Source organism: Hesperophylax consimilis, chromosome 5 (assembly GCF_061612785.1).
Source record: "Hesperophylax consimilis isolate HC1 chromosome 5, BYU_Hcon_1.0, whole genome shotgun sequence".
NCBI classification, from domain to species: Eukaryota; Metazoa; Arthropoda; class Insecta; order Trichoptera; family Limnephilidae; genus Hesperophylax; species Hesperophylax consimilis.
In genome coordinates, this window is record NC_142840.1 from 23,256,677 (window position 1) to 23,400,855 (window position 144,179).

A 144,179-nucleotide genomic window follows, 5' to 3' on the forward strand; every position below is an offset into this window, starting at 1 on the left:
AAAATGAATATTAAAATTTAAAAAATATTATTATATATAATTATTATTATTTATTTTTTCGTTCATTTGTAAAATCATATATGAACACTTGCAATGTTTACACGTTAGTAAAAAATATATAGATATTGGGCACATGTTCATATACCTAAATAATATAGAACAATTAAATAAATGTTTACAACCACAAGCTACATCATAATATGAACACATGCAATATTTACACATTATTTAAATTTAATTTATTTGCGTAATAAACAGTTTTTATGCTCGTACATTCATATTTCACAGTGTTAGGAATTGTTTACATCATTGACCAATAAAAAAACGACATAAAAAAAATTAAGACAAAATTTAAAAAGAAAATGATCAACAATATACTAAGCAGTTCTAATAAAATGCTACTACTTAAATATAAAATAAGTGTTTGTTTTTTTTACACATTTTCTAGGTTTACATTTAAACATGGAGTGGGTATCAAAAATGACAATGGATGTCATCCAATTAACACTGCTGTTATTCTGCTATTCAAACTTATTTTTTCAATTCAAAGTGAATAGGAAAATAAGAAGGAATTGTGATGAAAAAAAAATCAATAAAATAATAAGTTTTCTTACATATTCGATCGAATGTTATTTTTTAAGAATGTTATGAATTTAGTAAGTTTCTTGTTAAATAAATCAATGTCTGAGCATAATCTATTAAACGTTCTATATATAAGAAGAAGTTCTTATAAATACATTTTCAATTAGATAGTTTTGTTCTTAGGAATATATGTAGGTATGTATGAGACTATGTATAAATGCGAATGAAGAGTGTATGCCTAGAGCGATATGTTTGATGTGTTTTTTTTATGCATCTTCTCTTGCTACACCTGCGGAGAAACGGGGTGATGGTTAATTGTGATTTCTTGAAATGGCTTTAGCCGTGTTTGGTGACCAGATATAAATAGCCAAGTATTACTTCACCTTGCTCTTCCCCATCACCTTCCCTCCCCACTACCCCACAGCCTCAAAACATACCCCAAATGGAGATGCCATAGTTTCACTGGCTCCAGACGGTTGGGAGCAGTTGGGACTGTCAACTACAGCACTGTAATAGGTATATATATATATATATATATACTTAACAATCCGATTCAAGCCACATAGTATTGAGCTTTTGCTGAGATAAAACATTTTGTAAGTTAAAGTTCGAATGACCAAGTTAGGAAAAAGAAAAGGGTTGAAAAAAAAACTCCACAATTTTGGTCACATCATAAGAAACGACAAATTCAAGACTACCAAACTGAAAAACCAGGGGAAGTTTGGTGGAAAATGTAGTAGAGAAAATCTGGTACGAATGCAATTCCATTACCTCATTGAGGTTGTCAATTAATTTTTTACTTTGATGGAAATGTATTATATGTATTTAATGAGTTTATAACTACAGTAGTGCACTTTCAAAGTGAACATTGGTAAAACTATTGTTAAACGTATGCAATGCAACGCAGTACAATTCATAATTCGAATGATAGTGCTGCAGTACTGCCCCGCATTTACCGTTATGCTTTTTGGCCAGCCACAAATATCAACATTTTGACGGCTTATATCTTCGGTAGTTACTATTCGGTATTTTCAAACATTCGGCAAGTTCAGTACTCGGCGTGCTCTAGTGTTAATATGATACATTTCAAATAAATCATGAAATTTTCACAAAAAAAATCGTTGTTGGAACTCAGAGAAGCATCCTGATGGATGAAGATTATCCCTATAGAAGTCATTGTTCCTTTAGTTATATCATTTCGAAGGGCAATCATGACTATTCTTTCTCAATGGGCTTGAATAATTAATTTATCGCTTTTCCAATACGGCTAGATTTCGCAAGCAGATAATACGTGTGGGCGTCATTTTGCTAACAGAAAACAACGTTATTGGCGTTTCGCCTTGGCTGCAGATAAATGTGTAACTTTCTCGGAAAATACGGCGCCTGTCACCGAGCTGTCTGGGGAATCATATTCATTGCACAATACATACCTGCATCCAGGGCCGGCCCTGCTCCAAACTGCGCATGGCGAAGTAACATTCTGTTTCGCGCCCCTTGTCAAAACCAGTATACTCTTAGGTAGAAGATTACTGTAGTCAATAATATTTTAATGATTTGTTTATTCGTGTAGCTCATTTTTTATGAAAAAAAAATCCTAAGGGCGATGTGTTATGTGATATATTATCAGCGGCTTGGCGCCTTGTCAATTCGGCGCCCGTTCTGATTCAGTCGCCTAGAGCCGGCCCTGCCTGCGTCATCTGTTGTAAATACATTGCGAAATTATCTACTAGTCTATTACGGTCCTTAAAGAAATAAGGATGTCATCAACATGCACGGAGGAAATTGAATATGGCTGAATGATTAAAATCCTATCAAAAAAGTGATGGCAAGCCATTTCCTAATCAAATATTAGTACATTTAGGGAATACGTGTTCATGGTAAATATAATTTAACTTAGTTTAATATTATAATGCTTGGTTAAATATTGTGATACTTGACTTAATATTGTGATACTTGGTTTAATATTGTAATACTTAACTAAATGTTTTTCTATTAGACTTTTTTGTCGATTCTTATCCTAATCTTGCGTAATAGAGATTGTTAATTAGAGTTACATAGTTTATAGGCTAATGTGAACAACAATTTCATCCTTTTTTATTCAATTGATTTGGAGGATATTGGCAGATCATATATTTTTATTTCATTTACTTAAATTTCATGTTACCTAAGTTTCGTAAACTCTTGTTTCATGTTACCTATATTTTGTTAACCTATGCATTGTTAAATCTTATATTTTATGTAATCTGTATATTCTTATATATTATGTAAACTCTTTACTGTTATTGTATTTAAAAAACATAATTGCATTGTATGTAAAAGCCCTATGGGCGTTTAAATGAATGAAATAAATAAATAAATAAATAATGACGAAATGCAAAAAAAAAAGAATTTTTATGAGCACGTGTTCCGACATACTCATAACACATTCGTGTTTTACTGACAGTTTGTTAGGAAAACTGTCAATTTATTCGCTAAAGGCTTGCAGTCCCGTTTTCAACAGGAAAACGAATAATTTGAACATTTTTTTTAATAATATAATATTTGCAATAATTTATTACTATATTTTATTTTAACATAAAAAAACTAACAAAATTCTGATAGATCATATATTTTGATTAGGAAGGTACCTACCTACCTACTACGGTTAATTTACGAGCCAGGTAAATGCTTTATTTATCAAGTTACGGACAGTTTTTCCTTCTAGTTTTCACTACAGCCCAGTGAAATTAAGGTTGGTAGGTAGGTTTAATATTTTTTTGATTTTTATCAATCTTGTATGAGTACTGAAAGAGACAGTACCTATAAACCAATTAAATGCTTACGTCTATATAAATAAAAATGTAAATGTTCAAAATCTTAAATCTCCCCAAAGTTATTCACCAATTGCTTTGAAATGTTGACACAACGCAACGTTGCATTCGAATACGCGTTTGTTTTTATTATATAGATGTCACCTGTGACAGGTAAAGGCCGTTATTATTTTAAACAGCGCCATCTGTTGGATGTAAAGGAAGACGCGTTGTTGTTTCTCTGCCTGGACTGACAGACAGACTGGACCCCAGCAACGCGTGGCAGGGTACAGCTAGTTGATTAATAAATCGACAAAATTGTTCAATACAAAGATTCAGAACAATCTATTTTAACCCATCATCAACGGCTAACGAGTCTCGAATCGCTAGAGACCGTCATTTTGCAAAACATAAATCTAAATAGTAACTAGTAACGTTACCCACGTGACTTGATCGCGGCCATGATGCTTACCGGAAGTCGGACGAGCTTTATGTCTTATTCTAACTCGTCACTTCCGGCAGTCATAGAAAAAATATAATTTTTATGAGTGCATCGATTCGTTCCAACGTCGTGCCACCCCATCAGCATAACTCTGCGCGGAATGTCGGGATTCTAAAATTCATCTCGTTTCCGCTGCTAACCATTTTTTGTCGTTTATTTTTGCGGTTAAAAAATCTTTCCTGTCGTTTAGGGACCAAAAAAGAGGTGCCTCCCATGTGAAATGTAATACTTACCTCTGCCGCGAATCGAATCATTTTTTGCGATAATTTCAAATACCATACCACAGTCCAGGGTTCTGATAAAATTCATCATTTCTTATTACCTATAGAAAACATTTAAAAAAATAATAAAAAAACAACCCGTAAAACAAAATTATTTTTACTACGATATATCAAAAAATAATAATGTTTATAAAATAATTAAATGGTTTCACCGAGTATTGAACTGGAGTCGACAACTGTGCCAATCTCGTCAAGTGCCGATCGGGTAGGCATTTATTTATTTCGTATAATAACTACTGTAAACTCACCCGTGAAATATTCAGAAAAAATGCCAAAATATACAAACTAACCATGTCATTCGACGCATTTTAAAAGACATATTGATCCTCTTGTGACCGATTTTTTTTCTAAGAAGTTCTAACTACATAGGCGTAGGTCGTAAGAAAAATACATAACATTGGATTGGCAACCGGCAACATTCATTCAACAATCGAACAGTGGGTTTTACTAATTTTGTGGTAGAGTCACGATATGTAATTCTTTGAATTTTCCGCTGGGCCGTACAGTAAACTAAACAAAACGCGGTACACACGGCTCTTCGTAATAATTAAAATGATGCATCTACTCGTATACATAGCTCGCAATGCGTGCCGCTATTGTTTTAAGGCATAGCGGAAACCCTACGCGCGTGTTTCCGCCAGTTGTCACTGGGGGCATGACCAACCTAACAATAATATTGTATAATATATTTTTATTATGATCTAGCAACACTGTATTGTAATTTATAATATACGTAGGTACTTTTAAAATGCCTTGCCGCTGAAATCTCCCTTGGTGATTGGTTTATTTGTGCTCTCTTGTCACATCCTTTTCGTATTTGCATGTGAATTTAATGATTTTTAAAAAGGTGTGGTTACAACAAAGCTAATAACTAATATAAATATTGTAATGAATACCGAAAGAACCTACCTAATCAAACTTTAGTTAACTCACAGTTAAATGCCGTGCACTCACAAAAGTCTACTTTTGTAAGATCTCGTCGATACTAGCAATATCACCCTGAGACCACAATTTAAAGTCGAAACGTTGCATAAATGGATAATCGCGTTTAGTGACCAAATATGAATAGCAAAGTATTTCCCAACATTCTTCTTTCATTTCCTTACCCTCCCCACTCCCTTCAACTTCACAACATACTCCAATAAGGAACTCCAGCGAAAAATATTATGCCTTATCTCTTTGGTTACGATACATATTTCGTTAGTTTGATCGTAATATTTTTCCACAACCTTAAATTATTACTCGTTTACTTACGCATTTGCTGTAATTTATTTTTGTTCACCATGTAGGTCACTAAGTTTTTGGGGTGACCACGTTATGACGGCGCACGTACGACGGGTGGAGTATCTACATACAAGGTGTCCGGGGTTAAGTTCACTAACTTCGGGAGGTGATTCTACATTTTTAGACAAAACTTATTTTTCTTTTTTTATCACCTCCCGAAATTATTACACACCCGGATGTATGCATATTAAAATAAATGTGTTTTTCTGCATTCAGTATACATGTGGTATCCTCCTGGTATTGTTGCCACCAAGTTGTCATATAGTTGCAAAACATTCTTGGAGGTAAATGGCAAATTTGGTCGTGACAAAGCGTCGGATATTAATTTTCCGTAATAATGAATAAAAACTTCTCAATATTTGTGCAGGACGGTCACCGTATACTTGTGTACTAATAATCCCTCAGCAGATATATAAACGTAACGAGTCTAACGCTAAGTACAGCATGATTAATAACTCTCTTACGATAATAACAGACAAAATATGAGATTGAAATAATTTATAAAAATACTATTTTCGAATAATGTGTCCTTAAAATTGGGTAATTTGCATTTCCGAATATTTTACACACCTGGTATAATCATAATCAAGGGAGAATTTACTCCCGATTTCTCAGAAAATGTATTCAAACATGCCGTATACTGTCCCGCGCAGTCCGCGGGATTCGTCAAGTATGCGCTAAATATCCGGGAGTAAGTTTGTGGGATGGGGAGGTTGTGCATCATCAATTCTCCGTCCTATGATTTTAACTAAAAAATTATTGCTAAGGATAATATTCAAATGTCACCCGTCACACCAGTTAGATCCACTTTTCAAAAAATTTAAAATCCTAGATATTCGTCAATTATACATTAAGACTATTCTTATATACCTACATACCTATGTGAAAAAAATCACGAAAAAAACACAAAAAAATATTCACACCCGTTACTCGTCACACCTAAAATGTGTAACTCCTCCAACAAAAACAGCATTCGCCCAGCGACAATTTTCTTATTAGTTCCCAAGATGTTCAATTCACTCAATATAGATACCAGAAAATCGGAAACTATCAATTCAAATATATTAATAAGAGGGCAACATCATGCGCACTAAATAAAAAATAAAACATTATTAGGTATTCAAGGTCGATGTTATTATTATTATATTTTGATTTGGTACGGGAGTAGTAGGTTCTTACTTACGTATTTTTTTACCTAACATGCAAAAATTGAACTAGAGACTAGATTCATTTTTATTATTATTTATGATTTGTAATTAGTTATTAGACTTATTAGATAGCATTACAGAGCCCACGCCACGTTCCCAAAACTGTTATTACAGCCGTTAGCAAGTTAGATAAGTTCCATTTTTTCTTCAGTTGGCTCTCCAGCCGCTTCGTAATTTTTCACTCAAATTTTCAACAACGCCTATCAATTCCTTACGATCTGACAAGTTCATATTTTCTTCTTCGTCGATAAGGTGGTCGTAAAGTTCCCTAGCATGGACGATATTCCAATTGGCTTCAAACGTAGTATGGTTAAAATCTACCCATTCCGTGTATCGATGGCGTTCCGTTCTGACTGTGTATCCCATGATTCTAATTTGATTCAGCCGAGGTTTGTCGCTGTTTTTCTTTGGAATTAATCCAGGGCGCGGGTATTGACTAAAAGCAGCATGATTCCAAACAAATCCATCTTTTCCAGCTGCTGCATCATAAATGAGAGGAACAAGGCTAAATCCTTCAGAACAAAGCATTGTCTTTCCGTTTTCAGGACATTGTGGAAACTTTTCCGTAGCTCCCGAAAGCTCTGCCAAAGTAGGAAAAAGGTCAATTAACTCAACAATCTTTTCTGTCATTTTAGATTGAGTTTTTATAGCGTGTTTACGATCTGTCAGCCCTGGCACATGGATGATTAATGGGACCTTTAATGCCACGTCAAAATTGCTGTATTTCGCCCACTCTCCGTGTTCGCCAAGAGACCAGCCTGAAACAAGAACGAGAAATAAATTAAATAAATTGTTTGAAATATACCTATATTTTTTTAATAAATATCATTGAGCCAGGCCTGGTAAAAACGGTACAACTAGTGCCATCTGCATGTCGTAGTTCATAATTTTAAATCAAAAAAAGCTAGACAAGGGTATCAAATTGTTTTATAGCTATCACATAGGTGGCAGTAACGCACGCAGTTTCAATGTACAAAACACAAATCATAATTTTTTTTTAATTTCGTCAATAAAACATAAATGGAACCATTTTTATAGATATCATAAAAAATATTTATGATAAATTATTTAAAAACCGTAAGTAAATTAATACGTTAATGATAATTATTATGGCAGCAATAAACTGGTGTCTGCAGTCAGCTAGCGTAAATATTTCATTACAAAAAACCTTACCGTGATCACTAGTAAACACAACTATGGTGTTGCTGAAGTCTATTTCATTTAGAATGGTTCCAATAAGATCATCAATGTATGTGAGAGCTGAATAATAGCTCTGTTTGACTTTCAAGGTCCATTTTGCAGGCAGTGTCCCAAATGGAAAGGGAATATTTAATTTATGAATGTCATGTCGCTTTCTGACATCAGTCCATGGATTCCAAGCAACTGCGGGCAATCCGTACGGATAAAAAGGATCGTAGGGTAAGGTCATGTTGCTCAATGGATAGAAATCTACAAAATAAAAAGGAAAATTTTATTTTATTACACTCACACAAATAGTGTTCCTCATTTACAAAATGATTCATTTGAAAGGGCGTGTTTTATGGTAACCCTAATTGGGGTATGTTATATGAGCTTATAGTAATAATACTCTAGTAATAGTACTCTAAAGTTATGAGGCTGAAGGGAGCGGGGAAGGGGAGGAGAACAGGAACATGAAGGTTAAAAAGTAATTGATTATTCAGATCTGATCATCAAACATTACTAAAGCCACTTTACACCTTTCGATTCTGAATGGTGGTCGTTTGTCAGGGCGAGACTGGGTACCTACCACTCTGGTGTGATGTTTATTTCAGATAGTATTAAAACTATTTTAATATTATCAAGAGTTGTCGTAATTAAAGGCAACTTTAAAAAAGGAGATATAAAAACCCTGCTGGTTAGTTAATAGCTGATTTAAAAATTCTATTTTCTGTACAAAGTGATTAATAGTTTATTGAAAGGGGTAAGACTTACCCAAGTACTGCTTTGGAAATCTCAAAGGTATGTGTGGCTTGTGAAAGCCAACAGCCATAAAATATGGTTGTTTGTGCAATGCTTGTTTATGTTGTTTTAATATCTCTACTGCTCTTTCTGCAATTTGAATGTCTGGGAGAGTTCCTTCTGGTTGGAATTCTTTCACAACTGGGCAGATTAGATTGTCTTCCAAAAAACCAGTGGTTTCATCAATACAAGTTTTAGAATCCTTGTAAATCTGTGTTGAGGGGTGATAAGGTTCATCTGACCAGCTGTAGGGAAAATCATCTGTAAAATTCGAACTCTTTCCAGGATGGAACACTTTTCCAATGCTGTAGGATTTATATCCCAGCTCCTTAAAATATTGTGGCAAAGTTGTATAATTTCCCACAGTGTCACGCCAGTAGCTGTAAAAGTCGTATAAATGCAACGAGTCTGGCCGTCTTCCTGTTAAAAATGAATTTCTACTCGGGCCACAAAGCGATTGCTAAAAAGAGAAAATAATTTCACAGTAATCAAACAATCCAAAAGTTATAAGTTAGTTGTTATTATAAACAGGAACTAGGTTGGGTAAGTATTCAAATTATCATAAAAATGTCAGGTGAATATTGCTCACTTGCGCGAATGCGTTTTTGAATAGGACGCTGTTTGCCGCCAGAGCGCCGATGTTTGGAGTCTGCGCAATGGCGTCTCCCCAATCCGCCAACAGAGGTCTCAGGTCATCAACAACCAGAATCAAAATATTTTCTTTGTTATATACGCTGCTCCCCATTTTCACAGCGAGAGCTGTGAAAAATATTATATTTATTAGTTTATATAATTTTAAGTTTTTCATTGTTGTGCAATAATTCTGGCGATGATTCAGTTATGTATTTTTGCGTTCATCAGCTGATCTTTGTTTTCGATAGTGATAGGTATTTTAGATTTTGTCTGGACTGACAACAGTATTTGCTCGCGTATTACGTCTTGTTAAGTTAAAACCACTTCGTACGCGACTCGGGCTAAGTGAAATTATATCGAAACATACGTATTTTATAATCAAATCGTTTAAATTCAATGATTACGGTGTGAGAGACTATTTTACCACAACAAAATTACATTTTATGTCAAGAGTGACGTCATTTTTGTATCTGTCAGTAAAAATGACGCAGTTGCGTTTGAGCTGAAAAAAATGTTTTCATCATGAAAGTGTTCAAAAAGTTGAAGGTAAAGTGTATGTTTTAGCTTTAGAACCTAATTTATGTGTCTCATTACGTTTTTCCAACAATAATTCGTCACTCGAAACCAAATAATGGATTCTGGCGTTTGTTTTTAGTAGCAGTTCTTTGTCCTTCATGGTAGCTATTTCTGTTGACTAATGTATGCACACAGAATGTGTCTATGTAGGTATATTACGTCAATAGTCGTAACATAAATACCTGCAGTTTATACCCATTTTCATATTACAACCTTGCATTTTATGGATAAGATTTACGTTTTGCTTTTGTTTTGCTAATTGCTCAAATGTGTGTCAATGTGCAGATACCAGTAAAGCATAATGTCTGCGGAGTCGCCCCGTCGGTCGCGGGTAGGAGGGCCCCTGGTGGTGCTCCCCCAGCCTCCAAGCGACCGCAGCCTCATGGAGGCCGTGTCGGGCTTCATCAGTGACGTGACCCTCGCCACTACGCCGGGCCTCGAGGCCAAGGACGTCATTCAGTGGGCTAGGTTCGAGAGCGCTGACATCGACGAGCCGCGCTCAGAGTCCGATGGGGACGGGGACATCCTGCCGCTGCTGCTGGTGGTGGGTTACGGCTCCGGGGTGCAGGTGTGGGTAATCCAGCCCGGCGGGGAGGCGCAGGAGGTGCTCTCCTGGCGCCAGGGGGCCGTGCGGGTCCTGCGCATCCTGCCCAACCCGGGACCCGGAGACCTATATGCCACCAAGCGACCTCTGGTTGCCCTCTGTGATTCCGCTGGCCCCGGGGTTCCCTACTGTTCCCTCAGTTTCATCTCCTTGGCTACTGGAGATCAGGTAAATCGCAATTATTTTATATAGTGAAAACATTAACTTACAATTTTTCATGTACAATTATTCAAGTATTTTGTGTTGTGGAATTTTTCAGACATAGGTCAACATTTATATAGTAATACATTAAAAAAACAACCCTTAGCAGATATAAGATAAAGTACTGCGACATTTTTTGATTGGCAATGTGTTTTATTATCAATGCAATTTGTTTCCATAAAAATGTTTATTGTTTATGAATAATATTATTGTATGTGAAACATAAACATTGTTATCTCCGTCTGTGAAGTTTATCTCACAATAAACTTCACGTCAGCTCACGTCACTGTTAGGAATGTGTCCCAACAAAAGGCATAAGAGAGAAAGACATTGTGTCTAATTATATTATCTCTCCTAGTGTTATTATATCTCCTAGACTCTTTGACTTTCCCCACACGATAATACAAGTTTATACAAGCGTGTATAGATAGACAAGGTTCAAATAGTTTTTTTAAATTAAATTTTTAGTAAATATGAATAACTTAGAAGAGTCTCAACCATCTGGAGCCAGCATTTAATAAAATTATTATCAGTGTTGACATCTGTAAATCTATATATTATCAGTGTTGACATCTGTAAATCTATATATTATCAGTGTTGACATCTGTAAATCTATATATTTAATGTTTATTAAATTTAATATTCAAACAAACACTACCCAGACTGCAAGCATTCATAAATGAAATGATAAATATCCATGCTAATATATGTTTCCATTTCCATTGCGATGGGAGTCTAACCATCGAACTTGACAGTTTTTCTATGGAGGCCAAATTTTGTAAAACCCTAAAGGCACAGAAAAAGCGATCTATCACGGCGGGCAGAGAATTGCACAGAGATTGCTACCTGCTACAGGAGTTCGCATTCTGTGTTACCGAGCCTCTATGCAAATCAAGTACTTAATTTTAACCCTTTTGACATCAGCCATTTTTCATTCAAAAACAAAAATGCATTATAAATTTTCACAACGTATTTTTTTGATGACAAAGATTATTCGTGTACTTCTTGTCTTACAATGATTCCTGTGTCATTGCCTTTTATAAATATGATACTACAGTATCATATTATGAACTAGAATAGAGTGCAAATGTGGATCTATAGAGTTTTTCTAATTCTTATTTTTATCGTAATCTCACGAGTCCAAACCATTTCACAGCCTCTGAGATTTGTAACTCAAATACCGATTATCATTTATTACATCAGAAGTCTGAAGTAGAGTGGCTGACCTGATTGTTAAATCTGTAGAAAATTATATTTTGAACAAGAATCCCTTCAAATTTAGAAAAAAAGAAAAGTATATTATTAACTGATAATTTTAAAAAGGCCTTAAAAACATGAAGTTTTTGCTAAATATAAATTTGGCTACACCTTGGCTATATCCTTGGAAGAAACAACCATGACATAGTATTTATTAGTTATTTTTAACTATTACTTTTAGCTTAAAGGGCTCTTAATATTTCACAAAAATTCCTTTACAAAGATTAGCTAAGTATTGTTAAAGAGTTAACAGACAGAGTTGTGTGGCAGTCCATTCTCCGTCAGCCCCTGCGGAGATTTTTGTTTTGCTCCACACAGGAGGCCCTGAGGAAAATAATTCCCCTCAGGAAAACGGTATGAAGTAGGTAGGAATCTGATGGTCAGTGTGTCTAGGAGTGACAGGCGTATGAATCCAGTGTGTGATGTGTCCATCATCATAAGTTTGTTAATAATTAATACATTACTTTTAACATTATTTCAAGGTTAAAAGCATAAAGTTCAAGACCCCCATCCTGGACGTGCTGGCCAACAAGCGCTCCATCGTGGTGTCGTTTGCGGAACGCCTGGCCGTTTTTGACGCCTGCGCGCTGGAAGACCGGCTCACTGTGACCACCTGCTACCCGGCACCCTGCCCCTTCGGGAGCGCCGTGCCCACCCCCTGCAACCCTGTAGCGCTCGGGGACCGCTGGCTGGCCTACGCCGAGAGGAGACTGTCACCCACCAAGAGGAGCAATGGGGGTTGCGAAGGTAGGGACTAAAACACATATATAGTTTGACACGGATTTTCCCTGGTGTTGTACGAAGAAGCGCTGTTAAAAACAAAAGCTAGGGAACTATTAATAAATCATGCCCTTTTTGCACACGTGACAAGAGATATGCTTACATATACATAGCCTAGACCGCTGGACAAGTGGATAAATCAAATATTTAGATCTTTATGCGAAGTAACAATATTTGCGTTGACCTAGAAATCCTAAAAAGAAAAAGTAGATGACGCCACAGCTAACACAAATAGGTATGCAAATTTCGTCAAGCTCGAATTATGAGAGTTATTGTTTGTTCATACAAACAGATCTCTGTTTTATAGTAAAGACAATCTCACACAATATAATCATCATCATTACGTGGCATACTATACTAATGACATCTGCGATTTATACTTTGCCAGCTCTAAGTTCATCTTTTGTTCTGTGAAGTCAACAAAGTAGATTTCTTTAATCTACTTTGTTTACATTATTATTACAGTATTCAAGGCCCTAATTATATATTACTAAACAATTCAGTACTCAATAGGCTAATGATACAAATTGCATTTGCGACAATCTATTGCATTTTCCTCTCAGCAGTCCTTCCCTCATAGCCAAATAAATCATTAACAAGTCTTCTAATTGCTATAAAAGTTGCTAATTAATTATTTTATTAGAAAAAAAAATTTAAGGTTAGAATGAATGGAATTCTTTGGATGAAGATATTCAACATTTAAATTCATCTTACTATTATGTGGGTGCTATAATACTATTAATAACTTTGCAATGACATTGCATTTAGCTTAGTTTTAATTGGGAACTGATTTATGTGAGTACATATTTCCATTAACTTGGCAGTAGTGTATTAGTTTGTTTTTATATCCCACTAACCCAATTTTGGGAGATATTCTCTTCACAGACAAGAAACAATGGTAGAGTCTTTTTGGGAGATATATATCCCAGCCCAAATACTCCTAACCCTCTGGGGCCAGTGAGACTATGACATCCCTAATTGGGGTATGTTATGAGGCTGAAGGTAGTGAGAAGAGGAAGGTGGAGAAGTACTTGACTATTCAAATCTGCTCACCAAACATGGCCAAAACCGTTTTAAACAATGTTTCAATTCTTACACCAGGGCGATACTGAGAATATTTTCCACTCTGGTGACAAATAAAATCCATTACCAAAAAAATTGGAAATATTTCATCAAAAACATTTAGCATTTGAAAAATATTTGTCCATTTTTGCAAATTTTTAAATACAGATTTTTTTTTTCAAAAGAAGCAAACAATTTGACTTGACATTTTAAATAAATTAAATAAAAATACTTTGTTTTAAGTCACTTTATTGATATATTTTATTGTCTACCGGTTTCGGTACCTCCGTAGCATCATCAGAATAGTTATAAAAATTATTCTATTAAATACAGAAGTACACATATTATTAAAAAAGAAAGAGACAGTATACTAGAGTGGAACAGTGCGTCAGTTGTGGGAGAGAGGTTGGGGAAGGGAATGTGGGATAAGTGAAGTAATGGGGAACATACTTCGAATTGGGCTGACAGTTAAATTTAATTGGTTATTAATGATTTCAATGCAATGAAAATCATTAACCTTTTCTATGCGTCATTAATTTGTATCACTTCGTTCACATGCGGGGCTATTTATTATCAATCTAATTTATGACTTTAAACAATAATCACGCATGGATTTTAAAATTTGTTTTAAAAAATACGTCGCTTATGTCTTGAATTATCTTTTCAAGTATAAATAAACAATCCGAACATCAATGGGGCTTGATAAAAATTCGAAGTATATATTCATAATGTAACTGATATGGTTTGCCCGGGCGGCCATGTTTATTTCAAGGTTAACGATACACATGATTATAAACATGCCGGAGTAGAGCTCTTCAACTGTGGTGCGATGTAAGTGGTTGATTTATGGGTGCGATGTCGCGTTTGACTGGATACATGAAATATTGACACACTTAAAAAGGTTCATATAATAAAAAATAACTACACTTAAATTTACAAAAATAATGAAATAATTTTTCTGTTATTATGTCACCGTAAATATGTATCACTCAATATATTTTTTTATCGTGATTTTGAAACAGTTCTCAACGCATAACGGCAGAATCATGGCTTTCATGTATTTCAGCAGCTTCGCAATTATTATCGACATCAAATGTCCTGAAAGAATCCAGTTCAAGGTATGCTGGATGGTATTTAAGTCACTTAACGGAATGGCTCCGGCTTATTTATCAGAATTGTGTATTCCAGAAGATTCCAACTCCCGACAATCAACCCTTAGGTCAGCAACGTCATCAGCTATCGGAAGGTTGAAGGAACCAAAGCGCACACCAGATACTAAGTTCGGTGAGCGTGCTTTTGCCGTGTCAGGACCTAAAGCCTGGAATGGACTGCCACATGATTTGAGAATGATCGCAGACTCGACAGAATTTAGGTCTAAACTTAAAACGCACCTTTTCAGACAGTCGTATCCATAATTTCAGAAACCTAAACTTTCACAGTTGACGGCAATTTAAATTTAAATTAACAAAATGTAAAAAATACTAAAAATAAAATAAAATAAATAAAAATAATAATTAAAAATAAATAAATAAAAACGATAACAATTTGTAGGCTTTTAAGACAGTTAAAATACATTTAAATTAAAATAAAAAAAACTATAGCAGACTTAAGATCATGCGACGATCAGTGTTTTTTGATATAGTGTCCTCTGCGTGCAGTTCTATCTTTTATAAGCATAAACTTTTTAATATAAGTGTGTTTGTTGGAAGTGACTTGCCAGGTAAGTATGTTTTGGTATCATTTCTAAATAACAAAGGTAGATCCTAGGAAATAAATTGTACAACGCCCTTGAGGTGATTTTTCACAAAAACGGCGCTCTACAAATTATCCAATTATTATTATTATTATTATTATTATCACTGTCACTAATTTCAAAATCTGAATCTATTTCTAAAGTAGCACCAAATATTTCTTCGTCATTAAGACCACGACCCGACATTTTGTATTTTGGCAATAAAAATACTTTCAAGAATTGATAAAAAGTCAAACTTGTACAACTTTACACTTGATTTTTCACTATAAAAAAGTTTTAACCACGTATCTTTATTTGAAAATAATCTAACACTGACGAAATTTTATATTTCTTCAATAGTTTGAATGAATGTATGTAACTGAACTTATTTTAAAATATGATAAATCAGATTTAATGTACACTGTAATTAAAATAGTTCATATCCACGAAAAAGCAAACAATAATTCGATAAAACAATGTAATCTACACGGCGAGCGTCTCTGTTTGAGAATCTTATAAAATGCGCCTGCGCAATAACGTGTGTAAAGACGCGGGAAGAATTCAAACTGATTCATTTTTCGCTCTGAGTTGGAAGATCCCTTCAAATCTTTGTATCGATGATTAGGATACGTATTATGGATAAATATCGTAAGATGTCAGTAGTGTAAAGATGTGAGATTTTTTAGGAGTATAAGTTTTACCGTGCTCAAGCGTGTTTCATACCCATAACGCCGAAGAAACTTTGCGTCGCACAGATGTGCCACCCGCGTACAGGGCATGTACAGTGCGTCGCAGGCGTGCGTCTCCCGCAGAGAAAAGGTTAATAACCAAGACACTAGAAGTCCAGTACATTGCAAAATGTTAGAGGTTTTAGGAGTAAACAACAAATTAATTATTACTAGACGTCATATCACACCATGTAGCCTGGACATGTAGACTTTATATCATTGCAAGTTCTCCAATGATAATAATGTGAATTTAATTGAAATTTCAAAGTGAGTCAGAAGGCATTAACAGTTTATTACACTCTCTGTGTTTTCTTTAATAGAATATTAAGCTGGTAGGAAAATAGTAAACTTTATTAGACCTTTACTAGACTGATAAGCAATTGTGCAAGCGATAAACACTAATTAAACATTTAATGGAATCACTTGGTTAATTTACTCTCAGATTAATTAATAGAGTATTAAATTGTTTCTACTGGGTTTCTGTTTGATTAAAAGAGAACTGCTACTTTATTTTATGACGTTAATTAAACATTATTTATGAAAGCTTTGAATCAAGTTTTAGTTTGCCAGCACTATCTAGAAATAATCTGGATAGATTTTAGGAATACATAATAGACACCTTCACTGTTTTTTTATGCTGTCTATAATACGTATATGATAAAAGAAGGAAGAAAGAGTACCTAATTATATATTTATTTGGAATGTAGTAGATGTGTTAAACTGCACGGAATATGAAGTATGTTATTATAGTCGTAAGAAGGCTATAATAACATACCTCAATCACAATAATCAATGTCAGGAATGATAATATTCTTCTGCATGGCTCCTATATCATATTTTACAACACCTAAACTATTAACTTCAGATATCTTATAGTGTTAGCTAACATATGTATTATTTTATTAAAAATTATTATTTCTTATCCATAAGTATCATTGAATCGCTGACAGCCCTGAATTGTTAATGCCAAGTTGCGATGCCTACTCAGCTAATCCAAGTACAATTAATTTTATGGGTAACAATAAACTCTCTACTGACTATTATCATAGACACCTCATACTTTGACTTATGACAGTCTTATACAAGCCTAGTATAAATTAGTTGAACTATTGTTACACTGGTATATATTTCTTTTGAATTATGCATTGTCTTACTGCACTTATATTATTAACTGCATCACTTGCAATAGTGTTTTTGTGCACACATTAATTGTTCTTTAATTTATTGCTATTATTATCCTGTTTACCACTGTACGCTTTTAATTCGATTATCACTGTATTGTAAAAGCCATTTTATGGCGTTTGAATTAATAAATAAATTTCATATATTTTTTGACATTAGTTTTTTGTATCTGTTTAATTTGACACTATGTTGCATGGACAAATTAAAAGCTTTCTAATATATGATATTTGCCTGTTGAACGTCGTAGTAGGACAAAGTCAAAATACCCCTAACTCTTTGCGAGAAAAAATTACTTCCATACTGTCAAAAAAATATTTTTATACTAATATATGAACTTGTTTCATTATTTGTACTTAAACCTAAATAATGTATTCACGTCAGGGGGTCCGTGTTTCCAGGAGTGACAGACGTATGAATCCATTCCTCCCACTGCGGTTGACCTCTCCGGCACGACTCTCTCGACTCATCGCCTTGCACCGCAGCGGGAGGAATGGATTCATACGTCTGTCACTCTTAGACACACTGATCCCCAGACAGGGTATGCCGTCTACACGAAAAACAACAATCAAAAGGTGCTTTCAAAGAAATAATTACCTTTATACTACTTTGAAAACACAAAAATTTTCAAATCTTGTGACGCCATTTTACATGAATGAATTTTGACATTTACAGCCAAATTATTTCGTAAGCTGTCATAGAGGCAATATACTACAATAAAATATTTTACAATGTAATAATAATTTTATATATAAGTTGTACCATAATGTTTTATGTAATTCTAAAACCATTAATGAATTTTGACAACCTAAGTATCAAAAATATTGTTTTCCAAGTTAGAAGGGAAAAGCGTACATTACATTACCTCAGCAATTTATATTATTTCAGCAATTTATTTCTTTACTTCTCACTTGAACAACAATAAAACAAACATTATTTTTTGCTTCAAATCATTTATGAATAATCCAATCAATTTTCAGATCAGTGCATTTCTATAATAAATGGAGAATGCATAGTATTCAAGGTCACCTTGCGAACTCGTATAATATTAATTATACAAGTATGTAAATATATTATATATTGCGTCTACTCTATAAGTCCCTGTGATCTTGGACTTGGTAACATTAACGCACTTTTACTGTTCCATTATTAACCAGAATAATTAATCCATGAAATGTTATTATTCATTATAGATATAAAATTATTGGGCCGTAAAAGTTCTTAATAAAACTGATAGAAGTCAATTAAATATTGAAAGTATTTACAATATAAACAGGATGATGAAAAGATCTATAAAAATTTCATCATATTTTTTTAAATAAAAATGTGTCACTATTTTAACAGGTGAATAAAGGATGTTTTTGTTTACTTTGGTAAATAAATATTATTGTGATAAAAATGATACACATTTTAAAACAGCAACGACCTAATTCCATAGCTTCTCAAATTTTTTTGTTTGTTATGATAAGCCTTGTTTATCAAAAGAAATTATTGATAAGGTTGGGTTGTTTTAACGATTTGAACAATTCATCAAATTTAAAAATTAATATTCATGTTCTTTTAATGTGATATAGATTTATCAGTTTCCCGCTTGTACCATGAGTTTCCAGATACAGTGTATTATCATTTACGTGTCAACTCATATTTTTAGGGGCTGTTTCTCTGTTTTATTAGGATTCCAACTCTGAACAGGAAATCTTGATGATTTGAAATCCTTGAAATTATGATGATTTTCACATCAATGAAATTGATTATCTGCTCAGAAACGCCTACAAGTCAGTTCTTTCAGTTTATCTAAGTTCCAATTAGGATTTATCCCTTATTAATATTAATTTTGTGTTTAACCTTCCAGCAGGCGCGCTGTCGTAAAATTTACGACAGACGCGCCTTATAGCTTCCCCCACTCTTACCACTTAGTCGTAAGCATCAAGCTTCGAGATATGCTAGAGTCAAATGTCAATCATTTACCGCAGTATATAAGTGTTGAATTACGGGATCAAAGTGAATTACGGTCGGGCATTTGAACCGATAACAGAAGAAGAAAATAGAAGCTTTCCAAAACGCGGTGTTTGTTGGTTATGTGCACTGGATAAGTAAAAATCCTCAGCATCAATGAAGTGTTGCCGTTGTTAGTCCTTTACATGCAAGAACCATTCTTCAGATGAGGTGGTTTGTAAAAATTGTAAGGAAGAGAATTTTGATTCTGACTAAATAAGTAGATAAAATATTTGTTTTGAAGTATTAACATGTTTAGAGTGTTACTTCGTTTTTTTTTTGAGAAAGTTTTTTTTTTTAAGTGCTGCCTATTATCATTTTTCATAACCTTAAAGAAATTCCCTAACATTTGTATATAGAAAACCCCACTTACATGAAGAAAACTCGATGACGTAAAATTTACGACAAGCGCCCGCTCAAGGGAAATTTCTTAACGCGCCCGCTGAAAGGTTAATTAAATAATTTTCAATGATATTGTAGAGATGTTATGATAATATTGTTTAAATATGTTATTAAAAAGCGACAAATTATTGTTTCAGGCGAGGGTGTTGCCAGCTACACAGCCACTGTGCTACATGCGGCCAAGTCTCTGGGCAAGGGTCTCCGGGGCCTGGGGGAGAGCGTGGCCAGCAGTCTCGGGGGCGGGCGGGGAGCCGGGGGTCTCTCGCAGTCCCCCTCCCCGCCCAACTCGGAGCAGCTTCAGCCTGGGATCATAACCATCATTGATATCGAGGTAGATAGCACTGCTAAATAATCCAAACATTTTATGTCCTTTTCTTTATTAAATCATTATAATTACAATTGAGTATATTAGCGTAAAGAACTCAGTTTGGTTCTACAAACCTATATTTCTAGAACTAGTATAGAGAGGTTTACAGGACAAAAACTAGAGTCCATGTCAGCAATCATTGACAACTAGTGATATTTTTCATGCTGGAAGGCTAAGATTGAACATTTAAATTATTGTAGCTGAAAATAATAATTTTTTTGGGCCATGCTATTGGTTTTAGTGAATTTGCTAAAGATTCATGAATTCGTTATGCAATATAGTTTTAGTATTATTAATACTCTGTCATCATAATAATATGCCTGTCTACTTAAAATCGAACCCAAGGAAAAAAAAACATATTTTGTGGTTTCTATTGGTAAATAGCAGAAAAAATATACTTTTATCCTTGCGACAAAAAGGAATGTGAGTGAAAAATATTAAGGCTTAAAAAAACATATCAGATCAACAAACACTGATTTTGAAAAATAAGTTTTATTATGTATAATAATAATATTTGGCTGATTTATATAGCATTTTCGTGAAAAATCACCTCAAGTGGGCATTGTATAATTATAATAAATTGACATTTAAAATCGATTAAAACCGTAAGAGACATACACCCTGTGATTGGTCTACCTCATGGGTCGGTCGTCCGCATGCTTTAGAATCTGGATGATTTTGTGCAAAGTTGCGCTGCATGGTCGCTGCATACGAGTTACCACCGTGATATACAAATTATATCAAAGGAATTCTCGTTTTTTGGAAATCATGTTAAATATTTAAATTCTGATTTATTGATTTCATACCCACCCGAGTGGGATTGATTTAACTGTTAACGGATAAAACTGAGCTTTGAAAAAAGCAAACTTTGAAAATTATTTTAATTATGAAATCGACATTTGTAAACAAATAAAATAAAAAAATTGCTATTTTAATTAGAAGGTGAACTTACATTAAAAAAATTACTGGAGTTCCTTATTACAACATTTATAATTTTTAAATGTTTTCAATTCCAGGCCCTCAATTCTGGTGAAGATGAGGACCAGGAATCCATGGAAGACAGCTCCTCGAGCGCCATAACAGAGGCCGTGGTGGCTCACTTTGTGGCGCACTCTGAGCCCATCATGGCGCTGAAGTTTGACGCCAGTGGCATGATTCTCGTCACTGCCGACAAGCGGGGCCACGACTTCCACGTGTTCCGCATCCACCCGCACCCCAGCGGGCCCACGTTGGCCTCCGTGCATCACCTCTACATTCTACACAGGGGTGATACTACGGCTAAAGTACAGGTAAGAATAATTATTTTAACTTTTGTGTTTCATGATAAAAATTGTAACGCAGAAGGAAAATTGCATTTTCTTTTTAATTTCTACCCGGCTTAGAAATTTTATAAACAGAAAGAATGGGGGATGGGAAGGTGTAAGGATAAAATAACACTGAGATATCCTGAATATTCAGACCTGGTCACTAAATATTTAACAAATATTTAATTTCTAATGATAATAATAATTAATTGGATAATTTTTAGCACCGTTTTTGTGGAAAATCACCTCAAGGCTGCATTTATTTATTTATTAACGGACTACTGTCTAATTATACAATTACACTATAATCATGTTTCTTCTACTTTACTTTTTAAACAATCCTTTTGAAAAAATTTAGCTAAATTTTCAGTCAGTGTTCAAGTTCAGCATTTTAATTATTGTTGTTACCATAATAATAATAATACATGACAACATTTAAAAAAATAACTTATATCATTGATGTTTCAAATTCCTGTAATATTCAAAAATCTGTTTCTGAAAAAACAAGAAAATACACCGATTTAGAAAATGATATAAAAATAATTTGGCATTCTCAGACTATAAAAATATTACGATTTGTTATTTTGGCTACTGGCATATACCTAGCTCTCTCATTCAAAATTCAGGCGTATTAGATCTGTCAAAGAATTTATATATAAAAATGCAAAAATCAGTCATTTTAAATAAATGTAGGATTACAAAAGATTTTTTAAATATTTATATTGAGGGATCAGTAAGATTTATAGGTCCAGTTAGGAGTTCTACCGATCCAAACCCTCTGATATGAAAATATCTGGAGTCGGTGAATTATTTTCCCATTTGATCTCTGGTGATTTGACGTGTTGTTCTTGTATTATTTTGTATTTATTATGCTTATATAGTGCACTTGCATAATGTGGATTGACTAGATGATCATTTGTGGAAAAGTGTGTGGAAGGGTTTAGTTTTTCCTGTGGGGAAGATTTAACCCAGACATAAATTCACAAAAAATATGTATGTATATAATAATAATAATATTTGGATGATTTGTATAGCGCCGTTTTTGTGCATATATATATATGATTATTACGTATATATACCTATTATTATGGTAACAACAATAATAATTATTATTTTGAATTAATATTTCTATTTTTGATACTGACAATTTGTGGTCGAATATCGTAATAATGATGTATTAAAACAATTTATAACTTTTTTTATTTTTTTGACCTTTACCTAATGGTCAAAAAATAAAATAAGTGGTCAAAAGTTCTAAATTGTTTTAATACATCATCATTATGGAATTCGACCACAAATTGTCAGTATTTTATGAAAAAACACATCTGCCCTGATGATGGACACTGTAACGCTGTCCGAAATGTTGGCTAAAGAGAGAGGTATTGCAACACGGCATAATATCCCAAAAATAAACCACTATAAGTGAAAAAAGTTTTAAATTGTTTAAAAATTTTTATTTAGTTGATTATTATAATTTGGATGCACTCACCAAAGTTATACATACTGTCGTAATAATAAATTGACAGTAAAATCTTTTTATTACTGTGATTTTATGATATTATGAAAGTTGTTAGACTGTTGTACAGTAGAACTTCGTTAATTCGAAATCCAGCGGACATCAAAAATCAAATTTCGAATTAACAAATTCCCACGTAATTCGAAATTTTATTAAAAAAAAAAAAAAAAGACGGCGAAAATCGAGTTCCTCGGCCGCCCTTCAAATTCGGGTGGTATCTTTGGAGTTAATTTGTATTAATACGAATTATTCCCGTTTAAATCGAATTTTTGCAGCCGATTTTCGCCGCGATCGGCCCTTCAAGTTCAGTTATTCTAAGCAAATTCGTAAAAACACCACACATTTCCGCGTAAATCAAATTTTTGCGGCCGATTACCGTCGCGGCCGGTCCTTTAAACTCGGATATTCGAAAAATACGATATATTTATGCGTAAACCGAAATTTCGTGGCCGATTTCGGTCACAGCCGACCCTTTAAATTCAGATAATTTAAGTAAATTTCGTAAAAATGCGTCATATTTCCGTGTGAATCGGAATTTCATGGCCGATTTTCGTTGCGCCGGATCTTTTAACTCAGATATTCGAAGTAAATTTAGTAAAAATACGATATATTTCCGCGTAAATTGAAATTTCGGAGCCGATTTCCGTCGCGCCGGATTTTTGAAATTCAGATATTTGAAATAAACCCGTAAAAATGCGATATATTTAGGTACGCGTAAATCAAAATTTCGCGTCCAATTACCGTCGCGACCGACCCTTTAAATTCATATATTTATAATAAATTCGTAAATATACGATATATTTCCGCGTAAATCGAATTTTCTCGGCAGATTTTCGTCGCGGCAGGCCTTTTAAATTTACGTATTTTAAGTAAATATCGTAAAAATAAGTCATATTTCCGCGTGAATCGAAATTTTTGCGGCCGATTTCCGTAGAGCCGGATCTTTTAACTCAGATATTCGAAGTAAATTTAGTAAAAATACGATATATTTCCGCGTAAATTGAAATTTCGGAGCCGATTTCCGCCGCGCAGGATCTTTGAAATTCAGATATTTGAAATAAACTCGTAAAAATGCGATATATTTACGCGTAAATCGAATTTTCACGGCAGATTTTCGTCGCGGCCGGCCTTTTAAATTCAGATATTTGAAGTATATTCGTAAAAATATATCGTATTTCCGCGTAAATTGAAATTTGGCGATCGAATCCCGTCGCAGCAGACCCATTGAATTGAGATATTTGGTGTAAATTCATAAAACTACGACATATTTCCGCCTAAAACGAATTTTCTCGGCCCTTCAAAATCGGATATTCGAAATAAATTGGAAAAAATACGATATTCCAATGTAAATCGATTCCGATTTACAAAATAATAATACTAATTAGGGCGAAGTATGATCACGTAAAACTACAATTTTCGGCGTTTTACCGTCATGGCTGTCTTTTAGATTCAGATTTACGAAATTTTACGAAATATATTCGCAAAAATCGAAGATTTTCGAATTACACAAACAAATTTTCGTGTGCGGACAAAAATAAATTTCGAATTACGAATTAACGAATTTCGAAATAAAAAAACATTTTTTATGCAAAAAAATTTCTGTGGATATGTATTTTTTTGGCGAAAATTTCGATTTACGCATTTTTTCGAATTATCAGGGTTCGAATTAACGGGGTTCTACTGTAATATGAATTACAGCATAGATGTTTAACATTGTTATTTGTGTTTCCAGGACATATCCATCTCCCTGGACTGCCGCTGGGCTGCCGTGAGCACACTACGCGGCACCACGCATGTGTTCCCCATCACGCCCTACGGCGGCACGGCAGGCTTGCGCACGCACGCCACGCCACACGTGGTCAACCGACTGTCGCGTTTCCACCGCTCCGCAGGTCTTGCGGCCGACGGCAGGTCCAGCAGCCCGGTGGGTTTATTGTCAATCTTGCAATTCTTTGCCATGTATACTAAGGTGGAGCGGTCTAGTATGGAGAATTTTTTTTTTCGTAATTTAGAATTCGGCATATGCGGGATTAGTGCTCCGTTATGTACTTATCTTAAATAAAAATATATAAAAAATATTTATTTATAATTACGACATCGCCACCACTTTGAATTTTTGATAAAAACACTGAAAACACCAATAATGTTCTCCCGATTCTTAGAAATGCTTATAATTATGTAAAAAAAAAATTGAGTGTTTATTTATTACCTATGATATAATTACATTATTATTTTACAATATAATTATAAAGTAGGACTGTAGGAACAGTTAAACAGTTAAACTATGGGTACTTGTAATTGTGCGCAGCAGTAGAATAAATCAACTAATTTTCGAAGTTTGTGTTTATATCGACTGTTCTTTGAAAGTTGAACATTATGGCAATGTTAAGAATTGAACTAACTTGTCCTGTATTCGGTTCTGGAAGTGATTTACCTTTGAATGTTTTGCCTACTTGTGAAGATGTATTACGATGTGTTTTGTGGGTGCACCATTCTAAAAAAAACAATTTAATGATACATATGAAGAAATTTCCGTGAAGTTAGAGGATATCTGGAATAGAGCGTCAATTCCCATTATTGACCACAGGAGAATTACGAGACGAATTCGTACGTATTATAATAAGTACTATAGTTTAGTAAATAAGTCGTCCAAAAGCAGAAAAAATATTACGGCTTATCGTCAAAAACTTCAACATTTCAAAGAAAATACCCCGTTTCTTTTTGATATAGCGACATGCAGATGCACATCTTTTGACTTATATTCGTGTGAAAAGAAGCGAAAAATTCCTATCAAAGAACAAAAATTCCTACTGGATCAGCGAACGGATCGAAAAATGATGATAGGTGGTCTGGACCGAGATGCTACAAAAAAAACATGAATTTATTGACAAGGAAACGTCATCATGATGAGTTTGAGTGCAAAAACAAATTAACTGACGCTATTCATTCTTGTAGTTTAAACTTTAGACTCTCAAAAAAATGTGCTTCGTCTTCAATTCCTCAAGAAATAATGCAATGTGAAGCACAACCAAATAATTCTCACCATGAGGTGAAAGAGTTCCCTGTTGTGGCCAGAATATTAGACAGATATTGTATTTCAGATCGAGCAGGAGCTGCAATTGTTTTCGCTGTATTACAAGACGTTGGCTTAATTTCACAGAACGATACATCTCGCGTTGTGGATAGGAGTAAAATTCGTCGAGCTCGAATGAAGAAAAGAACTGCCCTTACTAGTAAGCCGTTAGTAATCGATTCCAATCAATTTGGTTTATACTTCGACGGACGAAAGGACAAAACTTTAAGCATGAAGAACAACCGGCGAAAATAATAACTGAAGAACACGTTAGTTTAGTAAAAGAACCAGGTAGCGAGTACATGGGACACATTTCATTAAAAACCGGAAAATCTGAAGCAATAAGTAATGGAATTATTTCATTACTGACTTCGAAAGATATTGCTTTGGAAAAAATTGTTGCAATTGGATGCGACGGAACTGCAGTTAATACGGGGTACAAAGGAGGTGTTATTCGGCGCCTTGAATCACATCTCAAACGGCCTTTACATTGGATTGTTTGTCAATTACATGCAAACGAACTCATTTTGCGACATCTCTTTGAGAACATCGACGGAACCACGACTAGACCGCAAAGTTTCACTGGAATTATTGATAAATCTTTAAATAAGTGTGAACAACTTCCTGTCGTGAAATTTAAAATCATTCAATGTTCATTACCAAGTATGACAAATACACGGGATTTAAGTACAGATTAGCTGTATCTACTGAAAATGTGTAAAACTATTGACTCCGGATTCTGCAATGAAAATTTATCAAAAACAAATCCCGGTAAAATTGTACAATCCAGGTGGCTCACTACAGCGAATCGGATTCTTCGGCTTTACATTTCTACCCTAAAACCATAAAAAAAATATGGTAACTTTAACGACATTTGTATTAACAGTTTACGCACCTATGTGGTTCAACATTAAGACCAAACCATTATGTATTTCCGGTGCAAGGCATTTACACGAAACAATAGTGCTTTCACGGTATTTGCCCAGTGATTTAAAAGATATTATTTATCCAGTAATCCAGCGTAATGGCTTTTTTGGGCATCACGAAAATATATTGTTAGCCATGTTAAACGACAACCGAAAATATGTAAGAGTGTTGGCGTTGAGAAGAATATTGAAAGCTCGGCAAATGAAAATGCAATCAGACTTTATTCGTACCTTCAAAGTGCCTGTTTTTGATTTTTCAGCAGATGATTATAAAGTGGGAAAATATAACCGAGCCAACACTAATCAAATTTGTAAGCGACGAGACAATTTTACAAGCCATTACCGATCACACGATAATTGAGGATGTCATACTACCGATGATAAAGAATTTTCCTTGCCACACTCAAGCTACAGAGAGATGTGTGAAAATTGTAACAGAAGCCTCAGCCGTTGTTTGTGGACCCTTGAGGCGAGATGGATTAATAAAACAAGGTTAGAGTCACGACACCTTATGCCTATTTTCAACACCAAAATGCAGTACCGTTCATAGTAACTTTTGTAATTTTCAAATTTTTCAATGCGGTAAATAATATATGTACATTTTTTATTTCCAATATTTGTTCCATTCTAACAATCTACGAATGTATTATCTGTAAAATAAATGGTAAAATACAAATTTTATGTGTGTTTTATTTCGCGTATATGAGCTATAAATACTTAGGTAAAATCGTGAAAATGATAAAATATAAAGCTTTGGCGATGTCCAGGTATTGTGAATATATTTTTTTAATTCTTTTTGTTGTAATCGTTAAGGCGAAATAGGTAGACTTGACCTGAAATTTGGCATTTTTGAGGTCACTTTTAGACGTATGGACACTTTTCTAGAAAAAAACACAAATTGATTTCGAAAGATCGTTATTTTATCTTGTAAAGTAAGTTGTAAAATTTTGGAAAATGATATTATTTTCATACCATAATAAAGTGTTACCGTTGGACGATATGCAGATTTGTTGCATTTTCAAAGGCGAAGTTGTATCATACAACAAATATTTCAAATCATATAATAATACAGTATAAACAATCAATAAATTATCTATCATATATATGTATAAGAATTTTGTTTTTATTTCAAATAAAATTACTAATAAATAAATCCGAGGACGCGTTTTGTGACGAAAATCCCTCAATTTGACTATTTATTTATGACCTTACAAATTGGTATAGTTGAGATCTTTTTACAAAAATAATTTACTATGATATTATTGAAACATTATAAATAATTTATGACCAAGAAATATATTCTTAAAGTATATAATAGTAATTAATTTCGATTCGCGTTTATTGTTTGTTCGTTGTTTCTGATTACCTCGGCGCAAGCCGAAATTTTATCATTCCCCGCTGCGACAGCGCGGCGAGCAGACGTCTATTCCACGCCAGTCTACTTGATAACATTTTAACGAAATTCCTCGTTTAAAAATGAGGAGAAAAATACTATCGGACAAAATTTTTATAAGAAAACAAAAATTTCGTCATCAAAAACGTACATGGGAGAAATATTTGCAGAAAAAAAAGGGTTAGTCATATTTAATTATCCTTGTACATTGTACGTACTCTATATGCTACAGGGTCGTTCAAACGAATCAGTCAGAATACGCATATATTTTTTATAACATTTAGCGATAATTTTGTGTTGTTTAATTTTCAGGGAAAATAATCACCTACCGACGAATGGTTGTGATTCTGAAGCAAATATTGTCTCTAAAATTCCGTCGGTATGTGTAATTTACATTAATATTATTATTATTTTATTATGTAAATAGGTAATACCTACAATATATTGTGAATCATGGATATTATGGTGACCGAAACCGTCAATATCGGGGTATTTATAAACTAGCAATTATTCCCGGCGTTACGCGAGTTACACGCACAAAACCATACCCTTGTATACATGGTGTCGGGAAACGCGTAGTATATTACTGTGACCGATTCAACTCTAATTACCGCGGTAATTATAAACAAGCATTTATTACCCGGTGTTGCGCGATTTACGCGCATGCAACATTACCACGTGTACACGGTGTCGGGAAACTCGTGGTGAAATTACGGTGACTGAAACCGTGAATATCGCGGTAATTATAAAATATCAATAATTCCCGGCATTACGCGAGTTACACGCACAAAACCATACCCTTGTATACCAGCGCCCTTGAGGTGATTTCAGCGCCCTTGAGGTGATTTTGCACAAAAACGGCGCTATACAAGTCATCCAATTATTATTATTATTATTATTATGGTGTCGGGAAATGCATGGTATATTACGGTGACCGATTCAACTGTAATTACCGCGATAATCATAAACCATAATTTACTACCCGACGTTGCGCGAGCAACACGTATGCAACAGTACCTTGTACACACGGTGTCGGGTAACTCGTGGTAAAATGTTTCCAGTCATGGATTCAACGTTGGGATAAGTATATCTCTAGTCAAGCACAGTACTTCGAAGGAGATTAATTCCATTTTCATGTAAACTTATTTGTAATAAAATTTTCTTAGTTACACATTAAGCTGTACAATTTCTGTTTCGAAATCTTCCTCATATAAATATATTTAACTGGCTACAAAAGAGCAGGCAATGCCGCATTCTAGTCTATGCGTATATGATTCCCGTCAAAATAACGGTTTTGAATCGTGATGTGCGATTCAAATCATGTTTTTGTTAATAATTTCTATTCTATTGTCCAATTCCCTATTACATTGGTATAATTCAACATATTTAGTATTTTTAGTGTTACTTTTTGTCAGTTTAATAATGTCATATTGTGAATTGAGCTTCTTGTTTTAGAAGAAAAAAAACAAGGTTATTTTGATATAATTACTTTAAGTATTAGAAATAAAACTTACTGGTAATACCTATCTTACAAACGGATAAATATGTAAGACGAGAGATTTTTTACAATCAAACTTAATGTTAATCACTTTTGTAAAACCTATGTAAAATAAAATTTAAAAAAAAACAAGTGAATAAAAATATTTGAAAAATTAAAAAAAAAAGTTTATTCAAATACCTACCTATTTTGTACCTACTATGTCAACGCACTACATTTGTATTTATTTATGTTTACGCACTCCGACGTATAATTTACAAATATGTATGTAACTACTTATTAGGAAGAAAGCTACAACCGAAAATTCAAACACAATAATTGTTAATAAAATAAAATACTTTTTTGTTTTAAAACCACGATATTTATTAATTTAAGAACCGACCGGTTTCGCTTTACTTAAGCATCATCAGGGTACAAATTAATACTAAACAAGAAATACATAATGTGTGTATATATATAACAAAATATAGAGGGAGACAACATGATACAAATATAAGCAACACAAAGACAAAAAAGTATTTTATTTTATTAAATATGTCAAACCACAAAGTGATTGCTTTCTACAATAACAATAATTGTTATTTCATCGGGGAACCATGCTGTAGGTTTCGACCGCCGCGCGGAGTATACGGCTGGCAGTGGAATGAATATGGTATTTCTGTCTCGTTCTAAAAAACTTCCGATCGTGAGACTGTCTTTTGACGAAATTCGAATTCTCGGTCGCTGGTTAATACGCCTTAATATATGGAGCATCTTTCCCAACTATGCCGATTTCGAAATTCTCAAAAAAAAAATTTCACTCCACCTTAATGTATACCCTACCTCTACCTAACTATGTGTACAAAACTATTTCCGATTCATTTTCACCGGGGGTCCCCGACTTATTCTACCATTAACTTCCGCACCTTAAACTTTCTTTATACTCCTTTCTTCGTTCACCCGCTCCACATGCCCAAACCATCTACCCACCCCCCTTTCTTAATCTTAAAAATTAGTATTTATTTTTTGGAATAACTTTATTGATTGAAACCTCAAATTGTAATATTTAATTATTGAAGAATCCTTTACAGAAAAATCAGTAAAGGACCCGTGCCCCGGCAAGGCAAGGGTCCTGTGTGCGAGTCCTAGATGTGACCGTATCCTTTTCTGATTTTTCTGTTTCAGATTTTCGTTTAGAAATCGATAATATTGTCTTCAATAATTAAATACTTAAAAATTAGGTTTATTACCATTCTTCTATGGAAAATATTTTTATGTAGCTATCCCCTCACGTAGCGGTAGCAAAGGAGAGGTTCCCTTCGACCTTGTTACTTAGTCCCCTGAGTTCTTCAGAAGCCTCATCTTCACTATTCCACTGTCTTTATATATATTTTCTACGTTCTTCTTTATAAATGTTGTTATGTTAGCAAAAACCAACTGCCTTGGATGGGAATACATACTTGTTTTTGGTATGTATGTTGTGTCATGTAGGGACTGTCTGGGGCTTTTATAATTTTATTTATTTTTATAAACGCGTTTTTACATATATGTGTACTTAACATGATATACTGCATAATACAGAGACACAGGAGTTTTTGAATGTTTAGATAATTAAATTTAAATACAAATCTTTAACAAATTAACACATCACATAGCTATGACATTCTAAATAACAAAGAACTTAACCACTCGGGCTTTTGCTGTTTCCGTAGATTGTGTGCCTTAGGAATTTGTCACTTTGAAAAAAATTTGGTTTTATTTCCGCTTTGATAGAACTTAAGATAGGGATGTACAGTGTGTTGTGTTCTTTATAATATGCTTTTTATTTTAGGGTTGTCAGTTGCAGAAATGCGGAGTTATAACGAAATTTGTTATAACCCACCGGTTGCTTGAAAACAAGCTAATGAAGCCTGACGGCTATTGTTTTATTTCATTGTAAACATGCTTATGTAGCCTGAGTGGTTAAATGTATAAAATACAGGGTGCGGCAGAGAGGACAGACGTTTTTGAGATGGGTAGTACTCTCCCCCTCCGTCTACGAGAGAGGTGGGGGGGGTTCCGCTTGACTCGTTAGTTCCTAGCATTGTTTTATCAGTTGTCGTCATGGAGCCGTGGACAGTGGAGCACCGCGTTTTCGCCTATGATTGTTTCGTCCGAAATAATGAGTCAGTCACCGTTGTACAGCGTGAGTTTCGTCGCCACTTCAATATTCATTGGAATAGAACTGTTCCCTCTCGAAACACCATCCTTCGTTGGGTTGAATCACTTCGCAGGCGTGGTGAACTGATCAACAGAAGACCAAGAGGAGCTCCGTGAACAGTTTTAACTCCTGAAAATGTTGAACGCGTTCGACAAGCCTTTCTTCGCAGTCCGACTCGATCTGCCCGGAAACATGCTGCTGCACTTCGCCTCAGTGATCGTTCGGTAAGGCGAATTTTGCATATGGATCTCCGCTTTCACCCCTATGATATAGAGCGATGTGGGAGAAAGTCTACGCGAACTTCCAAGAACGCCTCCAGCACTGCATCAACGATTTCGGCCACCACATGCCTGATGTGATTTTCTAAAACTAGCATTTTAACATTATTTTTTCATAAGAATTTGTGATGAAAATCAATAAAATGACTGATTTGAAGGATAGTGTGCTCTATAATAATAATATGTAAAAGTATTTGGATGATTTGTATAGCTGTGAAGTGAATGTCGATATTAAAGTAAAACTTCATATCGGGAATTGAATAGTGAAGCTTCACACAAGCCTCTGGTGCACTAATGTTTCTGTTACCCAACCTCTTTAGCCCGACCCATCTGACAATGGAGATGCTCTTTTACTTGAAAGTTATTTATACCTTTACAGTAGAACCTCGTTAATTCGAAATCCACGGGACATCAAAAATCAAATTTCGAATTAACGAATACCCACGTAATTCGAAATTTTATGAAAAAAAATATGCCGAAAATCGATTTTCTCCGCCGTCTCTTCAAATCCGGGTGGTATTTTAGGAGTAAATTCGTATTAATACCAACTATTTCTTTATTTTCGAGGCCGATTACCGTAGCGGCCGGCCCTTTAAATTTAGATTTTCGCAATAAATTCGTAAAAATGCTATATATTTACGCCTAAATCGAGATTTCGGGGCCAATTTCGGTCGCGGCCTACCCTTTAAATTGAGATATTCACAAAAATACGATATATCTCCGCGTAAATCGAGATTTCGCGGTAGATTTCCGTCGCGGCTGGCCCTTCATTGCAAACATCTGAATTTAAATTCGTAAAAATACGATATATTTCCGCGTAAATCGAGAATTCGCGGCCGTATTCCGTCGCGGCCGGCTCTTTAAATTCAGATATTCGAAATAAATTCGCAAAAATACGATATATTTCCACGTAAATCGAGAATTCGCGGCCGTATTCCGTCGCGGCCGGCTCTTTAAATTCAGATATTAGAAATAAATTCGCAAAAATAAGATATATTTCCGCGTAAATCGAGAATTCGCGGCCGTATACCGTCGCGGCGGGCTCTTTAAATTCAGATATTCGAAATAATTTCGCAAAAATACGATATATTTCCGTGTAAATCGAGAATGCGCGGCCGACCCTTTAAATTCAGATATTTGATGTAAATTCGTAAAACTATTATATATTTCCGCGTAAATCGAATTTTATCGGCAGTTTTTCGTCGCGGCCGGCCTTTTAAGTTCAAATATTTGAAGTAAATTCGTAAAAATATGTCGCATTTCGGTGTGAATCGACATTTTTCGGCCCATTTTCGTCGCGCCGTATTTTTTACCCCGGATATTCGAAGTAAAGTTAGTAAAAATACGATATATTTCCGCGTAAATTGAAATTATGCCTCCGTTTTCCGTTGCGGTGGCCCTTTAAAATTCAGATATTCGAAATAAATTCGTAAAAATACGAATTATTTACGCGTAAATCGAGATTTCGCGGCAGATTTCCGTCGCGGCGGGCCATTTGAAATTCAAATATTCGAAAAAAATTGGTAAATATACGATACATTCACGCGTAAATCGAAATTTCGCGGCCGAGTTTCGTCGCGGCCGACCCTTTAAATTCAGATATTTGGTGTAAACTCGTAAAACTACGACATATATCCGCGTAAAACGTATTTTCTCGGCCCTTCAAACTTGGATATTCGAAATAAATTTTGAAAAAAGACATTCCTGTGTTAAGCGATTCAGATTTACAAAATAATAATACTAATAAGAACGATGTATAACCACGTAAAAATACATTTTTCGGCGTTTTACCGCCACGGCTGACTTTTAGATTCAGATTTACGAAATATTATGATTAATATTCGCAAAAATCAAATTATTTCGAATTACACAAACAAATTTTCGTGCGCGGACAAAAATAAATTTCGAATTACGAATTAACAAATTTCGAATTAAAAACCATTTTGTATGAAAAAAATTTTCTGTGGAAATTTTTTTGGCGAAAATTTCGAATTACGCGTTTTTTCGAATTATCGGGGTTCGAATTAACGGGGTTCTACTGTATACATTATTACAGTGAATTCTCCATCGATCGTTCCCTGACTAATCGTTTTCCCGCAGTTGTCGTTTATTTCTTCCTGTCCTGAATTAATTTCATACAAAACTCGCAAAAACAGATCGTTGGTCTATCGTTTTACCGCATTCATCGTAAAGCATGCAGTTTTGTACTAAATATTTGGTTCAATCAATAGTTTTTCAAAATGTTGGTGTCAATTAACGGTACTCATAAACAACGAGCCGAACATTAGAAATTTTTTACATTAGTTGTCGTTATGTCGTTGCAGCGTCAAACACGGCGGTGCGCACATGCGACCTTTTTATTGTGCGGAAAATCTTCAAAAACTAGAAATACACATCGATGTTAAAGGGCGAGTCCTGCCATGGTGGTAAAAGGTTGAAAGGGAAAATATCCATGTTTTGCATTTTATTATTTGTAGATAACTGCAGCTCACCCAAGTGACACAACATTTGTATGAATGTAGCATTTAAAAAAATATATATTTCCACGTCCATTGTTTTACCACATTCATCATTTATTTAGGATCTTTCAAAAACGATATTCAGAGGTCTCATTGTATTAGTAGTATAAATTCACATTGTTATAAATCTATCAATTTAAATTTAAATCATTCAAATCCATGTTCGATTGATAGCTCCATACTGACGGTTGACTTTTTTCCAGGTGGGAGAAAACCTGGTGAACTCTGCTTGGTATCCCAACCCCCGCCTGCCCCCCTTTCCTGTGCCCTGCTCTCAGGGCCCACTGGCACAGCTGCGCCCCCTGCCCCCCGCCGGCACCATCCCCACGCACACACTCACCCGGAATAGCTCGGGTAATTATTGTGTACATCACCTTTTTTACACTTTTGCAAAAAAATAGGGCCTAATTAATGAAAATTAAAATTCATAATACATATATATATAAGAATACAATGAGGAATGAAGTTTTTTAATCTTCTGCTGAATAAATATTTATTGCTATATGATTGATCTGATTTTGTTCCCTAAATTGAAACATTTTCTGAGGCAATTGAAATCCACAAAAACCGCATTAATATATATAGATCAATGAATATGTAATAGAGATGACAGTTCTAAACTTTATAGTTCTTAGTATCCGGTACTTGACAGCTACACCAAAACTAAGCATCAAAAAGCACATACATTTAATAAATTATTATACTGAAACACCGGTCCTAAGAGGATTAATGCCCGCAACATGGTATCTCTTCTACAAACATAAACACATACTTCACCACAATCCTCGCATCTGTCCTGGTGATGGACACTGTAAAGCTGTCCGAATAGTTGGCTAAAAAAGGAGGAACTGCAATACCGCATTAACCACGGTGACTCTTATCCAAGTCATTTATTAGATTACTCATCTTGGTTGCGAATTTTAATTGATTATTTTAAACAGGTGTCAAAAAATATATCCGTTTTCTTAATTTTTATGAACTTTTACGTAAAGTTTTATGAACTTTGTTACTATTCTATCACTAATCGAGTCTATTCTCCAGGTCGCCAGCGCCTATCTTCCCTCTCCGAAGAGAGTCAGCTCCCCCTGGCGGTGTGTTCCCGCTGGGGGGCAGTCAGGGCTTCCCCGGGAGGGGTGGGCTCCCGCACAGGGGCCCCAGGCAGTGGTCGACAGGCCCCCGGAGCAGCCACGCAGGCCCTCTATGTCATGTCGGCACATGGCTATCTGGTGCAGTACTATATACACCCCAAACACATAGCCGGTAAATAGACATTTGCTTTTAAGCCCATCCTCCCATTGGGTTGGTAACGGTAAGGAATCGTCATAAAATGAAGACCCTGTGCAGAAAAGTAAAGTTCGCTACGGTTTGCCGCGCAGCTATTGTCGTTTCTGGCATGATCTTCGGTTTGTGTAGATTTCTTACCCTTACCGACCCGATGGGACTACGGACTTAATCTTTAGGATTTAATATACATAAACTTAATCCTGTAGTATGGTCTAATTCTGCACTTCTAAGAGTAAAAACAGTAACAATTAAACAACTTTCGCAACTACAAATTTCACAATAATTGCAGATGACTGACAGACATGCCTTATCAGGGTGGCCACAGACCTGGACAACCGGGAATTATCCGGAATTTTGAAATCCGTTTACTGTGGCCACCCTATTTATGTAAAAACTTTGTCGTTACTTTCCTTAACCCTTCAGACTAATTTGTTCGCTTTTAGGAACAGCTCATATGGTCTCATAGAAATTGTCTGTTTCCTTTACTCTCATAGTAACAAATATGATCTAAGCGGTGTTAGAAAGATAAAACACCAAGTTTTATATTCAAATCTTGAAGTTAACCAAAGAAGAAATAAAATGTACAACTCTATGAAACCAAAAGGTTTCGACTGCAATTTGAAAAAAAAATTATGAAACTTGTGAAATGAAAAAAAATGAGGTGACAATGATGTTTACAATACATTTGTCTAATAAAATGTGTTTTTTAATTATCAATAATTTTAGTTCAGTGTTAAATTTCAAATAATAAAATTTCAAAGCATATTTCATCACCTTTCAAAAACTGTTTTTACTTTTGGATACTTTCAGAATTATTCCATTTATTTGGATTTTTTTTCAAAGAAGAATTTCTCTAACCTTCTGACAGAATATATTAAATAAAAATATGCTGTTATAGATTAGCGCTCTGCATAGAGAGTTAAAGATGTGTTTGTGTTTCAGGAATACCAAAAGAGAAGGTGTGCGACGACACGGGCATCGAGGTGGAGGTGGAGGCGCGCGCACAGTGGCCCCTGCTGCGCCCTGCCTCCTCCCACGACCTCATGGCTCCATTGCCCAACAACAACATCCTTGTCAAGCCCTGTAAGCCCATCAAGGTATGACCTCTCCCTTCTCTCTCAACCTTATATATGCGGCTATCGGTATGTATCCATCAGCCGATCTCTCATACTCATTGAGCCCCCTCGTGCATGGTGGGATAGATTCCGTTGAAAATGTTAACCAACACTTAGTACTGGTGGTTAATATTTTTTAACTTGTTAAAACCAGTTTATTTACTTTAGTTCAAGTCTATTCATTCTTTGGTCTGTTACTTGGTCTATAAACAACCCAGCGAAAACTGTCATAATGGTCAAACTCGTAGTACAAGCAGGAAACTGGTGAATCTACATTACATAGAGAGAACCAAATACATAATTTTTTTTTTCAATCATCAACTAAATGGTTAAAAAAAATTTTAGAGCCTGGACTGATTTTTTTAAAATTTGTCTTAAATAATTCCATCTTCGAACTTCATTTACTCAAAAATGAAAACTCTGATAAAAAGTTCCACAAAATGAACTCCAAATGGAATGTAAATTGTGTATTACATTCTGGTCGAAACCGCTTTGCTAGACTGTGACATAAGAGAATACAGCAGATATGCATTTCGGAAGAAGGCAGGGTCAGCCAGAAAAAACCTATCGATAACTGCATACAGATTATCCGGTTTAATCCGTGCCAGGAATCGCATTCGAAGGTCCTATCTTATGGTCCTTTCATTAAGGGGGCTTGCAACAAAGGATGGAATAATATTTCAGGGGTGAGAGGAATGAGCTAACTAGCCACATGGAGTGCCAAACATTACTGCTGGCCGGGTGAGCTAAAAACGAAATACTACAGATTGTACCCTCCAGTAATGGAAAAGACCAAAATAATTGTGTTTCTGTTTATTTGGTATTTTTGTCGAATATAATTGATTCTAATGACAATGGACAAATTGAAAAATTCCGTAATCAAAATTTTTAAAAATTTACATAAAATATATCTAGTTTAGTAGGCAGGTATTTAAGTACTTACTTACTTAAATCTTATGATTTCGGAGGAAAAATAAAAAAAATTAGAAGAATCCTTTTTTGGATGCTAGTTGACAATAAATAGTAATAGTTTTTTTTCTCTTTTTCCTATGGCGCTATAAAAAGTTGACCATTATATAAGAGATGTCCTGGGGTAAAGTGCACTAACTTCGGGATTCTACATGATTTGAAATTTTTTAATTAATTACCTATGTTACTTTCATTTACCTCTTTTGGGATGTTTATCGTTATTATGTCACCATTGTTTTGTACAGCAGTTTTGTGAAATTTCACTTCAAGTGTGGTTTATCATATTAATATACATTTACATATATACTTAAAAATATTTTCTATTGGAGCTATTTACTTAAAATTACTCCAACAATGGTGCCTACTTTATAATGTATACTGTGTACCCTACATTATACGGTATAAAAATTAGAACAAATCCTATTTTCTGTGCCGAATCTATAAGGAAAGACAACCTGTATGGAATCTGTACTAAAAAACGTATTGTGTAAAACGTTGATAGGAACCTGATTCCGGTGAAGGTGGATTCTATGTTTTACACTAGGTTTCCAGTCGCCGATATAGTGGATGTTGTAATAAAATCAACATGGCTATAAAAACGTGACGACTAACCATTAATATGACCTTTTTTCTGATATGCCTACATGTTAACAAAACTTTTTTGCAGCTAAAACAAATAACCTCTCTCCTCGATGTCCGCTCACAGACTGACCCAGGGGGGGTATAACTTCAATCGAACATGGGAACCGAAATATTGTGACGTCATATAATAGCCTAGCTATATCTATATACGTCAAGTGATTGCCTAACTATATCTACGTATCTAACTATTTATATACGAATGACATTTTTACTGTCTATATATTGGCATATCTATGATTTTTTAGGACCAATTTGTTTCATACAAAAAGCTCGAAGATATCGATCTAGTGAGTGGCTTATTTATGGACTGACCGGATATTATTTGAAAAGCTTTTTATATATTAAAATACTGTTTTTATTTATGCCTTTTAATTTAATTAAAATAATGTTGGGTCTAGGCATCATTGATGTTGTAACGGTAAATATAATAATTGTCCCGAATTTAGAATTAAAGGATATAATCGAATTTTTAGCCATTTTTATTGTTTATGTAAAATTTTGTTTATGCAATTGTTTCAAACATTATAACACATTTTCATACCCTGACGTATACAAAAATATATTATTTATTTAAAACCTAATTTTTTTTTGTGATAAACAAAATATGAATCATCTAAACTTTGAAATGAAAATATCTGTTTTGCTGGTTGTGTGTATATTAACTCTTAAGCCCCATACATTCCTCGATTGCTTTCCACATGTTTCCTACAAATGGGACAACTATATTAGATAGGTCTGTAGGCCCCTGTTCTCAAGTGTTCAAAACAGCTTCAGCAACCTGTGCAGTAAACAAAGGCCATTGCGCATTCTTTAATTTTTTTTTGCACTACCTGTGTTTTTTACTATAGGCAATTTGATTTTTAAAACTTCTTTTTTTTGTAAAATAACTCACCATAAAAGTGTGAAGATTGTTGATAGGCAGTGAAAGCGAAGATTTATTGAGATCTGTGAATTATTTGCAGAACTCGTGCGACAAGAGCTCCCTGGACGCGGAGGACCGCTGGCTGAGCCAAGTGGAGATAATGACTCACGCTGGGCCACACCGTCGCCTCTGGATGGGTCCCCAGTTCGTCTTCAAGACATACAACGCTACCAGCGGGTAGGTCTAATACACGTACTACCATTCGGGCATCAATACCCCTGAAATAAAACCTCATTAAACTGATCTACACGGCTGTCCCTCGTGTGTGATAATCGACGGCTATTCCTGTACGGGGATATCGCATGAACATATCGTCGCTGTGAAATCAAACCGGCATATCTGCAAAATGCTAGTTTATCAACAGAGCGCTTTAAAGATTTCGCATATGATATTTTCCTTTTAACGTCCGTTTGATTCACCTCAAAGCCACCTTATGAATGAATAAAATTTAGACGAATACTGCTTATTGAAGTAGTAGTTGCAAATAAATCGAAAATTGCTTAAATTAAGAGTAAAATGCAGATATGCCAGTATGGCTTTAAAATCAGTGTAATATTTGCTTTTGTGTCATAGTGGCTTCTTCTTTTGGAACCTGTTTTAGATATAAAAAAAAGATAATGTTGTCAATGAAAAAATAATTTATTGCTTCACAATTTTTTATAAACAATTAACATAAAACTGATCTTCCCTTCGCTGGTAACTTCAAAGTTTCCCAATCGTTTATGGAAATCTGAATAAATTGACGGTATTATCCCGGCGGTAACTAACTTTAGGATACCATTTTTCTTCTTCTCATCAATAGTCTCTTGGATAAGCTTGCATCAGAACAGGATTCACGCTCCCATTGCCCCGTTTATTCCTTTTCTTCGCCTCCTCCCAGGAATGTGATCCGTAGGATGTTTTGAAGTAAAAGTTGCCGTCGTCTTTAATTACTTTAAACATTCGAATGTCCAATATGGGTAAAACAGGGTGGCCACAGACCTGGAAAACCGGGAAAACCGGGAATTATCAGGGAATTTTACCGAACCGGGAATTATCAGGGAAATGTCAGGGAATTTTAAAATATTCTTAAAATATCAGGGAATTCCAAAAATAAAACGAAATTCGTTATTTACGATTTGTGAAGTCCCAAAGTTGTGTTTTATTACTTTTACTTGCGGCGTGTGTAACAAAAGATATGCCGACAAAGACAAACTAGATAAGTAGGTATTTTTTTAATATTATTTTCGTAAATAGCCCTTGCAACACAATCATGTCGTAAACCACCCGCCTTGGTTTTCCCCCTATACTATGTAGGTGCGAAATCTGTAAAGAAAAAGCTAGCAAAGTTACAACAAAGTGTCAAAAGGGTCGGACACCCAGTACGGTCGTAATAAAATTTAAAGATCATCATTATCAACATTTTTACAAAGTGTCAATACAGTAGAACCTCGTTAATTCGAAATCCACGGGACATCAAAAATCAAATTTCGAATTAACGAATTCCCACGTAATTCGAATTTTTATGAAAAAAAAAATACGCCGAAAATCGATTTTCTCGGCCGCCTCTTCAAATCCGGGTGGTATTTTAGTTGTAAATTCGTATTAATACCAATTATTTCTTTATTTTCGCGGCCGATTACCGTAGCGGTGGGCCCTTTAAATTCAGATAATCGCAATAAATTCGTAAAAATGCTATATTTTTACGCGTTAATCGAGATTTCACTGCCGATTTCGGTCGCGGCCTACCCTTTAAATTGAGATATTCGTAAAAATACGATATATTTCCGCGTAAATCGAGATTTCGCGGTAATTTTCCGTCGCAGCTGGCCCATTATTTCAAATATCTGAATTTAAATTCGTAAAAATACGATATATTTCCGCGTAAATCGAGAATGCGCGGCCGATTTCCGTCGCGGCCTACCCTTTAAATTAAGATATTTGATGTAAATTCGTAAAAATATGAAATATTTCCGCGTAAATCGAATTTTATCGGCAGTTTTTCTTCGCGGCCGGCCTTTTATGTTCAGATATTTGAAGTAAATTCGTAAAAATATTTCATATTTCGGCGTGAATCGATATTTTTCGGCCGATTTCCGTCGCGCCGTATTTTTTAACTCGGATATTCGAAGTAAAGTTAGTAAAAATACGATATATTTCAGCGTAAATTGAAATTTCGCGTCCGATTTCCGTCGCGGCGGGCCCTTAAAAATTCAGATATTCGAAATAAATTCGTAAATATACGATACATTTACGCGTAAATCGAAATTTCGCGGCCGATTTTTGTCGCGGCCGACCCTTTAAATACAGATATTTGGTGTAAACTCGTAAAACTACGACATATGTCCGCGTAAAACGTATTTTCTCGGCCCTTCAAACTCGGATATTCGAAATAAATTTGAAAAAATACAACATTCCAGTGTAAATCGATTCAGATTTACAAAATAATAATACTAATTAGGACGATGTATAACCACGTAAAAATACATTTTTCGGCGTTTTACCGCCACGGCTGACTTTTTAGATTCAGATTTACGAAATATTATGATTTATTTTCGCAAAAATCAATTTTTTTCGAATTTCACGAACAAATTTTCGTGCGCGGACAAAAATAAATTTAGAATTACGAATAAATGAATTTCGAATTAAAAAAAAATTTGTATGAAAAAATTTTTCTGGGGAAATTTTTTTGGCGAAAATTTCGAATTACGCGTTTTTTCGAATTATCGGGGTTCTACTGTACTTACTTTTGTTTATTTGTCTATTTTTGTCTGGTCTTTTCATTTGTACACAAATTGTCTTCAGGCGAAATATCATAAATTTGTAATAAGTGTATTTTGTTTTGAATAGATCATTGTGGTGCAAGGAAATAATAAATGCTTTAGATGACGGAATTCCCTTTATTTATGTATCTGTTCTAATTTTCTGGCGTAGATGAAAATCGTGTTAGAAAAATAAAATTTTGAACGATATGTCCTTATACCAAATAAAACATATCAGGGAAAAATATAGAAACTGCCCTGGAAAACCTGGAATTATCAGGGAATTTTGAAATCCGTTTTTTGTGGCCACCCTGTAAAATTACCTGGGGGTCCTTCAGAGCTTTTATATCAAAAAGTCCTCATGACTCAACTCATGAACCAGGTAAGGCTTGCCACTTTTCTTTGCCGTTTTCATGGCCATGGCGTATTGGGAAGGTAAGTATATCGGTCCGCTTCGGAGTGCTCTTTTAACTTATTTTTCAATGGTTGAGTGAGCCGAATCCACCTTATTTTGGTTGTGGCCCTTTACTAAAAATTTGTGAGTGATATATTTTATGTTTTTTAATGTTGTAACAGCATATTTGTACATTGCCATCATAAAGTTATTTTTTTGTTGTCCACAACAATTATCGTTGTAAAAGACAACGTCTATTGGACAGTCAGCTCTGTCATTTAAATGTTGCAGTCATTTCAGCACACAGCTCCCAATCTCAATAACGCTTCTTTTTCCCTGTGTTGGTTCACTCTTCCACGGGTTTTAGACTCGTATTCCTCACCGCAGTTTCGCATCTTTCAGTTTGCTAAAGTTTTTTTTATTATATTTGCCCATTTTAATTTATTTTTTTAACCGGGAGAAATTTTACCCGGGTCAGACATTTTGGCATATATGCCGGTTTGTTTTAGTTGAGGCTGCTATAAACGCTTATGTTAAGTGCAAACCGTATTATCTGCCGATAAGTCATACAGTAAGTCATATCTGGGTAATAATAAAAATCTACTATTGTGAGATAATTCAGTTTTACTTACATGATAGACGCATTTCCCCCTTGAAAGTTTTGAAGCAACTGGCGTATTGCGGAATAGGTCTGTCTTCTGCTAAAAAAAGTGGCGATTCCCGCGTAAATGCATACCGGTCCAACACCATCTGACAAATTTTTATTCAACTATACGACATGCCGGTTCGACATAAGAATAGAAGGGAAAAAAAGAAATTTTTTGACACCAATAACTCAAAAGCTCCATTTTTGCACATATGCCGGTTTGATTTAACAGCGACGATATATGTGACCGATCTATGAAGTTTCACCAAAACATATAACAATTGCTTGCAACAAAACGTGCCGTAGCGTTGGATAATGTTAAAAAGGCTAGCTTTTTAAAGGTTATTTCTGCTGCAGAATATAAAGTGAATTAGAGGTTTTTAACAAATATGTATACAGTTAGCGAAGTGATGTGATTTAGTCGATAATCATGTCGATACCATAGTGTTTATCTTTGTCCTGAGTTATCAATGTTTTTTTAAAATTATTTTTTCAGTTTGGTGACTTATCTCGAGTATGCCAACACTTACCGAGCTTACTTACTACCAGTGGCGGTCAGTTAATATGTGCTCCCGAGCAATTAAGCATCTGCTCTTTTTCAGCAAATGTTCCGCTTACAGCTTTCTTCGTTACAAGCATACAAGATAAAACATCTCATTATGAGATTAGTGATGTTCAGATTAGTTATTGTCAGTTCAGTCAGTTGCCGGGCATTGTCTGTTGAATTTAAAACCTTTCTTGCTCAGCGAAAGTTTTGAAGATTAATTGCAGGTTATATCGATCATATATATATCAATTATTAATAAGGTAAATCAATTGCAGGTTATACCAACTTATGAATACTTTAGTGATTGTTCATCGTATACATTAAAAATGAGTTTGAATGTGGAATATATTAAGAACAATAGGTCGAGTTTTGAAAACAAAGTGATAATAAAAAAAGCCGGTCCACCTAAACCTGAAATAATTATAAAACAAGAGTGCAAATCTGGATCGAAGAAGTTTACTCGATCATTTAACAAAACAATTTATAACAAAGCTTCGTGGCCGTGGCTCTGTGGATGTGATCAATCTAATAGTTTATTTTGTTTTCCGTGTTTAATTTACGATGACAATCAGCGGTGTTACTGATTTATCTCCCCTTTCTGAAAAAATTAAAAATCATAATTCTTGTCATTTACATGTACAAAAAGTTATGAGTCTAAAGATTTTAGGAAAAGTTGCTATCAAAATGCAATTGGATTCAGGCTATCGTGCACAAATTAAACACCATAACGCTAGTTAATAAAAATAGATACATCCTGTCCAAACTTATTGACTGAGTAAAATTTTGTGGTGCATTTGAATTAGCTATGCGTGGACATGACGAAAAAAGTTATTCAGTTAATCCCGGAGTGTATCGTCATTTAATTGATTTTGTGGTCGAACTTGATACGGCAATGAAGCAACATATGAAACCCGACTCTATATTCAAGGGTACTTCAAAGATAATACAAAATAAAATATTAGATGCAATTTTGGAAGTGTATCACAGCGAAGTAAAATTACACATTTCAAAGTGTGTTTTCGTAACAATTCAAGCGGATGAAACGACTGATGTATCCACAGTTATGCAAATGGTAATGATTATTCAGTACGAACGGAATGGCGAAATCTATGAACGGTTTTAGAAGTATTTAACACCAACATCCCACTGTGTCATTGTGTTATCAGATTCGCTGTTTCAAGAACTTGACATTTTAAATATATCTCCGAAGCAATTAATTGCTCAATGCTACGACGATGCTTCAGTAATATTATATATATTACACTGCCGATTACATATGGAGTTCCACAAGGAAGCATACTGAGGCCCGTTCTTTTTACTATTTACATAAATGAAATTTGCAGCATGAAAATAGAGGGTGACATAGTTAGTTATGCTGATGACACAGTTTTACTCTTTAAATCTAAGGATTGGAATAATGTATATAACATAGCGAATTTGGGAATCTCGCAAGTGAAAACATGACTAGACTCAAACATACTTACACTAAACATATCGATAACAAAATTCACAACACACAGTATAAATAGCACGGGACAGCCAAAAAAATACACAACACCAACATCTGCGATTGCCCTCCTCTAGAAAAAACAGAACAAATAAAGAATCTAGGAATTGTAATTGACCATAACCTTAGATGGATACCTCACATCAAATAAACTCCTCGAAACAATACATATTTTCCTAAACATAAGAAACATATATAAAATAAAACAATTGAAAACAATATATTTTGCACTTTGCCAATCAATAATAGAATATGAAATTATTGCTTGGGGAGTAGCAACAAACTCGGCTATCAATTACATAGAAATCGCACAGAAAACGATCTTAAAGGTAATACTAAAAAAAACATAGACTGACTGTTACAGACCAAATATACAACAGCTGTGACGTACTAGATATATACGCCAATTATACATTAAAACACAGCTAAACTACATTTTTCACAAAAAAAAAACAAATTTCAACATTCACAAAATATCACTAACAGACCAGTTAGACAAGCGTACAAAGAAAACATAAAAACTCCGACAGTAAATACAAGCTTTGGACAAAGACACTATCAATACCATGCTATAAAAGCATTCAACAGTCTAACACTTGAAAATAAAATTGAGGAAAACAAAAATAAATTCAGACACAAAATTACAAAATGGATTAAAGAACAAAAAAGACAATATTACCAAAATTTCATAACATAAGATAAGAAAAACCTACACGTAACACACAAAACCAATATAAAACACACATCACTCACAAACACTCAAAATTATATTTTATATGTATTATTTTCTCTTTAAATGTATTATGTATATTATATTTTTATAATATAAAATGAAGGCCTCAGCACGGGTAAGCCACCCAGTGAGGCCAACATTACTGGATAACTCTGAAATGTAAAAAATATTGTAACAAATTAAAAAAAAAATGTGTGGGAAAATTTGCAGGGTTAGGCTAAAATTCAAAATACGTTTTCTTATGCTCATTATATCCACTGCTACGCCCACCAACTAAATTTAATTGTAAAAAAAAAGTGTGTCCCAAAGTAAAGAAGTGAAAATGTTTTTTTCGAATTTGCACACATTCCCCAAGTTTTGTTCGCGGTCGTCGAAGCGAACAGATATGTTAAATGAAATAGTGAAACGCAAAATTCCCTAAGTTTATTAAAAATTCCCTAATTTTAATATAAGGACAATTAAAACTGTTGATACTAATCGCGAATCCCTAATCGAGTGCATGGAGACGATTTTGGAATCCGACAATGACAGCGATACTATCAATAAAGCTCAATGATATGCTCTTACACTTCCTCAAAGATGAAGCATTTATTTATTGGTTAATGTTGGTTTGATGTTTTGCCAGATTGAATCGTCCCTCTCAATTTTTTCACTTAGCAAACCTTTAGGACTTCACACAACAAAATGTACTCACATATTAATTTATTTATTCATTTTCGGGAAATCGACAGTTAACATTTAATCAGTTTGTACATCAGTATTATATAGTAAAATAAAACCAATTATGGATTTCCTCCTTGTGACTTTACTTTACTGAGACAGCATAATATGGAATAAGTAAATTAAATTTGTGAGAAAGGAATATGAATTCAAAAATTTATACGAAACAAAAGATTATATAAAACGAAAAATTTACAAAACAATACATTTATAGCCATGCAGAGAGGTTGTAGATATAAATCAAATCATAATAGAGATATTAACAATAGAGACATAAACATTATTCTCAAACCATCAGAGAAATATTATTTTATGGACCTTTTGTATTTGGTAAGTTCGCAACTGAAAATATCAACCTTGGATAATACGCATATTAATACTAATTTAAAATAAACATCATCAAGTTTTCGTTATATTGAGTTTCGCTAAAGCCGGTTTTAACTATACATAATATATATGTTTTATAAAATAATTTTAAATATTTTACAACATTATTTGATAATGTGAGCCTCACGGGGTGATAAGGCCCCATTTTATAATTTAATAATATTAAATAAAAAGATAATATCAAATAAAAAATTTAAACAAAACTGAGATAAAATAAAATAAAATGACAAAGGCGGTAATGAAAAATATAAAAAATCGGCAAATATTATATGAGGTATGGTTGTATATGAGTCGTATAGTTCCTATCTACGATAAGTCCACTATTTTCCAAAAATGAACTAATGATGCAGTTTTACTCTAGCGGCTCTTTAGCACACTAATCAAATATCAATGAGTTCAAAACGGCCGTAAAATCCTACGAAAAGTGGATTTAAAAATCGCAATGAGTTCCAAAAAACGATAAATCCACGGAGCAGTATGTTCCAAAAGCCGATAAGTCCACCTCTCGTGTAGGCAGCCAATGAGCGAGAAAGATTTCGTCCAGGCAGCCAATGGGGGGGAAGCATTTTTCAAATTCTAACATGGCCGCTGAAGCAGTTGTTTTGTAAAAGTGTCTGCCTTTTTATACGTTTTTACAGCTAAATAATGTCCGATCTAACCACAAATGTTGTTCAAGTGGCGGGTAATACATCTAGAAAGCGAGTCATCATCAAGGAATCTTGGAAAAAACACGTGGATAGCCGTAATATAGGTCCTTAAAAATCTCCTATTTTGAGTGGAATCATTCATTGAGAGTCAGTCATTACTGGGTGTTCCCAAAACTTCGCTCAGTTGTTTTTAATAATTTTTAAGTTTGTATTTATTGTTTTCAAGTTTAATTTTTATTACAGTTGTTTATTATTATTTCTAATAATAAGTAAGGTACACAATACTATTAACAAATTAACAAAAGTTTTTATTTTATTTGTTTATTTCTTGTAATAAGTAAGGTACATAAATATTATTGGCAAATTAACAAAAGTTTTTTTAATAAAAATAATACACTTGTTTTGTTTAAAACCACGAGTTTTTACTAAGAATTAATAATTTAAAATCCTCGATTTTTGGGTAAAAAATATCTGTTTTTGAATTTATCGAGATGAATACAAAAAAATATTATCATCATAAAATTGCTACATTTCTTTAATCATTTTAATAATATATATTGTTCTATAATTTAGTTTATTCGCACAATAGCTTTTGAATTTATTGTGATAAATACAGAAAAATTGTAATCACAAAATATTTGCATTTCCTTTTTTATAATATTGTTGTGTTTTGTTCTATAATTTAGTTGATTGGCACAATAGTTTTTGAATATTTTGTGATAAATACAGAAAAATCGTAATCATAAAATATCTGCATTTACTTTTTTATAATAATATTATGTTTCGTTCTATAAATTGGTTTTGTTTAATTCTTAAATATTGCAATAATTGTTTACTTTTGTTTAGAGTACAAAAAATATTTTGTTTATTTTTTTAGGAAAACAATAAAAAAATTATTTTTAGGTTTTCTTTTTGTAAACACATATTCTAATCCATCGTATATTTTTGTAAAAAAACTTATGAAAAAAAAAATCGAAAAAAAAATTACGTAAGTACATTTGTATTTTATTTTATTTTTCTTCTATGCACTTTTCTTAACTAACTTTTGTTAAAAAAAATAATTATTAAATATTTTCTTTTCCTTTAAATCAAATTTTTTGCTGGCCCTATACTTGTCATTCACATTTCAACGGTGTTGAGAAACAAACACCGATAAGTCACAGGCTGTGAGTTCCTATATACGATTAATTTGACAGTTACTTTCAAATGCCGATAAGTCCATCATTATTTACGTAATTACTCCTAAACTATTAAGAAATTCATGGTTTTTTCTTATTATTTACATCCGTAGTTTGATAACAAAGCCCACTTAATAAATAATTCTCTAGTTTTTATTTAAAAAACGTTGTAATTAAAAAATATCAATTTGCCAACATTTCACGAAAGTGGACTTATCGTAGATAGGAACTATACGACTCATATTATAATGATGTGTGTATTAGGTATAAAATATGTTTCATTCGTTTACGTTAAAAAAATGTTACAATATTATTACTTTAATTAAACACAAATACAGTGAAATCTGTGTAACTACTTACCTACATGGCATTCTACTAAAATAATTTATGATATGTCGGTAGCCCACATAATAATAATATTTGGATGGTTTGTATAGCGCCGTTTTTGTGCAAAATCACCTCAAGGGTGTTGTACAAATATATTATAATACATTTGGTACAAATATATAATACATTTCTACAATGATCTATGTTATTACTAACTATACAGGGTGTATCGGCACGTACCCGACAAACTTTAACCAGCTATTCCTTAGCACATTTGGAGTAAAAAATGTTATGGGCACTTGCTGTCCGGTAACATTTTTTTTTAAGGTATTAATGGTGTCATCTGATAAACGGCTTCTGATATTGGACACAAGGTAGCCAGCGTCTGAAAAAGCTCCTTCAGCTTCCACGCTGGTTGGCACAATAGTCATTAGCGCATTGTAAGTGAATTGAAGGTATGTGCCTTTTAATCCACCGGACTCGAAGTAATTGAGGGTAAATCTATAGTTGCTCTCTTTCAGCTTTAAAAGATCTTGAATAACCATCATTTTTAGTGTCTTGCCGTAATTCATAACCATTAATTTGATAGAATTAGACGATGTTGGTAAGTTAAAACCCCCGGTTTTAAAAAGATCTCGCAAATCCGACGAGGTACAGAAAACTCGGAATGGTAAACCATCTTTAGACACCATTCGTGATACCCTCTTTTCGACGGTATTGTTTTCGCTTGAAAAATGGCCAGTGATTTTATTTGTTGATGGTTGAGGTTTACAATGAGCCGATGTGGAAGAACTGGACGGCGATGCAGTTGTAGAAGCTTCTCTGTAATCCCGCCAGTCCAGAGGAAACCCGCAAAATTTTCGACCGAGATTAGTCCCGCAAAATGTCTGCGGGATCTCGGTATTTTGGGATCCCGGTATACCGGGATTGCATTCCCTAGTTGAGCCCCACCCAAACATGAATAGCGCACTCGCTGAGCAGAGTGAAACAGCAGCTGTTTTTTTAAATACCTATTGTCCAAATTTATCAGCGTTCGGGCATCTTCTTAATTGGTCTGCCGTTTTGATAGTCCATGCAGTTTGGTCGTAGCACGACGACAGTCAATTGTTTATCTATGGTTAACGCCATGTGTTCTTAGGTGTAGTAATGAAAAAATCTTTTGTTTCCAGGACCTCCCTATCGCTGCTAGACTCGGATGCTGTGGAAGTGGGAACCGGCCCCACCGTGGCCCGCTCCAATCCCGTCAACATGCCCGGAGCCCGACCCATCGTCCCAGTTCTCATAGAATCCGGATCTGCCAGTAAGTACACACCTAATTAACCCATTGGCCTCAAACGACGCCGTCCCGGCGGGTCTGGTGTCGTCGGCTTAAAAACGAAAAAGGGATACATTATTGACATCTGTGTTTAAAATTTTAAATGCTAATCGCTCTGTAGATAATTAAGCATTCATTTCGTAGTAATTGGCAGGACTCCGTTGGTACAGTTTTTTCCTGATATTTACGATTGAAATTTTGTTATATTTCAGCGTCATTGAATTTTTTTTAAAATAGCGTGTGGTTCGGGAATTGACAAGCTTGTTCGTAAAATGCGTGGTGGGCGGCTAACATCAGCCCAAATTGAAATAAAATATATTATGGTCATAAGTATGATTAATGTGAAACTTTTCTTAATCCAATTATAAAAAAAAGAAAAAAAAAAGATTTTTATATCCTCGTTTAATCATATTATTATTATTTTTTAAAAAACTGCATATATTTTTACATACCTTAATTCAATGAACGAGTAAATTTAAAAAAATTGTTTCGTTTGCATGTTTAGTTTAAAAGTTATGTAAGATTTAGTACACCACTGCAGATTTAAAACTTCGGTACAAAACAATTCGGAGGCCAATGGGTTAACACATTATATAAGGCCACTTTTTTATCATTTGCCGTCTTTCGTGGGTTGTGCCTCAATGCTGTGAAAAGCATGTTTAAGTATCTGTATAAAAAGTACATACACGTGTCCCAAAAGTTAACGTTATTCCGTTGGAGGTCTGATAGGCCAGCTCATGATGGACCAGAATATCAAAATATGATTTTAGTAAACTTAATTAGTTTTCAAGATAATTCCACTTTTATGTATTTCTTGAATATCGACACCTTAGGACTGCAATAGATAAGCAGCTTGTAGCAGCCGTTGTGGGCAGCATAAATACTGTTGTCTTGCTGACGTGTCGAGCTATCAGTTTTCGAGTGCGACAGCCACAAAATTTCATATTCTAAGATTCTAATTTGCTGAATAGCCCTGTTATTGATCACAGTCCAAAATAAAACTAACAGCGCCCATATATTTTTTCCCGATTAATGATAATATTCAGATCAAAAAAAAGTTAAAGAAAGTAAGTAAAAAATAAGTAAGTAATTAAAAAGTACTATGCATTCTCGGATAAATATTGCAGAACTGTAAGTGGTTAACTATACACATAATGTAACATTTTATAACTAAATAAAATGTATATAAATCTGTACCTTAAAGCAGTAGTCTCCAACCTTTTTGTCGCCGCGGACCGGTCAACGTCTGAAAATTTTACCGCGGCCCGCTGAGGGTGGTTAAATTAAATGTTAATATTCTAGAACGTCATGTGTCAGCAAGGGTCGTGCGAAGTTTTTTTTTACTTTAACGGTATTGTGTTGGCGGTTACTTAGCGTAAAGATGTTTTCGCTAGAATTCGCTATATGGGGGTTGGGGGCCACTGCCTTGAAAGGATGAACCACGGTCCAAGTCCACTTTTTGGTGCTTTTGAATTGAATATGCAGAAAAATTTTCTGTATTTCATTACAACAATAACATAACATATACAACAATAACATTCAATGACAGCTGTCATGTTTTTATTTCACTCTTGAAATATCTCAAAATAAAATAAATTCTAGCTAAAATCTAAATATCTATATTTTAATAGCTTTAATAGTGAAGTGAAGTTATACTAATTAATATTTCGTGCCAAAATGACTACACGAGCAACTGCAAAAACACTAAATACTACGGACACCCAACTCCTCCAACTTCTTGACAAAAAGTTTGAAGAATTTAAGGTACAATTTCTGGAAATCATCAGAAACGAGTATAAAGAAGAAATCGAGGAATTAAAAAATAAAATATTAACTCTAGAAAAAAAATTGATACAAAAAAAAACAACAACCTTGAAAAAACTCTGGAACAAAACGCCGTAATACAAAGTGAATTTAAAGAATTACAAAAACAATTGGATGCTAACGAACAACACGCATGCATTAATAACATAGAGATCATTGGGATACCAGAAAAAAAACAAGAGAACCTGACGGAGATTATCAAAAGGATCTATTCAGAATTAAATATAGTAAGCGACGACATTGAATACGCCACCCGAGTCACCCCCAAGGAGAAGATTGAAGGAAGACCGCGGAATATTATAGTAAAACTAAAGGGCAGGAAACAGAAAGACGAAATCATAGCAGCAATCCGGACAAGAAGGGGCCTAACAGCAGAGGATATTGACTTTAATGGAAAACAACGGATCTATATAAATGAACATTTAACTCATAAAAACAAAGTACTCTACAAAAAGGTCAGAGAGTTTACCAAAATTAATAAATTCAAATTCTGTTGGATCAAAAATTGTAAAATTTATGTAAGACTTAATGAAAACACAAATCACCATTGCATAAATAATTATAATGATCTAGAAAAACTAAAAACATACAATATTTCCATCAACTAACTTTCCAGCAACTTTATATTAACTGCACTATATACTTAATACAATGGAATCTTTAGAATTATACTATCAAAACTTAAGAGGTCTCAGAACCAAGACACATATTTTTCTTCAAAATGTATTATTAAACAACTATGACATTATATGTCTCAGTGAAACATGGCTTAACAATTCAATCTTTAATGAGGAACTTTTCGATCCACGGTACCATATTTACAGACGAGATAGAGATTATCATAACCTCAATCAAAATCGCGGTGGTGGAGTTTTAATTGCAGTCAAAAGTAAATTAATTTCTGATCAAAAACTAGAATGGGATTCTGAAGCGGAAGACATATGGGTAACTATATCACTTCCTGGTAAAAAAATTCACATATGTACTTCATACATCCCACCTGACAATAAACATCTTATAAATATTACTTCTCACATAAACAAAGTATCACAGATTATGACGGATAACAATAATGACAGTTTCATTATAGTGGGAGACTACAACCTACCTCACTTACTTTGGTTACCAATAAATGACAACTGTGATTATATGTACACTGAACCCATCAATTCATTAAATCCCGCCCATTTTAACTTTATAGAATTTTTATCATTTAATAATCTGCAACAATATAACTCTCAGAGTAATAATATAAATAATCGCATTCTTGATTTAGCTCTAAGTAACATACAACTGAAAATTACTCACAATAACATTTCATTAGTACCAGAAGATGTTTATCATAAAACACTGCTAATTTCAATTCCTATTAAAAATAAAAATAAAAACCTGAAAACTAACACAAAGCAAGTATTACAATTTAGAAAAGCAGATTATTCAATGATAAACACAAAACTAAACGAAATTGATTGGGATCATAATCTGAACCATCTGAATACTCAATCCGTAACTGACGTCTTCTACAACATATTGAACAATATTAAAATAAATTACATACCAACTAAACCAGCAAGAAATTATAATTATCCGCCATGGTATACATCATCTCTCATAAAAATAATTAAAGAAAAAAATAAATATCATAAATATTTCAAAAAATTTCAAAATCCACGTGACTACCAAACGTTTTCACTCTTAAGATCTAGACAAAAACGAATTGCACAAGAACTCTACATTAATTATATACTTACTGCTGAAAGTAACATGAATGGTAATCCTAAACTCTTCTGGAATCATTTCAATAATATGAAAAAAAACACAATCGTCCCTTCCAAGGACGATGCATCTAGATGACAAAATAGCTGAAAATGGCCAAGATGTATGTAATATTTTTATGGAATATTTCCAATCAGTTTTCATAAAAGATAATAACCTACCAACATTTGACATACCAGAAAACACAAATAACATAAATATCACCACGGTTAATTCACACGAGAAATAGTCTTAAAAGAAATACAAGCTCTTGACATAAACACAAGCGCGGGGTGTGATGATATTCCGTCATACTTTATAGTTAATTGTGCTGAAACACTCGCTAAACCTCTCTGCATTATATATAATAAATCAATGAACGAAGGCACGGTACCTGAAATATGGAAAAGAGCATATGTAACACCAATCCACAAAAATGGCGAAAAAAATAATGTTAAAAATTATCGTCCGATTTCAAAACTAACAATATTCAGTAAGTTAATGGAAAAAATTGTTTACCAATACCTAAGTCCACAACTCAATCACATCATAACAACAAAACAACATGGTTTTACAAAAGGCAGAAATGTGGAAAGTAATCTCGTTCTTCTTACCGAATTCATTGTTGGTCACATGGACAATCGCACTCAAGTAGATATCATTTATACAGACTTTGCCATAGCATTTGATAAAATTAATCAAAAATTACTACTAAGAAAACTTTGGGCATTAGGTATACGTGGTAATTTATTTCGTTGGGTTACATCTTATATACTTAACAGATCACAGGCAGTAGCAATAAAGGGCTTTGTATCAGACTTCAATCAAATTTCCTCAGGGATCCAACAGGGTTCACATCTCGGACCATTATTTTTCATTTTATATATTAATGATTTGGTCAATGTTGTAAAAAACTCTGAAATAGAATTATTTGCTGATGATGCTAAGCTATACAAGCCAATAAAAAGTCTAAACGATTGTATTAATTTACAACATGATTTAAACAATGTAGCTACCTATTGCCAACAAAATCAATTATTTCTAAATGTTTCAAAATGTCATCACATTGTCTTTTCCAGAAATAAAAATAAAACATTATTTAATTATTCTTTAAATAACATCAACATTGCAACAGTCTTAAATATTCATGATCTTGGAATAACTCTTGATAATAAACTTCAATATAACCTTCATATACAACAAATCACAAATAAGGCTGCTAAAATGTTAGGTTTCATCATTAGAAACACAAAACTTTTTAATAACATCAATATCATTAAGCAACTCTACTTTGCCTACGTACGAAGTCATCTGGAGTTTGCATCAATTGTTTGGTCTCCATTCTATAAAATCCACATAAACAAAATCGAAGCAATTCAAAACAAATTCCTAAAATATCTCTGTTACAGGTCATTTGTAAGATTTAATAATTATGCAGAGGCAGCTTCGTACTTTAAAATTGATTCATTAAGTGTACGAAGGCATCATGCAGATGCTCTATTCCTATATAAATTAATTAATAATAATATTCAATGCCCAGAGTTGCTAAATAATATTAAATTTAATGTGCCTGCACGTTTAACACGGTCTTCTATCCTGTTTAAAATCGATCAAAGCAAAACGAACTGTAGACAAAATTCTTGCCTGAACAAAATATGTAATAATTACAATAACATATTATTCAATATCGACATCTTCAATTGCGAATTTACTAAATATAAAATGACCTTAAAAGAGTATTTCACTGATGTTTCTTGAATTGATGTTTCTGATGTTTATGTTTCTAGTATTTATATATTTATAATCCTGTTATGGTATGATTTATATGCACAACATTGTCTTCTTATGGTTATGGTTATGATATGATTTATATGCACAATATTGTTTGTATTCTTATGGTTACCAATGTATCGATAATCTTTTATTTTATATAAATTTTAGTTTTTTTTTCCCCTTTATTTTTGTTGTATTATTTTCTTCTATTATTTTATACAATTCTTTTATTTTATATAATTATAACTTCACATTTCTCATAAATTTAATTATTTTTTCTAATGCTGTCTTACGTAAAGTCACAAGGAGGAAATCCGTAATTGGTTTTATTTTGGCTATTTTACTTATGTACAATCTCTAAAAATGTAAACTGTTGATTTCCCAAAAATGAATAAATAAATAAATTACGTTAGTGGATGAAACACTGATTTTATTAAATTAACTGATTTAACAATGCCTAAACGTCGGATGTCCCTTTTACGGGGTTAATGTTTTAAGAAAAATTCAAATTCAATCATTATCTTAATTCCATAACCACGGGAGCCCAATATACATTGCTTATGCTCCAACAATTTTGCTGTAATACAAGTGTTAATTGGAGGCTTGTTTGTCAAATACCTTAAGTGAAATTCTTCTTAAATACTCTAGGAATCAAAGAATCTTTTTATTAATGTGAAACCGCACAAGAGTCCCAACTACTCCCAGCCGTCTGGAGCCAGTGAGACTATGGCATCCCCAATTTGGATACATTTTTGGCTGAAGGTAGTGGAGAGGGGAAGGAGATGGGTTAGAGGAAGGTGGGAAAATTCTTGGCTATTCAGATCTGTTCACCAAACACGTCCAAAGCCATTTCAAGCAACGATTCATTTCTGAATGGTGGTCTTGCACTAGGGCGATACTGAGAGTATCTCCCACATAATGTGATGCAGGTATACTATATATTATTTTAAATTAGTAATTTGTGAAATAACACAAATTAATCAAATAAAATTTACTTGCGCACGCCGGGATTTGAACCTGAGACCTCCCGAGACTTGTAAGTCGAAAGCCTTTCCCCTCGACCGCGGAGGCCGTCTTGGTCGTTATAGTGTTAAAAAGAAAGTGGTATAAATCTGGAGGATTGTTTGAATTTGATCTTAGAGGTTGCCAGCTTGCGGTAAACAAAACAAAAGAACGAACATTGAAAGCTATTCGAAATTCGTACTTAAATTTACTGTTTCGAATATAATATTTTTAAATAGAAATCTTTTACCGTTGTTTAAAATGGTAACTTTTGAATCATATCAGCTTAACGGCTAGAAACCGAGGGGACAAATGTGTTGGTTTCTTACCGTAGGTAAGTCCTCCATCATTGCACAACCAACATTTTCCACTCAAATAAAAATGTTAAATATTTATTTTTGCACCCATGCCCTCAAGGTGTATCATTTTGGCACCTAGCCGGGGCCCCCTCTGTCATTGGGGCCCTATGAATGGATACTACATAAACGTTAAGTAAAGTTGTGCATGACAACAATATTATAATGATGACGTGTTATGTTTCAAGTAACCTTTAAATTTATCATGTATACCTTAATAATAATTGGATGATTTGTATAGTTCCGTTTTCTTGACAAAATCATCTAAAGGGCGATTTAAATATTAGGTAGGTACTGTGATTGCTCGGGTGGCGGGCTCGGGCCTGATGATTTAAACCCCCCTGAACCGGGCATGAGTTGTAGCCCCCCTCAGGCTGGGGACCCCGCGTGGCCCAAAGGGTAATCACGGGACTGCAAGGGGGCCCCAGACTCGCCCAGCAGCCAGGGGTCTAGTCAGCATTTGCTGAAATGCTGACCGTTAAATCCACCCCTGCTCATCAGCTGATGTTCCCAATATTGATCAAGAGTAATTCTTTTTGTTTAGTTATAATTGCTATAGTTAATATTGTTTTATTATAGCTCTAGACTAGCGCTATGCTAATGTTCTTATGTACACAAATAAATAATAATCATTTCTTCATATTTTTTATTATCCGCCTTTCCTTTGTAGGAGAACTTTGGTTCCTTTCATTAAATATTTTGATATTTCATAAAAACATGCTGTTCTGTGAAAAAATACAATTTACTCAAATGGACTTCCTTGTTTTATCTACAGGATGTTTTTAACTTTGTGTTCTTCCGCGTGAATGTGTTAGAGTATAAAATACAGGAGTCCTTTTATTTCTAATATTCATCAATTGACATGTTTGTCTTAACTATTGTCAAAATGAATTAAATTATGAAATTCACCATTCGCAGATCTTAATTATTGCAGTAAGTAAAAAAGTTATAGAGTTTCAAACATCCAGAAACACAAAAATCACTTTCCTGAACAAAATTCCACAGTGGACTTCCGTGGTTTATCCTATAAGGTACAGAAATAAGACAGATATTGGACAGTTAAAGGCTGGCAATGGCAAAAAATTAAAATATCTTGTTGGTTCTTTGCTGTGATTTAGTACTCCATCAGCTAAGGTGGAGAGATGCATATCAAGAGAAATACATGTTCTTTATTAGATTATTATACAGCTGTCAGATTTCACTATTTTTCCATAAATTTGTTTTAGTCTTATGAATGATCTAAATTATGTATTTATTTAAAGGTTCCTTGGAGCACTCTCCCCGTTTATCGGATGCCTTCCGCAAGCAGTCCTCTCTGGCGGCCGGTACGGGGGACGCCGAGTCCCTGACAGGGCGGGGTGCTGGGAACTCCGGGGGCGCCATGGAGGGCCGCCTCAAGGAGGACCTGGCCGAGGCCATGAAGGAAACAGAACAAGGTCAGAAAAACCCCATTCTACTGGTTTTAGGCCCTGCACAAGTCTCATCCTTACTTTATCAACCGACTTACATTTCCACCACAAAATATTCATGTTTCATACATTACATTATTATTATTGATTTTCTTTCACGAATGTTTTACGCAACATTTTTGTTGTTGATAGTTAATTTTTAGAATGACGTCATGGTAGTCAACCATCCCCAAAAATTCTTAAGTTATTAAAATTTAAATATTGAAGAAAATATTAGTGATTTCTAAACGAAAATCTGAAACAGAAAAATCAGAAAAGGAAACGGTCACATCTGGGACTCGAACCCAGGACCCTTGTCTTTCCGGGACAGTGCTCTACCAACTGAGCTAATGGGACCCTATTCCCCTCGGTCAATTTTAACTGTATCATACTTTGAATAAGAACTACTAACATTGTCTTCATTTTTTCACTGCACATTTTTATTGGCAACTATCTTTATGTATGATCGCAAGATTCAACCCGAACTAAATGCAATCCAGACAGTTATTGTTGAAGACATTGTAAAATGAACTTGACCTAATTTATTTAACTGTTGAAAATTTTGGATTTATTCTGTGTAAACATTGCCAGTTTTAGAGGTGTAAAATGTTTACTAATCAATTTTTTGTATGTGTCTATCCCGGGGAATATTAAACTGAGAATATCCTGTTTCAACACAGTCTCAGTGAAATATTTCATGTAACATTTATACTGATACAAGCAAGAAAAAAGAACTTCTTTACTGTAAATATATTGAAATGATTTTTATTTTTTATTTCGTTTCATTCGTTTATTAGTCTGGCTTTTTTGATAAATATAATTGTTCATTATTCAGTTGATAAAAATAACTAGATAAAAGTGAAAACCTAATAAAAATCACTTGAGACTTCGACACGTGTTCGTATTCATATTGTGCCCTAAAAATAAAATATATTATATATATATTTTCTTACAAAAATTCTTTCTTGTTATTTATCATAAGTCTCCGTTACTTGAAAAACCTTTTCCTTCCTTCATTATATATATTTTGTTTGGAATCTGATATAATGATTTCAGCTGTACAACATTGAGAATGAATCTGTTCTATCTTAACAATGAAATAACATTCTGTGCTGGACATTGTGGTATTCTGGATGGTTTCATCACATCATATGACTTATTTCCTCTGCTTCATCATGTCTTATCACCAGCTTCCTTGATTATAGTCCTATAATGTTTTGGTTCAGTTTGAAAAGAGTGAGTATGTGAGTGTAATATCGCCTCACCGCACTTATGTTAAGTATACAGGATGTTGTTGTTGGCATGAGCTGTTGGATGCACATCTTGAATAATGATCATTTAACCCCTGTATATAATACAAGGGGGAGGTGGAGGGAAGAATGAGCCAAAGGCATTCATTATTTACTAACTTCTTGATTTTTTTATTTTTAACTTGTTAATATGCTCGACTGACGAAATTATGGTTTGAGAACACTTGTATTTTGCACATTCTGTACAAATTAAAATTTTGATACTAGTTCACTTCAAAATATCTCCTTCATATGGATCTCTGACTTTCTGTGCAAACGTGCAATCGTCCAATTTCCACAGTCACGGAGACACTGAAAGATGTTCCAAGATTTGTGGGAAATTTCACAATTGCCGCAGGTACAAATTGTCAGATTTCCAATGTCAAATATTTTTCAGTAGAAAGTATAACAAAATCTGAATGTTAGTATTGATTTGCCTTTGGGTTGTTCTTCTGTCCAGGTTACGAATGGACGGTGGATGACTGGAGCAAGGGACAGGGCAAGGGGAAGGGCAAAGGGGGAGAGGGTAGGGCCCCACACGTGCACCGCATTGTCAACCCCCTCGGCGCAGTGGTCAGCGGGGCCTCGTCCGAGAGCCCCTCGCCTCCCGGAGACAGGGACCGAGACTCCTACATCATGTCCAATGAAGACGAAGCCCTCTTTAGGCCCGTAGTCAGCGCTCCCCGCTCCTTGCCTGCCCCCCACACCCCCCCCACCCGGCCCTTGTCCAGCACCCTGCTGCTGCCCGTGCGCCACCTCTCCCCGCCCTCCGAGTCCGCCCCTCCCCTCGCTCCCCCCGCCTCCTCGCAGGCGCTGCGAGACAGCGTCGTCATCCCTGCCAGGCTGACACACAGCTCCCCTGCACATACTGATTCCAGCCATAACCATACCGCCACCGATGTGCAAAGCAAGTCTGAAGTGATTGTGAATCAATGCCATCACTTTGAATCAGATATGGATCAGGTGGTCAAAGCTCCACAGAAAGATACCCTCAATAAGCCAATTAAGAAGAAGACTAAAGATAAGAAAAATGAAAAAAATAAAGCTTCTTTTCAACCCGAACAAACAACTACAGCTTCTTTGGAAACTGAAACAATAAAAATAGCTCCCTTTGAACCTGGTTCAGCAAAACAAGCTTCTGCTGAACCCGTATCAATAAACAAAGATTCTTTTGAACATGATTTAACAAACAAAGCTCATTTTAAACTAGGACAAACATACAAAATTCCTTTCGAACAAGAATTAACAAACAAGGTGGTTATTCAACCTGAACAATCATACATAAAAAGCTCTTCAGATGCTCTTAAAAATGTAACTGGCATTGATTATTCCAGCATCGAGACACCCGCTCTTAACCTCTCACCAACATACTTGGATGAAATATCTAAAGCTGTCGACACTATTGAAGTATTCAATGATGAAATCACTGTGAATAATTCAACTCGTATCTCCAGCTATGATTGGGCTAAGTCGTCACATAGTCCATCTGTTTCGTGCGATGCGACTTTGAATACCATCATAGACGAAGTGTGTTCGGATAAGCTTGGAAATAAAATGGATGTCTTTGGTGAGATTTCCTCACAGGTCTCTAATGTTTCTGAAACATTTGTACTGCCTTTGAAAAACCCCACAAAAAAGGCACCAAAACATAAAATAAATCTGGAGAAGAATAAAATGAATGAAGAGTCAGCGTGGGAGATGTTATCAGATATGCAGCAGGTACAGACACAAGAGGTTGATGCCCTCAACTTTGATATAAATTTAACTCCTGAAGGATTCAGTATTCCGGAAATAAAAGATATTGTCAGTCCTGATGTTAATAAACTTAGGAAAAAGAAAACTAAATTTAGTAAACCAAAAGTGGTGCTGGGATTGAAAGACGAACTTGCGGATATCCCAGTAAATAAGGAGTCGTTAACTGATGAGGGCACTATGGACTTTATTATGCCAGAAGAACCTCCCAAACTTAGTTGGAGTGCAGTAGCTTCTTCCAAAACAAGAAAAAGCATTGAAAATCCTTTACAGACTTATATTAAAGGATTAGATGAAGCATTCGATCCTAGTGAATTTTCTTACGATGACAATTCACTGGCATCCAAGCTATCTTCAGTTTGCAAGAAGAAGAACATTGTGGTGGCACTGTGCGAGACTCCAGAAGCGGAGCTGTGCTTTGTGGATGAGCATCATTCTCTGTTCTTAGAACCCCCACCCTTGGAGCCACTAGATCTAGTTCTGGATGAACAAAAAATCCAAGAAATGCACGACAGCTTGCTGGATTACTCCTCAGGTCGACCAAACTATAAAATCACCTCGTCCAGAGGTTCCTCCAATAAAAGTGGCTCTCTTCCCATCCACGACGATGAAGTAGAAGTAGTGCGAAACTTTGAAGATTTCATCAGTGTTTCGTCGGCGTTTAACCTTCCTGACTTGAAGCATTTGGAGGAAGAAGACATCGGTTTGGACAAGATTAAATCCATGGACAATAAGGTCCTGGTGGTGTCCATGGAGAAGTTTTCAGACGAGGAGAATACTTCCCCGTCCTCATCGCAGACGGAGAGCGATGACTGTTCCAACATGGTGACGTCGGAGATGTATGCGCAGGAAGGGCAGTGCTCGGTGGTGGTGGACGAGCCCATGGCGTGCTCCGTTCCGGCTGCTCCCAGTAAATCAGCCAATAAAAAGAAACCAAAGCGTAAACGAAGATAAAACTCGTCAGAAACTTTATTTTGAATGTACTTCTTTTGCTGTTTAGCTATTAGTTTATTGATTAGTTACCCTATTGCTTTTGATATTTGGAATTTTACAAAATTAAGATTATCAACGATAGATTTTATATTTATACAGATGATTTGATATCTTAAATTAAGCTAAATCCAATTATTATTATCATAATACATTTTTTGATTATTTATTCGAGTCATGTTAATTTAAATGATCTCATTTGTAAATAAAAGTAAAATTACTGATTTGTGCGAGCTATAATTTTTATTTATTTGTGACATGGTCTGTTTAATGAACCTGAAAGATTTTGATGCTGTATTATTGGTTCTATTTTATTAATTTACTATTAAGTATATAATTTTTAGAATTATTATTGTATTGTAAACTATTTGTACCTACCTAGAGAGATATTAGATGTGTATCTCGCAGTTTGTTTAAAACCACTTGCCGATAATTTACTGCTCCAGACCTAATAATGCTGTGCAGAAAGCGGCAAAACTAAATATCAACCCTAAATTTGACTAAGAATTCGATTGGAGTAATATAGAAATTCTTTGATAATTCAATAAGTAAAGCTTATTTTTCTCACCGTCTAATAAAATAATAATAAAAATCTATATTTTTAGTGTTGCAAATTTCACCTTTTTAGGTAAAACATTATCTGTGTTTTTCAAAAGAAATTCTGCATCATTCTCTATATGGAAATTTAAGTGAAAATGATAATATTGAATTATTTAAGAACTTATTTGGTGGTTAGTTAGTTTCAGAGCAGCGTTAACAATTTGTGTTCATATTAAATATAGTATTATTTTAAATGAAATTCTAATGTGAGATTGACTGGATAGCTTTTTGTTTCCAGCGCATGTAAATGTTTATATGTATTCATTTATTTTAATTGTGTGAAAATTAAAGATAGAATGAAAAAAATGTGTGCATTAAAAGTGTATTTATGAATATGTATCTAATATAAGTTGTATTCACAATTGTGAGTTTGTACTGCCTTCAAAGGTGGGGAGATAGTTCTTAGGGGATAATCAATCATTCATGAGGTAAATTGCATAAACCTGTCCCGACATCTTTATGTTATTGAATTATTTGCATGTTTCAATTTTCCTCTATGAATACTATTTTATCCATTTTATATACATAATACATACAATTAAGTATTCATTATTTTATAATAATTTTATTTATCGATCAAGCCTACAAAAGGATGGTCATTTTTAAAGACGTCTAGTGCTTCACTTTTTCGAAGCTCCTTACTTATTTCAAAGGATGAACAAATGTTATATCAATGATTTATTTTAACATCATCCTTGCTCATGAACGTAACATTAAGTGTTAATAGGTTTAGAACAATTATTTTAGTTAACAAGTTCTTCTTGTTACACATACTTTGCTTTTGCTTAACAGTTCTTTAATTAGTACAGTTCGTAATGTAGAAGTGACTTACACACAAACATCTGACAAAGTATCTAACGCCAAGAAAAAAATGAAAATTATTTTCTTTTTTTTTCTACGCCATTTATGTACTTTATTGACCGAAGAGTAAAATTATGTTGTATATAGTTCTAATAGGTCTTGTTTTCAATTGATTTCTTTAACTGAATTAAATATCAAATCCTCATTTTGTGGATATTATCTGTTGGAGCTGCGGACTTTGGCTAGTCCTCTTGCACATACCGACATTACTGGCGCAACGAGGAAACAATGTGAACGGTGCCAATTGTTTTATCACTTATCTCAGTATTGCTTGCTATGCATTCTTCTCGTTTTATATGTTTCCCTATGTTAATGATGGTCTAAAATATTATTAAAGCACAAATCCTTCTCTCGTAGAACAAAAAGAATAAAAAAAATATATAAAGAAATATTTTAAATACTTTTGTGAAAATGCAGCTCTCTAAAAACAATTAAAATACATTAAACCATGCTGCATTCTGTAGCCAGATTACAATGTAGCAAAAAAAAACATTTAAAAATAATAAAAAAAACGAAAAATACTAATCTCTGTCTTTTGATTTATTTACTATCCTTTACAGAATTCGTTAATTACTGTGAGTATAAACCTTCTTTGATTATTGTGAGATAAACCTTATTTAATTATTGTGTGATAAACTTTATTTAATTTGTTAAATAAAATACAATTAAGACGGTCATTGCAACAAATAGTGAAAAATATTTATTCTTTCTAAGAAGATTTACGAGTGGAAAAGTCAATACATATTTAACAGATAAAGACTTTGTACTTAATAATCTTGCTTCACGTTCGAAGTCAAGTTTCTTGGTCTTGAATTTGCGGAGGTCATGTAATAATACTTTAAAAAAAAATCAAATTATTATTAAAAATAAAATAATCGATTTTTTTAAGTTTCTTGTTGTTTATATCGGAGGTTTCATATAATAATAATATTAAAGGTTTATACACTCTATTTACGATTACAGCTTTGTCTTGCATTGTGTTCTGAAGCTGACCCAGATAAGAGGGTTGGAAGATGAAATATGGCTATATATCGGTGTATATTGGAGGTTTCATATAATTACTGCCTTCAAATGCGGTTCGTCTTGTATCAGAGGCTGGACAACATCACAGCAACCAATAAACAGATAAAACCTGGAAAGCGGGTTTGTTATATTACGTTGATGCATAATTAACGATTTATTTATTTATTATGTATTGTACATTTGATACAGAATTTTTTTAAGTAACATATTAGGCCAAATAATGTAATTGGATATGCGCACAAGACATGTATTACATTTAACATGTAATACACAGAAAAGTACAAGCCGAAGATAAGCTACTATACCGGCGTGAATACATTGTGGCCTGGTCAACATATTCAAAGGGCTCCGATAAAACAATTGTTAACCTTATCTACTAGGCTTTCGCATTGTGGTCCGTCCGTCACATGTTATTCTTATAGTTTCACTAAAATATACGTTGTGTCAAAACGTGCTGTGTGATGGGGTAGATAGCTTTGTAAAAGTTAACATTGTACACTAACCTAATGAGTATGAATGTATTTATGCACACCGATAGTATCACTAGCATGCGTCAAACTGGTTCAAAATTAAAATCTGGTCTTGGTAAACCATTAAACACCCAAAAACAAAGAAAGTTTTACACAATATTTATAAATTATTTGAATCCACTGAATAGATAATGCACACTAGAAATGCCTGAAATGTAGATTTGAATGAAAACTGATTTCGCCACTTACTTTGAAATACGCCCAACCAATCATAAATGAATAGTTCAGTTTCTACACCAACACAGCTAGTTGCCAAATCAATAACAATACAGGATCTATTCGGAGAATAGTGTCAGAAAATAATTGTTTTCCAGAAGGGCACAGTTTGTTAAAATAGTTAAGCATTAAAAAGGTAAATAACAATAATTTTCTGCTCCATCCAGTACCCACACTACCAGTACTACAAACAAGAATCTCTATATTCTGGTTTATCTGTACATTATTAAATTTGTTAGTGGTGTAGTAATATTCAAGCAATATTCCTCTTGTTTCCAGGTGGCAATCGTTCCTTCGACGTGGAGCAAGAAGACCTCAGCTCTAGCAGCTTCAGCTCCGCCAGCCGCGCCTCGCTGGACCCCCCCTCCTCTCCGACTCCCAGCTGCAGTGGAGACAACGTGCTGCACTTCCCCGGAGACTCCAGTGGCTCTGTCTAACTGGACCTGCCACGCTCCCTTAACACTACTTAAATGCTAAACATATTATATATCAACCATACAGAAAGTCACTATAGATTAATGCACCTAAATAATATACTATTAACTATGTATGCTATTGTACTTTATCCTTAGTTCCGGCCCTGAGCCAAACGGCACCTGGCACTGGTAAAAAGATAATCAGCGTCTTGCCTCCTTGGCAAGTCGGCGCCCGGAGCTGACAGCTCCGATGGTGCCTGCACAGAACAGGCCCCGCTTATCTTTCTACATAACGTGTTAAGAAAACTTTTCACACTCAATTTTTTTATATTACATATATTTTCATGCTTGATTTAAAAAAAATATTTACTAAACTTTCTCAAAACATTCAACTTTTAATGAATATGATATCTTTTATCTCGAAATGCAGTTACAAATTTTGTATGTGAGGTTACTTACTTAACTCAATATAATATGAGAGTTAGATTTTGATAATCTTTATGATAATATAATGTAATGTATTTATCATTTAGTGGAATACATTTGTATAAGGAAAGATTTATTCTAACACTATTAAACTAGTGACATATTTATCGCAATATTATGAAAAATATCAATTAGAATAATACAGGTTGGTATTTATGAACAGTCATGTCAACTAAAATAGTGAAAATGTTTCCCCAATTCTTTAGTATATGCATTTTTTATGCTATTTATCAAAATAATTGTGTCATATTGATGAATTTTGATTGATCTTGGTTCCGTAGGGTTGGCATCACTGTTTATGAACATCCTTATAAGTTATCAAGGTCTCTGATTGAAGACTTTTAGTGTTTAAGTTAATTCTTTAGGACAAACACATGGTACAAGCTTCTTTACAAATTTACAAAGAAAGATAAACAATTTTGGAATGATAATATGAATACATATTACTTTACATTAAACATGATCATGTCACAATTCAACTAAAGATTATTCCAATAAACTCCATTTATTTTTTCAATTATAATTTAAAATAAATAAAATTTAATATTATTATTCTGAAAGTATGTTAGTTTTTATTTTTATTGTTGTGACAGCTTTTTCGGATTTCAAATTTCAATCTGTCAGTAGGATGTTACAAGGCTACCAAAAGGCTGTTACGATAATAAAATAATTAACATACTTGCAGAAGATAATAGTTATAATTTTATAAATGAACCAGAAAGTTTTAAATAACCATATTCCAATATCTAAATTAGACTAAAACAAAGGGCACATTTAAACCTTCCACATTCCGGTACTACATAAAATTAAATTAAAAAGGATTGTTATTAATTTCACTGTATTTAAATTATTTTCATCATTACTCTGAACAGATTATATAAATTACTAATGAACAAGTTGCCCTTTTGATTTGTCATGCAAAACTATTAACATTTATAGATTTAAGTGTATGGCTAGCATTACACTTGTAAGTTTTTTCGTAAATTTACGACTTCTAGCCAATGGGCGCATTGGATTTTCAAAATGCAAGATGCCCATTGGCTAGAAGTCATAAATTTACGAAAAAACTTACAAGTGTAATGCTAGCCTATAAATTAATGAGGTTCGCATTAATTCAACTATTAAATATAATTATCTTACGATAGATTTTGCTCCCTCAACATTTAAATTATAAAAAAATTATTTTTCTCAAAATGAAAGCGGTGTTTTTTACCTGTAATAATTATTTATATACATATTAGTGGTAAATGGAAGGAGTAAGCTAAATTTTGAAAAGAGTAAACAATTATTTAGAAAAATACTGATCTTGGGACTTGGGTTAAATCAAGAAACAATTTAAAATAAATATTAACGAACTATTGATAATTATATTAGCTTTTATGTGAGTTTGGTAAAAGCTTGCTTTCTTTGTTACATAATAAGTAACCTACATAATTCATACCATTTATTCTAATATCAATATGTAAGTGTATTTTTAAATACTAGTATGTAGTGATTTAATCTCCTTGAAAATACCATAAAATCATTAATATGTTAAAGTGGTTACAGTGACTTTGTAATAGAGAATGATTAATGTATTTGAACAAACTTTTATACCGATAAAACTTTACACATTCCCTTTTCAAAAGATCAGAAAACATAATTTATTTTATTAACTTTTGATATCAGATTACTTATTTCTACGGTTGTGATAACAATTAATATAATACCTTAAAAAACGTACAATTTCAAAATCTATATTAACAATATTTCTCCATTATATATGCCGCTTGTAAAAACTCAAGAAGTCCCTTTTTCATAATACTACAAAAGTGTAATAGAGTTCAATGTCTAATGATTGTCTAACTGACTTCCCGTATAGTGCCATCCACTTTGTTACTCCTGACCTCCGTTGCTCTCATGACATTCTCAAAACATACCAAAAGTTGAGGTAAGTGAGTAGTGTCGGCTATGAAAAGGTTAACCAAGTTATCGGTTGGCACATCCCTGATTCAGGCTTGCTTTTAAAACGTAAATTAAAATGTATTTTTAGAGTCTTACTATTTTTATACGTATTCAAGATAATCTCATAAAATAATGGTAATCTTAGTATTTTGGGGAGTAAATTATATAAAACTAGCTTTAAAGGTAGGTACATATTCCTCTGAAGGAAACTCATGTTTAATTTCATTCAAATTAATGACTTGTTGTTAGAATTAGAATAACACAGGGTTGGGCCAACGCAACTTTAATTATCTTCTAAAATGATAATTTCTCAGAAACATCACATTGTGGAGAGATAATTTAAGTATTTAATTAATTGACCGGTCAGTGGTTGAGTGGGCATAGCGCTTGGGTCTCACCCCAGCGTCGCGTGTTCGATTCCTCGGCTGGCTAAGTCCTCCATCACAACACAAGCAACATTTTCGGCTTTCTGTGGTGGTAGTAGGAGATTTTCAAACATTGTTGGGTTATTCGTAACCTGGGAATGTTTGTCTTTCTTTTAAAAAAAATAAAAAAAATTGCCCAAACCCTGTGCGCCGTATGCATTGCGTTAATATTACCATGGTGACTTAGTCAAATAGAATACATAACTAATTGTCATGTTAAGATTAATATTTATGTATTTACACAATTTCTGTCTAGAGCATGGATAAAATAACAATAAATTTATTTTTATATAGGCAGATTTTTGGACGGACTGATGTTGTGGGCGGCGGGTGCGCGGGCAGGGTATTGTGATGAATGATGAGAAAGGTTGTGCTTTACATAAAATGAATATAATACGGATGGCGATATTTAAGAGGATTTTCCTTTTCGTGTAACTTGCTCTAATTGTTATTTTATCCGTGCATCTGCCGATAATTACACCACATTGATTTAAAGATTAGGCACATAAATTTATTTTAATGTCTTCATCAATAATTATTATTAATGTTTAGTTTCTTAGAAATGAAAATGTACAGGCTCTTCGGTGAACCATTTTAATAAAAAAACAATTGTTTTTTTTTATATTTTCTTAAAACCTCCATGAAAACAAACATTTTCTTAAAACATGAAATATTCAGTTTTATCTGTTATCGTGGCTGCAAATAGTGCACTTTAGTCATCCTGAAGTCTCGCGGCAATTGTCATACACGGATTGAAATAAAATCAGAAAGGTCAAAGGCAAATCTCCAATGTACTCTGATTAAATTCCCACGTTTTTTGTGTTGCCTGGAAAGTAGCCAAGCATATCTTTCGCCAAGATGGATTTATATCAAAATCACCAGATTAATTTGGCAGAGAATTTTGAATGAATAATTTACTAATGGAATCCAGAAATTATCCCAAAGTACATTTCAAATTGATTCAAAACTACTCTACTGATTATATTTTGCCAGGTACGCAATAATCCTTTTGTTATCGAATAGTTTATAGCATAAAAATCTTGAAATTGCCAAATAAATAATTATTGTTAACAGTCATATTGTTTTTAGATATTTTTAAGATTCTGAAATGAAATAAGCTGTCAGGAGTTTCCAAATAAAAACAGCTTTTGATTTTGCAATAATTATTATTCTTCAGACCTAATAAAATGTGCATTGCGCTTTCTCTTAACGCAGGTAGGTATTCACTTTGATCGCTAAGTCAACATTAATTTTTGTTAATAATTGACATAAAACAAGTTGAACTATTCCTAAACCTTTTTTCTGCCCCCTTGGTTTTATAAGCATGTTTGCAGTGCCCCCACTCCAGTTTGTAACATGAATGGTTTGTCAGGTATTCTATGAACAGATTGGTGTGAAAGTTATTAATTTTGTTAAAAATGTCAGTTATTATTGCATGCCTAATAAAGTTAATTAAAATAATCGTTTTTCTACACTGCTTTGTGATATAACTGAGCATTTTCTCTTCCATTTCAGGGCCAAATTTTATGGTACATTCAAACTAAATTCTCCAAGCCTAATTTTGTATAATTTATTAGGAAGATAATTATTTTACCAGAAAATCTTACTTGTTAATGTTTCCTTTTTTCTTAAAAACTTATAATTACATAGTTAATTAACTTCTCTTTTGCATATGAATTTTAGTTTTAAGTTTTATACTTTTTATCTAATTTGAACATATGTAATGATAATTTTGTAAATGACAATTTAAATTCTAATTTAGTTTAATTAATCATTAATGAATAGCCAATTTTATTTGTAATAGTTTGAATTTTGTTAAATTGCTTCAAGTACGTGTAGTGATTGGTTACTCATGGTTTCGTTCCTTAGGTAAATTATCTGATTATCTCGCTCCGGAAGATCATCATCCAGTGAAGGGTTAATTTTATAATCATTAATTTTTAAGTAAGGTCTGAGTCAGCAGGAGTCCCGCTCTAGTCACCAATGGTATCAAATGATTGGTTCTTAATTACTCCAACGGCATTTTCCCAGATTGGTATTCAGCGGTCTTTCTCTTTGGATTATTTTATTCTTCAATAACTAATGCCCGCTTTCACCAATTATCCCCGTGCGAATGCGTACAGTCCATGTAAACTCCATTTCAAATTATTTGAAATTCAAATTGAAATGAATTCAAATTATTTGAAATTCAAATTGAAATGAATTCAAATTATTTGAAATTCAAATTGAAATGAATTCAAATTATTTGAAATTCAAATTGAAATGAATTCAAATTATTTGAAATTCAAATTGAAATGAATTAAAATTATTTGAAATTCAAATTGAAATGAATTCAAATTCAAACAAATTTAAATCGCGTTCTCATGGACTTCGCCCACATAAAACGCAGGATTAGTTGCACCTCACCAGAGCATCCCTGTCTAGTGTAAAGACAGGGGAACTATATCACCACCCGGTTGAGCAGCATTGTGAGGCGGTTTAAGGTAGGGGATGTAGGAAGAGATATGCAGGCGTTGAAGAGGTCCGGATTATAATATAAATGAGTGTTCGCTTAACTACCTATACATACATAAAAAAATCTCTGAAATAGAATTTAATTGACAGAATTAATAAATATTCTTTTGTGCTTTTTAATATGAAAAATAAAATAATTTTACCTACCAATAAAATTTATGTTTTGTTTCCATCGATTTCTCTTTCGCCCTTTTCGTTTACGTTTCGCGCATGTTTATTCCCTATATTTGCCCCTTTTCTTGACTTGCCACACTTTCTCTTTATGTGTATCTTTTATTTTTTATCCTAGAATGCATAAATGAAAATAATTTCTTTTTTATTGCGCTTTTGTATAAAAAGTTAGGATTTTAGCTCCACTATCAGTGCAGCCGACCTGCAAAACTTGTGGATGCGGTTATCGACTCTACAGCACAGGTTAAAGAAAGAGTCTCACTCAGTTTGATTGGTGAAAGCTGCGTGTTAGATAAGTCAACTTATCAAATAACTTTGATGTAGATATGATTCTGTTTGGAAATTGCTTAGGTATTAAATTATAATGTACGGATAATATTGTGGGTCTCTTTGTATTTAGCCACCATAAACTAATGTGATTTTTGGATATTTGTGATAGTTTCAACTGTAATTCATATCTAGTTGATAACATGGAAAGTATGACTATAATGTTAACACAACATAATATATATATTTTTTATTACACAATCTTGTATCTTCTTAGAAGAGTGATTATTATAATCTTAACTATTTACTCAATACAAATGAATGTTTTTTTAATTGGTAGAGAAGGTGAATAAATAAATACACGAAATAAAAACATTGTTTTATTAAATTTAGAGCAAAATTTTCATCACAAGTGCGCTGCGCTGCCCACTGACTTTCTACGGCATCCTTGAAATCTGGTCACACAGTATTTTTAAATTGACAATAAAATGAGTTGAACGTCCAGAGAAATACATAGATCAATGGAACGTTTGATTTTATAAAAGCATTTTGTAACTTTGGTTGGACAGGGTTCTAACTTCTCTTTTTGCCTTATTCTGAGATATGAGGTGTCAAAGTTTGCAAAGACGATTTCTCAAAATCTATTTAACATTTTCTGATTTTGAGGTTAAATCTTGTGTACAGTATTTTAGTTTAACATGTAAAATATTTAAATGGGATGTATACTATTTTAGAATACCTAAATGTGCAGATAGAACCATGTGTAACCAGTTAAGGCATTGATTGCATAAGATTCTAATTACATTTCCCTAATGCCATTCCAAGATAGGGCTAATTTCTAATTAAATATTTTACTTTAAAATATGTGAAACTAAAATACTCACACAAGATTGAACCTCAAAATCAGAAAATGTTAAATAGATTTTGAGAAATCGTCTTTGCAAACTTTGACACCTCGGAACATGGTTAGAACCCTATCCAACTAAAGTGACAAACTGCACTTCGCCTTGTAAAAACGATCAACTGTCAGATACAAACAAAATGATAATAGGGAATTCTCGTGCATTTTGTAAATAATTTATTTCAATAAAGATAATTATTTTATTATGTGCCTCTTTTTTTTCTTTTTTTTTAAATGCATTTTCAATTTTTTGTAGTTGTTTTAAAAATTGCGTGCTATTTCGGCTCTGAAAACGGTCATGCGCCATTTTGACCGCTACGTCACACCTTTGCCGCTGCTGCCGCCATCGGTTTGCAGGATCTACTCGGGCCGGTCAACAGTGACGTCATCGTTCGCCCTTGAACGCTTGATCAATCACCGGGCGTTTTTAGCTGCATTGAAATATTTCGTTCGCGCCTGTTTTTAAAGTCATTATAACTTTAATAAATGATTTTTTTAAATTATAAAAACTATGTATTCTTGTGTCTGAAGTGTTTCTACATGTGAATAATTAATAATAAGTGATTTTTTGGTGTGAAGAGAATTCCCTATTGCAAAAGGTTCAAAGTGATGTTAGAACCTTATAAAATAAATGGAAGCTAAAAAGTTTATGTTAGAACTTTGTCATACAAGGATCTACAGAAATACAAAACAGACGGCTCTGAAAGTTATTTTGCTTATAAAAAAATGGTTTTCAAATTCAAAGGCCATTTTTGAAGTGTCAGTTAGAATCTTGTTTACAACAAAGATGACGATTTAACGATTTTGTAATTCAAAAAAAAAATTGTCTTTTGTTTAAATTACTATGTATGTCTTATGTACAATCTGTTGAAGACATGTGGTGGGTGAGAAGTTAAAGGGGGGGGTAAGTATATTTTCCTGTGCATCATACTACAGTATATGGCCCCTCTTCCACAGGGATACGCAAAGTATCCTATACTCGACGATTCAAGTATCTCGGCGACTACCGCCGTACATATGCGCGGAGGTCCATAGAAAGGTACACGTTGCCAACATTTTGTATGGTCGGTGATGCCAATCCCGCGACCAGCCGGCCGAAGTCGAGAAGTAGTAGTAGAGAGTAGTCTAGCAAAAACAATATTTTGGAACAATGTGACAATCAATGCTAGGAACAAAATAGTCGACAAAAAATGACAGCTACAGCAGTTTATGAAAGCTAGTTTTGACATTGTGTCTCGTGATTTCAGTAGCTACGTGTACTGTCGACTTGTTGTAAGTTGTTTGCAATGTGATATCAACACACAACATCAGTATCGGATACTTGTGTATTTCTGTGGAAGTATGGTCTAACTAAGCAAAGTTTGAATGGATGGCAGTCAATTTAAAACGCATTTAATATATAAGAGGGTGCCATTGGTAGGCCTATATTATGTGCCAGGGGGTAAGCCCTTTACTGTGCCCTTAGAACCATTCATCTCCACAAGACTCACATACATAGTACGAACATTATTCATAAGTACCATATAATGGATATTTGTATCTAATCTTTCACAGTTTTAATAATAATATATGTATGTACATGTATGGAAAACAGTCACTTATACAGGATTTACACAAAGTATGTAGTGTCTTAGCTAGCTAAACCTTTTACACATTGCTAACATATATATTTTACACATATGTATACTCTTTTCAATAGTCATACTTTTCCTGTAAAAACTCATGCGTAATCATATGTTTAGCATTCTAGGCACTTATAAATATTGTGGGCGAAGGGGACATAGGTACATAATACATAAAAATATGAACCGACATTCTGTAAAAAAAAAAAAACATAATTTTATAGGTATTTCAAAAATACTACCCAGAGTTTGTAATCTTTTTTTTTAATAATTTAAAAAATTACAAGTAAACATATATTGTCTCGCTTTGCAAGAAATCATTTAACATCAAATAGCTTTTATGAAGCTCACGTACATACATCATACCTCATGGTGTGCTATAAACACGTGAAATAGGTGAATCCCATAACAGGGTCAGAATATTATTCTCTACAAAACTAGCTAAAAATGTGACATACCAAAAATGTGCACAACTTCTGCAAGTATAACATGTGGAAGCAATTTTCATTTTAAGTGACTGAGTTATTAAAGTTTGGTCATTTTCGTGGTAAGTACAATAATATTATTTTTCTCTGATAAGTATGGTGAGGCACAATCTGCAAAGCCAAATATTATTACATTTTCAGTATTTTAACATGTCAATTTAAATATGAACTCTTTATAGCTTTGCGCTTGCCCTTGAGGGCTTTGATTATTTTACAAACTTATTAGTGATGTCTAAAGCACATACTTGATGGCGTGTACTCCGTAATGACTTTTTCACATAAATAATAAACACGTACAGAATATCAGAGAATGGCTCAATATATGTAATTGGTCACTTTTCTTGTTTTTAGTCTAAGATTTGTATTTGAACAAACAGCCATTTTTTATTTCAAGCATTTTCTCAAATTCATAGTCAAGCTTGAGAAAAAATTATCCGATATCTTCTTGACTTGGATCACCAATCATGCCAACGATTTAGGGATATTAAAAGAAACGTATATATATATATATCCGATTCAACAATCCTTAGTTTAAAGAGCATGTATAAATGAAATAGAACACTGAGAGGAATCGTTTGACAAAAGGAGATAGTTTTGGTCATAGTAAATTTGCTCTATCGAGAAATATTTTATAATTTCGTGTAAACAAGATTCAGCACTTAAATGCACTATTATCTTTATCAAAATTCAATACATATTTTTGATAATATTAAATCTTAAATAATATGGACGGACATACAATTCTAGTCTATAGTTTCTATTAGTCGATTACATATCGAGGACTTAGCCACCGTAAGACACAATTTAAAAAACCATGAGTATTAGATTGTAAAATTAATAAAAATACAGAATGGGCAAAAAATAAACACATAGCTCAAAATACAGGAGACAATGTATAAAACACAAAAGATTATACTGGAATGTTTAAAATACATGACAATACAGGACACAGTGTTTAAAAAACACAAAAGATTATACTGGAATGTTTAAAGTTTAAAATACATGACAATACATCTAGAAATATAAATATTATGTATTGTGCAACTTCATAAATTTGAGCAAAAATAAATATTAAAAATAATACAAAGCTGCTTTGGTAAGACTAAATTACAGAAAATAACATTTCATCTTATACATAGATTACAGTAAAGTGGTGACCAGATCTGAAGGGCCAGGTACTTCCCCCCTTTCCCCTCCCCATGTCCTTATCCCCCCCACCACCTTCAGCCTCACAACATACACCAATAAGGAACTTGAGTGAAAAATATTATGGCTTAAAAAACATAGATCATACTGATTCTGTATTTATAATTTTTTTGTAAATCGTCATTTAAAAGAAGTGAGAGATTTAAATGCCCTGTGATTGGTCAGTGGGTTCTGACAGAACTTACGCCGCTACGACAATTTTGTGCCAAGTTGGGCTGCGTAGACTGGCACACGGCTCACCACTGCAGTATACAAATTATAAGAAGAATTCATGTTTTTTTTTGGAAACTTGTTAAATTTTTAAATTGGGATTTATTGATTTCATACCGAACCGAGAGGGATTGACCTTACTGTTAACTCACAAAACCGAAGTACATATGACAAGACGCGTACCCCGCCACATTTTGATAGTGTTGGCAGACTTTGAAAAATGTTAACTTTGAAAATCATTTTAACTATGAAATCGACATTTGCAATTTTTTTAATAAAATGCTGGTATTCAAGTTAGAAGGTGAATTCACTATTTTCTCAATTCCTTATTGGGGATGCCATAGTCTCACTAGCTCTAGATGGTTGGGAGCAGTTGGGACTTGTGCGGCATTCACATCATCTTAATGATAGGAAATATTTACATATTTAAAAATATTGGAATGAATAAGTACATCGTGTTGAGAAAACATTGGCATTGCTTGCCATATAAAAGTTGGACTGTGCCAACTTGGCTTAATATAATATGTATATATATTGTAAGTGTTTACTGCTATTCAATGAAAAAATCAAATACTGGAAAGGGTAGATTAATTTGCATAATTTAGTTCATTTTTCTTGTTCGAGTAGTGCTTCCTTTGCGCTACCTGAGAATGAGAGTGCGCCTATGTTGCACCGTGCAGGTTGGTAGTGTTAAGAATGAAAGTGAGGTGGCAACCTTTCGAGACCAGAATAAACGACTGGCTCTTCGCCATAGCACAATCAAATACATATACATCACGTATTGTATTTGTTTTGTCAGCACTACGGCTGGTGACTACCCAAATCACTACATCTCTGGACTCAGTTTCATATAAGAAAAGAAATGTTCCCTCGAGACGAGATTAATTAGACCTCAGAGGTGGGTTAACTTGCTGAATCTTGATTCTGATATGAACAGAATCGTCAGCAATATACCCCTGTAGCTTTAGGCTATGAATGGAGACATATTTAGCATAGCCAAATCCCTTGGGGCATATGTCAGACCTGGGTCTCTGGAAGGCCTCTAGGGTAGGCACGGACATCATGGTGTCCTTGAGGCACATCTTGGGGAAGGAAGGGTTGACTAAGGTGATTTGAATGCTGCCATGGAAGGGCCACTCGAGAAATTCATCATTGTCAGTCTTCATCAGGTGGACGTGTAGAGCGATGCTCTTATTGTGGATAGGAGATAAGTTCATTCGGCAACAGAATCTGTAATTTGAAAATTAGTTATAATATAATACAATAAAAAAGACAAACATTTTCATAGATATTTTTTTGATAGGTAGTTTTCATCATCACTGCACTAGGAAACACCTCTACTGTTGAGAAGAAGCTGATGTGTGTTACCTGTAGCCGTTAGGTGCCGTGTAGAAGCCCTGGCTGTAGAACATCTTGGCCGGGTTTCTCACCATATGCTCTAGCTTGCTGTTGAAGGTGTCTATCTTCCACACATAGAAGCCCATGCAGTACTTCAGCGAGAGGTCTTCAAAGAACCTGGTCTGGCTGGTGGTGATGGACTTCAACACGCGCGACATATTTCCTATGGTGATATCCTGCTCACGGTTCTGCTGCTCCAGTATTATCACCTTTTCAAATAGGGACCTGAAAATATACACAGTGTACTAGCGGTGTATGCTTTATGAAGTTACAACAAATAAATTCATTACAAATTATGCCTACACGATTTGTGAATACTAATCGCTTTTACTTTCTACCCTCGGTTAGTACACGCATAATTTTATCAAGAATACAAGGGCTACAATGCACTCTCAATGCACTAGCGCCGTATGGTTCAGAAGTATTAAGAAGTACACTTATTATAGAATCAAAAATAGGTTTGTGTAATTAATTATTAAAACACTGATACATATTACAAAATTTTCATAAAAACAAAAAGTAGTTACGCTGTGCTGCCAGATCTGCAAAGCAGCTTGTCTGCAGGTTGTACCATTTTTCTTTAATTTAATAAACATAATAATAATCAGATAAATTCTACAGGGCCATTTTTGTGAAAAATTCATAGACATCCAAATTAATAGACTTGTCCTAACATGAAATCTGGTTATCATTTCGACGAGCTGGAGGCAAGCTATGTGACCATATTTTTGACACCAGGAGGGTTCGAGAATGTTTAGAATTAACCATGACATCAGTCATACATTGATCACCGAAGAGCGCCTATTGAAAAAACCAGACATGCGCATAAAAGTAAAGTTATATTCATTACGCATTAGCAATATGTATTAACATTTCATATTCATTTTTTTTCAATTGACCTTCCACTTCTGGACCCCTAGAGCTGCCTCTGGTTTTAAGCAGCCAGAAATTTGCGCACCATCGTAAAAAGGACAGTAATTCGTTGGCAGATTTTTATTTTCGAGGACCGAATGGTGATATGACAAATGCGAGTTGCCCGTGTACAGTGAGATTAATTTATTGACAAATCATCGAAAGTGGGACTGTCACGCTGCCTCCGGCGCTCTGCACATTTTGGTTTGTTCCCCTTTCCCTGATTGGATCGTCAATTAATGTGAATGTCTGTGGTTTAGTTATTCTGTACAGATAATAACTATACACACAGAAATTATGCATTTAAGCTCTGATACATTAACTAATGTAAGTGATGCCCACGGAAGCACCAGATGACTTGATCACTGCATTAAGACAGGGGCTGAATAGTGCAGTGAGGAGTGTGAACATTACATCCAATGCGACATGGTCAGTTCATATCCCACTAACTGTCCAAATAGATCTGGATCTTTTCCCCATTATATAAAACAGACAAAATTGACCAAGAGATTTTGGAAAATGGGCGGCGAATTCGAATTGACGTTAAAATTTACAACGCCATGACAAATAAATTACTGTCAATAATAAAACCTCCAGATGCCATTCTTAAATGTGATAATCAGGCTCACAAAATAGAACTCGATTCTCTCTACGGCACTATTGTTAAATAATGAGAATCATAGCCATACAAGCAATTAAAAATAAAGAACCCAAAAAAAAGTACAACATTGTTCCTGGGTGGAATGATCAAGTGTCAACTTTGTATCGTCATTTAAGGTATGTATTCCTTTGTTGGGTTCCAGCCGGAAAACCTACAGAAGGCTGTATTGCAGATCAAAGAAAAACAAGTAAGAAATCCTTCAAAATTTCTCTCCGAAAATGCCAACACTCTGAAGACAAAGCACGAATGGATAGCATAGCTACGTCTATGCATAACAAATAATTCAGAAAGTTTTGGTAAAAAACGTCAACTTTACTGAAACCAAGAGCAAAGTTCTAAGAGATGTCCAGCAGCAGTTGTCAATTTGTTTTTGCACTAGTTTAAAGTTAAAGTGTCTTGCGTCTTATCCGGAACAGAGAGGTTCTCCGAGTCTTGAACGAGCTGAAAGTCGACAAAGCCAGTGGGCCGGACGGAATACCTGCCTTGGTCCTCAAGAGGTGTTCTGCAGAAATGACTCCAGTGCTCGCGAAATTATTTAGGCTCTCTCTCAAAGGTGGAAAGGTGCCAGATCTTTGGAAAAAGGCAATCGTCCACCCAATCCCAAAAAAGGGGGACCGTTCCGACCCTTCTAACTACCGCCCCATAGCCATCACTTCCATACTCTCGAAGGTATTAGAAAGGGTGGTTAACAACAAATTGCTCACATATCTCGAGAATAACAATATCCTAAGCGATCGGCAATATGGATTTCGTCGAAACCGATCGTGTGGCGATCTACTCGGATATGTAACGCATATTTGGGGGCGGTACATGGAACGTTTTGGTGAAACCCAAACCGTCGGGTTGGATATCTCCAAAGCCTTTGACAGAGTCTGGCACCGGGCGCTTATCGGGAAATTACCATCGTATGGGATCCACCCAACCCTGCATAGTTGGATTGCGGACTTTCTGAGGGGAAGAACAATTCAAACCGTGGTTGACGGCTCTTCTTCCTCACCGCACCAAATCAATGCGGGGGTGCCACAAGGATCTGTGCTGTCTCCGACGCTGTTTTTATTGCACATCAACGATCTCGTTGAATGTGCACCAATTCACTGCTACGCTGATGACAGCACCGTTCACGAGGGTTATCTTTTTGACAGGCCCCCTTCCACCTATGATGTCCGAACAGCTCGGGAAGTTTTGAAGCGAAAAATTGACCACCACCTAGAGATGGTTCGTGCCTGGGGTAAGGCCAACTTGGTCAGTTTCAACGTCTCAAAAACCCAAGCGTGTCTGATTTCGGCAAAGAGGGAGATCAATGACTGTCTGGTGCAATTTGATGGGAGCACTCTCCCCAATAAAGACTCCATTGAAATGCTTGGAGTTACTATATCAGACCAGCTCAAGTATCGGGGATCCATAGAAGCCCGAGTAAATCAGGCCTCCAAAAAGTTGGGCGTCTTGTACAGGGCTAGGAGATTCTTCAACAGTGACCAGCTGCTGACCCTGTACAAGTCTCAAGTCCGCCCAACTATTGAATTTGGGAGCCACCTTTGGGCTGGTGCCCCAAAATACTTGATAAACCTGCTTGAATCTGTGCAAAGGAGAGCGATCCGTCTGATTGACAATCCGTTGTTAACAGACCGATTGCCTTCTCTGATGCATAGACGCAATGTAGGCATGCTGTGTCTGTTCTACAGGTATTTCAATGGAGCCTGCTCCAAAGAGCTAGCAGCATTGATTCCTGATGCACCGGTGCACGTGCGCGAAACTCGACGGACACGAACTGAACACCTGTTCACGGTTGACGTTGGCTTCATGAGAACGGGCCGTTTTTACGACTCGTTTTTGTGTAAGTCGGCTCGTATGTGGAACGAGCTACCGGCATCTGTTTTTCCTCCCTCCTATAATCCGAGCCTCTTCAAGGCCCGCATTAACAAATCCCTTCCTACAGCCCCTACCTTACTCCGCCTCACAACGCCGCCCAACCGGGTGGTGACATAGTTCCCCTGTCTGTGCACTGCACAGGCAGGGATACTCTTGTGAGGTGTCACATAAAAAAATAATAAAAAAAAAAAATAAAAAAAATAAAAAAATAAAAAGACTCCATTTTGTAAACTTATTCAAATAAAAAACGTTGCAAAACCAAATGAACAGAAACACATGCGACAGTTGAGTCGTATAGTTCCTATCTACGATAAGTCCACTATTTTCCAAAAATGAACTAATGATGCAGTTTTACTCTAGCGGCTCTTTAGCACACTAATCAAATATCAATGAGTTCAAAACGGCCGTAAAATCCTACGAAAAGTGGATTTAAAAATCGCAATGAGTTCCAAACAACGATAAATCCACGGAGCAGTATGTTCCAAAAGCCAATAAGTCTACCGCTCGTGCAGGCAGCCAATGAGCGAGAAAGATTTCGTGCAGGCAGCCAATGGGGGGGAAGCATTTTTAAAATTCTAACATGGCCGCTGAAGCAGTTGTTGATGTGGTGTTTTGTAAAAGTGTCTGCCTTTTTATACGTTTTTACAGCTAAATAATGTCCGATCTAACCACAAATGTTGTTCAAGTGGCGGGTAATACATCTAGAAAGTGAGTCATCATCAAGGAATCAAGGAAAAAACACGTGGATAGCCATAATAGGTCCTTAAAAATCTCCTATTTTGAGTGGAATCATTCATTGAGAGTCGGTCATTACTGGGTGATCCCAAAACTTCGCTCAGTTCTTTTTAATAATTTTAAAGTTTGTATTTATTGTTTTCAAGTTTAATTTTTATTACAGTTTTTTTAAAATTATTATTTCTAATAATAAGTAAGGTACACAATACTATTAACAAATTAACAAAAGTTTTTTATTTTATTTGTTTATTTCTTGTAATAAGTAAGGTACATAATATTATTGGCAAATTTACCAAAGTTTTTTTAATAAAAATAATACACTTGTTTTGTTTAAAACCACGAGTTTTTATTAAGAATTAATAATTGAAAATCCTCGATTTTTGTATAAAAAATATGTTTTTGAATTTATCGAGATGAATACAAAAAAAAAATATTATCATCATAAAATTGCTACATTTCTTTAATCATTTTAATAATATATATTGTTCTATAATTTAGTTTATTCGCACAATAGCTTTTGAATTTATTGTGATAAATACAGAAAAATTGTAATCACAAAATATTTGCATTTCCTTTTTTATAATATTGTTGTGTTTTGTTCTATAATTTAGTTGATTAGCACAATAGTTTTTGAATATTTTGTGATAAATACAGAAAAATTGTAATCATAAAATATCTGCATTTACTTTTTTATAATAATAATATGTTTCGTTCTATAAATTGGTTTTGTTTAATTCTTAAATATTGCAATAATTGTTTACTTTTGTTTAGAGTACAAAAAATATTTTGTTTATTTTTTTAGGAAAACAATAAAAAAAAATAATTTTAGATTTTCTTTTTGTAAACACATATTCTAATCCATCGTATTTTTTTGTAAAAAACTCATGAAAAAAAAAAAAAATTACGTAAGTACATTTGTATTTTATTTTATTTTTCTTCTATGCACTTTTCTTAACAAATTTTTATTAAAAAAAAATGGGTGTGTCAAGCCTACGCAAGACAGAAGTGAAACTTCTAGTATTCTTCTCTCTCTCTCTTTTCATTTCATTCTCTCTTTTTTTCTGTCTATTGACATATTTATAAGTAGCATGTGATAAAAAAAATTAAAAGTTATAAAAAAAGAAAAAAAAAATTAGTTAAAGCGGGGATCGAACCTCGGTTCTTCACGACCACAGTCGTGCGCTCTGCCTGTAGACAGCGAAGATGAGTTAGGAGAGTGAGTTAAACTAGGTATATAATATTAGCTAGGCTCCTATAGCGAAATGATCCCTTTTTTTCGTCACGGTCATGAGTCGGTTTTACTCCGGTCCTCGAAATTGCATGACGCGCGTAAAGAAGTTTCACTTCAAAAAATTCCTCCAAATTTATGGATATAATTACGATCTTTTTCAAGCGCGTATGTAATGATTATTTTTATCAACGTCGCATACACCTTGCTAATGTTTTCAGTATTATTAGGGCTTTTTTATACTAATTTTCATATATTTATTGGCAGGTAGAGTAGAAATTAATATTTTTTAGCGTTTGCCAACGACCATACCATGTTGAACACACCGGTTCTCGTCCGATCACCGAAGTTAAGCAACATTGGGCGCGGTCAGTACTTGGATGGGTGACCGCTTGGGAACACCGCGTGCCGTTGGCCCATTTTTTATGGTAATTTCATGTTTTTTTTTATTTTTTTATCGTTACTATAATTAATAATATCATAAAATTCTTTAACTTTTCAAGTATGCTACAGGCCTAAAATATTACTTAGTGGATTGATATTATGGTCAACCATTGAAAAAAAAAATTCCTACAAAGTTATGGATGTAATTACGATCTTTTTCAAGCGCGTATGTAATGATTATTTTTATCAACGTCGCACACACCTTGCTAATGTTTTCAGTATTATTAGGGCTTTTTTATACTAATTTTCATATATTTATTTGCAGGTAGAATAGAAATTAATATTGTTTAGCGTTTGCCAACGACCATACCATGTTGAACACACCGGTTCTCGTCCGATCACCGAAGTTAAGCAACATTGGGCGCGGTCAGTACTTGGATGGGTGACCGCTTGGGAACACCGCGTGCCGTTGGCCCATTTTTTATGGTAATTTTATGTTTTTTTTTATTTTTTTATCGTTAACATCATAAAAAATTTTATATCATTCTTTAACTTTTCAATTATTCTACAGGCCTAAAATATTACTTAGTGGATTGATATTATCGTCAACCATTGAAAAAAAAAAAGGCGTTAAAAACAAAAAAATAATTTGCCATAGCCGAGAATCGAACTCGGATCAACTGCTTGGAAAGCAACTATGCTGACCATTACACCACCAACGCCAGTTGTCGAGATGAGCTAAGAAGCATTTATATTTTACTTCAAAACTTTGACTAGATCAAATGAACTTTAATCGGTCCCGCATTTTCGTTTCGGTCATGAGTTGGTTTTACTCCGGTCCACGAAATTGCATGACGCGCGTAAAGAAGTTTCACTTCAAAAAAAAATTATTAAATATTTTCGTTTCCTTTAAATCTAATTTTTTGTTGGCCCTATACTTGTCATTCACATGTCAACGGTGTTGAGAAACAAACACCGATAAGTCACAGGCTGGTGAGTTCCTATATACGATTAATTTGACAGTTACTTTCAAATGCCGATAAGTCCATCATTATTTACGTAATTACTCCTAAACTATTAAGAAATTCATGGTTTTATCTTATTATTTACATCCGTAGTTTGACAACAAAGCCCACCTAATAAATAATTCTCTAGTTTTTATTTAAAAAACCTTGTAATTAAAAAATATCAATTTGCCAACATTTCACGAAAGTGGACTTATCGTAGATAGGAACTATACGACTCAGTTGCTAGAATACAGAGAGACTAACGGAAATGTCCTAACATAACAATTATTAACCCTGGTGACTGGTAAAATGGTCAGCTCTAGCAAGCTAGACAGTGGTGTATAAGAGTAAGATAACCCAACTCGTTGGTCTTTCTGCGCATGATGAGAGATGTGGGTTTTGGTGCGGAAGTTTGTAGGGTTATTATATTATACCTGATGAGGGCCTTTATGGGTATGGCCTGTCCGCAACTTTGCTGGGTTGCAGCTGCCTCCTCCCCCTTGTCATTAGGGTCCCAGAAGGCCGTGGCCTCGTGCTCCAATTGGCTGGTGCTGGTCCCCGCCAGGTTCTGGTCCACCTTCAGCGTGGAATAGGCTGTCATCAGGAGCTGAAACAGCCAACACACATTGAACTTTCTCTTTAACAAGCAGCATTCTCTTAACCCATTCCCTCAGGGCGGATATCATTTATATCTAAACATATACATATTGTTTTAACCCCTCCAGCGTTTTAGGGTCATATGTGACCGGGGGTCCATATTTTAAGAATTTTTATCTTTTTTCTATCATGCGGAAAAATGTAATTTTTTTGACGTTAGACAGAGAAATAATAACTCTTTCCAGTTTACCTCAAATATTTATACTGTAATTTATTAATAAAATCCTAAAAATAGCCAAAATGAATAATTCATATTTCGTGTCGCTTTCGTAGTCGGTTTAAATTGAAAAATTATTTCTTATTTTTTATTATATGAATGAGATAAAAGTGAAGGTACAGTTTTCTTACTAATTCCTCAAACAAAATGAATGTGTTTTCGAAATATCGAGTTCTCTCAATTTTTCTATGATTGGAGGAAAAAATTAAGGAAATAATTAAGTAGCGTTTTTGACAATAATTTTATTATTTAGAAATAGTAATATACATTTTAAATGGGTTCACCGGAAAGATAATTTTATCTATTTTCTAAAACAGTTTTTGTTATTACGGAAAATTAAAAAATATGCTACGAAGTTTATCTAGAACACTCGAGACGCAATGCGAAATGTTCCTACGTTCCAACCTACGGCCCACGAGTACTTGCCGGCTGTCTACGAGCTACTTACTCGCGACGTCCAAGCGAGCTACCTACGACAATACTTTGCGAGTTTGACTAGGTAAATTTCGGGCATTCGCTAGAAGGTTCTAGCCTATTGCCTAGGCGTACTCCCAGCACGATCGAAGGATCGAGATTGAACTAGTAACCTCCAGTTTACCAGCGGTCTCGCGTAGTTACTACCGCCATCGGATGGACTATATAAGACGCAGCGAGCTGTCAGTCATTAGTCGTTCAACAATTTGCAAGTCTCGCGAGTGACAACCTGCGCACCTCCGCTGCGCACAGGACGATACACCCGGCTTTGCATGGTTCATCCATGGACTCCAACGGGATAATCGCAGCGCCCTGGTTCCAGCACATCTGACCAGCGCTACATCCACGCACCTAGACCCCGCGACATCCTCGCCGGTCTATGCATCTCCCGCACAACCGTCGACCAGGTCCACCGCACCTTCGGCTTCCCTGTTCAGCACTGGAGCACTTGGAAGACCCATGGCCTTCACCAGTACCTGACACCTCCACGAGTCCGGTCACCAGCAGCGGCGTCGACTCAAAGGCCCGCACATTGACCAGCACCTCACCGCCTGCATCCGGAGTCTTCATCATCGGTCCTGAAGTCAACTAATATACGGCATCCTGACTCAATAAAAAACTGTGACCTTCACAATCTCTTTCATTGCGTGTCTTCTCACCAGATCCCCAAAGATATATATAGCCATTTGAAATACACCGAAAACATTACAAACTGAACAAAGGTGTTGAAAGTACCGATGGGTTAAAGTTATTGCTAATATTTGTTTTTGTTTATTTTTTATTTGTTATTGCAGTGGGCGTATTTCACATAAGATGACAAATTGTCAACAAAGTCAGCAATCCACGTACACAAGGATAAGGGAAGTCAATAAGAAAGTAGTATGTCGACAAGTCCTCTGTACCAGACTCAGTCAAAGGCCTTGGAAATGTCCTGTGTAAATGTTTCGGTCTCACCGTAACACTCCTGGCACCGCCCCCAAACATAAGTCACATATGCGAGAAGATCACCGCACGAGAGGCTCTGCAGGAATCCATATTAACGTTTGTTAATAATTTAGTTCCTCCCGTGGTACGTGGGCAGTTTGTCATTGATCACACGTTCCATCACCTTGGATAGAACTGATGTGATCACTAGAGGGTGGTAGTTAGCCGGGTTGGAGCCGTCACCCTTCTTTGGAATAGGATTAAGGACTGCTTTTTTCCAACCAAAAGGTATAGAGCCAGACTTCAGGGAAAGTTGCAATGTTGCTTTCCAGATGTTAGCAGCATTAAATTTATTTTAAATGATGCGTTGATGTATTGAAACATCAGAAGCGTCAAAAACATCAGAAACATAGACACTATTCATTCATCTCTTCTACCCTTCGACATTGCACATAAATGAAACATTCGTCGAGACGACGGGTAATTTTTCTTGTAGATGGTGCATAACTAATAACTCTTGATCGCTATTTGAGAATGAAGCCCCTGGTGTGATATACTTCCTACAATTATCTGGTTTATCTTTAAAAAAGAATAAACATCATCTCGGACCATGGATACACAGGCAGTTTTTAATAGAGACAGTCGAGCAAGCGGGCTGCGATAAACATTATAATATAAAGCATAAAATATTCTTTGATTAACCTTTTGAACGCGTTAATTTGCTCCGTTTTATCTATACCCGTACGCGGTACATATTTTCAAATACCTATGCATGCAATTAAATGTCAAATTATAGCATTGTTGCATGATTTATTGGACTATATAGACAGAACAGATTATTCTCCACAATATGAAAACAAATCCTCGTGCGTCAACACTCTTAGATGTTTATAAAAACAAAAACATAAAATTTCATACAAAGACGTACCGTATCTTTTGAATGTGGTCCCGCCATTCACTCGGCGTCATAAATAAACCACTCTCGGTGTGTGTGTACTTAGGCCACTGTGTTTATAGACACAAGTGGGACACCATGATCACTTATCATTCTTAGTTATGAAAAGTTGTGAATGACAAACTAGTACTAACGCCATCCGTTGACAAAAATGTAAACTAAAGGACTAAAAGGCGCGAAGAGGCGCACTTGGTTATCGATCTTTTTTTATGAAATACAATTTTATTTTTGAGAAATTCTTGTAGATGTCAGCATCGTGATAGTTCTACAAATGTCCAAGTGAGCAAGAAATACATTTATGACGAAAGAGAGCGGGAATATCGGCCGTCAAAGTTGCCGTATCAACTGTTGATACAGCCGCGTGTGAGTATAGACTTTTTGCCGTAACAACAGTTGATACGGCCGCGTGCAAAGAGTTAAATATTTATGCCATGACTAAAATGACTCTACAAATAAATAATTGAACTCACTCTCAAGTGATTTTGTACACTGGATTCCATATGCCTTGCGAGATACTCTTCATTTTTCAAGATGCAGTCGCAGCCGAGATCCTTGAATGAGCACGGTATCTTGTTTTCTCTGAGACTGGAGCGGGTGGCCGTATTCCGGTGTTCACATTGGTTGATATGCCCCTCCAGTTCCAGGGGGCCCAGCTGAACAGGGCACCCATTCATCGCAAAGGGGCACACCACCCGCTGCTGCAGGATTTCTCTTTTTGTATAATTATCCGGGAATAAGTCAGCTTCCTTGTTTAGTTTGAAGTTGTCTATGGGGCAAAAGTCTTTATTCCTGGAAACAAAGTGTAAATAGATAACGATCGACAACCTGATATGTAACTGTAAGATGCTCAGTCAGTCGAACCGAGACTAAATCTTGCAATCTCTACCAATTTACTTCATTTTCAGCACAAATGTTTCTAAATGAAAACGTATGCTGTATACCTGAATGCTGTATTTTGAAATAGAATTGATAATCAATAAAACTTACTGCAGCCACGCTAAGATGCATTCCTTGCAAAATCGATGGCCACATGGTGTCAGGACAGGTTCTTGGAGCCAATTCAAACAAATTGAGCATTCGTGTCGGGATTCCGGCTGGAAATCCACATTCCTATCTGGGGTTGTCTGTCAACAATGCATATCTTATGAATTCTCCATTCTACAAAAACCAATGATATTTATTTAATATTTCAATTACAATGAATACTCACTGCAAAATTCTCTTCGGCAGTTTCGTCTCGTGGAGCTTCCATTTCTTTCCGATTAATAAATAATATCTAAGCCGAACTCAAAAATTTTATTGATCACAAGCTACGTGGAAAATCCGTATTTTAAGTGTATGGTCATTTCACAGTGCAGAATAATTGGCGAAAAACCATAAGATTTCCACCAGAAGTACGAAGAAAGTTAGAAAAACAAACGCAGATGACAACTGCCGGCTGCAGCAATGTTTGATGTTTGATCGGGATTCAGGAGATAGAAAAAAGTCAGAAAAGTTGCTGTCAAAAGTGGTACTTTGAATTTCATCTATGGCGGGTCTTCGAGCAGGGTTGCCAATGCGTAAACTTTCTAAAATACCCACAAGTTCCTTTACCTCAAAAATGAAACAAAATTCTATCGAAATTACCATTTTTTATCTAGTCATTTTCGGGTATTCTCTTTCGTTCGGGATTTAAAAATAGGAATTTGCTATAAATTTGATGCGAAAGAAAACCAAATTATAGTAAATTCTCACAATTATTTTAAATAGGGGAGAACGGGGACAATAAGGAACTGAGGTGAAAAAAATAGTAAGTGGGCGATATGCTTTTTGGTAATCTTTTAGAATCTCCGGCCACGCTTCATATAAATATTTTTTGAAAATACACTTTTATACATCTTGTTTATAATAAGCCAACTATTTACATCCACGTGAAGGATAAATAATATCGCATTAAAGTTCCATTTTTCGTCAATCAAAATTTCAAGCGATTTGACAATATAGAATACAACCACTGCCGTCTTTGATACAACTGTTTTATTTTTGTTGTGATTTTTTTATCAATGTGGTATATATGTGTATTTGTGGCAGTGTTGCCAGATACACGGTTTCATGGATTTTTGGATAAGAGCTCAACAGTTTTTTTAAAAAAAGCATGTAGAACGAGACACATAATGTAGTTTGAGTAAGATACGATATTTTAGCATGGAGGAAATCCCAACTTAAGGAATGTAGTTGAATGTAGTTCTTGAACTTCAGCACGGGTTCACAACGTCTATTTATTTATTTTTTATCTTTGTCAATTTATAAATACATCAATTAAATTAACAAAAATAAATGTAGAGAAAATAAATTATATTACGATTTATGGGAGACTTTCTGGATCTGAAAAAACATATTGAATTTAATTTTAAAAAAGTACTCAAACAATAATATAACCATTTAATTTAAAATTGAGGTTTAAAAAATTGACAGTAAAGAAAAAAAAACTTCCTTTTATTCAAAGGAAAATTATAAAGTTATTTTTTTAATAAAGAATTATAGATAATTTACTTAGCTACCGTTGTTTTCTTACTTAAATGCAATAAAAAGCTTACGAAAAACTCGGTTTCATTACATGATAAACCATGTTTTTTTTTACCCCTGAAACATGGTTTTAATTTTTGAAATATGGCATCAATGTTGGCAATGATATTATTTTGACCAATTTTGACTTTATTTTGTTGAGTCTTTTGGTGAGTGATTTATTTATGGTTGAGTGGTTTATCTATGCTTTTATGTTTTGACGTTTGCGTTTGCCTGGTTTGCCAACAAAAGTGCGTTTTTCACTGACGGGCATTATTATAAATGATTTAAAAATGACTACTGACATTTTAAGCGTTACTAGAAAATCGCTCTCCGATGCATTGGGAGAGAAGACAAAATGCTACTTCGATCACATGAAAATGTGGTTCAAGATGAAAATGACCAAAGAGGACTTCGACATGGAAGCTAGAATTCTCTTAGCTCCTGACCAGATCCATTTGCACAACAAGTTCTTCTTGGCGATTCTCAATAAAGTGGAAGGTCTCGCGGAGGTGACAACATCAATACCCGAAAGGACCTCTTCGCACACTCGAACCACTAGCAGCAACAAGAGGCATAAGCATAGCTCGAGGAGCACATCGGATAAGTCTAGCTACGAGCCCATTGACTTAATGGACTATGTGTCTCCTTCGTCTCCGCAGGGAGGTGGCAGTGATGCCCTAAGGTATGCCTCGCAGGAACTGTTTCTTCCCGACCACGCTCTTGTTACCGGAAGGTTTATGATCACCGCCTGGGAGCAAGGATTGGAGGGCGCGGATGATGAAACTATAGATCTGATTGTATCTGCAGTACAGGTAAATCATTTCCATTCATTTTTAGAATAAAAATACTGTAAAACTTTAATCAATCAACCTATTGCTTTTATGTTGACTCTCTACATCAGTCATACTCAACCTGCGGCCCGCCAAGCTATTTTGTGCGGCCCTCAATACATTTAATATCAGGAACACGATTTACATAATCTGGCATTCTATATCACGTTAATTTGAGATTAATTGCGACTTTGACGTACAGACATTTAAACCCGAAGAGGATAGTCGTTGTCGTGTCAACATCAGATCTGGTATAAGAGTGTTGCTACTGCACACGCTAGATCTATCTAAAAAAACAAAGATTTGATAGTCACAGTTGACAGCTCCAAAGTGAAATGGTTACCAGTGTTGCCAACGAAGGCGATTTATCGCCATTTAAGCTACTAAACATAACAAAAACCTCTTGAACTTACCTAAACAAAAATTTCACCGGTATTTAATATAATATTTTTTGCGACCGGAAAATGTGAGGAATTTTTTGAAATTGAATTCCGTAGCTACCCCCCCCCCCCATGGATTTCGAAAAATTGTTGTGGGGAATTCCCCCCCCCCATGGATTTCGAATAATAAAGGGGGAATCAAGCTCACGTAGAATATTTGTGGGGAATATGTGGGCAGAATTTATTTGAGTTCATTAGAATTACTGCAACTGAAATTCGGCTACTTAATGTTTGAAAAACGGCGACATTAGGCCAAGATCCGTTGGCAAAACTGATGGTTACTCAAATGGATTTCCAAAAAAACGGGGGTGGTGGGTTTCATGATATTTTTTGTCATACCAGTATAGCGTTGCGGCCCGCGTAGCTTTACAAACATATGAATATGGCCCGCAGAAGAAAAAGGTTGAGTATCATTGCTCTACATGGTATTCTTATTAACAGATAATAATAATAAATACGGTCAAAGATCCTTACAATACAATATCCCTAAAACTAACAACATGTTACCAAACTCAAATTTTGGTAATTATTTATTTAACCGCCATACTTTTAGCCACAGATTTTGGAAATTACACTTTGTTTCTACAATTACTATAAAAAACAAGTATTTATACGCACAAAATAGGTTATTAGGTTCATAGTTACTACAAGAAACGAAACATTCACATTAGAAAACAATTAGTATATTAATCCAGACTAAAATCCGAAATGGTTGCAAATGGATTGTTTTATAAGGGAAATTTTGAACTTTTCTTTTATCATCTTTCCCGATGTAAATAGTTGTTTGTTGTAGTAATTAATTTGAAGCTAAGTGTAATTTACATAATCTGTGCCTATCAAAAGTGCGGCAGTTAAGTAAATATATACAGAAGTAAATGCATGCTGAAAAAATGGTTATGTTAAAAATACTTTTTTTCCGATTCTATATTAATTTTTGGTTTTATATTCAATATATTATTTACTTTTGTTTTTCGTATTATGTCAATGATTTAAAAAAAAAGCTATATAATATACATATAGATCTTAAATTTAAAAAATATAAAGTAGATTGTTAATAAGAACTTATATAGATAAACTGCAATCTAGCAGTTTAACGGGATTTTGTAAAATAACACTTTGATTCAACTTAATTACAATAAAAGCCAACCATTTACATCGGGCGGAATGGAAAATATTACATTTATTATTTCAACTAGGTGAATGAAGATTTGCTTTCGTATGTAATGTCCACCGTTTTACAATAATATCTGGACATACTATGACATTTTGGAATGTTGGTATGGCCATGTGGGGCAAGATGATTGGTCGAGAGAGACCACTTGGTCTGATATTTTGTATTATTATAAAATAGGTTTAAAGGTAAGTTTATCAATATTAAAAATGTGTTTTTTTTAACATAAAAAAAACTTCCCTAAAAACCTGTTTTATATTTAGTACAAAATATCAGGAATACCAAAACGCCATATTACGTCCAATGTTATTGTAAAACTTCCCTAAAAACTTGTTTTACATTTAATACAAATTATAAGTAATACCAACATACCAAAATGTCATAGTATGTCCAGATATTACTTTAAAACTTCCCTAAAAACCTGTTTTGTATTTAATACAAAATATCAAGAGTACCAACATAACAAAATTACATAGTATGCCAAGATATTATTGTACAACTTCCCAAAAAACCTGTTTTATATTTAATGCAAAATATCAGGATACACAAGAATGTCATAGTACGACCGGATATTTTTGTACAACTTGCCTAAAAACCTGTTTTGTATTTAATACAAAATATCAGGGGTATCAGCATACCGTGGTACCAACATGGCGACGTGAATATACGCCTGACTTGTGTTTTGTCTCTACAGCGCCGGACGGAAAACATATGAGGGAGAACTATATTGAACAGTTTCCCACATAGCCAACACAGGCCAGTCATGCTGAGCATAGGCATACGGATTCTGTGTATCTCCAGCAATCCGGTGCCACGGTGGAATCTAAGAAAGGCAGAATGGCGAGACTTCTCGGAATATGTTGACAGGGTTGTGGATAACATACCACCGAAGCCGAATTTTCAAACCTTTTATTTATAGCCGCAAAGAATACCTAGAGGCTACAGAAAAGTGTATATTCCAACATGGAGCTCAGAAAGTGAACACCTTCTAGCTGAATTCGAGAGGACGAATGACCCAGACACTGCTTCTGACCTTCTCCGGGAGGGATTCATCTGTCTGTCACTCCTGGACACACTGACCCCTAGATTCCTACCCATCCCTCATACCTTATTCCTTCCCAGAAATTCCTCTCCTTCCTCTCCTGAAAAAGACCCCTTCACACAACATTTCCAAAGACGATATAGGCCTGAGGGAAATTATTTTCCTCCTTAATTATTGGCCTCCTGTGTGGAGTTAATTTAAAAAAAGACAGAGTTTTATTTAATGAAATTAATAATCTTTTTTTATTCTCACTTTTAAGACTACAATGATTAAAAAATATCACTGTAGAGCGTGACCCAAAACAAATAGCAAGATCAGGCAAAGAGTACATTAAATTACAATTCTAAAGTTTAAAATCATATATTTATTTTTCAATTAACTAATAGCCACCGTTAAGGCTAACATATTTCTCCCAACGTGTAACAAGTCTTTTCATTCCGTCACTGAAAAATTCTTCCGACTTTTCTCGAATCCAGGACTTGACAGCTACCTTCACCTCATCGTCCGAGGTGTAATGATTACCCTTGAGGTCTCTCTCTTTAGTAGAGGACAAAAATAAAAATAACAAGGCGCAAGATGGGGGGGATAAGATATAATTAATATAATACATAATAACAACTGAAATAGTTGTTCCTCATTGTGATTAAACCGATAAAAAGTTTTTTTTAAATAATTTATCCGTACATATTAACGTTTAATATTAGGGCCTCTGAATATTTACCATTATTTTTGATGAAATCTTTTTACCAATGGCATTTCTAATTGGATTTGTTTGTCCATTTCAGGTATTCCTGAAAAACATTCTGACCGTGGTGATAACGCAAAGGAAAGGCTACAAAGTGCGCGAGGATAACTTTGTCCATGACATGGGCAGCGACGTGCCCAACATGTGGCTGCGGAACACGGCAAACCTGGCGGACCCGGCACAGAGGGCGCCCACTGATCTGGACGAGACTAATGAGAACCTGGTGCCCACCTGCCCCCTCACTATCCATGAAATGGACCAAGCTACTGCCTACAATATGGCATGCAGGTCACTATTCAAACCAATCAACTATAATTTAAAAGCATTTTCAGATTTATTGCTTCTGAGAAAACACTCTCTCAGTAATCCGCTTATAGTGCATACGTACCAAATGTGCTAAAAGTTAAAAGGGTATTTTTTAAAACAAACAAACACAATCAATCTTCCGTAAGATTTCTACTTTTTAGTTTAAAGTTAAGAGCTTGTTATAGACCCAGAAAAATATCTTAACTGTCAAAACTTCTTCACTCTTTCGTTGCTAGTTGTTCATTCACTTATTAATTCTAATATTAAACAAACGTTATAACAACGTAATGCCGTACACTGCCATTCAAAATCCCGATTCGAAAATATTTAAGTAAAACAACAGTAACAAAATGTGGTTTGTTTACGGGATCTACGATTTTGGTAGAGTATTTAGTATGAACTTTTTGACAAATGTTTAATCATTTACTTGCCATTTTAAAATCACATTAGATTTAGATTTAAACGGCTAGTTCCGATATCGCTAAGTTCTTTTTGCGATGTTAGTATTATTATTTGTCCTATGATTGATATTTCGGGGAGATTTGTGGTCAGCGCAGCGTGGTGGGGACACAGTGTTAAATTTGTCGTTGAAGCGGGAAACTGGAGAAACTCACATTAGGAATTGATTTTGTGGTTTTTTTTTTTACACAAGTTTTTATTTTCGAGTAAATCGAGTCAGTAGTTAGAATTCTCGTTTTTTGGTTAAATTCAAAATATTCAGTCGTAATGGGATTACTTTCAGCTGTTTATTGTCTTTTAAACTCTAGAGTTCTAAGAATGGGTTGTTTCACAGAATTTGATCAAATTTCAATGTTGATTTTCAAGTTATGTGGAGGTTCTATTCAAGTTCAGTTATTATATCATTATTAGCCAGTTGTTTTACAAATCTGAAATAATAATAACAGAACTTGAATAGAATTTTCATAGAAGTTGATAATGAACTGTTAAATTTGAAGAATTGTTTAAATTCTCTGAAACAACTTTTCCTGAATTATTTATTATTTTTAAAATAGGTTCATGGAATAGTTCATGTAGTTTTTATGTTCAACCAATTTTGTAAGGGGTTATGGGTACCGCCGCCCCGGGAACCATTTAGTGGATGATCAACACCCTGCCATAGGTCACCCCTGGTGTCCTGCTTTAGGTTTGGTGACTTAGCAGGGGTGCCCGGGTTCATGGGGTGAAGATTGTCTAGATCTTGGTGGCAGATGTGAAAAAAAACCACCGCACAGCACCCCCAAAGATGACATAGTCCCTGAAGGTAATTATTTCCCTCAGGGCCTCCTGTGTAGTGTTAAATGAAAAAATGTAATCTCTTACCAATTCTAGTAAGCGTATTATGGCAGACAGCCATTTAAAGATGCTTAACCTTCCAGCGGGCGCGCTGTCGTAAAATTTACGACAGACGCGCCTTATCGTTTCCCACACTCTTACCACTTAGTTGTAAGCATCGAGCTTTGAGATTGTAATGATCTGCCCTTTCTACTTCAAACTTTTCCATAAGGCTTTGGTTATATATATATATCCGGGGTAGGAAGGTCCTCCCTGCCGTCTTTTCTTTATTACACACCCCTTCAAGTGTGTACATCCTAGTTTGTCTACGTGACGTACGACCTTGAACGTACTCATTTCACGTGACGGTTCAGTATAAAAAGGCTTCACCGAACGTTGTGTTGGGTTTTTGTTTCTCGGTTTAGAAACCTAGTTATTTATGTTTTGTGTGGTATCCCTTGGTTCTTTTGAGATAGAGTGAGTTGAATCCATTACCGCTGTTTTTCAAAACCATTTTATAAACCTTATCTTCTAAGTCGCCTGCTCACCCCCCCCTAGCTACTCGATTCTACCTATCGTAGGGTAATGTGAATATAATAAAGTGTTAGATTTTATATATGTGATATACATACGATAAATTTATGGTGTTAGTTGTCGGCGCCATCCATGTATATATTTTGGGAGGGGAAGGAGAGGAAAGGAAATGAATTTTTTTCAAGTTAAGATTGGCTCCTCCGCTTACCAAACAAAACTGATGGATGATAATTTGAGCAAGGCGATCGATATCTGCGTGTCTGGATATCACAACCGGCCGGGTCTCCCCTTGTTCCAAATCGGCAACCTTCACGCCAGAATAAAGAAAACCAGGTCTCTTCACCAATTTCAGAATTGCCCCAATCTCAAACACCTCCAGGATAAACTACTTTACTGAGTGTAGAAGGGGAAAACCATAACATCCCTTTATCACGAATCTAGTCGCGAAAATGTGACACGCAAGGTCCTAAGTTACGTGCCACCTCCAGAAAACGTTGTAACTCCCACGCCGTCGGGGATTTACATCCCTTTCTAGGTCAATACACATATAACACACGACGATCTTGTCGACATTCTGCCTGCTTATTAACGATAGGTTGTGTGCCTACCCATTCAGCCAATTATCATGTGAGATATATGTAAGGTCTACTCGATATGCCAAATTTGGGATGAGGACTGTCTGTATTTTAATATTTGGTTCCAGTATTTATTTTATGAGGTTACTAGCATCCTCGTGTATTAGGTATGGGTAACTTCTACTGAATACCTATCCTCTCAGGTAAGGTATAAACGGATAATTGGTTTGATTTTTTGCATTTAATTTAAAGAGGCCGCCTACCTCTCGAAAGATACCTGTTGAGAAAAGTTGTTCGGTTGGTAGTTTTATTTCGGAGATTACCATCTCCCTCTTTCGACTTTAGATTTGTTTTTGTGCATCCCAATTCGTAACTTAGGAAGTCAAACAATAGATGAAAGGTATTAAATTAGAAGGTCAAATAACAGAAGAAAAGTTTTCATTTTGTTCCGTCTGGTTGTATCCGATCGCTTTCAATTTGGGACGGCATACGCTAGCAAAACTTCCCCTTTGACTGACTGTACTCCGCGCCTCTCGGCCTATATATGAAAAGGTCGTTGACTCGTCTCTCGCTCACAGCTGATTGACAATGCGTCTAGCGTATCCCTACTTATGGGAAGATTATTTGGGTTGCAGGCGTTGCAAACTCGGTACCTGTACCTCGGTTGTATCCTATTATTATTAAAAGGGTCCTCTGAAATTTAATAAATAATATAAAAAACTCACCCAGTTAGGCACCTCTCATTCTCAGCGTGAAGCTTACCTGATTACACTATATAGCTAAATCACTTTAATTTTCGACCTCCTCCCTACGCTTATAAAAGGGTAATTAAATATTCCTGTAAATAAAATTGTACCTCCCTAATCTGTTAGGATTCGAACCCACAGTTAATAATCTATTTGATTCTCTGGTTTTCGGTCTCCGTGGATAGAATGCCATCTCGCCAAATCAATAACTTAGCCCGATTAAACACTTCCTGCCTTTAGGTACATTCACTCTATTTTAAAAACGCAATCATTATTTTTATTATTTTCATGTTTTTAAGACAAGCAATCTAGTTCGAACTGTATACGAAATCACGTTTAAATCAACACAACTTTATAACACAATCGCGATTGCACAACACCTGGCGCCCCTGAGGTGGGTTTTTACAAAACGGCGCTCTACAAATTATCCAATTATTATTATTGTCATTATTATTAAATGTTTTCTCACTGAGTCCAACCACTTTCACTTCGCACAAAACCGGTTCAATAATATTTCACTTTAATTCAATATTCCGCAATATTCTCTAATACCATTTGAATCCACTAATTCACTGCAATTTCACACAACACTTCTCATTTGTATAGATTTCATGGAGCTGTCAACGCACTCAAGTTCCAAACCTGACTGTCCTCCGGTCTCTCCTTTCCCGTGGGAATCTGTTTACTCAAGGCCTGTCTGTCAATAAATCTTCCGTCGTTGTTTAAACAAAAAATTTTTTAGAGCACGTTATTTTATTATTTATCGTTTATTTTTGTGGATGTCCAAAACATCACAGCCTCCCTTTAGTTCTAAACCCAACGGGTAATCTCGCTTCCTCGTGTTAGTCGATGGGATTAGAAATAACTATAGGTAATTTACGTTTCTCGAATACCTCTGTATTTATTTTTTATTTTTATTTTAAATTTTATTTTAATTCTTCCAAAATGTTGAGCGCCCCTGTTCTTCGTTTCTAACCTAGCATCTGTTTATTTTTTTGGTTCCCGTGATTATCGGCTTGTTCTACTGGTGAGTTTTTTTCCGCCCTCAGCTTTTTCAAGTGTTTTGTGTCTCTATGGGTAGAAATTCAATATGTCATGTCACACTTGTTTATTTTTAAACTCTGAGTTATTTGTTTAAACAGTGTTGTTTCACCTCAATACGTTATTTGTATTATGTTCGAGTGTTATTTATTTTCATGTTGATTTGTTTTTATTTTGTGTCCTCGGCGGTGATCCGATGGTTTTGTCTGTCTTTTATTATTTATGTCTTTGAAGTACGATGTCTCTGTTATCATTTTTGACGATAGGTACCATTTCTTTTGCTGTTAATGTGAATTAATAAGGTTTATGAAATCCATTTTTTTTTTTTTTTCAACAACAGTAATGAATTCAAACCAGCTTGTATATCTATCTCTCCTGGTTTGCGGCATCAGATGTAATGATCTGCCCTTTCTACTTCAAACTTTTCCATAAGGCTTTGGTTATATATATATATCCGGGGTAGGAAGGTCCTCCCTGCCGTCTTTTCTTTATTACACACCCCTTCAAGTGTGTACATCCTAGTTTGTCTACGTAACGTACGACCTTGAACGTACTCATTTCACGTGACGGTTCAGTATAAAAAGGCTTCACCGAACGTTGTGTTGGGTTTTTGTTTCTCGGTTTAGAAACCTAGTTATTTATGTTTTGTGTGGTATCCCTTGGTTCTTTTGAGATAGAGTGAGTTGAATCCATTACCGCTGTTTTTCAAAACCATTTTATAAACCTTATCTTCTAAGTCGCCTGCTCACCCCCCCCTAGCTACTCGATTCTACCTATCGTAGGGTAATGTGAATATAATAAAGTGTTAGATTTTATATATGTGATATACATACGATAAATTTATGGTGTTAGTTGTCGGCGCCATCCATGTATATATTTTGGGAGGGGAAGGAGAGGAAAGGAAATGAATTTTTTTCAAGTTAAGATTGGCTCCTCCGCTTACCAAACAAAACTGATGGATGATAATTTGAGCAAGGCGATCGATATCTGCGTGTCTGGATATCACAACCGGCCGGGTCTCCCCTTGTTCCAAATCGGCAACCTTCACGCCAGAATAAAGAAAACCAGGTCTCTTCACCAATTTCAGAATTGCCCCAATCTCAAACACCTCCAGGATAAACTACTTTACTGAGTGTAGAAGGGGAAAACCATAACATCCCTTTATCACGAATCTAGTCGCGAAAATGTGACACGCAAGGTCCTAAGTTACGTGCCACCTCCAGAAAACGTTGTAACTCCCACGCCGTCGGGGATTTACATCCCTTTCTAGGTCAATACACATATAACACACGACGATCTTGTCGACATTCTGCCTGCTTATTAACGATAGGTTGTGTGCCTACCCATTCAGCCAATTATCATGTGAGATATATGTAAGGTCTACTCGATATGCCAAATTTGGGATGAGGACTGTCTGTATTTTAATATTTGGTTCCAGTATTTATTTTATGAGGTTACTAGCATCCTCGTGTATTAGGTATGGGTAACTTCTACTGAATACCTATCCTCTCAGGTAAGGTATAAACGGATAATTGGTTTGATTTTTTGCATTTAATTTAAAGAGGCCGCCTACCTCTCGAAAGATACCTGTTGAGAAAAGTTGTTCGGTTGGTAGTTTTATTTCGGAGATTACCATCTCCCTCTTTCGACTTTAGATTTGTTTTTGTGCATCCCAATTCGTAACTTAGGAAGTCAAACAATAGATGAAAGGTATTAAATTAGAAGGTCAAATAACAGAAGAAAAGTTTTCATTTTGTTCCGTCTGGTTGTATCCGATCGCTTTCAATTTGGGACGGCATACGCTAGCAAAACTTCCCCTTTGACTGACTGTACTCCGCGCCTCTCGGCCTATATATGAAAAGGTCGTTGACTCGTCTCTCGCTCACAGCTGATTGACAATGCGTCTAGCGTATCCCTACTTATGGGAAGATTATTTGGGTTGCAGGCGTTGCAAACTCGGTACCTGTACCTCGGTTGTATCCTATTATTATTAAAAGGGTCCTCTGAAATTTAATAAATAATATAAAAAACTCACCCAGTTAGGCACCTCTCATTCTCAGCGTGAAGCTTACCTGATTACACTATATAGCTAAATCACTTTAATTTTCGACCTCCTCCCTACGCTTATAAAAGGGTAATTAAATATTCCTGTAAATAAAATTGTACCTCCCTAATCTGTTAGGATTCGAACCCACAGTTAATAATCTATTTGATTCTCTGGTTTTCGGTCTCCGTGGATAGAATGCCATCTCGCCAAATCAATAACTTAGCCCGATTAAACACTTCCTGCCTTTAGGTACATTCACTCTATTTTAAAAACGCAATCATTATTTTTATTATTTTCATGTTTTTAAGACAAGCAATCTAGTTCGAACTGTATACGAAATCACGTTTAAATCAACACAACTTTATAACACAATCGCGATTGCACAACACCTGGCGCCCCTGAGGTGGGTTTTTACAAAACGGCGCTCTACAAATTATCCAATTATTATTATTGTCATTATTATTAAATGTTTTCTCACTGAGTCCAACCACTTTCACTTCGCACAAAACCGGTTCAATAATATTTCACTTTAATTCAATATTCCGCAATATTCTCTAATACCATTTGAATCCACTAATTCACTGCAATTTCACACAACACTTCTCATTTGTATAGATTTCATGGAGCTGTCAACGCACTCAAGTTCCAAACCTGACTGTCCTCCGGTCTCTCCTTTCCCGTGGGAATCTGTTTACTCAAGGCCTGTCTGTCAATAAATCTTCCGTCGTTGTTTAAACAAAAAATTTTTTAGAGCACGTTATTTTATTATTTATCGTTTATTTTTGTGGATGTCCAAAACATCACAGCCTCCCTTTAGTTCTAAACCCAACGGGTAATCTCGCTTCCTCGTGTTAGTCGATGGGATTAGAAATAACTATAGGTAATTTACGTTTCTCGAATACCTCTGTATTTATTTTTTATTTTTATTTTAAATTTTATTTTAATTCTTCCAAAATGTTGAGCGCCCCTGTTCTTCGTTTCTAACCTAGCATCTGTTTATTTTTTTGGTTCCCGTGATTATCGGCTTGTTCTACTGGTGAGTTTTTTTCCGCCCTCAGCTTTTTCAAGTGTTTTGTGTCTCTATGGGTAGAAATTCAATATGTCATGTCACACTTGTTTATTTTTAAACTCTGAGTTATTTGTTTAAACAGTGTTGTTTCACCTCAATACGTTATTTGTATTATGTTCGAGTGTTATTTATTTTCATGTTGATTTGTTTTTATTTTGTGTCCTCGGCGGTGATCCGATGGTTTTGTCTGTCTTTTATTATTTATGTCTTTGAAGTACGATGTCTCTGTTATCATTTTTGACGATAGGTACCATTTCTTTTGCTGTTAATGTGAATTAATAAGGTTTATGAAATCCATTTTTTTTTTTTTTTCAACAACAGTAATGAATTCAAACCAGCTTGTATATCTATCTCTCCTGGTTTGCGGCATCAGATGTAATGATCTGCCCTTTCTACTTCAAACTTTTCCATAAGGCTTTGGTTATATATATATATCCGGGGTAGGAAGGTCCTCCCTGCCGTCTTTTCTTTATTACACACCCCTTCAAGTGTGTACATCCTAGTTTGTCTACGTAACGTACGACCTTGAACGTACTCATTTCACGTGACGGTTCAGTATAAAAAGGCTTCACCGAACGTTGTGTTGGGTTTTTGTTTCTCGGTTTAGAAACCTAGTTATTTATGTTTTGTGTGGTATCCCTTGGTTCTTTTGAGATAGAGTGAGTTGAATCCATTACCGCTGTTTTTCAAAACCATTTTATAAACCTTATCTTCTAAGTCGCCTGCTCACCCCCCCCTAGCTACTCGATTCTACCTATCGTAGGGTAATGTGAATATAATAAAGTGTTAGATTTTATATATGTGATATACATACGATAAATTTATGGTGTTAGTTGTCGGCGCCATCCATGTATATATTTTGGGAGGGGAAGGAGAGGAAAGGAAATGAATTTTTTTCAAGTTAAGATTGGCTCCTCCGCTTACCAAACAAAACTGATGGATGATAATTTGAGCAAGGCGATCGATATCTGCGTGTCTGGATATCACAACCGGCCGGGTCTCCCCTTGTTCCAAATCGGCAACCTTCACGCCAGAATAAAGAAAACCAGGTCTCTTCACCAATTTCAGAATTGCCCCAATCTCAAACACCTCCAGGATAAACTACTTTACTGAGTGTAGAAGGGGAAAACCATAACATCCCTTTATCACGAATCTAGTCGCGAAAATGTGACACGCAAGGTCCTAAGTTACGTGCCACCTCCAGAAAACGTTGTAACTCCCACGCCGTCGGGGATTTACATCCCTTTCTAGGTCAATACACATATAACACACGACGATCTTGTCGACATTCTGCCTGCTTATTAACGATAGGTTGTGTGCCTACCCATTCAGCCAATTATCATGTGAGATATATGTAAGGTCTACTCGATATGCCAAATTTGGGATGAGGACTGTCTGTATTTTAATATTTGGTTCCAGTATTTATTTTATGAGGTTACTAGCATCCTCGTGTATTAGGTATGGGTAACTTCTACTGAATACCTATCCTCTCAGGTAAGGTATAAACGGATAATTGGTTTGATTTTTTGCATTTAATTTAAAGAGGCCGCCTACCTCTCGAAAGATACCTGTTGAGAAAAGTTGTTCGGTTGGTAGTTTTATTTCGGAGATTACCATCTCCCTCTTTCGACTTTAGATTTGTTTTTGTGCATCCCAATTCGTAACTTAGGAAGTCAAACAATAGATGAAAGGTATTAAATTAGAAGGTCAAATAACAGAAGAAAAGTTTTCATTTTGTTCCGTCTGGTTGTATCCGATCGCTTTCAATTTGGGACGGCATACGCTAGCAAAACTTCCCCTTTGACTGACTGTACTCCGCGCCTCTCGGCCTATATATGAAAAGGTCGTTGACTCGTCTCTCGCTCACAGCTGATTGACAATGCGTCTAGCGTATCCCTACTTATGGGAAGATTATTTGGGTTGCAGGCGTTGCAAACTCGGTACCTGTACCTCGGTTGTATCCTATTATTATTAAAAGGGTCCTCTGAAATTTAATAAATAATATAAAAAACTCACCCAGTTAGGCACCTCTCATTCTCAGCGTGAAGCTTACCTGATTACACTATATAGCTAAATCACTTTAATTTTCGACCTCCTCCCTACGCTTATAAAAGGGTAATTAAATATTCCTGTAAATAAAATTGTACCTCCCTAATCTGTTAGGATTCGAACCCACAGTTAATAATCTATTTGATTCTCTGGTTTTCGGTCTCCGTGGATAGAATGCCATCTCGCCAAATCAATAACTTAGCCCGATTAAACACTTCCTGCCTTTAGGTACATTCACTCTATTTTAAAAACGCAATCATTATTTTTATTATTTTCATGTTTTTAAGACAAGCAATCTAGTTCGAACTGTATACGAAATCACGTTTAAATCAACACAACTTTATAACACAATCGCGATTGCACAACACCTGGCGCCCCTGAGGTGGGTTTTTACAAAACGGCGCTCTACAAATTATCCAATTATTATTATTGTCATTATTATTAAATGTTTTCTCACTGAGTCCAACCACTTTCACTTCGCACAAAACCGGTTCAATAATATTTCACTTTAATTCAATATTCCGCAATATTCTCTAATACCATTTGAATCCACTAATTCACTGCAATTTCACACAACACTTCTCATTTGTATAGATTTCATGGAGCTGTCAACGCACTCAAGTTCCAAACCTGACTGTCCTCCGGTCTCTCCTTTCCCGTGGGAATCTGTTTACTCAAGGCCTGTCTGTCAATAAATCTTCCGTCGTTGTTTAAACAAAAAATTTTTTAGAGCACGTTATTTTATTATTTATCGTTTATTTTTGTGGATGTCCAAAACATCACAAGATATGCTAGAGTCAAATCAAATCAAATCAAATGTCAATAATTTACCGCAATATATAAGTGCTGAATTACGGGATCAAAGTGAATTACGGTCGGGCAGTTAAACCGATAACAGAAGAAGAAAATAGAAGCTTTCCAAAACGCGGTGTTTGTCGGTTATGTGCACTGGATAAGAAAAAATCCTCAGCATCAATGAAGTGTTGCCGTTGTCAGTCCTTTACATGCAAGAACCATTCTTCAGATGAGGTGGTTTGTAACAATTGTAAGGATGAGAATTTTGATTCTGACTAAATAAGATAAAATATTTGTTATTAAAACGTATGTTAACTCTACATACTCAATAATAACAATGCTTGTATTATAATATTTATTTGAAAGAAGACTATCACGGTTCTGGACTGAGAGGCTCATTCCCGCTCATACGATCTCTTATATACGTCTCGTACTCGCTGTCTCGCTCTCATGCTGTCCCCCTTACACACATACACCACACCCCCACACTTAAATCATAATTACATCTTTTTATTTTTACAAATTTATATAACCCAAATATATTTAATTATTTCCATTATGTATTTAATTTCCAATTTATATGTAATTATGTATGTTCTTGACTCTTCATTCGGTGTAGCATGGGCGTTGTCCTCGAGGGCGTAACCTCCCCTCCCATGGTGTAGGTGACCTGCAAAAATCAGAGGAATTAGGAAACTTGGTCATGTCCACGTCCGAGAGTGGACCCAGGTCCAGCAAATCATCAGACCTGTCACTCTCCCCCCACCTAACCTTCCTCTCTGAAATTTGATCATGGTGGCGTTTCCACACTTGTCCTGTAGACATAATTTTTACTAAATAAACCCTATTCCCCAATCTTTTATAAATTTCTCCTAAAATCCATTTGTTTTTATCACTTCTCAAATCCCTGGTTAAAACTTTAGATCCAACATCAAAGTACTTTTTAATTTTTTTTCCTCTATAATACTTTTTTTGTTTTTGCTGACTCAATAACATCTTATCTTTAATCGTGTTATCAATCCCTTTAAAACCTTGACCTTCAACATTATCTAATATTGGAATGATTGTATTAAAAATTGATCTAATTTTCCTTCCCAAAATTAATTTACTAGGTTCAATCCCCGTAGACATAGAAGGCGTATTCCTAATATCAACCAAAAATGTTAAAAGTTTATCCTCAAAATCAGCAGGCAATTTATTATTTATCATAATTTTTTTTTAAAAATTCTTTACCGTTCTAACCCCATTTTCGGCAAGTCCGTTAGAAGCTGGATGGTTGACAGGAGATGTCAACGATTTAATATTAAAATTATGACAAAATTCCTTAAAAACTGTTGAAGTGAACGCTGTACCATTGTCACTTACTATCTGCTCCGGAATTCCGAAATTAGAAAATAATCTTTTCAAAACTTTTATTGTACAAAACGAATCTACTTTATTTACGATGTGACAGTCTATCCATTTTGTAGTTGCATCAACGATTATCAAAAAATTGTAACCACCAAAAGGTCCCATGAAATCAATATGCAATCTATTCCATATTAATCCACTGATTGGCCACGGCTGTAACTCAACTTTACATGGAGTGGGTAAACACTCCAAGCATCGAACGCACTGCTTCACAGTTGCTTCTACCTCTGAGTTCATACCTAACCAAAAAAAATAATTTCGAGCAAGATTTTTAGATTTAACAATACCTAAATGCGATTGATGTATGAAATTCAATATGATTTCCCTTAATTCCCTCGGAACCACAAATTTATTATTATAAAATAAACACGAGTCATAAGTCGATAATTTATTTCTAAAATACCAGAATTTTAACAAGTCATCCTTTAAAAACTTTTTATCCGGCCAACCATTGATTACGAACCCAGTAATGCTTGCTATGTTTACATCTTTAATCGAAAACTGCTTCATCGTTTCTTTCGAAATTGTCGTCTCCGCCTCAATTATATTTAAAAAATCCGATTCAATCTTATCAACGTTCAGACTACCAATATAATTTAAGAAATATTCGCTACCGTCGACCTCGTCGATACAATCACTTAAATTATTATTACTATTAACCGGCAATCTAGATAAGAAATCCGCTTTGTTCTCACCCGACTTGACATATTCTATATTATAGTCAAATGTTTGTAAAATCAACGCATAGCGCTGTAGCCTATTTGCCGCTAGTATTGGCACTTGTTTTTCAGTGTTCAAAATATGTACCAAAGCTTTATTATCACAAGTTAGAACGAATTTATTACCATATAAATATTGAAAGAATTTTTTTAAACCAAATATTATTGCACACGCTTCCTTATCTAGAATGGAATACCTCAATTCCGTTTTTGACAATAAACGGCTAGCGAATGCAATCGGTCTTTCCATGCCATTCTCATATACGTGACATATAATAGCAGATATACCTATATCACTCGCGTCTGTAATTAGCTTGATAGGTAATTGTGGGTCAAAATGCACCAAAATATTGTCTGACGTCAGCAGTTTCTTAACTTGCTCAAACGCAATATTGCATTCCTGAGACCATACAAATTTTATCCCTTTTTTCAACAATTGGTATAAAGGAGACAAAATACCTGACACATTCTGTATAAAAGACCTATAGTAGGAAATAACTCCCAGCAAACTTCTAAGTTCCGAAACATTTTTCGGTACACTCATTTGGGTAATAGCATATATTTTATTTTCTAAAGGCATAACTCCTTTCTGCGAAATTCTATAACCTAAATATTCTATCTCTGTTTCTAGAAAAGAACACTTATTTTCATTAATAGTTAATCCGCAATCACTTAACTTGCTAAGTACTGCTTCACAAATAGAAAATAATTCCTCTTTAGAATTCCCAAATAAAAGTAGATCATCTAAAAATACACGAACGTTCCTAAGTCCACCAACTATCGCCGTAATGACTTGCATAAAGATGGCCGGACTCGTGCTTAAGCCAAAAGGCAATACTTTATATGCAAATAAACCTATATGCGTACTAATCACACATAATTTTCTAGACTTTTCGTTCAATGAAATTTGTCCAAATGCATTTCGTAAGTCTATCTTAGCAAAATATTTTGCACCATTCAGAGATGAAATTAAATCGTCAATACGAGGTAGTGGGTATTTCAACTTCGCTAACATAGGATTCAATGTTGTTTTGAAATCAGTACAAATCCTAATTGAAGCGTCTTTCTTTTTTACAACAACAATCGGGCTTGCAATATCGCTTATTTCTACCTTTTCAATAATGTCTTCATGCAACATTCTCTGTAACTCTATCTCTACTTTCTCACGTAAACTAAAAGGTAATGGCCTCGGATTTACAAACTTTGGCCTAAAGTCCGAATTAACTACAATGTTTGCCTCATAATTTTTAAGCCTACCCGATTTTTCTGAAAAAACATGAGCATATTTCTTCTTTAAACTTTCACGAAAAACAAGATGATTATCACAATTAATCTCACTGAATTTTACAGAATTTATTCCACTTAATCCGATACCGAAAACTTGTAAAAAATCTCTACCAACTATTGTAGAATTACCATTTTTAATTATTACGAACTGTATTTTCGCACTTTTACCTAAAAATGACACCTCTAAATTCACTTTACCTAAAACATTTAACTGCGTTCCGTCATACCCTGACAAATGAACATTATACTTTTCTAAATCGTAAGAAACAAAATATCTTAAATACACTTCATATGGTATCGCGTTTATCGCAGCTCCCGTATCTACCAACGCCGGCAATATTATGTTACCAATTAACAAATCTATATATGTGGGTTCCGGCCCCACATTATTATTAACCACGAACACCGAATTCAACCGTTTATTTTTAGTACCTACATAATTTTTATTGTATTTACACAAATTACTAGGATGACCCGATTTGTTACAATGATTACACAAAATTTTTTTCCAGCAATCTCTTTGCAAATGATTTTTTTTTCCACACAAAAAACAAGTTTTTAACGTAGGTACCATTAACCGGTGATTTACTCCGCATTGAATTTTTATTCCTGGAAGGACTATCTTTCCTGGATTTATGGAAATACTCGCTTTCCTTATGAACAACATTTAAATTCGGATTTACTTTTTTAAAAGCCACAACATGTTCCCACGTCGCCGCTAGATTAATGCAATCCGTAAAAGAAGTATTGATTGCCTCTACGAATAGCTTGTGTTTCAATTTTTCATTAAAAATCCCAATAACGAATATGTCCTTTAAACATGGTTCCAATCTCAGCTCAAAATTACAAGATAAACTTAACCCTCTCAATCTAGCCGCGTAATCTTTAACGGATTCGCTAGGAAACTGTTTACATTTATAAAATAATTCACGAGACTCAAAAATATTTTTAACTGGTTTGCAATGTGAATCAAATAATTTACATAAATCTTCAAAAGAACAAACAGAAACCTTTTTTGGAAAACATAAATCACATAATAGAGAGAAAGTTTCTTCCGTGAGGCAACTCAGCAAAAATGCTCTTTTGCGTTCTGGTGACAACAACTTATCATCATTTAAAATGAGGGCCTGATCCAATCGTTCCCTGAACAATGACCAGTCTCCCGTTCTGTAACAGAACGTCCCCAAATTCTTACAAATCGCCTCCATTGGGAGAAGAACTGAAACAAGTTGAATAAAATATACGTATCTCAGCCCTTCCAGAGGTTATGCTCCGAGCCCCTGCCCTGAGCCTGTGAATCACCAACGTCTCAGCACCCTTTTCTGGCTCCGTCTCCCTTCAGCTGCGGACACGATCACCTTCCAAGGTCTTCCTTCCCGCTGTAGCGACAGAACCCCGGTCCCGGATTCCGGCCAATTCACCCTTGATGCCGATCTTGATCCTGGATCTTCTGCGTACCCCGTGTAACGGTGTACTCTCGACAAAATGTTGCAATGTCGGCTCCCACACACGTGTAAAATTGCGTTTTTACCGCGCAATTTGCCCGGCCCGATCTGCGTGCTCGCCTCGGCTGCGTGTGAATTCTCCAATTTGATAGCCTTTTATTATTCTTCTTCTTCCTTCAAAATTTAGCGATCCAACGCCCAAAAGCGCCAGACTATACTGTGATCACCAAAAATTCGAATAATTTTCTTGAATCATCTGATTCTCCGTAAACTTTTAATAATTTACGAACTACCGTGCTGCGCCACTGTAACGTATGTTAACTCTACATACTCAATAATAACAATGCTTGTATTATAATATTTATTTGAAAGAAGACTATCACGGTTCTGGACTGAGAGGCTCATTCCCGCTCATACGATCTCTTATATACGTCTCGTACTCGCTGTCTCGCTCTCATGCTGTCCCCCTTACACACATACACCACATGAAATATTAACATGTTTAGAGTGTTGCTTCGTTTTTTTTTGAGAAAGTCAAATAATTTTTGTTGAAAATAGTGCTGCCTATTATCATTTTTCATAAACTTAAAGAAATTCCCTAACATTTGTATAAAGAACATGGTGAAAACTCGATGACGTAAAATTTACGACAAGCGCCCGCTCAAGGGAAATTTCTTAACGCGCCCGCTGGAAGGTTAATATCATTATACTAAATTAGTAATTTTTTCATCCTTTGAAACAATATGGCCTAGACAAGAATTTTATACGCAAAAAGAGTATATAAGACTAACTATCTGCTTCTGCCTGTTTAGATATTGAATAGATTTAAGTGAATCAGTACGCTTCTTTTTGACTGATTTTGGTGATGAAACACGGAGCGTATAGTATGGCTTCCGACAACAGGGGCTCCACTCCCGGAATGACAAAAAGCCGTGAAATGTGTTGAAGTATGGTCCTAAATGAAGTATTTGTTTAATTATTTAAAACAACAGATATCATGACGATAAAAAGAGACGATAATTCCATGGATGTAATTTATTAAAATATTTTCTAACATCACTATTGATGTGATGAACTATAGATCGAAGTTGTAAATGTGGCTTTGATTGTGTATCAGTGATTTATTTATCATGGTCGAATGTCTACATTAATTACGAAAAAAACTCAGAAGAGTGAAAAATAATTATCTATTATTGGATTATAAAAAATATCAAGTCTGGGAATGGCATACGAAAGGTAGTTTTATACGTGCTTGATAGCTGTTTTCCATGAAATCACACCATTTTGCCTTGTGCCATGTTTACTCTTGCGAGAAGACTCCATTTTGTAAACTTATTCAAACAAAAAACGATGCAGAATGAAATGAACAGAAACACATATGCGACGGTAGTTGCTAGAATACACTGAAATGTCCTAAAACAACAATTTATTAATTGATGACACTGATTGACACTGCGATCTAGCTGACTATTTTACCGGTCACCAGGCTTCATTATTATGAAGCCTGGTGACCGGTAAAATGGTCAGCTAGAGCAAGCTAGATCGCAGTGTAACTGAGTGTGAAAGAGTAAAATAACCCAACCCGTCGGTATACAAACCTCGAGTGTATATATTATGTATTTGACGGCGGATTATAGAGCTTCATTTTCGTATTCCGTGCTTTCAACTAGTAAAAATGACAGAGGATTATAGCAGTTGTCAGATAATCGAGCGGCGAGTTTCTGAAAGAGTACCATATTTTAAATGCATTTCATTTTTTTGCTACACTTGTGTTTTCATGAATCTACACTTATTTTTATTTTTACATGGAAGATAGGTTAACCCATTGGCCTCAAACGACGCCGTCCCGGCGGGTCTGGTGTCGTCAGCTTAAAAACGAAAAAGGGATACATTATTGACATCTGTGTTTAAAATTTTAAATGCCAATCGCTCTGTAGATAATTAAGCATTCATTTCGTAGTAATTGGCAGGACTCCGTTGGTACAGTTTTTTCCTGATATTTACGATTGAAATTTTGTTATATTTCAGCGTCATTGAATTTTTTTTAAAATAGCGTGTGGTTCGGGAATTGACAAGCTTGTTCGTAAAATGCGTGGTGGGTGGCTAACATCAGCCCAAATTGAAATAAAATATATTATGGTCATAAGTATGATTAATGTAAAACTTTTCTTAATCCAATTATAAAAAAAAGAAAAAAAAAATGGTTTTTATAAAAAAAATATTTTTATATCCTCGTTTAATCATATTATTATTATTTTTTAAAAAACTCTATATATTTTTTGCATACCTTAATTCAATGAACGAGTAAATTTTAAAAAATTGTTTCGTTTGCATGTTTAGTTTAAAAGTCATGTAAGATTTAGTACACCACTGCAGATTTAAAACTTCAGTACAAAACAATTCGGAGGCCAATGGGTTAAACAGAATACCTTGTAAAAAAATTTAACAGTGTTAATTTTTTACCGTCTTTACCAAAATCTGAGGATTTATTGATGAATTTATTTACAGCGCCCTTGAGGTACTTTTTCACAAGAACGGCGCTATACAAATTATCCAATTATTATTATTACTATTATTGTTTTTACTTTTCTTAGAATATACTTCCTTTTTTTCTGGAACCATAAATTTTACATTTTATTTATCAATATATTATGTTTTTCCTGCGGTTCAAATATCGACGTTTCTATATCAAATATACCTTTAGTTCGTATATAATTTGATGTTTTGCAGTCCTCGGAAACCGTCATGGAAACCATTTGGGGAACCGCTTGTCTAATGACTTTGAGGAATCATAGTTGTCAATAATAACAATAGATGTCAGTTGACAGCATTTTAAAATGTAGTGCAAATTATAAGGTAGATTTAATTGATACATTATAAATGTTAGAGACAGTCCAATGCAAACTTAAGTGAATGTAGTTTTATGTTAAAGTTCTCTCATCTCATCCTCTCCCCCCTGTCCTATTCGGGACGGGGACCCGTTGTCTCGACAAGGCTCCTCCAAGTGTCCCTGTTCTAATCGGTGGCATCCGTCCTTAGCAGGCCTAGCCTCTCCTCGCGCAGCCTCTGGAGTTGCCTCTCCCAACTTTTCTGGCCCACTGGACCTCTTCCCTCTAGAATCGCAATCACTATTTTCAGTGGAAGTTAGTCTTCTGGCATTAGTATATGACCAAGCCACCTCAAATGGGACTTTTCCGTGAAGAGTAGCAACGTTTCAATGCAAACGTTAAGATTAGATATTTAACTCGATTCTATTTCATTAGGATTAATTTCTAGTTACAATTACTTACTTAATAAAGAATAGGTGAACCATTTTATGTCTCCTGTTACAACTTTAGAAAACCCTACCTGACCATAATGTTCTCGAGGAAGTGCATTATTTATTGAAATGTGACTTTGTGATTCCAGACATATTGTGTGAATCTTTGAACCCGCACTCAGCAGACATGATATGATGATAACATAATAAAAGCAATAATTATCTAGATCTAGATGCATATTCTTACAAGTATAAGATTTATATCAAAATTTTCGACAAAAATCAAATAAACCAAAATAGACCTAGAGATAATTTATTATGCACATAATGTAATAATTTTAGGGATTAAAAATGTTTAAAAGAGATTTCAATAATTATTTTATTATACTAATAAATCTAAACGAAACATGAAACAGTACAAGACACACTTGTTTCATTTAGATGTATTAGTATTATCTTCTTCAATGATATATTATATTGATGGGTTTATTTAACCTTCAAAATAAGTTAAAAATAAAAAGTTGTTTCTGAATTATTTTATTGTTTCAGTGTGCCGCAGTTGAAAATTCGCAAAGAAAGAGTCTCCATGCTGGAACTGTATGAAGCTTTGAAAATTCACAAGAATGTGATTGCAAGCCATTCAGTGTATGCTGTCAATATGGAGCGAATCGCCACCACCTTGTGTCACCCCAGCTATTGACAAATGCAATATCACTCATCTTTGTCATGACAACATTATAATGTAAGTTTATAATTTTTTTTTTTTTAAAAAGGGTTGATAGTCATTTGAATTAATCAATAATACAAGATGAATTACCCTTACTTTTTAATTAATTAATTAATAGTAATTAATTTATCGATAATAATAATTTGAATTGACCTTAGTATTTAATTTCTCGATGATCCAACCCAACATCACAATATTGCTGTGTTCAGAGTCATTAATTAATCAATAATGACAAATGCATTGGCCTTAGTTTTTAAGGGCTTGATGATCCACCCCAACATCACAATATTACTGTGTTCAATCAATAATGACAAATGCATTGGCCTTAGTTTTTAAGCGCTTGATGATCCAACATCACAACATCACAATATTGCTGTGTTCAGAGTCATTAATTAATCAATAATGACAAATGCATTGGCCTTAGTTTTTAAGCGCTTGATGATCCAACATCACAACATCACAATATTGCTGTGTTCAGAGTCATTAATTAATCAATAATGACAAATGCATTGGCCTTAGTTTTTAAGGGCTTGATGATCCACCCCAATATCACAATATTACTGTGTTCAATCAATAATGACAAATGCATTGGCCTTAGTTTTTAAGCGCTTGATGATCCAACATCACAACATCACAATATTGCTGTGTTCAGAGTCATTAATTAATCAATAATGACAAATGCATTGGCCTTAGTTTTTAAGCGCTTGATGATCCAATATCACAACATCACAATATTGCTGTGTTCAGAGTCATTAATTAATCAATAATGACAAATGCATTGGCCTTAGTTTTTAAGCGCTTGATGATCCAACATCACAACATCACAATATTGCTGTGTTCAGAGTTATTAATTAATCAATAATGACAAATGCATTGGCCTTAGTTTTTAAGCGCTTGATGATCCAACATCACAACATCACAATATTGCTGTGTTCAGAGTCATTAATTAATCAATAATGACAAATGCATTGGCCTTAGTTTTTAAGGGCTTGATGATCCACCTCAACATCACAATATTGCTGTGTTCAGAGTCATTAGTTAATCAATAATGACAAATGCATTGGCCTTAGTTTTTAAGGGCTTGATGATCCACCCCAACATCCCAATATTGCTGTGTTCACAGGGTTGATAGTCATTTGAATTAATCAATAATACAAGATGAATTACCCTTACTTTTTAATTAATTAATTAATAGTAATTAATTTATCGATAATAATAATTTGAATTGACCTTAGTATTTAATTTCTCGATGATCCCTCCCTAACTCCATATGTTGTAATGTTCGCAGGGTTTATATTCAATTGAGTGTTGCTCGATTGGCTCTCGACGGAGCTACGTTGGAGTTGGGGTGCCGTTAAGTCCACCTCCTCTGTTCGCCGAACCGCGGTGGCGGGCCTCCGCCAGAAGTTGCGGAAGGTGCGCGCCTCGGGATTGCGTTTCTGCCAGGTGATGTAGCCCAGGAGGATGAAGATCATCACAACTAGGATCAGGCCGACGCTGAGGCCAGCCACCGATGCCACAGACATGCCAGACTCTGAAATGTTCATATTGTAGAATGTGAGTTTAAATAATAAACATGTTAATCGACTGACTCCATTTTTTAAACAACTGTCCAGATACATTATGTGGGTTCCATGACAAAACGGAAAAGTGAAGTAAAGAAAGCAAACAAAACTGACATAACCTAACCTTTTTTTAATGTGAAACCGCACAAGAGTCCCAACTGCTCCCAACCGTCTGAAGCCAGTGAGAATATGGCATTCTTATTGTGAGGCTGAAGGTAGTGGGGAGGGAAAGGAGATTTTATTTTATTTTTATATTAACTCCACACAGGAGGCCCTGAAGAAAATAATTTCCCTCAGGGCCTATGTCATCTTTGGAGATTCTGTGTGGAGGGTCTTTTTGTGGAGAGGAAGGAGTGAACATGGGTCTTGAAGAGTCCCATGTTGTAGGAGGGAGGAAACACAGAGGCCGGCAGTTCGTTCCACAGCCGAGCTGTTGAACTTAAGAACGAACCGTAGAAGCGACCTGTTCTCATGTGACAAATGTCAACCGTGTACAAATGTTGGGCGCGCGTTTGGCGTGTATCCCGACTACGCACCGGTGCCGAAGGGATCAATGACGCTAGTTCCTCAGAGCATCTTCCATTGTAATACCGATAGAACAAGGACAGCATACCTACCTGACGCCTGTGCTCAAAAGATTGCAGTCCGTTTGTTAAGATTGGGGAATCTATCAAACGGACCGCCCGTTTTTGCACAAGGGTTTTTTTCAGGTATTTAGGGGCTCCGGACCAGAGATGGCTGCCAAATTCGACAGTAGGGCGCACTTGCGATTTGTACAGGGTCAGCAGTTGTGTACTATTAAAGTATCTGGGGAAGAGAAAGGTGGTGGAGTACCTGGCTATTCATATCTGGTCACCAAACACGACCAAAGCCTTTTCAAGTAACTTTTCAATTCTGAATGGTGGTCTTACACCAGGGAGATACTAAGTGTATCTTCCAATGTGGAACGTGCCCCAAATATACTATATATTATTTTATCACATTCTATTTTATACGGTTACCATTATGTGATACCATACCAAAACTCTCAACTACCAGGAGCCAGTGGGAGATGTGGAGGAGGTTTATATTTCCACTCTGAATGTTGGTATCTCACTGAGGGAATATTGATAGTATCTTCCACTCTGGGATGAGGTGGTATTTTCACACGCCGGGATTTGAACCCTGGACCTCTACAAGCTTACCGCTCTTCACAGAGGTCGTTGGAGGAGAGATACTGGTATAAAGCTGCAGTTACACTCGACATTTTTAGTGTAACAGTAGTTGTTGCTAGATGTGAATGCCGCTTAACTTTTGTACCTTTCACTTCATGAACATGGTATTTGAGACCTTCAGTAATAATTGTGAACGATTCGGGAAATATTTACTTAATACAAAACACAGATTACGTACCCACTCCACTGAGTGTAATGAAATCCTCGTATTCAGCTTCTTCATCCTGGATCCCTCCCACGCAGGTCCACCTTCCAAAGTGATCTGAATTCACTTCAGCAATGGTGATTGAACATTCTCCACTGGACAGAGAGGCTCCCTCTTTGAAATAGTACAGACCAGCAATAGGCCTGAAAACATACATACAACAATGATCAAAATCTACAATACTACAAATTATAGATAGGTTTGCTAAAATGGAACTAGAGGAAATAAATGTTAAATCACTACCTGACTTCATACGAGGATAAACTTGTCGAATTCTGCTTCATGCAAAAAAATTATATGCAGCACTTGGTTTCAACTTAATTACTACAAGAAACAACTATTTATGTCGAGGCAGATGGTAAAAAATGCATTAAAGTTCCTTTTTTTCTCCATCAAACGTTCGAAGGTTAGGAAATATGCATAAATTATTAAAATAACCCAAATTACCAACCTAAAAACCTATTCTCTGCATGTTTACTTAAACCCCCGACTTAAGGGCGCGCAGGAGCGCCGAGAAATTTTAACGATAGGTATTTGTAAAAATTATTTCTATTTCGTTCATCTCAGCGGGGACAGCAAAAGCGCTATCGGTGTATTGGTGAACCCCAATGCGTGTGTATGCGTGGCTGCAGGTGTTGGAAGCACGAATCGTCGCGCCGCGCCCGATAGCGACTTCGCGTCATATTATCGCGATCAGTTCTTATTATTTCATTTACTGTTATTCATTTATTCCAAAAATTAAGTAGGTGCCTAGGTACATATTCGTAATAAAATAGCGAGGTCTACATTATTTAATATTGTATTGTACTTAACTTTATTATTATTATTACTTACTACAAATATGTACGTAGATACATTTATTTTGCCTCCGTGGTTGAGGGGTAAGGCTCTCGACTTCGAGTCCGGAGGTCTCGGATTCAAATCACGGCGTGCGCAAGTAAATTGATTTTAATTAATTTATGTTGTTTCACAATATTAAAAATAATATTCATTAAAAAGAATATTAATTACATATAATATAAAATAATTGTCTGGAGAAATAATGATACACGCGGCGACTTAGTTACTGCCAAATCAGCTATCAGCTTACAGGGTTTTGTAATACTAGTCCAATTAAGTCGCCAATTGGGGAATCCACAGTCTCACTGGCTCCAGACGGGAGCAGTTCGGACTCTTGTGCGGTATTCACATAAAAAAGTCACGTCGCAACTCGCAACTAGAGCGCCTGCTGTTCGCTCATCATCTCAGTCACATTATAGTACAAAAAATAGAGTGCAAAAATCACTTACTCCGCAATTTTTGCAACAAAATGAAAGCACTTGGAAAAAAAACCAACAACGCTAAAGGCTTTGTACCAGTTCATATAAGGAAAAAGGTTGAAGCAAACGTTTTACGCATGGGAAGAGCTGTAGTTGGAGCAGTAAATTACAGGAAAGAGCAAGAAAACACAGTACAAAGTGATAAAATAAAAAAATTGAAAATGGACATAAAAAATACCGCAAATCATGTGTTTGGTGATCATAAAAATTGTGCATCGTACTATTGCAAGCCGGAGAAGTATACTGATGATCCAAATTTAGTAAGCGATCTTCGAGATTGTGGAATATGGACTGATATCCAACAATTCTTATTGTCTCTAATAGCAAATGCAGAAAGTCTTATTATTGACGTGACAAATAACACTGTGGAGCAATTCAACAACGTTATCGCCAAATTTATAGGTGGAAAAAGGGTAAATTTTACTACAAGAGGATCTTACCAAGCAAGATGTTTTGGAGCAGTAGCTTCGTGGAATAGTGAATTGGCAACCCATTCAAGAATACAAAAGAAAATCCAAGGCCACAGTCCCGGCAAATACACGAAGCACTTTATAGAGAGAAAACGACGTTCGAAGGAGAATACACAAATGTGTCGAAAAAAAAAACTAAAGTATAATGAAAATACGACAGAAAAAAGAAAAAATGTTACAGGGCCCGATGAAAATTATGGTCAATTGGAATTAGAACCAGATATACCACCTGAAATATTTGAAACGAAAAAAGAGGAATTTCTCAAAGAATTATCTTCAACGAATAAGGCAGAGCTCGAACGGAATACGGTAGGCCAAAGCAATAACAATCTGTGGGCAATTGAAAGACGTAAGCGGATAACGGCGTCTAACTTTGGAAAAATATATAAGCTTCGGCAAAAAACTTCAGTTACGGGAGTATTAAACTCTATACTGTATTCACAATTCAAAGGAACTATGGCCACAAATTATGGAAAAGAAAATGAAAGCCTAGCAACAGAGCAATTTTCAAAAAAAACAAGTTTGCAGGTATCCGCTTGTGGGCTATTTATCGATAAAACCAAAAACTTTTTAGCGGCAAGTCCGGATGGCCTTATCGGTGAGGATTCTATAATTGAAATTAAATGCCCTTATAGTATATCAAATATGTCACCAGAGGGAATTGCACAAAAGATAATTAATTACTGTAAATTGGAAGACCATTCTTTAACATTAAAACGGAATCATAATTACTTCTACCAAGTACAAGGCCAGTTACATATTACTCGTCGTAATTATTGTTATTTTGTTTTGTGGAGTCCAAAAGGTTTGCTGTATGAAAAAATTGAGAGGGACGATGAAATCTGGCAAAAAATCGTTCCACTGTTAGAAAATTTCTACCACCAATGCCTTTTACCAGAAATAATTGACGGTCGCATACCAAGAAATTTACCGGCGAGGGAAAGGTCTGGACCATAAATTGTTTTAATTTCATTGTGTAGATGTTAAACAGTAATTTTTTTTACAATAAAGCGTTTAAAAACAAAAAATATTAGATCATTGAAGAAGATTGAAAATGTCAAGTGATGTAGGAGGTATTCCCAAAAGTGCATTTTTCTGTAATAATATAACATATTAAAAAAGTTAAATAAAAATTAAACTAGTTATGTGTATGTACCTAATATGTAGCACAATAAACAATATGGTGCCTCTTATACATAGATTTCAATATTCATTTGTATAATATGATATTATAATAACATAATCGATTCAACAACATGTGGTAGATGCATGTACCACTGAACATACGCTGTACCAGCATTCCATCAAACGATCAGTGGTGTATGTACTTACCATCACACATTTTCTTGTAAAATATAATTTTTTTTTTTTTAAATCTAGAACAATATATTTAGTCAAATATAAAAGTTTTTTTTTGGTTCGGTAGTTGTATCCTAAAAAAAGTGTCCTATAAAGGGATAATATTATGTTGAGTACAACCTTCAAAAGTTATCAAAAAATATTTTAATTAATTTTTGTGTTCCATATCCAACTCGGCAATACGGAACGGAATCATCTCGGGGTCTGTCTGTAACAGGTGTTTTTTTTTTCAATTTTTTTCCATTAATTTATTTGACGTAAACAAATTAAATTTGTCACAATAACTTAAGTAAATAAGCTCGGTAAGTATTGGCACACTCAAGATAAGTCACCAAACAGAAAAATAATTTTAAAAAAACATCGATAACTCGGGACATGACAACACTAGTGGACTAGTGTATCGATATAATTATTGAGAATGTCACATTACTTCGTTGACTGTATATGTATTCAACAAAACCCTCTCCGCCCCCCCTCACCCCCGAATACTGGGAGAAAGGGACACATGCACCTCAGCCTGATAATACCTAAATAAAATTGTCAAAATCGAGGTTTTGTAGTCCTCATTTTTCTACTCCAAAACTGAACCGATTTCCAAGATTTTTTTTACCAAATATATTGGAAGAAAACATTCTATGTCTGTACGTTTTGCTTTTTTTAAAAATACATCGTCTTATTTGTATACTGAACGTTTGTTGATGGCGTTAAAAAAAGGCAATTTTAACAATTTTTGAAGGGTTATAACTCCTATAAAAAGTAACTTATCAAAAAAATAAAAACGTACCGACACGCTTGCGGTCAATATTCATATTATGTAAAAAAAATATTTTCTCTAGTGTCAAAATCCAGAGAGGGAAATGAGGAATACGTTTGTATGGAAAAAACACCACCCGGTTTCCTCTTAAATAGTTGTCTGCATTATTTAAGTTGGAATTAAGTGTTGTTTTTTTAAGGGCCTAAAAAATTGCCTGTTTTTTTTTAAATGCAGCTGAATTAGACAAGTTTACCCATCTGAGTTCAATACTCTTTCTTCTTTTTGAATATTGAGAAAATATTAAACAAGCAATATAGTATAATAATAGTTTTCGTGAGAAATCACCTCAAGGGTGCTGTACAAATATATTTCTTAAACAGTTAACACTAGAACTACTGACTTACGTCTGAGACTTATATCTAGAGACTTACGACTAAGGCCCATAACTACTCTCTTAATAAAATATATATTTAAAAAATAGAAACTTATAACTAAAATTTACAATAACAATCTAATTTTACAAGCGCCAGAAGAAGGAGGAAGTTCTAATATTAGGGTGTGTTTTTAAAAGTAGCTTTTATTATTAGCTGGAAATATATCTTAAATGAATGAATGAAATTAATCATATTAATTTTACAAGCGCCAGAAGAAGGAGGAAGTTCTAATATTAGGGTGTGTTTTTAAAAGTAGCTTTTATTATTAGCTGGAAATATATCTTAAATGAATGAATGAAATTAATCGTATTAAATTATTAATTATTATTATTAATCTTTAACGCATTTAAATGATTCAACTGCCAACAATTAAACCGATTGACGTGTTATGTTCCCGCTGATATTGTCCATTGTCCATTGGTAGGCAAGTCAATAGCATTTTGACTTTATCATAAGTAGTTGAACGCAATATGGTGTCTTGTATTATTTTTTGCCAGTTATTTTAAAGCTATATAGCCCAAGATGGAATTTAGCATGTAATTGAGTTGAAAACAGTTGTGTTAAGCTAGAAATAACTTTTCAAATTTCAATTACTGTAGAAAAATCTTTAATCTTGGTCAGATAATAAGAAGCAACAAATAGAAGATTACCCAACTTCATCTTTGATAGATCTGTCAAAAATGTAAACAATGGTACACATTTCAAATATAGGATTGTTATTATAGCTTATTAACCCTTCAGGCCAATTAGTTCGCTTTTGGGGAACAACTCATACGGTCTCAAAGAAATTGTTGTATATCCCTTACTGTCATGGTGAGAAATATGATCTAAACAGTATTAGAAAGAAAAAACACCATGCTTTATATTCAAATCTAGAAATTAACTACAGAATAACTAAAATGTGCACTTTTATGAAACCAAAGGTTCCGACCGCAATTTGTTGAAACTTTTTATTAACCCTAGATAACTTAACTGTTTTCATTGTTTCATTGTAACTACACTTTCGTCACACACTAGAAATAAATAAAAAAATATTTAATTAAGATAGGAACTTGTTACATGGCACAAAAGTAAGGTTTGTAATGAACAAATTAATATCAAAATATCAGTCTACACAGTGAACACACATGTCAACATTATGTGGACCACAAATAGCCTTTCTACATCTGGTGCGACGGTGTTTGGTCATCCTCCGGGCCTTGGATGGACACAGGTAGCTAATTTTACGCACGTTTGACGTAGATGGAACCGGAGCTTCTATTGTAGTAGATTCGCCAACATTAACAATAAATATAAGAATATATGAATGTACATACCTTAAAAATAAAAATTATTGTTATAACTAAACTTTCGCGTCACGTGCTGCACTGTTTACTCAAATTAGGAAGGTAATGAAAGAGTCAAGGTCGGGGAGCGGGGAGGAGTAGGTGATTTCGAATTTCGCCGAGTAGCGCGTCGTCGCTTCGACGAGCGATTAGTTATCTAGGGTTAATTATTTTTATATGAAACAAGAAAAAAGCAAAGTGACAAAAATGTTTGTAAATCATTTGTCTAATAAAATGCATGCGCTTTTATATATTTTTTTGTTATCAGAAACTTTAGTTACAAAAAATGTAGTGAGTCATTTTTATTTATTTTTTACGTTTGCATTCAAAATTTTAAAGCGTTGTTCAACACCTTTCAAAATCAGTTTTTAGTTATCAGAGACGTTCAGAAATATTCAATTTTTTAGATTTTATTGCAAAGCGGAACTACTCAGACCTTCTGACGAAATATGCCTGAGGCCTAAGGAGTTAAAATAAAATAATTTTAGTACCTACTTTATTGCTCGTCTGAAATGATTTAATAGTTATCAGTTTCAATTTTAAACTTGAATAATTTAAGCACTACGCAGGAATATATTTCGCATCACCCATGCAACTACAATCGAAATTAGAATGATTAATGATTGGCTTACTTGTCTTTTGTGGCGGCTTCGTTGATGTTGAATCCAGCTCCATTGGGCGGCATGAATCTGCAGTGGTGCAGGTTTTGGTTTTCCCAGGCGGTGATACACTGCAGGGTAACCTGCTCGCCTACTCTGGCAGTCACCTCGGGGTCCACGGCGGCCACAGGGCCCCCCACCCGCACCAGCACCTCATCCGTCACCTCCTCCCCGCCTTCGAGGGGGCCCATGTGGCACGTCCAGATGCCACTGTCGCTGGGGAGTCCTGCTTTCAGGGTAATGGAACATTCTCCCACATCCAGACCTTCGTTTGAGTACCTTTTTGAATTTCAATTTTTATTGAAGGTTAAAATACACGGTTCCATGAAAAAACAGAACATTGACGAAAAATGAAAACAAAAAAATACCTAACACACTTTCGGCGGAAAAGGTAGTTCTACCTTTTACGCCGGTCCTACTTAACGGCTCTAAAGGCATTGCTGTCCGGTAATTCTATATGAATATTGTATACCAATCTTATATCTATACCAACTATAAATACAGTAGAACCTCGTTAATTCGAAATCCATGGGTAATCAAAAATCAAATTACGAATTCCACGTAATTCGAAATTTTAGGAATAAAAAAAAAGACGCCGAAAATTGAGTTTCTCGGTCGCTCCCTCAAACCCGGGTAGTATCTGTGGAGTAAATTACGAATTATTAATTTATTTTCGCGGCCGGCCCTTTATTTCGAATATCTGAATGTAAATTCGTAAAAATACAATATGAATCAGCGTAAATCGAGCGGGCGGGCCATTAGAAATTCATATATTCGAATTAAATTCGTAAAAATGTGATATATTTGCACCTAAATCGAAATTTCGCGGCCACCCTTTAAGTTCAATATGTATATGGTGTAAATTCGTAAAACTACGACATATTTTCACGTAAAACGTATTTTCTCGGCCCTTTAAACTCGGATATTCGAAATAAATTAATCGATTCAGATTTACAAAATAATAATACTAATTAGGACGTAAATAATATGTACCACGTAAAAATAGATTTTTCGGCTTTCTACCGCCACCGCTGTCTTTAAGATTCAGATTTACGAAATTTTATGATTTATTTTCACATAATTCGAATTACACAAACAAATTTTCGTGCGCGGATAAAAATAAATTACGAATTAACGAATTTCGAATTAAAAAATTTTTTTGTATAAAAAAATTTTCTATTTATATTTTTTTGGTGAAAATTTCAAATTATCGGGGTTCGAATTAACGGGGTTCTACTGTATGCATTTGTATAAACAATGTGATACCACTCTCCCATTTTCTTATCTTCTTGTTTCTTCTGTGGAAGAAAATTTAATCAAAGGAAAACTATACTAAACCTGTAGAATGGGTAATGAATCCTTGCACTTATGAAGCTGCAGATGCGGAAATTGTTCTTTTTTTGTAATGATTTGTGCAAAAGTGTAAATCGATTTTTTTGTAATGCAATAAAATACATTATTTTTGTAGTTTTATTACAAAGTAGGCTTTAATTTAATACAGCACTTTTATAGTTGGGGTGTGGTGACTACTATGTAAAAAAATAAATCTTTAAAGTGTATGTATTCCTTGAATGGGACCCTATTTTCGCCCGCTTGAAGTGTGTTAACTTAACCTGACCTAATCTATTAGGTACTAATTATTATTAACCCTTAAATGCATACTGTTGTAAAACTGCAACATACCGTTCAAACCACCTTTAACTCTTTGGTGTATACTTAATGCATGCCGTTTTAGAATTATCAAGTTCACGGTAATATATTTTATCGAGTGGCATCACCTTTTTTTTCTTTCGCGAATGTCAAATGTCACTTTTTCTTCAACAAAGTGAAGATTCTCGAAACAAAGTGAAGATTCTCGATTGGTTGGAGGTTAGAATTACAGTTTGGTTTTGCTGTTATTATTTTGATTTTCTTAGGTAAGTAGATACAATAATACAATACTTATATGAAATAACTCGTATTTTTCCGGTACACTTATTAGTTTTGAGATTTTTTTTTAGGTTTTTTATTTTTTTTTTCATACGTAAATTGTTCATATTATTTTTTATTAAATACATGGTGTTGTAAATTTGCAACAATTTTTTTTAATCAAATATCATTAAAAAATTACAAATAAAATAAATTCTTCATATTTCCTTGCATATGCATGTAAATATCTACAAAATATATTTTTTTCCAGAAAATTTAATAAATCATGCATTTAAGGGTTAACTATATTCAGTTACCAAACTTCACTTTCATTTTAAGAAGCCTAAGATTTGTAGTCGACCAGTATCGAACACGATCTGTCTGACTACTAGCCAAGTTATTGACAACCTTGAAAATAATCAAGAGTAGTTCTGCAGAAAGCAGCCGTTATGAAGCGATTCCCTTATTTTGTCAATTCTGTATTTTTGTTTTCGCTTTCTCTGTTGCTAATTTTACTTCCCCTTTCTTGTAATTATATATTTTTTCTATAACACCACTGTGCATAAATTATACATATTTCAATCATCGAAAAGTTATTTAATTATAAAGTACATATATATATTATTTATATTTCTTTTAAATGTGAAACTGCACAAGAGTCCAAACTGCTCCCAACCGTCTAGAGCCAGTGAGACTGGCATCCCCAATTGTGGTATGTTGTGAGGCTGAAGGTAGTGGGAAGGGAAAAAAGATCGGGAAGAGGAAGGTGGGGATATACCTGGCTATTCACATCTGGTTACCAAACGGCCAAAACCATTTAAAGCAATGTTTAAATTCTGAATGGTGGTCTTACATCAGGGCGATACTGAGAGTATCTTCCACTCTGGAATGTTCCGCAAATATACTATATATTATTTTAAATAAGTGATTTGTGAAATTAATCAAATAAAATTTATTTGCGTACGCTGGAATTTGAACCCGCAACCTCCAGCTTGCTAGTCGAGAGCCTTCCCCTCTACCACGGAGGCCGTCAAAATATTGTCATTGTAAAATATATAAGTCTTTGAACTTACCAATAGGGAACAGTTGCACTATCATCTTTTTTGACATTGGGAAATTCTGTGCCATTGGGATGTCTCAGCCAACAATAAGAGAGGGATGTTTCAGATGAACATTTGTTGATTGTCAATGTTTTATCGGTCACTGATATTATGGTTTTGATTGGCGATTCTGACAAATCACTGATGGATCTTGATGCTGTAATGATAAAATTGAAAAGTCAATAAAAAAATCCATCCACTAGACTGAGAAATAATAATATGTACCATGTTCAATAAATTCCCGACTATAATTTCGTAAAATTTATTTAAAAAAATGGAACACTCATCGCATTGATCTTGCATTTGTTTTAAATATTTGAACATAAATTAAATTTAATTGTGTATTTCATTTCAAATATAATCTGTTTATTCCTGAGTGGAGAACATGATTTAAATTGTTTCGCAATACTATCAATACTGATGCTAGAAGAGAAGCATGTTTATAATAATTGTTATTTATAAACATTCCCATTCATGTCAGTAGCACAATAACAAGTTGCCCTCAATAAATAAATTGCATTTGACTCGCCGTTACTAGCTGAAGCTAAAATCACCACAAACACAAGTTGAACTGTTAGATTCACCATTTTTAAATAGCCTCTGGACACTTCCCATGAGATAATGCTACTTGAGAGAGTATTACTTCGGTAATAAAACATTTTGAGTTGATAAAAGTGAGTATTTAGTGAGTTTGGGTTAGAAGGTCAACTGTTACCAAGTTTATTGGGTTCAGTATGGCTTTTAATATCCTACCCTCTCATAATATGATAAGATTGTATACTTTTTCTATGTTATATTATTGTTCATAATCAATGAATGTCAATATTTGGGGTTTGCATAGGTAGGTACCTACTGTAAAATAGGGTTACTGGAACATTTTAACTTTTCACTTTTATAACTTTTATTATTTATTTTATATTAAATAATTATTTAACAACAAGCAACACAAATGAATCCCAAAATTTAAAAAAAAAGTTATTACTGACAATAAATTTTAAAATGTTATGATAATAGCATATTGTCTTTGGTTAAACTACTTTATGTTTTTATAGTCACAATTAAATTCCATCTCTGTCGCGAATTTTGTATTTAGTCACCTGCCAAAAAAAATAAAATACAAAAAACTACAGCATATCGCTTTTGGACCTCCTATACATTGCAAAAAGATGATTAAACGCTATGGATTATAGTAAAAATATATATTTTTAAATTTTACTTTATAAGTAAATAATAATACAGTACACTGTAAGAAATCTCCACATGATACTGTTAGAACTACTGAAATTCAAACATGTAATACCCCATTTTACTAGAAAAGGTTAATATTCTTATAAGATTATTGTTGTTTTAAGCATACCTACATAATTTTTTGAAAATGATATAATATTATCCATGTAACTGTACATTTTTTTGTAAATACTACGAAATATTATGAATGTTCTTCAAAGGAGGGTTGGGGGGGGGTATAACAAACTATTTTTGATTGATACATTGTTGATTATTCAAACTCCATTTTTAACACATTAAATTGTGTTATTTTCTTTAGAACATATAATTTTGTTGCCAATCACATATGGTTTTTTTTAGTATGCTAGCAGTATTTTTTTAAGGTGCAAATTCCCGCAAAAGAATGGATATTTTTGTTAGCACACCGGCTGTTATGTTATGATTACACATTAAGATTTTTAGTTGTGATAATTAACTATGTTTGGTTAGGATATTGTGGTTCAATTGTTATTCACGGCGATTTTTTTTTTTTTTTTTTTTTTTTAAAGTGAAAACCTCACAAGAGTCCCAACTGCTCCCGTCTGGAGCCAGTGAGACTATGGCATCCCCAATTGGGGGATGTTGTGAGGCTGAAGGTAAGTGGGGAAGGGAAAGAGGAAGGTGGGGAAGTACCTGGCTATTCAGATCTAGTCACTAAACACGGCTAAAGCCATTTGGAGCAACGTTTCAATTCTGAATGGTGGTCTTACACCAGGGCGATACTGGTAGTATCTTCCACTCTGGAACGTGCCGCAAATATACTATATATGATTTTAATTAATTAATTGTGAAATAACACAAATTAATCAAATAAAATTTATTTGCGCACGCCGGGTTCGAACCCGCGACCTTCGGAATGGCAGTCCAATGCGTTACCACTGGACTATGCCGGCCGTCATTAATCTATACCAGCAGAAAAAACCCGCTGCCGCGGTTTGAAAACTTCAACAGTTGTTTTTGAAAATAACAGAGGGCGCCACTTCCATTTACAACAATCCTAAACTGTACAGTCATTAAGATAATACTATAAGATTTTCAATTAGACACATTTGGCTAATAATTTAACTCACAGCGAGTAGTTCTTTTTGTCGCTTCTTTTAGGGCAATGACACGGCGTAAGAGGCCTTTTGTTTCCAAATCGTCAATGTCTTTGGTTCTCAAATTGCATCTCCAACTACCATAGTCGTTTTTATCTGGGTCTTCGATGGTTATTCCACATTCTTTGCTTGCAAGACCGCTTCCGTAGTAGCTGAAAATGTAACCAATGTACGTAACTTTATGATGTGATATAAATATATAGTACTAGCAGGGACCCGTGATAAATCTATACTTAAAAAACGGTGTCTGTTTCGGGCGGGGTGATTTGCGTCACCGTGACTTATGCAACCAAATTTTAGTAGAATTATTTGTGTTATTTCACTACTTATTTATTTAAAAATAATACGTATACCCAGAGTGGTAGACACTTTCAATATCGTCTTGGTAAAAGACTACCGTTCAGAATCGAAACATGGCTTGAAATGCACGGTATATCAGTGAATCGACCTCGTTATAACAGCCAACAATTATATGGAGGTAAGCCTGAACTAGAATATTGTTTTGTAATTACTCATTGTAGTCATGAACTCGCTATTGCTGTGATTGTCATAACCTAGTTCGATTGCATATGAAAATTAAAAGTAAAACTGCTACGGCTGAGAATCGAACCCCACTCAACTGCTTGGAAGGCAATTATGCTAACCATTACACCACTATTCTAAGAACGGCGGAATAAATTCATTACATGTAATGAAAATGTAAAGAATATATATATAAAAATTATATATGTATTTTTGAATTATGTACGCACAACTGAAATCTTATATTTTTAATTTTATTCAGTTACGTATTTAATTACGTATATTTCAGTTACGTATTTAAGTGTGCTCCATAACAGTTAGCCCATGGGCCATCATTTTTAGTTGGTGAACTTGAAAGACCTTTAAAGCGCCTTCGAGGATAAAGATATCAAAACATCATTTCGCAGTTTTTATGACTTTTTAATGATGTTTTTTACAGTTTGTATTCTATGTCATCAGAATTCTGATAATTTTGCTATAAAAAATTATCAGAGTGGGTACCGCATGTTTGCAACAACACTTTATGTCCGGTGGTTGTAAAATTATTCAATTATATTTTTAATAAACCAGCATGGAAGTAAATTGTATGTATTTTGGGTGTTCAATAAAACCGAGCATAAAGTTTTCACGATCAGTAAGTTTTTTTTTAGTCCCTTGAAAACTGATATTCAAAAAAATTTATTTAAACATTATAAGAGAGTTTCACCGCATAATGGGTTAATGTTTGCAGGCTACGCTGTAATCACCGGGATATCGTAGATTGTAGTAGTGGAGTCAAAATTGACATTTCTTGGTTTATTTAAATGTTTGCATTATACATAATAAATTTATCTAAATCAATGCGAAGTAAAGCAAATGTTTGTAGAGAGTAAAAGTTACCTGTAATGGCCATTTCCAAGACCATCTATTAAGTTGAACCCCTTTCCATCTCGCATTCTTTCAAAGCGACAAAACTCCACAGATTTATTGGAATACTTCAAGTTGCAATACATGTGGACCAGGTTATTCATTGAGTCAGTTGAATATCCGACCACAACTTCCTCAGCTGAAATAATTATATACATAATTAAATTTATCCTTCCTATCTTATTACATACTTAACAGATACTCCAACATTTATGGCCAATACGGACATAGTTATGCAGAAAGTGTCCTACCCACAATTTGTCAAAAACAAATTTTACAGATATAAATTTTCCAAATGCAATAGATTTTGGCAATTTAATTTTATACTAACCCACAATTCAGTTATCTAACTTAAATCGACATAACATACATCCATTTAGTTTGAATGTTCAACCCATAGTTAAAAAGTGTGCCTTAGAATACTACCCCAACCATTTCATAGACATCCAACCGACATAGTTAAAATAATTTAAAAAGTGTGCTTTGCCCATAATTCCATAGAAGACATGAATTAACTCTCTCCAAATAGAGTCGCTATCCGCGTCTGTCTGTTTGTGCACTTAGTTCTTCTAAACTACGCAAAGGATTTTGATAGGGTTCTCACTAACATTTAGAGAATTCTTCCGGAAGTTTTATATAAATATAATACATGCATATTGTATTTATAGAAAGTTGTTTTGAGCAACACCGGGTACATGTCAGCTAGTGTTGTACTAAATCTCTTTGACATTTTGTAGAAAGAATCCAAACATTAAAAAGTAGGATAACATAGGAAATACTATATTTTCTTTATAAATACATTGATAGATGATAAATTACCTATTTACATAAGTTCTCGTAATGAAAAAACACTGATATTCACTTCAGAAATGCCGTAATATTATGCTTTTGTATCATAAATTTCTTCTCAGTTTCATCTTTTTGTGGTTGGACGCTTTCTGCATAACTATGTCCATTTTAGAGTTAATATTTCAAACAGAACTTACTATTAACAGTTATCAACTCTTCCAGTTCAATTTCTTCCACATGTCCAGGTAGGGCTGCCACTATCTTCCAGGTTCCTTGTAGATTTTTATCAACCTTTACAATTGGCAACAGACAGTTGCCGTCAGCATATGTGGAGGAAGGGGACTTGTTCTGAGAAATCAGACAGTAGGAGCTTGTGAAGTTGGAAAATGTTATGTTGTTTCGATAGTCGTCTGTATCCGATATGGTCATTTCTCCCGACTTTGGTATAGCGACATCTGCAATTAATTTGATCTACACATATAATTATTATTGCAAAAGATATGGTAAATTTAATCTAGGTTTATAATTTACAAAATATTAATCAATGCAGTGCATAATTTATCACAGTAAAACATTATTATAGCAGACTGAAGATATACAGTGAAGCCCACATAACCCTATAGGTGCGGTATGCCGATATATCGACAACATACTTTATGTCTCTTGAGTGCTATATTCATGTAGTCTGGACTATAGAAAACCATTTGCAAACTTGGTCGCAGCATGGGGAACGCGTGTTCCTATCCCAATCATTCGACATTAGAAATAACATTTTTTTATTTAGCAAATAAACAAGTAATAATAGGCATCGTGAGTTCAATTCCTCGGTTGGCTAAGTCCTCCATAATACAGCCAACATTTTCTGATTTTCAAATGATGTCAAGTTATTCCTAACCCGGGATTCGTAATTAATAAAAAATTTTCCATGGATTATTGTGACACTTCTTATGAAACTATGATAAAACAATTGACGCATCTAAAGGGTCAAGAACTTCCCATAGAAGAGCTTAGTTTCTTCGGTTACTTGAAGCATGAAATAAAAAAATGGCCTAATTTATCCTGCACATCAGGTTTTTCCACATCATTTTTTTTCTGTTCCCTTGGAAAACCTTAGGCTGGCCGCGCACTAGGCAGCCAAAAGAGGAGTCAATACTTGCAGCCAGTGCAGCAGCCAATGTCACCAGTTCAGCCAAAGTCAACATAAAATGCGACAAGTGCGTTAGGACAGAGGCAACCAAATTTGTATATTTTTGCTAATCGTATTGGTTGCCTGCAGCGACAGCTGCTTGCGAAATCGCCTTGTTTCGGTTCCATGATATTTCATCAAAATGACAATTAAATACACCTTTAAAAAGTGATATAGAGTCATTAAAAGTGATGAAACAAAAACTAGGTTAAATAGTTACCTATGTAACCTAGTTTTTGTTTCATTACTTTTCATGACTTTATATCACTTTTTGTAGGTGTGTTGAACTGTCATTTTGATGAGATACCCGGTCACCCCTTGTTTCGACTGGATCCCGCATACGGTGATTTTTGGCTGCTTAGTGCGTTTGCTTGAATACATTTTCATACAAATTAGGAGTTCATGTTGACTGCGCAGCCTGGCTACCTGGTGTGCGCTCAGTCTTATAACAGAGTATTTTTACTTGTAATATCACAAGTACTTTGTTCCCTTCAACACCAGGACCAATTCAATTCTTTGCCATCTCTAAAATTTATTACAAGAAAAGTGGCTGGGATAAAACAGTGATCTGGACACCAACACAATAACCTGTTTGCACTATATATTCCAATGTATTTAGGAATGACAATTATGAATGCAAGCTAGAACCATTTTAGCTTTTGAATGATTGAATCTACCACGTCAATCATCCCATATCATTCAAACATATCTGTTAGTTATTTTATGCTAGCACTACAAACTTGGCACCATAGAATCAAGAAATAAAGAAAAATGGTAGAAATGCCTTGTATGTTCAATTTCTCAACTAGCCCCCCATCATGACACAAGCAACATTTTCCGCTTACTGTGGTGGTAGTAAGAGATTTTCAAATGTTGTCAGGTTATTCATAACCCGAAAATATTTGTCTTCCTTTAAAATAATAATTTTTTCTACAAAAATATAATGTATGTAAATGTAAAAATCACTGGTTAACATAATGTAAATCTAGTACGGCTGTTAACACCCAGTACATACTTATATAAAAAGATTGGAAACCAAATGTCACCATTGATTTAGTACCTTTTGGTTCTAGCCTATTTAGCCGCGCTCTGTCTCTTTTTCACTTGCCTCTTCTTTGCCGATACATAACGCTTTACGCAACAAAGTGTTTTTTGTTAACACAATATCGCTCATCATACAGTCCCATAGAGACCAGTCACATCTGACAGATGATCACGTGTTATAAGTGTGGGCTGGGCGATAATGATATGCTAGCCAGGTGATATTTGAAAATAATGTGACCCTCTCTTCTGCCCTAGGTTAATTTAGGGAGATTTACGTAGATATTTTATCCAAAAGTTCAATTTACGGAGCTGCCGTGATCTCGCGGCTGTCAGCTGTCAAGGTGACGTATCCCGTACTAAGAAATAATATTCCACGGCAGCTCCCCAATTGATCTGACCCCCTCTCCTGCCATAGGGAGAGGAAGATTATAGCATAGTGTGTGACACCTCAACATATAATCTGTATAGGCCATGCCCAAACAAGTGTTGATGCTAATAGCATAATGTGTCTTAGTTATCAGAGTTTAAATTCGCATTGAAATAAAAAAAAGTGTGTGCTTACCGTCTACTATAAGTGTGAATATTCCCTGCAATGTTTTATTTCCTCTGATGGAGGACAGTTTCCACCTGCCCGTGTCTGCAGTGCCAACAGTCTTTATTTTAACACTGCATTCCGTGTTCCATTTCATAATCCTGCAAATAATTTTATGTAATTCACAAATTGATTTAATTCACAAATTGATTTAATTCACAAATTGATTTAATACACAAATTGATTTAATTCACAAATTGATTTAATTCACAAATTGATTTAATACACAAATTGATTTAATTCACAAATTGATTTAATTCACAAATTGATTTAATTCACAAATTGATTTAATTCACAAATTGATTTAATTCACAAATTCATTTAAATTACAACTTCATTAAATAATTTTTTTTTATTATTCATTTTATTTATTAATTTGTTGTTACTGTTTTCTGTACACGGTGTCCGGAAACTCGTAGTGCATGCGTGAGTAGCTGGAAAATCTACATAAAATTTGAAGTCGATTTTGTGTTATAACTTTTTTGATTTGAGCTTTCATTCTCTAATAAATCTAATAAGTGTCCGAAGTTGAAAGTTTATAAGTTAAATTGAACAAATCGGTCACTAGGGGTACCAGCTGTTTAACCTTTTGAACGCATAGCATTCTGGCATGATTTAATTTATTGGACTATATAGACAGAACAGATTATTCTCCACAATATGACAACAAATCCTCGTGTGTCAACACTCTTAGATGTTTATAAAAACAAAATCATAAAATTTCATACAAAGACGTACCGTATCTTTTAAATGTGGTCTCGCCATTCACTCGGCGTGTGTGTACTTAGGCAACTGCGTTGATAGACACAAGTGGGACACCATGAGCACTTATCATTTTTTTTATGAAAACTTTTTCTAAAACTGGACACTTAAATTTTATGTCACTTAATATAATAACACAATTGAACTAACGCCATCCGTTGTCAAAATTGTAAACTATAGCACTCGAAGGCGCAAAGAGGCTCACTTGATTATCGATGTTTTTTAATGAAATACAATTTTATTTTCAAGAAATTCTTGTAGATGTCAGCATCGTGATAGTTCTACGAATGTTCAAGCGAGCGGGAAATAAATTTATGTCAAAAGACTGCTGGAATATCGGCATTCAAAGTTTCCATATCAACTGTTGATACAGCCGTGTGTGAGTATGGACTTTTTGCTGTAACAACAGTTGATACGGCCGCGTGCAAAGAGTTAATATATTTTACAACTAAAACTGGTATTATGGAGAAATTACTGTACTAAGAATTTTCTCATGGCAATTAAACGTTTTTCCGGGATGAAATACTTTTCATTACTGCCCCTGTCACTTTCGTGAAGAAGGACAAACAAACAAACACACTTTCTCATTTATAATATTAGTTAAGATAAGTCAAAGCGAGACTTTTTGGGTTTTCTATGTGATGTAGACTTACCAGTTTCCCGCATGTATTTAAAAATAAGTTTGTCATGAATAAAATAATACAATCGGAAACAAACCTTCCACTGGCCATGGCCAAATCCAAGTCTACAAAGTTAGGCTGCTGTAATATGCATTTCTCTTGGTTGACTAAAGTCTTCAATAGGGTGATCATAATGGTTTGGTTCTTCACGGCAGTGACTTTAGATGGAAAAGCCAAACCATTGCGCGCTCCATAGTCATTACTGAAGTATGAAGAAGTGGAAACATCTGAAATGAAAAAAAAATTAATGCTAGCATTATCGACTGTCCGACGGTAAAATACTGTGGGCCTTACTAATTAACGTTTTTAATTTTACACAATAATAATCAACCATTAATATATTGTATACGGTTGTTTATCAGTTATGCAAAATTTAAAACATTAGTAAGGAGCGACATCTCACGACGGTGATGCGGGTGCACATTCCGGAGTTTTGACGAGAAACCGGCATCACCAAATAATATATTGCACTCTTAATATATTTACCATAGGCGTTCACTCGGGTGCATGTGCTTAACTTTTTCGCGGGATTTGGAATAACGTTTTTAACTGCTGCTAGTAATTCACGCGCAAACGTAAAATTCTAGTAAATCAGCTAGTAATTCGTAAGCAAATTTTATTTTCGAAGTCTTAATAATGATGATAGCGAGGTGTCTGAAATCTATTGGATTTATTTATTGACGAGTATTAAAAGGGTGACGCCCACATCCCTCCCCGCGCTCTTCGCAATATGGTTTGTTCCCCTCACCCTTAAGTTCCTGTCTACTGATTTGTATTTCTATGCCTTATACAGTGTTTTACCTTGGGGCATTCGCAGATGTTCTCATAAAATATAAAAGAATTTTCGGTATCTCTTTATTGATATTTAAAAAGTGTATTTTAATTTATTTTTATATAATTTTATTTATCATGATATGATTTCAATAACCTGCACTTACAGTGCACAGGGACAGTTATCGTTGCATCTCTATAAATTTTTTTATAAGATAATATTATTATCATCATAATATTCATTATTTCAATGTGCCTTATGTAAAGTATCTTACTGCAAATCTGTTGCTGTACAGAAGAGAACTCAAAGATTTTATTTTCATCAATTTTAATTTTTAAGAAAACAATTTTTTTAAATTACTTCGAAGTTCTCTGCTCTAAAGTTATTGGCGGCTCGTCAATGTTATTGGCTTATCAAAACTAGATGAAGTAAAATTTTTAATGAAACTATTCGCTACTAACTGCGTTGTACAAAGATCATAATAGTCCCTGTCTAGTTCTACGCTCATCTATTTGTCTAATCTTTTCAATAGATAAGATATGACTGGATACTCAAGAATGCTGTAAAAAGGTTAAATTAGATATATATTTAGATTATCTCTAAGTATTTTATTATAATCAGAGTTCGGGATTATTTCAGGAAGTTTTTTCAATTACGATAATAAATAGGATTTCATTTCAGTTTATAATTTGTATCAATAATGTTATACTCTAATTCCCTGTAATAACAAGCACTGTCAATATATATATTCAACAAATTTAAGCACTAGATGCTTGACAAATTTAAACAAAACCTTAACGAAACAAGTAAATTTTATTAAAATACACAAAACAAGTGACATAAGACCAAAGAATTCTTACAAAAGCCTAAAACTACAATCGTTTCATTACTTATTTATTGTTTTTGTGTTTAATTCGTAGAACTCCATTTAATTTTTTTATAAATTTAATTTAGATTAAATTTGATAATATTATTATTAAGTTCTGCAAGTGTTTTAGTTTTTTATTATTGTGACAGCTGTTTCGGCTTACAAGGCCATTTGTAGTATTTGTCATCGGTGTAACCAGTAATAAATCAATGTATGCACCTTCAAAATTTACATTTCAAATAGTATAAAAACGTCGTCTCAATGTGGACTAACCACAGTTTGAAAATGGCCTTGTAAGCCGAAACAGCTGTCACAATAATAAAAAACTAAAACACTTGCAGAACTTAATAATAATATTATCAAATTTAATCTAAATTAAATTTATAAAAAAAAAAAAAAAAAAAGTTTCATTACTTGTCAAGTGTGTTGTGGATCTCTTTACCCTTCTGTGCTTTATCATAAAAAATGGTTATTTTTTCTTCTACAAAACACCACGAATATTGTGCAAAAAATTATGCGAAATACATATGTAGTGATTTAAAGTCTCAATTACATAATCAAGGACGGCCCTGTGGAGGCGCAATTGGAGCAGTCCGCTCCGGGCGCCGACTTGCCAAGACACCGAGGAGCCTGGGGGCCAAGGCGCTAATAATAATACCTAATACAGCGCCAGGCGAGGCTTGGTGTCGGCCCTGTGCATTAAACTATAATATGTGTATGGCATACCTAGACTGATGACAATAAAAGTCAATATAACACAAACAGGAAACGAATAACTGGGTTTCATTGTGTCGACGTAGAGGGTGACCGAAAACTAACGAAATATCAAATGTCAGCTTTTAATCTTTGAACTAAGAAAAGGATCAGTTAGCAATACTGATTGGTGATCAGTGATTGAATTTAGTATTGGATCTTTGATTTGGGATTTTATAAGATGAAACAGATACTAAATATCTAAACCGATAACATTTAATTGTAATATGTAGTCTGGATCAGGGTTTGGCAACTTGCGGCTCCTTAAATTTTTCCATATATTTTTTTTTCCATTTAGAGGTGGTTTCTTGTTATGTCCATTTGTAAATACATTTCTGTCTTCCATAACTAACAACAATATCTGTGCCCCAGTCATTGATATATGAAAGTACGCTCCAGTCATAATACCTGCCAGCTCACTTGAACTATCTTCTAGTACAAAACTCCATTGGGAATGCCATAGTCTCACTGGCTCTAGACGGTTGGGAGCACTTGGGACTCAAATTATAATATTTAAAACAGCCTCCATAGCGTAATATGCGTATTAGTATTTTTTTTTTTTTTTTTTAAGTTTTTTTACATGTTTTTTTTTCGATGTCTGTCTTACTAGGATAAACCTGTGTCGAGACAGACGTATTGAGTACATAAATTAATGTTTACATATTATTTAATACATATCATTGATACATATTTGAGTACACAGGTTGTGTTTACTATTTCCTATTCCTATTTTTCTATTTCAATGGGTGCACTTTTCGTTTCACTGGCCTTACAAAAATGACAGTACATCTGTAGGAACTGTAGACATCAAATTAATAGACGCTCGAATCAGGGAAAGGGGAACAAAAGTTCGGGCTTGTTTCCAAAATTTTATATTTTGTGTGACAAAATTTATAATTAACTATTTAGTTAGACAATTTTACAAATGTGTTATAATTTACTAACCTCACTCAATTTTATTGTCGCTACGCCAGAAAATAGGCGAATGTCCCACAATGGACACAACCTTTGCCTTACTTTAGTTTTCTGCGCATGGTTTGGTTATTTCAATCTGCGCTCTTCGGTGGTCAATGCACGACTGATATCATAGATTATTCAAAGCATTCTCGAACCCTCATGGTGCCACGTGGTTTGCCTCCAGATCTGGTCGAAATTATAACCAGATTTCATGTTAGGGAAAGTCTATTAATTTGGAAGTCTATGGTGGAAACTATTAGAATAATTTACTTAAAAAAAAGGTTGGCGACCTCTGAACTAGGTTTTAAGATAATGTTATATCATACATAATTGTTCATTACAATAATCTGATGGTTACATTGTTAACTTATATCACCATTGATTCAAAATAGACTAGAGCAGTTTTCACCAGTAAGCAATTAAAAATTATCATTGAACAAGAAGATAATACTAATAAATCTAAACGAAACATGAAACAGAACAAGACAAAGAAAAATAAAAGATAAAAAAATATCCAAAGAAGCCATTGGCTTTGAAACATGCAGATTATTATTGATTAAAAAGTGGTGTAAACAAAGTAAATCATTTATAACTAGTTGTCCCCGCCACGCGTTGCTGTGGCCGAAGTCTCTGTGCAGATAGATAAACAATAGCACGAGATGTTTTTACGTCTAACGGATGGGGCTGTTTTTTTTTTAAAAAGCTAGTTGTTAAACAGATGGCCCTGTTTTTAAAAAAATATTTTTTTTTACCTGTAACAGGTGACATCTATATGTATAATATAAGTACGTAAAAACACACGCGTATTAGAATGCAAAGTTGTGTCAAAATTTCAAACCAATCGGTGAAGAACTTTTGGAGATTTTAGATTTTTAATAAACATTTTTATTTTTATAGTTAGATTACATTGAAGGGTATAATATTAAAAATAAAAAGTTGTTCCTGAATAAAAATTTAATTCAGTCTGATGGTAGTGTGAATTTATATTACGTAATGACTTTGGGTTTAATGTGTGATAGGGTCATTTCTGGTTGGACAAAGGCAGACTATTTCAATGCAAGTTTTCAAATTGCCTTTGTTTGATGTTTATCAGACTCCAAGATACAATAGAATTTATTGGTTGTACCCAATTTAACTACCTACTTGATAAAAACGCCATTACTGTCTGTGAAACTTCATAAATCACTGTATGAGTAAATGATATGAACCCTTCAGGCTTTAAAATATTTTTACATACAAGTCCCAATGGCATGGTGAAATTTCATGGAATTTCAGAATGCTTCCGAGGTATTTTAATTATATATTTATTTCTGAGGTAGGCCGGCATATACACTATTGCAATAGTCCACACATGAGACGACAAACGAATTTATGAGTGACTTTGCTCCATCAGAGGGAAGGCATCTCCCGACTGATTTTTTCTGCCTTAGATGGAAAAAGCCAGAATTAACAGCTTTTGATATTTGCAATTCAATAGAAAGACTATTGTCCATAGTGAAACCCAAAAATTTTATTTCTGCAGAAGGGATTATATCTGTACCCTGAATATGGATTGGACTGAAGTCAAGGAGGCTTCCAGGGGAAGCTATCCAAATAAATTCTATCTTTGTCAGATTAACTTTAAATTTATTGACAGACATCCAACTTGAGACTATGTTAATGAAGTTAACCACCTCGTTTTTAAGGAAGTCTTTTTCGTCCGGAGAACAAAACTTGAAATATTATTTTTTAGTGTTTCTTTCTTTATTCATAAAAATTTAAATGATTACAGTTTTTTGTTTTACAGCCACCATACTAGGCACATGCCCGTATTATGGTAGAATCAAACGATCATCTGTGTACCCTTGTGATTCAAAGCCAACTGAGTGAATGTGTTGTTCAAGACGATTCGTGTAGAGAATGGGGCCTAGGACAGAACCCAGGGAGACTCCACATTCTATGGGAGTTTCAGGTGATGTACATTTATTGAATGTTATTGAGGCTACTCGTCCAGATAGGTCTGATGTCATTCATTAGAGTACATCACCTCGAACGCCAAATTCGGTTTCAAGCACATTTAATAAAATACTATGATCTACTTTGTCAAATGCCGCACTCATGTCAAGAACAGATATATCAAACCCAACTTACCTGCTTCCATCCCGATGATCAAGTCTGAAATTACCTGCAAAAGAACAGTTTCCGTTAAATGAAACCGTCGATAAGCGGATTGATTTTTGGCAAACAGACCAGAGGAGTTCAAGTACCGTTGTATGATATGTTCCATTACTGCTGCAAAAGTAGTGAAGTTACCAGAGAGCAGACTTGGTGCTGCGACCAAAGCCGATCGTACCCCACTGAGGGCCCTAATTTTTTCAACTTTACTTCTAAAATATGTCGCAAAAGAGAGCAATCAACCTTGATGTTGCTCTCTCCAGACAAAGTCTTTATATTTTGCCACAGTTTTCGAGGGTCCTTTTCTGACTCAATTTGCTCACACCAAAAGTTAGATTTTTCTGCGTTACTTCTTCCTTGTAAGCATTTTGTTTCGCAATCCAAAGTTGCCGATTGCTGAAAGTGGGGTATCGTCTGTAAAACCTCTCAAATTCCGCATTTCCCTTTTCTTCCTGAGACATTCAGCATCGAACCATTTGCAGCAATTTCGAGTGCGGCAGGCCTCTGTGAAAGGCGCATTTTTGTCAACTAATGCCAGTAGCGTAGAATTATAAAGAATTACTTTCTCTTCTACTTGGCTTTCACAAAACTTTTTTTTATCACAGAGCGGCGGGTTTTCAGTTCTTTGCAAAATGCCTCGAAGCCGAATTCTCTCCAATTTCTGGAGATAACGGATTTGAACTCCAATTTTGGAGGATCGAAGGCAAAAACAGATGTGACGAGACGATGATCCGATAGTCCAATGTCAGTAACATGAGTTTTATTTAGGGGAAACCCGACTCGGGAAATTATAACATCAAGTGTACCTCCGGCATCATGAGTAGCACCCACTGCTTGCAGCTGAAGTCACGCAAAATTTTGGTGAATTTTTTGGACATGGGATCAGTTTTCTTTTCCAAGATTTATTTATATCTCCTAAAAGAATAATATCGCAATTGTAGTTGGGGGTGCACTTAAGGAGAGACCGGAATTCATTAAAAAAATTAGCAGTTGGTGGTTTGAGCACGACTCGGGACGGTAGATGGAGATGAGGGATGCACCATTGGCAGAAGCCTTGTAGCCGACGAACTAGTAAGAGGTATACATCTGAGATATTCCTATACTGTCTAAGCAAATACAATTAGCAGTTGGTGGTTTGAGCACGACTCGGGACGGTAGATGGAGATGAGGGATGCACCATTGGCAGAAGCCTTGTAGCCGACGAACTAGTAAGAGGTATACATCTGATATATTCCTATACTGTCTAAGCAAATACAATTAGCAGTTGGTGGTTTGAGCACGACTCGGGACGGTAGATGGAGATGAGGGATGCACCATTGGCAGAAGCCTTGTAGCCGACGAACTAGTAAGAGGTATACATCTGAGATATTCCTATACTGTCTAAGCAAATACAATTAGCAGTTGGTGGTTTGAGCACGACTCGGGACGGTAGATGGAGATGAGGGATGCACCATTGGCAGAAGCCTTGTAGCCGACGAACTAGTAAGAGGTATACATCTGATATATTCCTATACTGTCTAAGCAAATACAATTAGCAGTTGGTGGTTTGAGCACGACTCGGGACGGTAGATGGAGATGAGGGATGCACCATTGGCAGAAGCCTTGTAGCCGACGAACTAGTAAGAGGTATACATCTGAGATATTCCTATACTGTCTAAGCAAATACAATTAGCAGTTGGTGGTTTGAGCACGACTCGGGACGGTAGATGGAGATGAGGGATGCACCATTGGCAGAAGCCTTGTAGCCGACGAACTAGTAAGAGGTATACATCTGATATATTCCTATACTGTCTAAGCAAATACAATTAGCAGTTGGTGGTTTGAGCACGACTCGGGACGGTAGATGGAGATGAGGGATGCACCATTGGCAGAAGCCTTGTAGCCGACGAACTAGTAAGAGGTATACATCTGATATATTCCTATACTGTCTAAGCAAATACAATTTTGTGCTACAATTGCAACTCCCCCGTGATTTGTAAAATTAATATTGGTTGAATCAGTTTTAATGGGTCTCATGTAATGATGTACTTGGGTTTTCATTTCATTAATAATTCAAAGTCGTTTTCGTTTTTCATTACAAATGATTATGTATTAAAAGAATATATTTACAAGCATACGAACATAGGAAAACTTATCTCTACACAGTACTGAGATTTGGCTACACTGATGGAAGGACAATTTTGTAAAGGAGTTGAGATTGTAAGGGCAGATGCTGGGCCAGCTCATTGGGGTCTATTAACAATGCTGGGTGGATCTGAAACAAAGAAGATACTATTAAACCCACAGACATATGAATATATAGACTAGAAATTAAAGGTGAGGGGTAAAATCAACTGTTGAAGAACGAAGGGGGTAAAGCTGACTGTGATTCATCAATAAATCAATCTGACAGTATATAGGCATCTCGCATTTTAATATCACCATTTAGTTCTTAAAAGTAAAATCTGCTTTTGAATGAATAGACATTTTTACATGGGAACGCAAATTACTCGCCACGTTATGAACAAATTTGCGAAGTCCAAATTCGGCAAAAAAAATTTCTTCTATTTTCAGAGTCGAATATTTTGTTTACGTATTTAGTTAAGACACTTTTATAAGTGTTCATAATTTACTTCCCAGTAACAACGATGCGCACACTTGGGAATCGCTACATTCGACCAATGTTGGAGGGTTGTCACAACCGCTGTGTTCCTATTAATAATAAAATATTGAAATCTTTAAGAAAGAAAAGTAAAACAACTAAAAAAACAAATGAAATTATATACACACAGTTTTTACCAGTTGCGAAGTCCAAATTCGGCAAAAAAAATTTCTTCTATTTTCAGAGTCGAATATTTTGTTTACGTATTTAGTTAAGACACTTTTATAAGTGTTCATAATTTACTTCCCAGTAACAACGATGCGCACACTTGGGAATCGATACATTCGACCAATGTTGGAGGGTTGTCACAACCGCTATGTTCCTATTAATAATAAAATATTGAAATCTTTAAGAAAGAAAAGTAAAACAACTAAAAAAACAAATGAAATTATATACACACAGTTTTTACCAGCGATTCCTAAGAGTATTTGGA

General features: G+C 34.7%; 6 protein-coding genes and 2 non-coding genes across 9 annotated transcripts in view; 4 read left to right on the plus strand and 4 right to left on the minus strand.

Annotated features, from left to right (window-relative positions):
• Positions 1–6,615: 6,615 nt before the first annotated feature.
• Positions 6,616–9,434, minus strand: Ids (iduronate 2-sulfatase). The gene is made up of 4 exons (XM_089631705.1): positions 9,216–9,434; positions 8,600–9,086; positions 7,820–8,095; positions 6,616–7,404 (listed from the first exon to the last, which is right to left on the minus strand). The coding sequence occupies exons 1-4, from the start codon at positions 9,432–9,434 to the stop codon at positions 6,794–6,796; spliced, it is 1,593 nt and encodes a 530-aa protein (XP_089487831.1). The 3' UTR covers positions 6,616–6,793.
• On the plus strand, positions 9,336–67,708 carry LOC149423660 (breast carcinoma-amplified sequence 3 homolog). Of its 2 annotated transcripts, none has more exons than XM_089631704.1 (13): positions 9,336–9,805; positions 10,121–10,607; positions 12,380–12,644; positions 19,913–20,106; positions 21,159–21,431; positions 24,695–24,886; positions 35,032–35,182; positions 35,870–36,088; positions 37,055–37,209; positions 39,801–39,937; positions 50,757–50,887; positions 58,875–59,048; positions 66,601–67,708. In XM_089631704.1, exons 2-13 carry the CDS (start codon positions 10,137–10,139, stop codon positions 66,756–66,758), a joined length of 2,520 nt encoding a protein of 839 aa, XP_089487830.1. In that variant the 5' UTR covers positions 9,336–9,805; positions 10,121–10,136; the 3' UTR covers positions 66,759–67,708. The 2 variants fall into 2 exon arrangements, with proteins under 2 accessions (XP_089487830.1, XP_089487829.1); XM_089631703.1 differs by lacking the exon at positions 66,601–67,708 and adding an exon at positions 60,810–65,077 and having other exon boundaries at positions 9,337–9,805.
• A 9,929-nt stretch (positions 67,709–77,637) lies between these two features.
• On the minus strand, positions 77,638–89,881 carry LOC149423661 (TNF receptor-associated factor 6-like). Its single transcript, XM_089632067.1, has 6 exons — positions 89,600–89,881; positions 89,377–89,513; positions 88,860–89,178; positions 85,597–85,769; positions 78,337–78,591; positions 77,638–78,198 (listed from the first exon to the last, which is right to left on the minus strand). Exons 1-6 carry the CDS (start codon positions 89,639–89,641, stop codon positions 77,850–77,852), a joined length of 1,275 nt encoding a protein of 424 aa, XP_089488193.1. The 5' UTR covers positions 89,642–89,881; the 3' UTR covers positions 77,638–77,849.
• LOC149423662 (5S ribosomal RNA) lies at positions 84,070–84,188 on the plus strand. The gene has a single exon (XR_016302250.1). It is a non-coding gene; the product is annotated as a 5S ribosomal RNA (ribosomal RNA).
• On the plus strand, positions 84,512–84,630 carry LOC149423663 (5S ribosomal RNA). The gene has a single exon (XR_016302251.1). It is a non-coding gene; the product is annotated as a 5S ribosomal RNA (ribosomal RNA).
• A 1,265-nt stretch (positions 89,882–91,146) lies between the features above and the next one.
• Positions 91,147–115,866, plus strand: LOC149423664 (transcriptional adapter 1-like). The gene is made up of 4 exons (XM_089631706.1): positions 91,147–91,748; positions 95,205–95,452; positions 114,268–114,460; positions 115,734–115,866. The coding sequence occupies exons 1-3, from the start codon at positions 91,227–91,229 to the stop codon at positions 114,416–114,418; spliced, it is 921 nt and encodes a 306-aa protein (XP_089487832.1). The 5' UTR covers positions 91,147–91,226; the 3' UTR covers positions 114,419–114,460; positions 115,734–115,866.
• On the minus strand, positions 115,684–141,983 carry LOC149423665 (uncharacterized). The gene is made up of 11 exons (XM_089632276.1): positions 141,912–141,983; positions 141,082–141,115; positions 135,639–135,828; positions 134,130–134,260; positions 131,535–131,792; positions 130,522–130,687; positions 129,094–129,272; positions 126,731–126,914; positions 123,723–124,028; positions 117,403–117,572; positions 115,684–115,979 (listed from the first exon to the last, which is right to left on the minus strand). The coding sequence occupies exons 1-11, from the start codon at positions 141,981–141,983 to the stop codon at positions 115,684–115,686; spliced, it is 1,986 nt and encodes a 661-aa protein (XP_089488402.1).
• Positions 141,984–143,184: 1,201 nt separating this feature from the next.
• Positions 143,185–144,179, minus strand: part of LOC149423666 (TIP41-like protein) — a 6,596-nt gene continuing 5,601 nt past the window's right edge. Inside the window, exon 5 of the mRNA XM_089632068.1 lies at positions 143,185–143,359. Coding sequence (XP_089488194.1) covers positions 143,264–143,359 — 96 coding nt within the window. The 3' untranslated portion in view covers positions 143,185–143,263. The remainder of the gene's footprint in view (positions 143,360–144,179) is intronic.

Bases quoted from the DNA above. Each gene is read 5' to 3' on its own strand.
- Ids (XM_089631705.1), bottom strand. From the start codon at position 9,434: ATGAAAAACTTAAAATTATATAAACTAATAAATATAATATTTTTCACA. The intron at 8,096-8,599 runs GTAAGTCTTACC...TTTATTTTGTAG, and splicing joins ATTTCCAAAGCAGTACTTGG to ATTTCTATCCATTGAGCAAC. The intron at 7,405-7,819 runs GTAAGGTTTTTT...TTCTTGTTTCAG, and splicing joins TGTGTTTACTAGTGATCACG to GCTGGTCTCTTGGCGAACAC.
- LOC149423661 (XM_089632067.1), bottom strand. From the start codon at position 89,641: ATGGAAGCTCCACGAGACGAAACTGCCGAAGAGAATTTTGCA. The intron at 89,179-89,376 runs GTAAGTTTTATT...CTTTGTTTCCAG, and splicing joins TGCATCTTAGCGTGGCTGCA to GAATAAAGACTTTTGCCCCA. The intron at 78,199-78,336 runs GTAACACACATC...TTCAAATTACAG, and splicing joins ACGGCACCTAACGGCTACAG to ATTCTGTTGCCGAATGAACT.
- LOC149423665 (XM_089632276.1), bottom strand. From the start codon at position 141,983: ATGTCCAAAAAATTCACCAAAATTTTGCGTGACTTCAGCTGCAAGCAG. The intron at 126,915-129,093 runs GTGAGTTAAATT...TTATCATTACAG, and splicing joins GACAAAAAGAACTACTCGCT to CATCAAGATCCATCAGTGAT. The intron at 117,573-123,722 runs GTAAGCCAATCA...GTATGTTTTCAG, and splicing joins GAAGCCGCCACAAAAGACAA to GCCTATTGCTGGTCTGTACT.
- LOC149423664 (XM_089631706.1), top strand. From the start codon at position 91,227: ATGACTACTGACATTTTAAGCGTTACTAGAAAATCGCTCTCCGATGCA. The intron at 91,749-95,204 runs GTAAATCATTTC...TGTCCATTTCAG, and splicing joins TGATTGTATCTGCAGTACAG to GTATTCCTGAAAAACATTCT. The intron at 95,453-114,267 runs GTCACTATTCAA...TTATTGTTTCAG, and splicing joins GCCTACAATATGGCATGCAG to TGTGCCGCAGTTGAAAATTC.
- LOC149423660 (XM_089631703.1), top strand. From the start codon at position 10,137: ATGTCTGCGGAGTCGCCCCGTCGGTCGCGGGTAGGAGGGCCCCTGGTG. The intron at 50,888-58,874 runs GTAAGTACACAC...ATTTATTTAAAG, and splicing joins CATAGAATCCGGATCTGCCA to GTTCCTTGGAGCACTCTCCC. The intron at 59,049-60,809 runs GTCAGAAAAACC...TCTTCTGTCCAG, and splicing joins CATGAAGGAAACAGAACAAG to GTTACGAATGGACGGTGGAT.